A 126,536-nucleotide genomic window follows, 5' to 3' on the forward strand; every position below is an offset into this window, starting at 1 on the left:
CTTGCCTGTAACCGTGATCCTCGGCCCAAAAGACTCTAGATACTTGCCGTGCCCCATTGCCTGCCAGAACTCTAGCCTTGCCCACTCATAAGTCCAGGTGGCACCCCAGTAGGCGGAGGGCCTTCCCGAAGCCCAAAAGTGGTCACACATACTGGTGAAGAGAGCTCTGACCACGGTGCTTGGCTCTAGTTCTGGTATTGGGTGCCGGCCGTGACATTTTGGACCCCAATTTTTTTTCCATTTCTGTTTTTTTTGTACGTAATAAGTCGTGAAAGCTTGAGTTTCTTTGAAACTTTGACTCAAATTTAGATTGTATTAAAAACTGAGGGATCAATTTAAGAAGGTTTTTTTTTGGATCGCTCAGTGTCGTTGTGCTTTTTATCAGATATTTTAATAACTTTCATGGCTTTTGTGGTTTTAGAGAAATACAATTTAATTGTGGTTTCAAAAAGCTCTGTTACCTCCTAAATTAAACCTTTAATAAATGGGCCTCTGAAATTCAAATTGTGATAAACCCGCCAGAAACTGTAGAAACTGGGATTTTGCTGTGATTTAGGAATATCAGAATCGAGACTTTTATCAGGGCAAAAAAAAGCAGAAGTGAAAAATACGCAGCAGGTGAGGAAATGCACTGAAACCAACATGCACTGAAAAAATATTTCTATCGAGAGACTTGCTTATTAGTAAATTGATTCAATAGAAACCTATGGGAACCTCACACAAAAGAGAAAATTGATGTGAAAAATAGTATCACATTGAAAGGCTTAAAACATGTGGAATATTTAGGAATCTTCACTTTTGAAGTGAGAAAAAAAAACGTGGGCAGGGGCAGATTTATCCCTGGAGAGCAAAAAAATTTGACACAACTTTTCACGCTACAAAGGGGGGGAAAAATCCAACCTTCCCATATTATTTTCTTCCGTTACATTGTTTCCAAGTTTGAGCAGTCAAAAACTATTTCAAAAACAAAAGCTTTGAAGACTTGCATTTTTGTCTACTAAAGTGATAAAATAGCCCTCTAGAATATTTAATCTTAACACGAACGATGCTGTATACAAATTTATTTATAAGAGAAAAGGTACCAAAATTCCAAAAATACCAAAAAGTCCTGCAGTAAGAAAAAAAAATTGCTGGGAAGAATAATAAAAGGTGGAAAGAAAGATGTCTTGTTGGTGTTATACAGGTAATGCTCATATTTTGCCAAGACCTTACATAAAATTTTGAGTTTTTGACAGTAACGTAACTAAGGAGGGTTTGGCACGGGGGCAGCTGCCCGCCCCCCTCCAGACACAGTTTTATATGCGCCTTCACATCGGCATGAGCATCCGGAGGGCGTCAAGGGGGTGTGGGCCCAGGTGTGATCACAGCCTCTGCACTCCCTGTAGTTACACCCCTGGTTTTTAACAAGAAAAAAGGGTACAATTCCATTGCATTCTAACTTGTTCCAACTTGCTGCAAAGCCATCAATACACCAACAGACAGAGCTGTCCAACTGGAGGCCCATGGGTTCAAAGTGTCCTCGAAGAGGTCTTCATGGTCCCCACCTCTCTTTAGCTCTCGTCTTCACCACATACAGTACTTTGTTCCTAATCTAATTTTTTACCCGTTTTGCATTATAGAATTAATAAACCTTATCTAGAAATGTGCTCGCCCGCGTCCTACTGTATCAGTCCATTTCGAGTGATCATCTACAGAGATTTGCCTTGACTTGGCTGAGGCCTTAAATTAGAGATGAACTGAATCCTGGATTCAGTTTGGGATTCAGCCAAATCCAGGCCTCTTTCAGAAGGATTTGTATCCAGCCCAATCCAAGTACCTGGCCGAACTGATTTGTAAATGTAAATTAGGGCTCGAACCAGTCTGGGATTTGGTTCAATCCTTCGTGAAAGATTTGGCAAATTTGGCAATTTGTCTGAACCCCAAAAAAGGGCTGATTTGGTGCATCCATAGCACAAGTACTCTATCGTCATATGGTAAATTTAAAATTTCATCATGACTTAAGTGCAATGTTATTTTATAATCAGAGTTTTAGTTTGTGTTAATTTGGTCAAATTAGCCGCATTTCTTTAGAAGTCTATTATTTTCACTATTCTGTTTTGGAGAGCGCACTGATATTAGATAGACAATAATGAACAGAACGGCATATTCAGTTTCTCACGTGCCATTGCAAAGAACCCATTGCAAAGACTATTCCAATCTGCCCTAGTCTTCTGAAATTACAAACTCTTGAAACTCCCCCAGGACCTAGTGGTTTTGATAAATGTTTCATTCCTACAGGGACACATGGATTGCAAGACCCTTTTGTCCCTGTTGGAATCAAACGTTTCTAGAAACCAGTAGGTACTGGGAGAGAATCAGAACCTCCCATTACACTCTGGCTCTCATTATTGACTTTCTGAGTGTTTTGGATCTTGTGAAGGCTAATACACAGTATATATCTGGGGACACAACCTTAGCGACCACTGTGTTTTTATTAAGCGTTAATAACGATTATTCTTATTATTTTTTTAATATTTAAGGCTGTTCCATTAATTTAAAATGTTTTTTTTGCAAATGTTATAGCACAATTAGCCCCGGGGAGCCCAGCATGTAGTTGCAGTGGTCCGAGACATTCAGGGCTGGTGCCTGCTAGAAGGGAAAAGCAGAAAGACACTTTTATACAAACTGTTGTAGAAATGTGACTCCACATACTGATAGTAGCAATGCACCCCAACTATAACTGAGGTGCCATGCAAGGGAATGGGAACCTTCTAACTGCCTATTCCTTCCATTTCATTGACCAGCCCTAGAAGGACAAACCGCGCACTTTGTAAAACAACTATAAGGCTCACTTACTAGAGTGGTCTCTGTTTCTCATACATGGCATCAGCTGCCTCTGCTACTATTATAGACTGCAGGTGTGATGTTAAAGGTGGGCTCAGTCTGGTTATGTTGCCAAAACTGTTGAAACAGATCACATTTCCCAAATTTTGTCAGGCCCTAGAAGCATATTTTTGAAGGACCCAACAGCTTCTACTTATGCCATTGCAGCTAGCTAGTCGCCTGTTGGCAGGTACTACAAGTTGCAAGTTAACAGCAGCTGGATGGAAGTGGTTGGAGATACTGGAGATACGTATACTGAAAAATTCACCAAATTTAAATAATTAGGGGCAGATTTATCAAGGGTTGAATTTTGAGTTTATGGGAGTTTTCTCCCCCTAAGTGTGTTTTTTTAACTTCCAATATTTTGTTAACTAATAGGGGCCCTGTTGATGCTGGCATGCTCCTGACATATGCACTGAATGCGGCAATTGGGAGTAATGCCCTTACTATTAATGTAGGCTCCCTACACTAGGAGCAGAGTAAGAAGACCCACTTACAGCAGTAAAAGGAGAAAATCTTTAGCATCGGTGGGAGGTATCCAAAATATCACTCTGTACCTGTATCCAGCCTTTAAGCATTAATAACGGAAATTTTAATGTTCAGCTGGACTATCATGTCTACTGGGAGTCAGTGCAGATCCAGTGGCATACACCACCTTGCAGTGGGAAAAAAAGAAGGTGCAGGTTTACAAAACAGCTACTTTATTATTGTAGAAATGGCACTCTGATGGGCATTCTGCTGGGCAACAGAATGTTAATGTTCCTGTAACACCCTCTTGGTGACCCCCCCTGGTGCCAAGGTTGTACCGTCTTACCAACTCAGGTCCTGAGTCCCCTTTGTAAGGTGAAAGGGTACTGGGAAACTCCTCTCTTGGCAGTGCCTCCACCTAATTGGATCCGAGAATACACCTGCGGGTGGCCTCATTAGGAAAAACATTCAACACACACTTTGCCTTACAACAATATCAACTTTATAATAAAGAAAGTGCAGATTAAAGGGGAAGTAAATATTCACAGTAAAATAATGCATTTACATAGTGTAGGGATGTATTAATTTAGACACCCTCACATATTATTGACAGGCACATCCCTTGTGCTTATGTAACCCCTGTAGTTCTCACAGTGTACACTAGATTGCACTGTGCGATAGTATAAAGGTCTTGGGAACCATGAGGTATGGGTCCATTACTTTAGCCCAAAACAAGCAGGCTGGAAGGTAATGGGTAGTGTGATCCTAGGACCAGTGGCCCTAGTAAAGAGATTAACATACTCTGTCATAGATCACTCTAGGAGTGATAGATAGGTTAGGTAGCTAAGCAGCTCAAAGCTCGATGAGGAGACCTTAGAGGGATTAAGATCCTAGTACTAATAGCCCAGAAGTAGGGACAAAGTGTTCAGACTAGGGATGATAGGAATTCCCCTAGCTGCTGCTTAAAGAGATCCAGAAAACTGGTTGTAACTTCCACATTACTGCTACCTATGCTGACATGAACCCTTGCCTGTAGGGATCCAGCCCCATGCATGGCGCTGTGAGTATTTGCTTCCTTTATGCTATCTTTGTTTAAGCTCCATTGTGGATATGTGCTATGTTAAATAAATATACTGTTCTGGTTAAGTATTAAAGAACTACTGGCGCCCATTTATTGTGCGATTGCACCTGCTTACAGTTGCACTACACCCTGCCTCCACCCCGTTGCGAGGGCTGAGAGAGAGGGCCTCATTTGTGGTATTACCCCACACTGAAAGTAGCTTAAACTGACCACAGTAAAGTCAGTTTATTATAGTGCTACAATAGCATGACCCACTACCCTAGGGAACCTGTGCAAGTCCAGTCCTGTGATGTAATTTTTGTCACATGACTCTCTGTTCTGATTGAACAGATTAAATTCTTTATCCCCACAGACACTGGTTATTAAGAGTTCCCTGGGCTCCTGTCTCTCACAAACTCTGCACACCATGTATTTGCACCCCAGCAGAAATTAAACACGCACATGATTTACTGGAGGTGCATTTGGAACGAAGGACAGAAATGGATAAGGGCAGGGGAGGCCAGGAGGGAAGGCTGAGATTTACTATAGCAGATATGGGAAGCCAGTGAAGGGATTTATGTATTCACCCAGCAGATGTGTAAATATGGGACAGATTCCATATATAAATCCAGCAGAAGTGTTTGCCAGATGTCTCCCTAATTTAATATATATAATATTGGCTTATCTCCATTGCAGTATTTATTTTATAAATCCTAAGGCATATTGGTATCTATACTATTAAGAGAGGATTTAAATAAACCACAGGAGTGGTACTGAGCCAGTGACATTTAATATTTAATCTTTCATCTTCTCATTTTTGGAATCTTAAAGGGGAAATATTGCATCTCAAACAAATGCATTATTTGCACAAATTGTCAGTGACTGAGACAGGATATGGAGTAAGTTTGCTGATGCTATTTAAATATTGAAAAAGGTATTATGATCATAGCTTGGCAGTTATTGCCCGGTAAGTCTGACTTCGGTAGTGGGCAATTTTCTGAAGGATTGTTATAGGTTTACATTTATATGTCCTGGCTTTATAGATCATGTCAAGCATTCCCTACTTATAGTCAACTACAAGAGGTCCTCTGCACTCAACCCATTATCAATATATTTAAGACAGAGACATTTTGTGCATACTGCTACTAAAAAATGCCTTACCCTTTAAACAACACAGGGATTGTTTGTCCATATATTGCAATATATTTAAGCTGGCCAACTACGTCAAAGTCATCCAATATCTGGCCAGTCCTACGCTTAATTTTCATCTGATTCATTAAGAATTCAATTGCTTAATTATACATTTTACAAAGGGACTAGGTTTTACCTGCAACTTACTAGCTGCTTTCAAAGTAAAACTCCCAAACTTGGCTGCCCTTTTATTAGACACCAGTCGGATCACCTCCCTACTTACCGGGATTTAAAAAAACACAGTCGTTAAAGCTTTTTCTTTTTTTATGTCATTTAGGTTTGGGAAGGCTTTGCCTTCCCTAGCCTTATTAAAAAAAATGATGGCCAATATGGACATTGTCGCACTTGGCACGAAATTCAACAATTTAAAGGAGCCACAGTCAATTGTTCACTGCCCAACGTAGTTGACTCCCGGTGCATTTCTTCTCTGTTTCTTTGTTCCTTGACCCCTGCCTATTCTTGACGACTCCTCTGTTGCTGCCTGAACCAACCTTTACCTGTATTTGACTACTCTTTCAGATCCTGACTTGGCTTGACACCAGCCTGTGACCTCGACCATGTCTTTGGCTCATAATTCAGTACTGCACAGCCTGACCCCAGCAAAGCTCCTTGTTCCCCATTCCTCCTGTACACATTACAGTTCCTTTGCCTGCTCAGAACTCTCCCCTTGGTCCTCTCACTTTAAGACCTGGTGGCATCTGAGTAGCGGAGGGCTCCTCCTAAAGCAACAGGCAGTTGCTATAGGCGGAAGCATGAGCCATGGCCGGGACCTTGGGGCTTGTTCTTTGTTTTGGGATACCTTACATTATACCCAGGTTCTGGAGGAGCTCAAAGGAGCTTCAAACTACATTCTACCTTATACACACTCCCTGAAGCGTAACATGATTCTTGATCTAACGTGAACCTTTATTGCTCTCACAGACAGAAGGAACTTTATTAAGGAATCTATCCAAATTTCTCTCACCAATTTTCCCCTAAAGAAACGTTTATCATAAAGGTTCCTCCTACAAATAGTGGATCTGGTACAAATAGTGGATCTGGTAGGAACAAACCCTGGCCCTCATTCAAAAGTTATTGGTGGTACAAGCTTGTTTTGATGGTTGCGTTATTTACATTATTTTGGGGCAACTACTTGCTATAGGCTGCAACTGAATAGGGTCGTAGCCGGTATGTGTTGCTTTAAAAAAAGGCTTCCCATGTTAATATACATAGTAATTTAGGTTGAAAAAAGACACATGTCCATCAAATTCAACCTTCTAACTCTATTTTAACCTGCCTAACTGCCAGCTGATCCAGAGGAAGGTAAAAACCCAATTTGAAGCCTCTCCAATTTGCCTCAGATGGGGAAAAATTCCTTCCTGAATCCAAGATGCAATTGGACCAGTCACTAGATCAGAGTTTTAATTTCCCAAGTCCCATCAGCTCAAAAATTGGACAAAATCCAAGAATTATTCTCTTCTCCAGATACCCAGACATAGTGAGAATAAAATCAAAAACAGACCAACTGCTTGACGTACTTATTTAAAAGAATGTATATTTGTTTCATATGACACTTCAGTTCCACATTATATAATATTATGTAAAATGCTTTGAAACAAGTTGATTTCCGCTGTTGTTAAGAACATCACACACATATGAGACCATCTCTGTGTTAAAGGGAAAGTGGGGATACATCAAAAGATCCATTTATTTGGGGGCCCATTTACTTAGCTCGAGTGAAGGAATAGAAGAAAAAATACTTTGAATTTCGAATGGTCCAATATGGCTACTTCGACCATCGAATAGGCTACTTCGACCGTCGACTACAAATCGAACGATTCAAACTAAAAATCGTTCGACTATTCGACCATTCGATAGTCGAAGTACTGTCTCTTTAAAAAATACTTTGACCCCCTAGTTTGCCACCTAAAACCTACCAAGGCCAATGTTAGCCTATGGGGAAGGTACCCATAGGCTTCCTAACAATTTTCTGATCGAAGGAATATCCTTCGAATCGTTCGATCGAACGATTATTCCTTCAATCGTTCGATCGTAGGAATATCGCTAAATCCTTCGACTTCGATATTTGAAGTTGAAGGATCTACATTCGGCAGTCGAATATCGAGGGTTAATTAACCCTCGATATTCGACCCTATGCAAATCTGCCCCTTGGTGTAGTCGCCAAGTGAGCAAATCTTTCCTTGATATAAATGTGATATATTGAGCTGACCCCTCTCCTCCATACACTCACATAAACTACATATACACATATCTATACTAAGGGGGTTTTTATTTACTAAATTCCGAATTTATCTCATATTTTATTTAAAAAAACACGACCAAATTCCCATGCTCGATTTGACCGTATTTAAAAATAAAATAACCCAAATTAATCGGATTGTGGAAAAACCCGATAAAATCGAGCGAAAAACCAAACCGCTCAAATTTTGGGTTTTTTTTCCACCGAATCACTTCATTTTTTTTTTTTTACAAGACCTCTGAGATGGTGAATTTTCACATTTAGACTTTTTGCAATATCAGGTTATAATAAATAATAAAATAACTCAAATAAAAAAAAAATGGAAATTTCTTTTTTTTTTCGAGATTTTACTATTTGGACTTTAATAAATAACCCCTAACTGCAGATTTTAGTATCACAATAGCCTTGGATATTATGCTTGTCCAAGAAATCATCCAAGTCCCTCTTATAGTCATTAACTGAATCAGCATCACAACATCACCCGGCAGTGCATTCCACAACCTCACTGTCCTGACTGTGAAGAACCCCCTACGTTGCTTCAAATGAAAGTTCTTTTCTTCTAGTCTAAAGGGGAGACCTCTGGTACGGTGATCCACTTTATGGGTAAAAAGGTCCCCTGCTATTTGTCTATAACAGGGGTGCCCAAAAGGTAGATTGGGATCTACCAGCAGACCTTTAGCTGGTGATCAGTAGATCTCAAGAAACTGTCAGTAGTGATGGGCAAATCTGTCCCATTTCGATTTGCGGGAAAAATTGTGAAACAGCAAAAATTTTGCCAAATTCATTGAAGTCAACGTGCAACAATTTTGAAGCGAGCAACAATTTTTATACACGCGACTATTTTGTCCAAAGGTCTGAATCATTTTTGATGCTGGTTGATTTTTCGCCGCAGTTTCGTGAAAACATTCGCCAGCCGCGAAAGGTGGAAGGAATCCAATCCATGCCTGCCGAATTTATTCGCCCATCACTAACTGTCAACAAACAGCTTGTATAAATCGCCCTCCTGTTTCATTCTTTTCATTAAGATTTTTATTACAGTTTGTTTATTAAAGTTACAGAATAAATCGTTGTTAGTTAAACATAGCAATATACATTTGCTCATAAATCAATATAATATTGTAAGTAATGTTTTCAATGGAATAGAATGCTAACAATGATTTTATCTATGTAGATGTTAATGGGACAACATCACTAAAAGTAGCCACCTCACCGCACTCCTGGTCTATAATGTCCTCTAATGTACTTGTAAAGTGTAATCATGTCCCCTTGCAAGCGCCTTTTTTACAGAGAAAACAACCCCAACCTTGACAGTCTCCCCTTATAATTTAAGTCTTCCCTCCCTCTAACCAATTTAGTTGCACTTAGTCTCTGCACTCTCTCCAGCTCATTTATATCCCTCTTAAGGACTGGAGTCCAAAACTGCCCCCATACTCCAGATGAGGCCTCACCAGGGACCTATAAAGAGGCATAATTATGTTTTCATCCCTTGAGTTAATGCCCTTTTTTATGCAAGACATTGCCCTCCATAAAGTTACCTAGAATTTCTGTCATAAAGCATGAAAGTAATTACAATAACTGGCAATAGTCTGAATGTGGGGGCAGAAGCTGGACTCACGGGCAATTTCTCTGTGTCATTTTGGCCAGACTTCTCCTGAAAAAATTGTGGGCTATTTAGAGCGTGTCAAGATATTCAATCCATAAATTCTCTTTCTGTCAGAATTGTGAACACCACTGCAGAGGTCCTACAGCGACAATATCAAAACAAAAATCTTAGTGGAAGTGCTTCAGGCTGGCTTCCACCCCTGCTTATTGCTTAGGTCCTACCAACAACCAGGAGATCTGGACCAGTCAAAACTGAATTGTATTACTTGGTGGAAACCCATTGATGATATTTTCCATTAAAAACAAAGCAATATAACCAAAATTGTATCTGTCCCCATGCAATGTAAGTAAGCTCAAAGTTTTACCACCTTAAGTTGCAGTAGTCTAGGTGGGAAATAATTACGGCTTCCGTAAGTGGTTTGGCTACATCTAAGGGTGGGAGAGGGTTTGGATGTGAGGGTGTCAAAGATCAGAGCCAAAAATGAATGCACAGCAGCGCACTTGGGTGGTTGAATGAAAGACATTGTGAGTAACTTTGAAGGGACTCAGAAATAGATAGATAGAGGTATGGGACCCATTATCCAGAATGCACGAGACCAGGGGCTTTCCAGATAATGGAACTTTCTTCATTAGTGATGGACGGATTTCTCCCTTATCGATTTGCCAAAAATGTTGCGAATTTCCCGCAAAATGGTGAAAAATTCACAAAAAATCATGAAATCGGAAAGTCCATGAAAAAAATCGTGAAATTTGATTGAATAAAATGGAGACTATGGGAGACGGCCTTTCCGTATTTCGAGCTTTCTGGATAACTGGTTTCCGGATAAGGGATCCCATACCTGTAGCAGAAATGCAATGAATTCTGACTTCAAGAGGTTTAAATTTAGGTTTAGAAACATATTCTGGGACTGGAACACAAGAGAAGGAGAGAGATTTAGGGTAGACACATATATCAGAGTGTCATCTGCAGAAGAAGGTAGAGATGATAAAGCTGCTTTTCAAGTGTTTGCCAGATATGTAATAAAGTGAGGGAACGCCAGGGTAATAAAGTAAATCTGTAACTGATATCGTCAAAGCCTGGCGGATTAGAAGCAAATAACTCTTCATCCCCGTGATATGAGAGGCATTACAAAGGTTTCTTCTCTCATGTCTGTTATGAACCCTAATGAATCTCAATATGATTTCTCTTCTACCCCTCAGAATTCCTTAAACTAGAAGAACACCTGTGCGATGTTAGGCTGGCAAGGCACAGTTTATTTTAAGGCAAAGCTTTAAAGTCATAGGCACTCTCTCAGAGGTCACTTGAGGATATTCTCATTTTTATAGTGATTTTCTCTTTAGTTTATTTAAAGGAGAACTAAACCTTAAAAATGTGGCTACAAATGCCCTATTTTTATATACTAAACGTATTGCACCAGCCTAAAGTTTCAGCTTGTCAATAGCAGCAATGATCCAGGACTTCAAACTTGTCACAGGGGGTCACCATCTTGGAAAGTGTCTGTGACACTCACATGCTCAGTGGGCTCTGAGCAGCTGTTGAGAAGCTAAGCTTAGGGCTCGTCACTAATTATCCAGCAGAAAATGAGCTTCCCCTGTAATATAAGCTGATGCTACAGGGCTGATTATTAAATTCTGATGCTAATTGCACTGGTTTCTGTGCTGCCATGTAGTAATTATCTGTATTAATTACTAATCAGCCTTATATTGTGACATTTCTATTCTATGTGTACTGTATATTGTGAGTGGGTCCCTAAGCTCAGTAAGTGACAGCAGCACAGAGCGTGTGCAGTGAATCAGCAGAAAAGAAGATGGGGAGCTACTGGGGCATCTTTGGAGACACAGATCTTTACTGCTAAAGGACTGTGGTTGCATTGGGCTGGTACAGAAGCACAAAACATAATGTACAACATGTCTGCCCTACTTCTTTAGTTAGGCTTTACTTCTCCTTGTAGATGTATATAATATATATGTCCATCCATTGCTTTTGTAAGACTCAATAATTGAGGTCCAGCCTGTGCTCTGGAATTTTAGGTTACCTGAACAGCTATTGCATTGCTTGCTCAATATGTGTTTACATGTGTGTTAAAACAGGCCCCACCCACTAAGCCAATATTCCATATGAATGGTCATATGATATAGCTGATCAGTAAAGGCAAAACATGACCAGACATTAAGTAAAATAATTGTTCTACCTTATCTTAAACATCTGTCTGCATCCTACAGCTGTTGCAGAACTACCAATACCAGAATTCCCCAACAAAACCAGGGAAATGAAGTGCAAGAACAGCTGGAGAACCTCAGAGGCATCTCTGTACGGCAATTCCACACATGATAAATGGTGGTGTGCTTAGTAGCAACATGGGTGGGATAGAGAGCGATGACAACATGAGCTGGAGCCCACACTGGAGAACGTGAAATAATCGAGAACATTCGCTTTCAGTCAACTTTATGGATAAATAAGAAGTCAATATCCTATTACACACCTGGCCAAGGAAATTCAAAAAAGTATTTTCCGGAAATATCAATGAAATTTAGTTTTCCCAGTATTTCATGTTTTTGAATTTTACAACACTGTTATTTTTATTACTTAGGGTTAATTGTATTTCAGATATACCTACAGGGCAGTTTTCAGTGATGGTGGGACCTGGGACATAAGAGACCTTAGAGTCCTGCACGGGTACGGAACGCATTTTAGGACATCATCAGTCCATCGTCAGTCAAATCTTTGTCCTCCATGCGCTGCCCTAAGCCAGAGGAATGCAACATGGCATGCTTTTTTACTCACCCATCCTTCAAGGTGTATTTTCTCCCAAACTGACACAAACGTGTGCTTCTTGGTGTTGTTCAATTAACCCTATAATTGATATGGGTCAAGCCATGAGTCAGAGCCCTAAAACAAACACCATTTGCCTTTACTTAACCGAAGCAGTCCTTTTTAAAAAAAAAAAAAAATCTTCTGCGACTCAAAAAAGAACGAGGCAAAAAAACACAATTGCTTTCTGAACTTGAATTTTCAAAGATGTATTGATCAAAAAAATGTCAAGGACTTAATTGAATAAAGTGGCCAGCTAAAACCTAGTGAGTATCTACAGAAGTCAGTGGGAGGCGTATTTATAATGTGTAAAGTGTATTCAAGCTATTCTAATCTGTAGAAACAGCACTTTTAACTGATGCATTTTGGAAAAAAAAACATTTTTTCCCATGAACGTATCCCTTTAAAGGAAAACTATACCCGCAAATGAATACTTAAGCAACAGAATTATTATTATCGTTATTATTAACATGTATTTATATAGCGCCAACATATTGCATAGCACTTTTATTATACATTAATTGACATATTTAAGAATCTTACCAAACTGGTATATGAATTTAAGTAAATATTGCCCTTTTACATCTCTTGCCTTGAGCCACCATTTCATGATGGTCTGTGTGCTGCCTCAGAGATCACCTGACCAGAAATACTGCAGCTCCAACTGTAACAGGAAGAAGTGTGGAAGCAAAAGGCAGAACTCTGTCTGTTAATTGGCTCATGTGACCTAACATGTATGGTTTATTTGTGTGCAGTGTGCACAGTGACTTGTAGGATCCCAGGGGGCGGCCCTTATTTTTTAAAATGGCAATTTTCTATTTATGATTACCCAGTGTCACATACTACTAAAAAAGTATATTATTATGAAAATGGTTTATTTACATGAAGCAGGGTTTTACATATGAGCTGTTTTATGCAATATCTTTTTATAGAGACCTACATTTTCCTCCAATGTAAGTCCAACATTTGGTCAAGGCCACCCTACATTCATCTACAGAAAGAGTAACATACAGTATATATGTGACAATACTGTTATGATAGTTCTACAAATATCTTTGAAAGCAAATAAACTGCCACGTGTTTTTGTGCAACACAGATCGGAATCTGGCACAATTCCATGGGAGTCTATGGCAAAAAAATGGGTAGACCAGAATATGTACTGGCGTATACTGCAGGTGACAAGATATAAACATTATCAAGAGAGAGAACTTTTTATCAGAACATTTCCAAAAAATGCAGCTTTTTTTTTAATGAAAAATATAAGCTTTTCATAATAGATATAAACCCCCCTTTAAAGGATCAGTAACGTCAAAAAATGTAAAAAAAAAAAAATTTGTTTGAATAGAACGAAAAAAAAAGACATCTGTAACCCTAAAATCGCAAACTCTTGATAAAAAAAAAATAACTTCGCTTGCGCTCCTCTTCAGAAAAGGCAACAGGGTGAGGATCCATCGTGTAGCGCTTGATTTCTCTTCCCTGCATTCTATAGGAGATAGCCAGGGAGGAGAAATCGAGCATTCAGTTACATACGGTATGTCTTGGTGGGTGGGTTCATTCTCTACAAACAATCTTTTTAAAAATGTTGATGTTGCTGGTCTTTTAAGGGAAAGTGAAATGCTAAATACAAGGCCAACAGGAGATTATGTCCTTTGTTCAGCAAATACCTTGCATAGCACTAGGGTTACGCGGAGCTGGGTTTTTGCGTAAACACTATGCTGCTACATAATCGCCTGGCACATTGCCGTGAGGCCTGTGGCAATTTTGGCATTAAAGGCACACCATGCACGTAATACTCTGCCCTGGCAGGATGATTTCATTTACATTTAAGTCTTGGCGGTTACACCAGGGATGCTGTAGACAGAAACAAATAAGCATCAGGTAGTGAGAAACAGAAATTGCCTTCCTATCTAGAAAAAAATTCAGACCTTCCTATCTTTAGGTCATTATGTTCCCCTAGAAATAATATTTGCATTCAATACATTTAATGGCTGAGCAGATTCAGACTGGAATTCAAAATAGGCCCTGACATTTGGAGGCACATTTATCGAATTTTCGAATTAACGTGAATTTTTTAAAACTTCCATAAACACCCATGTACTCAAAATTCAACGAAATTTATTGAAATTTTTGAAACTCGGGCGAATAGGATTGACTCAAACACTGGAATGGAATTCGATTTGAATTTTTAAAACTCGAGTTTTTCCTCCGGGGAAAAAACGTGAATATCAAGAAGGCTGCAAACAAATCCAAAATTGATCCCTGGGCGTCTCCCATTGACTTAAACAGCAATTCAGTAGGTATTAGGTGGCGAATAGACAAATTTGAGTTCTTAAAGAGCTAGGGTATGATAAATCACAAACATAGATTTTTCATTTCGACCCTTGATAAATCTGCCCCTTCTTGTATACAGAGACCCAAACAGCCCCCAGCAACCTACTAAATGGTGACTGTCTGGATAGAGCATTCTGGATAACAGGTCCCATATCTGTACCATACTTGTACCAGAAAGCTCCGAATTATGGAACTGCCATCTCCAATAGACTTTATTTTTTATTTTATTTATCGAAATTTTTGGAACTGATTTATTTTTTCTTTTTAATAATAAAACAGTAGCTTGTACTTGATCCCAACTAAGATATAATTAATCCTTATTGGAACTAAAACCAGCCTATTGGGTTTATTTAATGTTTACATGATTCTCTAGTCGACTTAAAGGACAAGGAAAGACAAAAAAATAAAATCCCATTTTTACTTTCTTTAATGAAAAAGAAACCTATCTCCAATATACTTTAATTAAAAAATGTGTACCGTTTTTATAAGAAACCTGACTGTATGCAGTGAAATTCTCCATTCATTTACTGCTGTGGATAGGAATTGTCAGATGGTCCCTAACTGCTGAGCAGGGAAACAATCATACTTATGAACAGCAGGGGGAGCCCCCGCCTTACTTCCCAGCCATGCAGAACTCAAGCAGCTTTGTTTATGACGATCCCTAAGCAGCCCAGACCACACTGAGCATGTGCACAGTCTTAGTCTTGCAAAGATGTATAACAAAGTTACAAGATGGTGACCAACTGTAGCCAACTTTGAAAGCATAAATTATTTGTTTGATTAGGCTTGTGGTGTAGTAAGTTCATGTTTATATTTAGTATACAAAATACAGCATTTCTAGCCTTATTCTATTTTAGACTTTCCTTGTCCTTTAAGGTATGAAGATACAAATGACAGAAAGATCCGTAATCTGGAAAGCTCCAGGTCCCGAGCATTCTGGTTAACAGGTCCCATACCTGTATTTGGATTTTTTTAATAAATAAAAAGTGTATTCAAGTAGAAAAAACATTACACAATTTAGAATTTTGACACATAGGCTTTATGATGTCATAACTAAAACTAAACGAGTTAAAAGCTTAAGTGGGACTATGTGAAAAATATACATTTTTCTATAAATCGAGAGTCATTTTCTGTATCAGAATAATGCATTATAAGAATATCATCAGCCACACACATGTTATAGACTTTATTCTTCAGCTATAGCTGGTACAATACTAATGAGTGAGGCGCTGTTAATCATTATATATTTGGAAGGCTACAATAACATCTGCGGTATTCCTCTGGATGACCAAAAGCAGTGTTTAAATACTGAACATGACTTGTTATTTAGAAAAGAAATAGCAAGCCAAACTCATCAGATTTTTTTTACCCTCCTGCAGAGATTTCTTGGTTTGCTCGTTTGTTTTTGGATTCCACAATGTTCAACTAATAAAGAACAAACAATTGCAATAGAAGGGTCCAGATTTAGGACATGGGGTGATACAGACCTGAGCAATATCTGCTACTGCTGCAATTCTCTTAAATGAGAGGTGACAGTAGCATTTTGGGTGCTTCTAGGGTTGCCTCCTGGCACAAAAAATTATGGTTGATCCCAATGTTATTAATAGGGAAAAAAAGATAAATATATAGGAAGGCCGGTATTTTTTTCCAGAAAAGGTGGCAACCCTAGGCGCTTCACTGCTGAACAAAGCAGCTCCCCCCCCCCCTCCTTGGTTAATTTTTATGGGGATTCTATTCAGGGAAAAAAAAGTTCCAGACCCCAGAAAAATATATAGGTATAGGATCTGTTATCAGGAATACTTGGGAGCTGGGATTTTCCAGTTAAGTGGTCTTTCCATAATTTAGATCTCCACACTTTAAAGGACATGGAAAGGGTACAAACAAGCAAACTTCTGTTAAAAGGCCTACCCATAATGAAGCCATCGATCCTTGTCATTCCCCTCTGCAATAAGCTGTGTCAGTTCAGTCTCTGCAGTGCACGCTAAACCGCGATCTACTTGTTCAGAAAGTCCCATGATTCAGCTGGATTCCACTAAGTTCGCTCAACTAATAGGCGCCGCATGCGCATTTCTTCTGTTCCAGAGCGTGCCTTGTATTTGCAGAGAATGAGCAATAAATTCAGCGATTAGGTACACCAGGGAGCCCTCTATAGTTTAGCATTCAACGGCTTTCCTTGTCCTTTGAGTCTATTATTTAATCAATTAAACCAGATTGGATTGTTTTGCCTCCAATAAGGATTAATTATATCTTAGTTAGGATCAAGTACAAGCTACTGTTTTATTAAAATTTTGATTATTTGATTAAAATGGGGTCTATGGGGTGCCTTTCCCTTAAAGGAGAATTCAACCCCTTCGGCGCTAAAATCCCTCCCCCTCCCCCCCAGGCAAATGCCCCTAACTTGTTACAGACCTCTCCGCGCAGTTCCTCTCCTGTTGAGTTCACGGCAGCCATGTTAGCCCGTGCGCTCTTCTTCCTGTATTTGCCGGCGCATGTGCAGTAGAGGGACTTACAGGTAAGAATCTACTGCGCATGCGCCCGAAAGTCACGATTTCTTTTTTCGGAAACTTTGCGACTTTCGGCGCATGCGCAGTAGATCCTTACCGATAAATCCCTCTACTGGGCACGAGCAAACATGGCTGCCATAAACTCAACAGGAGAGGAATTGCACGGAGAGGTCAGTAACAAAATAGGGGCATTTGCCTGGGGGGGAGGAGGGAGGGGGGGCAACACAGGGGAGGGGGGAGGGATTTTAGCGCCAGAGGGGTTGAATTCTCCTTTGAAGAAGGAAAGTCATCCTGCACTTGGGGGTGACAAATATTAGGCACAACAAAGGGATTGTATTGCCCAGGGTTCCTCCATCGAGCAGCACGGAATGATCATCTTCTGGCTTATTCTTACTTCAAATTTCCCCTGGGCAAACGCATGCGTAGTTGAACAAAATAGCCGACCTTTTAGGTATGTGCATGCGCAGCTGCGTGTAGAAAGAAGAAGCCGGAAGAGGCTCACTCTGTGGTGCTCACTGGAATAACCCCGGCTGGTGCAGTTTTCTGCTGATAGGAGCACCGGCCCAGGGTTTCAGGTCTCAATACAATCATTTGGGGGTGCATAACATTTGGCACCCCCAAGTGCAGGGCGACTTTCCTTCTCCTTTAATTTGGAGCTTGCTGGATAGCGGATTTAAGTAGGTTTTCAGATTTAAAGGCATTGTCCACCATCTAAAACTTTTTTCAGTTCAGTTGATTCCAGAAATCATCATCATCATCTATTTATATAGCACAGAAAAGATACATAGTGCTTTACCTTAGTTATAAGTGCTTTTTTCAATTACTTTCTAATTTCTATTTGTTTTCTAATATTGAGAATTAAATTTGACAGAACCAAGTTAATATACGAAGTTGTGAACATTGGTCATGTTTTTAAGGCAACTACCTGGGCAGAGTTTTCAGGGTAGTCCAGGGATATGACCAGATACTAAAAGCCATTGGAAAATGTATTTATTTTTCTTTATTGATCTTCTGTCTTGCACCTGACCACAGTAGTTCTTGTAATTTCCACGTTGTCCTCTTCCCCTGACGATATGCACATGTTTTTAACCTACTATGTGGCATGTGCAACTTAAACAAAGAAATAGGAGCCAGCAATAGAGAAATGCAAGTGGACAATGTAACAGATATTTAACTAGGTGTGTGTCCTGTAGAGTCCAGCATCGGGTCGGGTACCCATGGGATACCGGCAAAGTGGTTGGGTTTCAGGCAAAAAGTCCCCAATCCCTTGGCCATGCGGGCAGTCTGCGGGTAACCTGGCTGGGTACCCAACAAAGGTGAGGGCTTGATCCCTCCCACCCCTGTGGTTTTTCCTGTCTATAAATTTTTTTTGGGAAGATTCGGCACCGAAGTGGTCACTTCTGGGCAAATGTGACGTCACTTCCGGTTTCGGAAGTGTTCGTCGGCCTATTGCAGGTCAAGTAGCAGATACATGCGGGTCAAATTTCGGGTTTGGGTTGCAGGCTCGGGTACAGATTTTTAAAAATGGTCCAGTGCAGGACTTTAACACACTGAACACCAGTCAGGGCTACAAGGTAGTGGCAGGGGACCTTTTTACCCATAAAGTGGATCACCGTACCAGAGGCCACCCCTTTAGACTAGAAGAAAAGAACTTTCATTTGAAGCAACGTAGAGGGTTCTTCACAGTCAGGACAGTGAGGTTGTGGAATGCACTGCCGGGTGATGTTGTGATGGCTGATTCAGTTAATGCCTTTAAGAATGGCTTGGATGATTTTTTGGACAGACATAATATTAAAGGCTATTGTGATACTAAACTCTATAGTTAATATAGGTATGGGTATATAGAATTTTAATTAAAAGTAGGGAGGGGTGTGTGTATGGATGCTGGGTTTTCATTTGGAGGGGTTGAACTTGATGGACTTTGTCTTTTTTCAACCCAATTTAACTATGTAACTATGTAACTATGTAACCTACCACTGATGCAAGTAGAGTAATAGTCACCAGTTTATTGGCAGAATAGGATTCACAGAATAGGCCAAGACCATGCCCAGTCATGGACAATGAAAGCCCAGATTTCTTCAGCTAGGAGCAAACTCAGTTTCTTGCTCATAAAATCCTAAAAGAATATTAGGGGCAAGTGAGATTATGACTTCAGTTTAGAATAGAATCACCAGCACGCCCTGGCCTTTCAAAAATAGTCAACCTGGTGCACCGTGTGGGGGAACGGACACCCCCTAAGTCTCAGAGCTTTGAAGAAAATCACCAGCACAACAGGTCATAGTGCAAGTTGAATTAACCTTGCCGGTTTATTCCAAATATGACGTTAAGGGGGGGCACTCCCCTTCATCAATAAACATGCGAGGTTAATCCTTCTTACACTATGACCTGTTGTGCCGGTGATTTTCTTCACAAGAGGTGAGATTATGGTAGAAGATCCTTATGGGCACTTTAAAACTGAATGCACTGGTTTCACCAGTTGTGAGAATCTTTGCAACAAGTGTTAGCTGCCTAGGCATGAAGTGAGCGATACAAGATTATCTAAATGTACAGAAACAAATATATTTTAGGAAAACTGAATTTTGCCATAGAAGCTATTGTATTACTCACTCTTTCTTCTTGCTTTTTCCTGCAACTGCTTCAGTGTTCCCTTTGTCAGCCATTGTTATGGTCCTCTTAAAGATTTTTATACAATGTGCCCATTTATGTTTTTGGATTTTTCCTGCCCAACCATCTTTTCCAACCCTCTTCTATTTGACTCTGTTTCTGTTCTATTCCTGGATTCTGTTCTTAAATTGAGGTTTTGAGCATGTCTGAAACAGTCTTTATTCCCTATCTCTGGAAAAAAAAGCAGAGGTGGCATTAATTATATTGCAGATAGTGGCGGATGTCTCAAAATACATAATAAAGACCATTAAGTCCTAAATTATACTGATATTCATCATAGTTCCTGTATCTTAGTTGCTCTTTGAAGCCAAATCCTTCTGGTGTGGGCTAATGTCCTTAGACTGGGGAGTAGTGTCCCTAGTAACTTTAGCACTTGTGCGGCATTGTTGGATGACAACCCAGCTATTGTTGTCATATTGTGTTTTTAACAAAAAAAATATTCAGTGGTGAGAAGCTCAACGAGGAGTAATTGCTTGCGATGAACAAATGGCAAGTGTTCAGAAATTAAAGGTTGTTTGAATTTCATTAAGTCATATTTTTTATGCATTATTTTTTGCAGAACTGCGCTGGAACTTTGACAAGGAAAGCAAGTAAGTTATAGGGAGATACAAGCCTCACAGGCGTCTTGCAGAAGTAAAGGCAAGATTTAAAGGGGACCTGTCACCCTAAGAAATAATTTCAAATTCTTTTCTATCACTTAGTTGAGCAAAATAAACTTTACTTACACTGTATTTATTATTTAAATTTTGTTTCCTTCTGTTTTGGAATTATACAATCACAGCAAGCAAGTAGCTGCCATTTTGTGGACACGGTTATTAAGGGAAATTGTGTATCACCCCAAAATCTTGTGTATGAACCAGAACGAGGGACCTAATGTCCATGTGCAGTCTCCTACACAATTATAGAGCCTGAGGAGGGAAGGGGGAATGTGAGGAAAGCAGTGACATCTAGGAAGTGCTGAATGGAAAGTGAAAGTAATTGACTGCCCCTCCTCTATGCCACGGGCATAGAGGCGGGGCAGGTAATATTTGATTGACAGTTTAGATATTTAAACACCTTTATAACAGGTATGGATGTTTTAATGAAAAAAAATTTTGGGGTTCCATATTTAATTTGGAAAGGACTTTCATTATGCAGTTTTTTATGTGTAGGTGACAGGTCTCACTTTAAGTCACAAACAGGAGTGTACATCTAGGGAGAGGACAATAAAGCAAAACAAATGTTGTATAAAACCAAAGGCTGATATATATATATATATATATATATATATATATATATATTAGCTGTATACAGTAATTGCAGTCCACTTACCGTATATACTCGAGTATAAGCTGACCTGAGTATAAGCCGAGGTACCTAATTTTACCTACGAAAACTGGGAAAACGTATTGACTCTAGTTTTAGCCTAGACACAACTACAGCCATGTCTCCCAGCAGCGCACATTCTGCCAAAGCGACCCCCCCAGCGATCAACCAGACTTCTTTGCAAAGTTGATGGTGACAGAGACTTGCCAAACGGATTACTGTGTGCATTGTCCCACTGTCCCACTACCATGTGCAGAGGGTGCTGTGTGATATTGCCATCACTGTTAGTCTTTCGTATAACCAACAGAGAGCGCTGTGTGATATTGCAGTCACTGTTATTCTTTCATATAACCAACAGAGGGTGCTGTGTGATATTGCAGTCACTGTTATTCTTTAATATAACCAACAGAGGGCGCTGTGTGTTATTGCAGTCACTGTTATTCTTTCATACAACCAACAGATGGCGCTGTCTGATATTGCAGTCACTGTTAATCTTTCATATAACCAACAGAGGGCGCACTGTTATTCTTTCATATAACCAACAGAGGGCATTGTGGGATATTGCAGTCTCTCCCCAAGTGTACTGTTGGTATAGGAATGATTAAAAGTGACTGCAATCTCAGCTACTCGGGTCGGGTACCGCTGACCCGAGTATAAGTCAAGGTAGACTTTTTCAGCACATTTTGGATGCTGAAAAACTCGGCGGTACAAGATGTACTGATTTACTCCACAGACAGAGTCCAAAGCACTGAAGTTCACCCTCTGCCACAGAAAGCATATTGCTGCTCTGAACCAAAAGTAAAAAAAAAAAAAAAAAAAATGAAGCCAGAAATATAAGAATTTGAGAAGTATATTTAAATTTATTAGGTGGCAGAGTGATATTTAAAGCCCTAAAGAATGTTGGATCAGAAATGTAACATCTTGGCTTATTGTAATGAACTGCAATGTTTTCTGTAATATTTGTAGCTCAAAGCTACAAATGCTACACCTTATGCCTTCAACTGCACCCCTCCCACACCCAAGACAACCACAGGCATTTAGCAAGGAAGATCTGTGCCTCCAAAGATGCCCCAGTAGCTCCCCATATTCTTTTCTGCTTATTCACTGCACATGCTCTGTGCTGCTGTCACTTACTGAGCTTAGGGACCCACTCACAATATTCTGGTAACTCAGATTACACGGCAGTACAAAATCAGACTGATTATAAATATGTCCCGTAGTTGCTTCTGTGACAACTGTTATCTCATTTTCTGATGTCTCGTTGATCTCGGACGACCCCTTAACTTAACGTGAGTATGTCCACAACACTGAAGTTGATAATAAGATGAATATAAGAAGTTGGCGAGATGCGGTTTGCAAATTCTGAGGTCTAGATGATCATCATTCTGTGGCTGCAAGACCTCTGGCCTGGCCATATTTGAAGTCCGGTTCTTATGTACCGTAAGACTTTGTTCTTATTTAAGCTGCAATTATGGTGCTTGAAATTCTGTTTGTTAAAGGATACCTATATCATATGACCGTTGTACAGGCCTATAAACACAGCAATGCTAATTGCCAGCTTAATGGCCTAGTCAACCAAACTGATGATCAATCACCTAATTTTACAACTATTTAATTGGTTTAAAAGAGAAGGAAAGGCTGAAAACTAAGTAAGCTTTATCAGAAAGGTCTATATAAATACACCAGTAAACCCTCAAAGTAATGCTGCTCTGAGTCCAGGGGGGGGACTGGGACTGGGGGGGCCGGGGCCCACCGGGACTGGTGTCCAGGGCCCCCCTCTGGCCCCCGCTACCTACTTGTTAGGCGAATCGCCGCTCGGCATAATTGCCCAGGCGGCGCATCGCGCATGCGCAAACGGCGCTCGGCGCACATGCGCAAACGGCGCTGCGATTATTATTATTATTTTTTTAAAAACTGTTTGGGAGAGGGGGACTGGCCCGGCGGGGGCCCACTAGGGTCGGGGCCCACCAGGTATTTTCCCGGTATCCCGCCAGGCCAGTCCGACACTGTCTGAGTCCTCTGTCAAAAGAAACAGAGCATTTCTTTCCTTCTATTGTGTACACATGGGCTTCTGTATCAGACTTCCTGTTTTCAGCTTTAACCTCCAGGGCTAGGGCTTGAGCATGCTCAGTTTGCTGCTCTCCCCCTCCCCCCTGTTGTAATCTGTGAGTGAGCAGGGAGAGACTCAGGCAGGAAGTGATGTCACAACAAGCTAATATGGCAGCTGCTATACTAAACAAACAGAGAGCTTCTAGAGCGGTTTACTCAGATATGATAAAGCATTCTGCAGAATAAATATAGTCTTATAGCTTGCACTCTAATATTTGTCTCAATCATGCATTCAGTGTAAGGCTAAATTATATTCCTGCACCAACAGTGTATGGAGGAGAAACATTTCAGTACAGCGATATTACACAGACATGGTCTTCTTAAAATATCACCCAACGGCGCAATGAAATTAGACAAAAAGAATGATCCTTTTAAGTTAGCAACTTTAATAGATCTCATCATGATGGTACATGTATAAAACATAGGTAAATTACATCTTTGTTGCGATGATACTGCAAAGTTAAATGCTTTGATCTAAAAAAAAAAAAAAACCAACTGCCTCATATCTACAGAAGAAAACTCCTAATGGTATGGTACACAAAGCCAGTGTGAATTGGCCACACATCCTAAGCCAAGTGGGAAGAAAGATGGCACACTATGATACACAAATGAGCCAATGGGGACATTAATCTTGACTTTGATTGCCTTTTTATTGGAAAATCAGTGCGGTTCGTGCTAAAGATATTGCTCCTTCAATATAGCTGCGTGTTTATATCACAAGTAAATAAGTTAAAAAGACAACTGCCCAGGAACATACTTACACCTGATCATAAAATGCTAATGAATCCACTATGGGACCTCTGTGTGTGTCTGCTCTAGTGGAAGACAACCTGAGAGATTCCGCGTCATAAACCTCCTACGATATCAAGCGGCAGAAGAATCATTGCACGTGCTCTCTGCCTTCTGAATCCATAACCAAACGAGGAACTAAAATAATAAATATTAATAGCTGTGGTCCTTCATATTAGCTGAAAACTGGGTTCTAAATACCTTTCGTCAACTGTGCTTGAGTTTAACAGCAGAGGCTCCTGAACAGAAATGAGGTAAGAGACAAACAGCATATGACCGATGTCTTCAGAGCAGCAGTGAGGCTTAAGTCACAGTACGTCCTATGATTTGCTTTCTTACAACATGAAAAACGCAAGATTAAACATTGCTACATCTACTTGCAGGTCCTAGTAATACTAGTAACTCGTTCCTCTTACATCCCTTATTTTCCTACACTGTCTGAATAGAAACACAAAGTCACATCAACACCAGGAGCTTCAGGCTGTACACATATACAGCTACCCAGAACATACTGGATATACAAGTATTACAGTACATGATACTCTTCTAAATGATGTGTCCCTCTTTAGAACGTGGGTGGAGAGCAGCTATCCCTTTCATAAGTGCTGGATAATGATGGGCCTTAAAGGGCATGTAAAGGCAAAACAATAAAATCCCATTTTTACTTTCTTTAATGAAAAAGAAACCTATCTCCAATATACTTTAATTAAAAAATGTGTACCGTTTTTATAAGAAACCTGACTGTATGCAGTGAAATTCTCCCTTCATTTACTGCTGTGGATAGGAATTGTCAGACGGTCCCTAACTGCTGAGCAGGGAAACAATCATACTTATGAACAGCAGGGGGAGCCCCCGCCTTACTTCCCAGCCATGCAGAACTCAAGCAGCTTTGTTTAGGACGATCCCTAGGCAGCCCAGACCACACTGAGCATGTGCACAGTCTTAGTCTTGCAAAGATGTATAACAAAGTTACAAGATGGTGACCTCCTGTGGCCAACTTTGAAAGCATAAATTATTTGTTTGATTAGGCTTGTGATGCAGTAAGTTCATGTTTATATTTAGTATACAAAATACAGCATTTCTAGCCTTATTCAATTTTAGACTTTACATGCCCTTTAAAGGTTTTGACGTTTGGCTATTGGGAGAAAAGTCCTTAGAGACTTGCATGGATTAACATAAAATGCAACCAAGTTCTGCATCAAAAAAAAATAAATAAAGAGGGCACCATTTAATTACCTAAAATGGCAAGAGCGTCTTTACTTTTTTCATCAATATAATAATTAGATTGTCTGTTTAGCCGTTACCCTATATCAGTGATCCCCAACCAGTAGCTTGTGAGCAACATGTTGCTCTCCAACCCCTTGGATGTTGCTCTCCATGTCCTCAAAGCAGGTGCTAATTTTTGAATGCCAGGCTTGGAGGCAAGTTTTGGTTGCATAAATACTAAGTATAGTGCCAAGTAGAGCATCTTGTAGGCTGCCAGTTTAGGGGCTACCAAGTAGCCAATCACAGTCCTTATTTGGCACCCCAAGTCATGCTTGTGTTGCTCCCCAAATCTTTTTACATTTGAATGTGGCTCAAGGGTAAAAAAGGTTGGGGACCTCTGCCCTTTATTGTAAGGAGTTGTACATATGATCTGTATAAAGAGCTGTAGTCTATGTCTTGGGTATAAAGATATAAAATAGGATATCAGCTTAGTTGAAATGCCGTTACCTTTGTTTTGCTATTGAAGAATATCATGCTACTTTGCACACAAGGCTCATTAGTGCAAGTCCAATATTCTGCTGTACTTCCCATGCGTACATGTTGTACTATAAAAATGTGTGTTATAAAAACGGTTAACACTGGCCAGTAAAGAGCTTGTATAAAAACCAAGAGGAGCATCTATTTCTGGAAGGACTCTCGGACTTTGGCCTGAAGGGAATCGCAAGTTTTCTTAGCATCTCCCAAAAGCATGGCGGTGTTAGGCTTGTAAAAGATGGGATTGTCCACAGCTGCATAACCCACACCAAGGGATCTCTTCATCACAATGACCTGGAGGCAAAGTGGGTATAAAAAAAAAAAAAAGTTATTAGGGCGTAGTGATTCTTTGTTTGTTGTTTATCAGTATTGCAATTATTTTTATGTATTGTGTTGGTCACCAAGTAAAAAATGATTAATGTAGTTACTGGAAATTTTAGTCAATCAAGGACAGATTGTCTCATGTTCTCCTTATGCACAACAGCCTACTAACAATCTTTTCTATTAATATGATAAATGTAGCATGTACAAGTATGGGACCTGTTATTCAGAATGCTTGGGAGCTCGGGTTTTCCGGATAAGGGATCTTTCAGTAATTTGGATCTTCATAACTCAAGTCTACTGGAAAATCATATAGATATGAAATCAACCCAATAGGCTGGTTTTGCTTCCAATAAGGATTAATTATATCTTAGTTGGGATCAAGAACAAGCTACTGTTTTATTATTACAAAGAAAAAGAAAATCATTTTTAAAAAATATGGATTATTTGATTTTAATGGAGTCTATAGGAGACAGCCTTTGCGTAATTCGGAGCTATCTGTATAACAGGTTTCTGATCCCATACCTGTATTTATATTATTATATTGATGTGCCAGAATCTGGTATCTTTGTTGTTTAAGCTTCACTAGATGATTAAACTGGTTTAATAATAAATAGATAAAATAATTTTTTTCTTCTTTTAGGGGGTTTATTTACTAAACTCTGAATGCAAAAATCACAAAAAGTCCACGATTTTCTTTTTTTTTTTATAAAATCTTTTTAAAAAATCACAATTTTTTTGGAATCTATCAAACACCGAGGATAGAAAATTCCAAATCTGAAAATCCAGCATCTCAGACTTGTTGAGGTTGCATATAAGTCAATGGGAGAAGTCCCACTGATTTTTTGATGTGCACTGGGTTTCGGAAGTACCCGGAAGTTTGCTGTGTTTTTGAGCAAAACGCATAAGAAATCTGAGTTTACGGGTGAAAAATCCGAAAAAAAACGTGAAAATCTGAGGAAGAATCCGAAAGAATCGTGAAAATAGTTTGCAAAGCAAATTCTCGGGAAAATGTAATAATAAATAAGCGTAAAAAATCAGAGCGGATTTGACCGGAGTTTGTAGCAGAAAATATTGAGATAAATATGGACTTTGATAAATAGCCCCCTTAGAGTTTCATCTTCAGAAAAAAATATACATTGTATAAGAATTTTGTCTCCCCCTCCCTTTAAACGTTTAACAGAATATTGTTGCCTGGCTGTAATACAATATCAAATACATTTCACAATTTAACATAAAACATTAATAGCACAAGAACCTGTAACAAAACGACAGCTACATTTCAAACAATAGCATTTCCATTGCACTTTTATGGTCCACATAATTACAGCCCACTAAAATGTCTCACCTGCTTGGACTTCCACACCTCCAGGACGGGCATTCCAGCGATGATAGAGTTGGGGTCTTCTTGTGCTGCAGAGTTCACTGTGTCATTGGCACCAATCACCAACACTAGATCAGTTTCTAAGGACACAAAGAAAGCTGAGTGAGCTCTTAAAGATGTATGCTGGTCAAGCAATGTCAAAAGCAAAGGCACCTTCATTTATTTCCACAAATACACATCCTTGTACACGTAAAGTTTGCATTGTGGAACTTGCAGTAAACTGGCCAAAGCGTTTTGCCAACTGGTTGATATGAGTTAAGGGCCAGCAACTGGAAAAAGTGCCGCACAACAAGAATGCATGGTTTTATGATGTTGTTTTTATTTCTAAATTACACTGTTTATCAAACAATTCACTCTACAATATGAAATGTCATTCCTGAATACCAAGTGTATTTTTTAGTTGTAATATTGGTGTGTAGGTGCATCTCAGGTCATTTTGCCTGGTCATGTGATTTCAGAAAGAGCCAGCACTTTAGGATGGAACTGCTTTCTGACAGGCTGTTGTTTCTCCTACTCAATGTAACTGAATGTGTCGCAGCGGGACCTGGATTTTACTATTGACTGCTGTTCTTATATTTACCAGGCAGCTGTTATCTGGGTACCTTCCCATTGTTCTGTTGTTAGGCTGCTGGGGGGGGGGTGATATCACTCCAACTTGCAGTACAGCAGTAAAGAGTGACTGAAGTTGATCAGAGCACATATCACATGACTGAGGGCAGCTGGGAAACTGACAGTATGTCTAGCACCATGTCAGATTTCAAAATTAAATATAAAAATAATCAGTTTGCTCTTTTGAGACTTCTGCTGGAGTAGTACTATTAACTGATGTGTTTTGAAAAGAAGGGTTATGGCAGCCATATTTCATCTCTTTGCAAAATATGTAATGGGCAAAAAGTAAGAACTGCTTATGGGAAACGGCATAGCCAGAGCTTTTGGCACAATGTGTTTCCAGATAATAAATCCCATACAATATACACAATAGGGGCTCATGTATCAACACTGGGCAAATTTGCCCATGGGCTGTTACCTATAGCAACCAATCAGTGATTAACTTTATAAAGCCAGCTGCAAGAAGAACAATGAATGCAGCAATCTGATTTGCTATAGGTAACAAACCGAAAAAACCCTTTGGAGCAGGCACTTGATGAAGGCAAACTTCCACCAGGCAGATAAATTCTGAGTGAAGAGTTTATGGTGTCCACAGCCTTACGCGTTTCGTGTCATAAACACTTAATCATAGGCTTATGTCGGTTTGTCCCTCCCCGTGCTGAGGGCTCAGGGCTGTGCACCTGGGCCTCTTCCCTTATGTGGTGAGTTATCACTCTCTACTTAGAGACCCTAAACTCCAGATTTATTATTTGCTATAGGTAACAGCCTATGGGTAAATTTGCCCTGTGTTAATAAATGTGCCCCAATGTATGTTTCAACTAATGCCACATGCCTGTTTGGTCTATAAATATTGCTTGTTTCTGCTTCACAAAACTTCCAGCTCTGCTGAACTACAACACCGAGTTATCTCAGGTATGCCAGCTGTGCAGTACAGGCAAATCAAACACAAAGAAATCATAGATTTTTATTTAAATTCAACAGTGTCACCAAATGGCAGCAATGCTAAAAACATCCTAGAAACGCCTATAACTTACCAGGGAAATCTTCATTGATCTCCTCCATTTCCAGCACAATGTCATATGGGACTCCTGCCTCCGCCAGAAGTACGTTCAACTGACCTGGCATACGGCCGGCTACAGGATGGATACCAAATCTGAAAGACACGAGGTGAACATCTAAGTAACACATTTTTGATAACAAACCTTCAGCGCTATGGCTGTCTCAATATCCCCTTGGAAAATAACCTGCAAAGGGGGAACTAAAGATTGTTGGTGAACGTTTGCAGTGTCAGTAACGTATGAAATGAGGACACTGTGCACATCCAGCTCAGATAAGTATTTTGCCAGTAAGTGGACTAATGCAATTAAAATATTGAGGGCAAACAATGATTGGTTACTAGGGATTATTGATCCAATAACACCTATCAATAATGCTTATTTACGGTTTTTCTTGGAGGTTCCAATGCTCATTGCAATCATTCTGACAGCAGCGTAATGGGAGTAACAAATCAGGCTCCAGAGGGGAATTGATAAGTGGGGTTACAACTCATAAGGAAAAAAATATTCTTAAAGGGAACTATTGTGAAAATTAGTAATGTAATAATAGCTTCAGCATACTGAAATGAGAAACTTTATAAATACAATCAATTAAAAATTCTCTAATGTTTCTGAAATATTTAAGTTAATCTTCACTATTCCTCTCTCAGCTCTGTTTCTCCTCATTCTGTCTTCATGCAGCAGTTGGGTGTCAGATGAATGATCCAATATATCTTATAGGGGGCTGCTTTTACATAGAAGATGTATTAGAGCTCACTCTATTAAAATCATCAGAAAACCTGTCTCTCTACATGCAGAATTTGGGTAGTTATTTTGTTAGATTTTGTTTGTACTGGAATCCGTTATTTGAGTGAGCTCTAATACATCTGCTAGGAAAGGAAGCCCCCCCTATAAGATATATTGGATCATTCATCTGACATCCAACTGCTGCATGAAGACAATCAGATGCTGAGAGAGGAATAGAGAATATAAACTTGATTATTTCAGAAACAATGCAGAATATTTAATTGATTGTATTTAGAAAGTTTATTATTTCAGTATGAGGAAGCTTATATTAAACTTTCATTTTCGCGATAGTTCCCCTTTAGAAGAAAATGCTCACTGAAGGTAGCCATACATGCACATAAACAGACTTTCATACAATATTTGGTGAGTGTATGGAGACAAACCGACTGATATCAGCGAAATAGTTGCATATCGGTCGGCCTGTCAATCGGCTAAGATGTAAAATTTTATTTGGTGCCTGAACATCGTCCAGAATCGTCAGATAGAGGTAGAACTCAATAGTTTCTACCTGTAAATTGACGATTCAGATCACCAATTGTCGCGGGAAAGATCATAATTGTTATGTTTATGGGCACTTTAATACATAAACAGATAAGAGTATGGTAGTTAAAAAGTAAAAAAAAGAGAATGAGTGTCCCTGTTTAGAAACCCATATCAACCAACCCTATGCTTTTATCATTATAAGTGATCTAGACCAGTAAAAGCTAATTGTTGATTGGTTACCATAAGTCACTGGACTTTACTACACCTTACTTTAATTACACAATATAAATTATTTAAATATGGCCACCTTAAGATACAGTAATTAGGTGTGTGGAGGCAAAAGCATCTTGTCTAGCATCATAAAATGTCTCAGTCACCACTTCATTATATACATTATATCCAGAAAGCTTGGGACTTTAGGTTTTCCGGATAAAGGATCTTTCTGTAATTTAAAACTGCATCCCTTAAGTCTTCTAAAAATCATTAAATAAACCTAATAGGATTGTTTTAAGGATTGATTAAATGTTAGTTTGGATCAAGTACAAGGTCCTGTTTTGTAATTACAGAGAAAAAGGGAATTTATATTAAAATGTATTATTTAAAGTATAAATACACCTTTAAAATAAGTGAATGTAAAACTGACGAGAGTGTACTTTTGAAAGTAACATTAATTAATTTTTTTTAATTCCAAGATATTAAGTAAGCATATGTAATAATATTTAACAGTACTGGTGAAAGCAAAACACCTGGGTGTGATTTACGAAAAACAAGTTCAAGCCTAAACCATTTGGGTGCTCTGATCTGAAACCTAACCAATTAATCAGGCAGCAGCATGGCTGCCTACTTGGGAGTCACACCTTTTGGTTATTTCAAGGGAAAATTAGTGTAGTTCATGTTTTAGGTTGCCTTAAATTTTTTGTAGGTTAGAATTCTTTAAGTGATCGAAATAAGGGCTTGAAGTGATCCAGCCACTTTACATAGACCGCCAAGTGATTTTTGTGTATACATTTGGCGTCTCTGCAGTACAATAACAACAGCATCCCTAGTGGCCATAAAAAAATTAGTTGAACAAAATGTCCCTCGGCTGAGGCAAACAATATGGCAGCTTTTGTGAGCATGAATATGCAGAACTACCCTTTCTAAACTTTCCGTGCTAAAGAGAAGATCAGGGTGATATTGTAATTTACGTATGGACTCCTCTGCTTAGTTTAACTATCCTATGTACAGGTATGGGACCTGTTATCCAGAATGCTCGGGACCTGGGGCTTTCCAGATAACGGGTCTTTCTGTAATTTGGATCTTTATACCTTAAGTCTACTAGAAAATCATGTCAACATTAAATAAACCCAATAGGCTGGTTTTGCTTCCAATAAGGATTAATTATATCTTAGTTGGGATCAAGTACAAGCTACGGTTTTATTATTACAGAGAAAAAGGAAATTTTTCTAAAACGGGATTATTTTGATAAAATTAAGTCTACAGGAGATGGCCTTTCCAAAATTCGGAGCTTTCGGGATAACGGGTCTCCGGTTAATGGATCTCTTACCTGTATAAATCAATTATACTATCTACAGCTGTTTGCCACCTGCTGTGCCAAGAAAGGAGCAAGACAAGATCTAATATATAGGAATATCCCCTTTAAAATGCACGGGCTGGATTCTGGAATAGCGTGTTATGGCTATAGCCGAACGTGAAACAAAATATTTGTGTGTCGGAATCTGTCAAAAGTCATATTGGCAGATGAAAACGCTTTCTTGGCACCGCACGGCATGACTAATTGATGACAGGCGTATGTCTGCACTGGCGTGCTTCCACGAGGGGGGGTGCGTGTGTCACTTTGTCTGGAAGCCGAACAAGATGTGGTCCTGGGGCAGAGCAGATCTCCACGAAAATCCAAAGGGCAAGCACCAGCTGCAGTCAATGAACACCAAGGGAGCTCCGCAAACATGATGAAAGGCCCAGATTAAACAAGGGGTTCCTGTGGCGGCTGCACAGCGATTGAATGAAATAAATCTGTATTTACAGCTTGTGGTAAACAGACAGGACATTTAAAAAAAGTCATTTGCAATGATTAGGAAAAGCTTAGACACATCCAGCTCCAGGAGTGACATGGTCCATCTTTGATCACATTTCCACTGAACAAAGATCAAAGTTGCCCTTCTCTTCCCATGTTTCAGACTTTCATTGCTACTTAGAAGCGTGCTGCTCAAGTGTCACAACCAAATAGGCAGCTCCAATCAGCCTGGTAAATAAGCTCCGAGAGGCTTCCATGCTTGTTTGACCTCTATTGTTGTAACTACAATATTCTCAATTGCCTTATGGGAGAAGCAATAACCACAAGTGCTTAACAAGGCTGCAAAGACCGAGGCAGATTGAGTTAGACAGGTAAAGAACTCACCAGGCAAATGATGAAACGTACTCTTGTGCTGAAAACCAATCCACTGATAAGGGTTTTTTTTTTTGCAGATTACTAAATGTCACATCAAGGCAAACAGCACCATAAACCCTGCAGCACAACTAATAGGCTGCTAGTAAAAGTTTTGTTCAAATGAGAACAAAATTCAACCTACCTTACGTTATTTCTACCTTAGTACAAGAATTCACAGTAGCACAGTGAGCATGTGCAGTGCCACAGACACTTCTATATATAGAAGCATGAGGGCTGCATTGTCTATAGAGAGGTAGAGTGAGGACTAAGTGGATCCTACTTGTTGGGACGCCATCAGGTGGGCACAGGCCCAGCTGTGCTGCACTTTTCAATTTAGTTGGGCCCCTCTTGACAGTGCCGAAATCATGTGCCGAAGTCCTGAAGAGCTGAAGGGCTAAAGTCCCGAAAAGACCAGAAGAAGTCCTTAAGCCATGAAATGACCTGAAGCCACGAAATGAGCCAAAGCTGAAGCCATGAAAAGACCAGAAGCCACAAAAGGAGCCTAAGGTATATTCCACTGAACACCAATGTGTTCTTTTTTGTTTTTTTTTATTAAACCCCTGCCCACCAATGTATTAAGTTAATAATATATAGGCCCCTGACACCAATGTTTCTTTTTAACTTGTAATGGGGAGTGGGGGGAATGCACCCAATGATTTTTTTTAAAACCATTATGGGGGAACTGGCACCAGTTTTTTTTTTTATAATGGAGTCCTGACCACCAATGGTTTTTTTATAACTTGTGTGTGTGTGTGTGTGTGGGGGGGGGGTTAACAGTTTTTACCGCTGCCTGTGTGGTCTTTTTACTGTGTTATGGGCTGGGCAGGATCTGGGGTGGAGCTTGGGCACTGTGGTGGGGTGGGTGGTGACCAGGGTGCCCAGAAAATTTTGTTGTACTGGGCCCCTTGATTTCTGATGGTGGCTCTGCCTACATGGGTCAGATACCAGATACTGATCTGGCCTTTTTAATGAATTAAACACAGCACCCTGCCTGGCTAATGGAATCCTAATTGACATTCCTGCATAAAATTGTAGGCGTGCATCTGCTCATGAATGCAATTTGCAGTCAGTAACAAACCAAAGCACCCCCATTTTAATGCAACCATTGATTGAAGAGCTTACAGGTCACTTTTAGTGATGGCCGAATCTGACCCGTTTCGCCGAAAATTCACAAAACAGCGAAAAATTCGCCAAATGCATTGAAGCCAACGGGCAACAATTTTACTCACAAATTTTATTAACCCATTGGAGTCTATGGGTGTCTCTTTCGAGGTGAGACATGGTGAAACATTACACTCATCACTAGTCTCCATACACACGTCACAGTATAGCAACCAAATGGACAGCAGACTAAACATGTGCATAACAATTAAAGGAGCCATAAATATGTGCAGCCATTGTTCTGTTCATTTTACCCAACACCTTGGGCTGGAACAGCACAAAGTGAAAAAGTAGCTCAAGATCACCCTTTTCCCCCTAACTGATTTATAGAAATTTTCTGCAATGAAAAGGTAATCACAAGATTATCTATATAAACAGCCCCTCATACCTTGCCATACATGTCCATATGGTTGGGCTGTATGGTCAAAAATGGCCCAACAAAATCTGGCCTTAAAGGTGGCCATACACAGGTGGCCATGTCACATTTAAGATGCAGATTCGGTCCTTTAGACAATGCAGAAGCTTATCTGCAAGCGTATGGGGCACTCCCCGACCAATATCTGGGGAAAAAATAGTTGGCAGGTTTGATTTTCCTGCATTGGCTAGTTAATGCAGTCCTCGTCCCATTGGCTCGCATTCCAGTCATTTTAATCCAATCATTTAGCCCTAGGGCCAAACGATCAGATTAGCTTGATATTGCTTGCCTCTGGTGGGAATATCTGGGGAAAGATATTCTCATTTGGTGACCTTGCCAAACGAGCCATTCTTATAGTGTAAGGCCACCTTTATGCTCAGAAGAGCCAGATATGGTTGACCATGTCTGTGGTCGCATCACACAAAGAGCCGGTCACATAATGAAGTGGCAAAGTGAGAAGATCTTTACAAGCCAGACTAACTTAAATGGCCGCTATGTAAAATTGTGCTTGGTACAGGGAAACACATTTTATTGTAGATCTACAGTATTTAAAGTTATTAGAAATAAAAAAAAAAAAAAAGGAGTTGTCTGTACAAAGGAAAGCGGCTACATTCCCTTAAAGGTATCCTGTCATCAGAAAACATGTTTTTTTTCCAAAACGTTTCAGTTAATAGTGCTACTCCAGCAGAATTCTGCCCCAAGTCACATGACTTGGGGCAGCTGGGAAATTGACAATATATCTAGCCCCATGTCAGATTTCAAAATTGAATATAATAAAATCTGTTTGCTCTTTTGAGAAATGGATTTCAGTGCAGAATTCTGCTGGAGCAGCACTATTAACTCATTCATTTTGAAAAAACTTTTTTTTCCCATGACAGTATCCCTTTAAATGAATGGCACAGGGGGTGTTTTGTCCACCACAGACATCCAGAGAAGAATAGCTGCAGTAAAGCAGCAGACAAAACGTCCTCCTCTGCCTGTCACTGGTTCAAATGTTCTTTAATGACCCTGGCTGAAGCACACAGACTGGCGACCGGCGGACCTCTGTGCCAAAATATTTGCTTTAGCAAAACTTTAGCCAGGAAGTACATAAGTGGCAATAAAAGTATATATCTAAATGTTTCCCAGGCAGTGCCATCCTGTTGCTTACTGCATTAATGTATTCTCCCCATATACCCATACAAACAAATAAGGAAGCAGGAGAGTTACTACATCTCTTGTAACACTGCAGGCTTTTCTTCAGAAAATGTACAGCACAGACAGGAAAAGAGCAATTTATAAAAGAAGGATAAAAGGGGCATTTATTGGAAAAGGAAATCTTGCCCAGCTTTACTGTTGGTACCCAATGCTTGAGGCAAGTATAAATGTCAACAGTGTTTGGTAGAGAAATTGCAAGAATTATTTTACTTATGAGCGCACTTTGCTTCCCAGGAAGAGACAAGCCGAAGCGAGAATACCCATCAAATGAGAGAAAAGAAGTAGCAATGCCTGAAATAAGCACGCATAGTATAAACAGGACGAGAGACGACTCGTGGAAGAAGGAAAGCTGACATGGCAGCTCCGGGCACAACGCTAAGAGAGTTACTATAGTAAATGACTTTAGTACATGAGAAGAGACAGACAGGAAAGACAAATGCACCTTTGTTAGGAAACCGTGACATGTGAAATCCAGCATTCAAAAGCACAAACTAAACGGAAAGGGTATCTACGGTAATTGTAGAAGTTGTGCAACATTAAGAGCACCGAGCAAGAATTTACTTTGTTTTTGAGACAGAATATATTTCAAGTGAGCAGTCACAGCCGTCTCATTCTCTTCTAAAACTGGGTAAAGGGAGAGTAAAATATAGAAATAGGGACTAGCCAACAGCACACACATGTATAACTGTAACCTTGGTAATTTAGGAGACCCCATGGGCATGCCCATAATTCTAACTTCTTTTTACGTTTTTTTTTACCAAAAAATGCTGTTCTGCATCTACTAGAACTAGTGTTTGTCTTAGGGCAGCAAATGGCTGGCTGAACCCCTATCAGACTGAATATTGGCCACTACTCTCAAGTGCGAAAACAGAGAAGCTCAAAAAATAAATAAATAAACAACAACAAAAAAAAGACCTCTTTCCGGTACTACATATTAATCAGTTGCAAATATTGGACACATATCTTATTGGGCAGGTTCTAAAATCCAATTGGGAAAACATCACATTGATATCTTGATGCTGTCAAAATTATGGTCGGATTGTTGGCTTAGGAGCCAAACCACTGAATCTTCTTGATGTGGCCCAGTGGCCGAATCAGGTAAAGACCTGTGCTCATGTAATGAGCCTATGCTCAGGCAATGTTAGTGCAGTGGCATGTAGGAAGCGCTGAATGGAAAGTGAAAGTAATTGAATGCGGGGTAGGTAATATTTGATTGACAGCTAAGATATTTAAACTACTTTATAACAGGTATGGATGTTTTAATGAAAAAAAATTATTTGTGTTTCATGTTTAATTTGCAAAGGATTTTCATTATGCAGCTTTTTATTTGTAGGTGGCAGGTCCACTTTAAATAAGGTACTATTCGAGTTTCGAGGTCATTCGAGTTTAAAAAACTCTACAACTCAACTTTTGATAAATCTACCCCTTAATGTACAGATCTGTGAAATATGTTGGTACTTTATAAATAGGTGTTATTAATAATAAATAATTGCTGTTGTAAGGCCTTGCAATAACCATGATGTGTTTTGTACCCACCTGACATTTTTGCCTTCTTCCTTAAGCATTTTCACCAAATCAGCAATGGGGTACTGAGCCTTGGCAGCGCACAGCCCATAACCTGGAAAGACAAATTTCATTTCAAAAGGAATCGGAGTAGGAATCTAGCAAAAGCCAGATAAAAAACAGACACAGAACAATCTAGTTACATAATTACATTGTTGGCTTCATTATAAGGCACTGTCAATAAGCTGCTGTTGAGCTACAACTCCTGCATCTTCAGATGGTAAGAGAGGGTTATAGATTAATCCTAACAGTTAGTTCACACCAGGAGATTCGGGGAGATTTTGTCGCCTGGCGACTAATCGCCTCTTCTTCTGGGCAACAATCTCCCCGAACTGCCTCCGCGTGTCTTCTCATCCGCTATAATGAAAAGTCGCTGCGCTAAAGCACACGCGGCGCTTCGTTTTCCGAAGTCGCCCAAAGTTTCCTTGTGAGGCAACTTCAGGAAAACAAACCGCCGCGTGTGCTTTAGCGCAAGCGACTTTTCATTATAGCGGATGGGAAGACACACGGAGGCAGTTTCGGGAGATTGTCGCCCAGAAGAAGAGGCGATTAGTCGCCAGGCGACAAAATCTCCCCGAATCTCCTTATGTGAACTAACCCTAAAAGGGACTTCAGGAGATAGTACAGAAAAACATTAAAAACAAACTAATACAAAATCAGTGCACTTTCCTTCATTTTCTTTTTCTTGCATTCTTGTATTAGTAGTTTTTTAACTACAGGTATGGGATCTGTTATCCGGAAACCCGTTATCCAAAAAGCTCCAAATTAGGGAAAGGCTGTCTCCCATTATAATCAAATAATCCAAATGTTTAAAAATGATTTCATTTTTCTCTGTAATAATAAAACAGTAGCTTGTACTTGATCCAAACTAAGATATAATTAATCCTTATTGGAAGCAAAACCAGTCTGTTAGGTTTACTTAATGTTTACATGATTTTCTAGTAGACTTAAGGTATGAAAACCCAAATTATGGAAACATCCGTTATCTGGAAAACCCCAGGTCCAGAGCATTCTGGATTCTGGATACTAATAAAAAGTGAAACAACAAAGCCACCTGCTGTTCATTCCAATCTACCAAAGAAACAGCAGATGACTCTTCTCTACTTGCTGACTCTACTTTTCTAAGCAGAGCAAGATCCTTTTCGGACTAAATGCATTTTTGACTGAAGGGTGGAATGCTGGGAGTTGCAGGGGCAAAAATGGTTGCCTATAACTATATAAATTAGGGATGCACCGAATCCACTATTTTTGGATTCAGCCGAACCCCCAAATCCTTTGTGAATTCTGCTGAAAAAGGCTGAATCCCGAACCGAATCCTGGATTCGGTGCATCCTTAATATAAAGGTCTCATCTGCAAGAGTAACACATTAAGATGACATGTTAAAACAGTACCTGGTGTGATAATGATGTTATTGGCCTCCCTTATATATTCAACTGCATTATCCAGATTGATTTCGGTGTGGGTGCCAGTAATTTCCATAGGTTTCCCACCAGCAGTTGATGTAGTTCCGTAGCCTCCTAGGATAACATTCGTCAGGGACCTGTTCATTGCCTGCAAGAAGCAATCCCTCAATTAAAAAGTAAAGTAAATGTAACCAAAAATATTTTGACCAAATGTAGTTTTACCTTTTAATATTAAGCATTTTAAGAAAAAAATCTTTCTTGTGGGTTGGTGTATAAAGGGCTAACTGTCTGTGCAGGAGGTGTCAAAATTCAGGAGCCTATCCATAATGGCTGAGCTCTATCATCATTTATTTAAATTAATTTGCTGGGTTGTGTAAGGTCAAAGCAACTTCTCCCAAGTTCAGCACAGCTCCTGGCTATGCACAATTCTGAGGCCATGCCTTTAAGCACAGATTTTAAATGGGAACACATATCTTATTCTAAAGCTGGCCATACACTGTGAGATCTGTTTTGGAGATATCACCATATGGCCAAATGAATCTGCTCCAATCATTCGCCCTACATACTGTGGGCCTACAGAGACCTGTTGGGCGATGGTCACATCAACACACGGATCTCAGCCCACAGTGTTTCCAAATCTGCACTATAGATATCTGCCCAATTTTTGTCCTGATACGGGTTGCACATGCCCTTGGTCTGGAGATGTTGCTTACAATTTTATAATCTCATGCTACCTTGACCCAGCCTACTTTCTCCTAAAAACTAGTACTGTTCTCCTCTTCTAAGAATATAGTAGACAGCTAGAAGCTCAGTGGCATGGGGTAAAGTCAGTAGAGGCCTTGCATAAATTTGTTAAGAAATGGCTTTACATAATCATAGCAATAGCTTAAAAAAAAAAAAACACAACACACTACTGAGGGTCATTTATCAACACAGGGCAAATTTGCCCATGGGCAGTAACCCATAGCAACTAATCAGATTGCTGCTTTCATTGTTCGACCTGCAGCTGGCTTTAAAAAGCCAATCACTGATTGGTTGCTATAGCTAACTGCCCATGGGCAAATTTGCCCAGTGTTGATAAATGAGCCCCAATCTGTATTCTATACCTCCTAACATTTTGGAAATTGTATGGCCACGCACGTTTTGTGACCACATTCCCTAATTACCATGTTCATTTTACAAAACTTGGCAGGTAGTGAAACTGTGAACATATATGTGGTTTTTATGTGTTATTATAGTTTTGCTAATGAAGGTGAACTGCCCTTTAAGCTGCAAGTCACAGTTTCCCCAAGAGACCTGTGTATCTTAAATTGTTACAATTGCTTCTTTACTTATCTTAAATTGTTACAAAAATTGGGCTCTCTGCCAATATTAAGTTAAAAACTTCGTATTTTTTTTCTGGCTGTTCAGTGCAGAAGATCAGAGAAAGTCAGGACATCTCAGAACAAAGGACTGTGGGTTAAGCTGTCAAAATCGGACTGTCCCGTGAAAAAAGGGACAGTTGGGAGGTATGTGTAGCCTTATCCTAGCTAAAGAGTCATGCCATAAAACAATTCTGGAATATTAGCTATATACACTAATCGTAAATTTGAATTATATTCAGTTTGATTGATAAGTATTCTATGGTGATTGGGGGGTGTTGTCAAAATAGCTAAGGTCCAAAATAAATAAAAAAACGCATTGTTGTTCCTTAGCATTTCAAACAACTACAGGATAAAGCTAATTTATGTCAGTGTAAGAAAATTCCTTTAAGGGACCTGCAACAAAAACTCAAATGAGTCAACAGAGATGAGGTTATACTGTGATACCGAGACTGGGGTAACTCACACGGCTGCTCCATTATAAGGTTTGGGATTACGCTGAGCCAATCGAGCAGAAATGTAAACCGCTGTCAATTTTTGACAGAAAAACCCAATTTATTGAACGCTACAAATGGTAGCAGGAAACACCGTGCATTCTTTTGGAGAATCTCGTATTAAAAAGTGATGTGCGAATGATGAATCCCATAAATAGCTAAGTGTAGCGTATAAGCTGCAACATATCATTAACAGATCGCTGTACATATGCACAATAACTATGAATTCATGGTGGCCATCTCTTGCCCCAGACTGACCTATCCGTGTACGCACATTTGGTAGTCTCTGGCCCTCGCTCAAGCACCAATCACAGCATCGGAAGTCCCCCATCAAGCAGGTCTCCCCGGGCATGCAGGGTAATAAGCGATGCAAAAAAATGTGCTGTTTTGTAAAGAAGAATGCTCTAGTGATCCAAATATTTGGACTGTCTCCTCCTCAGCTGCTATTGATTAGGTGCAACTGATCATTTTGAGCAACAGAGTCGCTTACAGAGTGGGACTGATGTTTCACTGCGACACATTTGCACCAATCTGCCTAGCATTTTTATTAAGGACGAGTATGATTTTCCTATTTTTATACCCACAGCCCCCAGTTAAGTTTATTCTTGGCACATTACATTAAACACAAAATGTAAAAAAAAAAAAAATTATTTACAAAATAATAATTTGATGTGTCTGCAAAGTCAAATAGAGTCGCAGAAAAAAAGAAAGTCTACAGGGACGAGAATTATGTGCCAAGAACTGCTTATACCCATCACAAACAAACAGCAGTCAGTTCTGACAGACAAGTCTAGTAAAAGCTAATTGGGAGGACTATTGAATTCCTTAATGTTATACAAGAACTCCCTGTATATCGCAGCGGTTCCCAAAATGTGAAGCCAAAGGTTTAGGGGCCGATTCACTAACTTCGAGTGAAGGATTCGAAGGTAAAAAACTTCGAATTTCAAAGTTTTTTTTGGGCTACTTCGACCTTCGACTACGACTTCGAATCGAAGGATTCGTAGTAAAAATCGTTCGACTATTTGACCGAAGTACTGTCTCTTTAAAAAAAACTTTGACCTCCTAATTCGCCATCTAAAAGCTACCGAAGTCAATGTTAGCCTATGGGGAAGGCTAACTTATTTTGATCGAAGGATATTCCTTCTATCGTTGGATTAAAATCCTTCGAATCGTTCGATTTGAAGGATTTTATCGTTCGATTTGAAGGATTTTATCGTTCGATTTGAAGGATTTTATCGTTCGATTTGAAGGATTTTATCGTTCGATTTGAAGGATTTTATCGTTCGATCGAAGGAATTATCCTTTGATCGAACTACCTGCGCTAAATCCTTCGACTTCGATATTCGAAGGATTTTAATTCCTAGTCGAATATCGAGGGTTAATTAACCCTCGATATTCGACCCTTAGTGAATCGGCCCCTTAGAGTGAGATTTTGGAAGAAAGACCATTTGCTTTCCTATATACACCCAAAAGCTCAAGTGAATGATTGTTAGGGGTAATATTTATGGTAAACAATTAGGAACCTATTTATGAAGCCTCAATTTTGTTTTGCTTAAGTTTTTAAGGGGGAAATATCCAGAAAAAAAATGTATTATTCCTAAAGCTGCTAAAAATCTTAAGATACTCCAGCTAAAACCTGTCGAAGTCATGTAAAAGTTCATGGCATGGTTTTTTGCCTTCACGATTTTCGAGGGTTTTGGCCTATTTGACGCTGGTTTTCGTTCAAAAACATGAAAAATTCAAGATTTCCGGGTTGAAAATTTTGTCAAGACTTTTTCCGCTCATACAATTTTCGTTCTGATTTTTTAGTATATTAAGCCAAATTAGGTTTGGCAGTTAATGTGGCCATAGACGTAGAGATCCGCTCGATCTCTCCCCGATATGCCCACGATCGGATCATAATGCATCTCGCACGGGCGATCGGATCGTGGGACTGCATAAACGCACAGATGTGGCCACGATCTGACGATAATTATTAAGCAGCCTGAACGAGATCTGGCTGATTTTTGGTCTGTCGGCATTTTTTATCAGCCAGTGTATGGTGGCCTTTAGGTTGAATTTTTATTCTTAAAATAATGAGAACATTTTAAGTTTTAATAAATATCCCCCCCCCAAGTTTTGGCTGTAGATATACAGGTATGGGACCCGTTACCCAGAATGCTGGGGACCTTGGGCTTTCCGGATCATTCAGTAATTTGCATCTTCATACCTTTAGTATACTAGAAAATCATATAAACTTTAAATAAACCCAATAGGCTGGTTTTGCTTCCAATAAGGATTAATTATATCTTAGTTGGGATAAAGAACAAGCTACTGTTTTATTATTACAGAGAAAAAATTGATTATTTGGATAAAATGGAGTCTATGGGAGACGGTCAATCCGTAATTTGGAGCTTTCTGGATATCGGGTTCCCAGATAATGGATTCACTATAATAAATAAAATCAAACACTAGTTCTTTATGACTCCGAGCAGGCTTAAAAAAACAAACAAAAAAAAACATGATATATCTTTAAACTTGGTCCAAGGATGGAAAGTTCTGTATCTCTATCTCTTTGAACGTTACTTTTATAATATATAACAATATCAAAATTAATACAAGGTTGCATTTTGGCTTTTTGTGATCACCTTAAAATATCTGGGGGATTTGAGTATATGTTGGCCTAGCATTAAACAACACGCCTATTGTTTTTTGACAGCGAAGACCTAAAGAATTTATACAGAGAGTACTTAATATCTTCAATATGGAAAGATGTTCAAACCCTTAAAAAAAAAATCCAAAAGGCAAAAGAGAATTCTTTGGTTTCTCATCAGATTAAACTTTTGCAAAATCCAAAGTATTCAAACTTTTTTTTTATTTTATTTTTTTATTGTTCATGACTGGAGAAGACAATTGACCTTTTTAAAGGGGCCATTAACATTTAGGGGCCGATTCACCAAGGGTCAAATATCGAGGGTTAATTAACCCTCGATATTCGACTGGGAATTAAAATCCTTCGACTTCGAATATCGAAGTTGAAGGATTTTAGCGCAAATAGTTTGATCGTTCGATCGAAGGAATAATCCTTCGATCAAAGGAATAAATCCGATTCGAAGGATTTTAATCCAACGATCGAAGGATTATCCTTCGACCAAAAAAAAACTTAGGCAAGCCTATGGGGACCTTCCCCATAGGCTAACATTGAGTTTGGTAGGTTTTAGATGGCGAACTAGGGGGTCGAAGGTTTTTCTTAAAGAGACAGTACTTCGACAGTCGAATAGTCGAACGGTTTTTAGTTCTAATCCTTCGATTCGAAGTCGTAGTCGAAGGTCGAAGTAGCCCATTCAATGGTTGAAGTAGCCCAAAAAACACTTCAAAATTCTAAGTTTTTTTACTTTGAATCCTTCACTCTAAGTTAGTGAATTGGCCCCTTAATTTCTGTTATGATGTAAAGTCTTTGGCTTTATCCATTTTCCCACGATTTGCCTTTTTGATTTTATACATCAATCTCATCAGCCAGGCACAGCACTGCTTTTATAAATGCAGGGTGCTTACATACATGTGGGTAATATAAATAAAATATTTCAGCAAAAAATGTAACTTGCAGCCTTTTTCTTGAAATTAATTTACAAAAACATTAAATCATGTAGACTTTAATTATGGGTGACTTTTATTATCTAGACATGACTGGGGTAATGGGGTTGCAAAGTCAGAAAAAGCTAGTAGGTTTGTAAATATGCTGAATGACAACTTTCATTTCAGCTCATTCAAGAACCAACTAGGAATGATTCTCTTTTGGATCTTGTAAAAACTAATAATGCTGAACTCATCTCTAGCATTTGCGTGGGCGAGTATTTAAGGAATAGTGAGATTGTGTTTCAGAAACAGCTCTATAAGGGAGCAACTTAAACACTAAATTTTAGATGTGCAAACTGACAGTATAAGGGCTTTTCTGCAACATAAGTGGGAAATGCTTTTCACAGGGTTAAACACAGAACAAAAATGGAAAGTCTTTAAAATGCTGCTTAATAAATATACGTCAGTATATTCCCCTTGTAAGCAAGGAACGTTGTTGCAAAACAAAACCATTGTGGTTCAATAAAAGTATTGGTGTTGAGGAGGGTCAGAAAAGACCTGCTTTTAAGGATTTCAAGTTAACTGAGACAGACGAAACATTTAAAAGGTACAATGAGGGCAATAAATAATGCAAAAAAGCTAAAATCGATATGGAAAAGGGTATTGCAGCAAGCAGTAAAAATAATCCAAAATTTTTTTTTAATTAGTAAAAAATGAAGCAGGAAGGGCTGGGACCCTTAATATCAGAGGGAGTCAGCTGGTTGATGAGAACAGAAAAAAATCAGAGATTCTGAACAGTTATTTTTCGTCTGTCTACCTACACAAATGAGGAACTAGTTAATGAAGGTTTCCTTCTTAATATTCCCAATACTAGTAATACAACTAATGATACTAATGAGAATAAGATAAACAAAGGTCCGGGACCGGATGGTATTCATCCCCTGGTACTTAGCTTAGCTCTGTGATTTCCAAACTGCTTTATTAATTTTTCAGGATTCATTTGAGGTCTGGCATGGTGCCGAAAGACTGGCATATTGCTAATCTGGTGCCACTATTCAAAAAGGGATTCCATTCTCAGCCTCAAAACTATAAGCCAGTTAGTCTGACATCAGTGGTAGGAAAGCTTTTAGAAGGGGTGTTAAGGGATAAGATACTGTACTTTATTGCAAATCATAATTCTATGAGTTTGTGCCAGTGTGGTTTTATGTGTGATAGATCTTGCAAGACTAATTTAATTTCCTTTTATAAGAAGGTGAGCAGGAACCTCAATTCTGGGATGGCGGTGGATGTGTTTTACTAAGACTTTGCTAAAGCATTTGATACAGTGCCACACAAAAGGTTACTGGTTAAATAAAGGAATGTTGGCCTGGAACATAGTATTTGTACCTGGATAGAGAACTGGCTAAAAGATAGACTACAAAGAGTGGTGGTAAATGGAACATTTTCTGATTGGACCAGTGTTGTTAGTGGAGTACCGCAGAGCTCAGTACTAGGTCCCTTGCTTTTCAACTTGTTTATTAATGACCTGGAGGTGGGCATTGAAAGTACGGATTTTTGCTGATGATACAAAATTGTGCAGAACTATAGATTCCATGCAGGATGCTGCCAATTTGCAGAGTGATTTGTCCAAATTGGGAAACTGGTTAGGAGTATGTTGGGAGTTTCCTTAACTGAGAAGGATCTAGGGGTTTTTGTTGATAAGTTGTCTAATTTTGGGCAGTGTCAGTCTTGCATAAAAAGGGCATTAACTCAAGGGATGAAAACATAATTCTGCCTCTTTATAGGTCCCTGGTGAGGCCTCATCTGGAGTATGCAGTGCAGTTTTGGACTCCAGTCCTTAAGAGGGATATAAATGAGCTGGAGAGAGTGCAGAGACTAAGTGCAACTAAACTGGTTAGAGGGAGGGAAGACTTAAATTATGAGGGGAGACTGTCAAGGTTGGGGTTGTTTTCTCTGGAAAAAATTATGCTTGCGAGGGGACATGAAAACACTTTACAAGTACATTAGAGGACATTATAGACAAATAGAAGGGCACATTTTTACCCATAAAATGGATCACCCCACCAGAGGCCACCCCTTTAGACTAGAAGAAAAGAACTTTCATTTGAAGCAACGTAGGGGGTTCTTCACAGTCAGGAAAGTGAGGTTGTGGAATGCACTGCCGGGTGATGTTGTGATGCTGATTCAGTTAATGACTATAAGAGTGGCTTGGATGATTTCTTGGCCAGGCATAAGAAAAGACTATTGTGATATTAAAATCTAGTTAGTGTATGAGTATATATAGTTTATGTGAGTGCATGGAGGGGTCAGTGTGTGTGTATGGATGCTTGGTTTCATTTGAAGGTGTTGAACTTGATGGACTTTGCTCGTTTTTCAACCCGATCTATCTATGTAACTAAGACATAGCCATTGTATGGCGCCTCTGCTTTCTATTAAGTTGTGGGAAGATTTTGCCTTGGATTTGTACTGCCATCCTATGCACATAGTTTGGCACATTGGCACCACAAAACCTACCGTTATGCAGAAGACTAGCACTCCAAACATGTATCTCCTTAAAAATAAATTTATCCCATAAAAGGTACTAGACACCCCTGCCCAATGGTAGCATGGATCAAATCGTTAACAATTACCAACAAATTTGTTCTGAAAAAAAGAATAAAGAATGCACAAGGCCCAGCAATGCTCAAAGCCAAAATACAGAGCAAAATAGGCTTGAAAACTAAATATTCCTATGTGTAATAGTTCTATGGCCATTGCAGTGGTTATAAAATCGTTATTACTAGTAAGCATTGGAGTAAAGCAATTTGCGATGACGCTGATTAAAGGCAAACATTGACGCAGCCACAAATGCGATACATAAAATGTTAACATGACAGAATATAGCTCTATTATATGTAAAGCCTCTAGCACCCCCTGTTTAGTACTAGTTAGAGGTTGAGCCTCCCCCCTTTTGTTTTTTTAAAAGCAAAATCAAACTTTTTTTATTTTAAGGCATTCCATATACAAATGAGTTTTTCCTTGATTGATTCAATCCCACCAACACCCCAAATAATGATTTATAGAGTAGGCTCTGTAAACAAAACAGACCTTTACCGTGAGTCATCACGTTGCTGGCTGATGGTTTTAGTACGAGACCAAAAACCACAATTTTCTTCCATTTACTCAAAATCCAGTAAAGCCTTTTCCACACAAAAATGATCTACTGAAAAGTCTTACCACACACATGATGTAGGAGAGGATGGCACCAGAGGAACCAATCAGAGCGCCAACTATTGTTAGCAAGTTGTTATTCAGCAAGAATCCTTCCGCGCACAGAGCCCACCCAGAGTAGCTGTTCAAGACGGTGATAACGACGGGCATGTCGGCACCTCCGATGGCTGCAGTCAGGGTGACACCCTGTGGGACAAACAGAAGGCAGGTTAAATACGAAACATAACTGTGGCTCTTTGGCTCCTGAACCAATCAAAGGTCTCAGCAGTAACGTATGATTACATCAAAAAATTCATTGTTATGGGATATGGATTAAGTTAATATAAATACCCATATAACTATAATGAGCAGTAAGAATTATCGAGGAAGAGACCTCAAATTCATGAACGTCCCCAGTGCCAATTACTTAAAGGAACAGTTCAATGTAAGAATAAAAACTAGGTAAATAGATAGGCTGTGCAAAATAAACAATGTTTCTAATATAGTTCGTTAACCAAAAATGTATAAAGGCTGGAGTGACTGGATGTGTAACATAATAGCCAGAACACTACTTCCTGCTTTTCAGCTCTCTAACTCTGAGTTAGTCATTGACTTGAAGGGGGGCCACATGGGACATAACTGTTCAGTGAGTTTGCAATTGATCCTCAGCATTCAGCTCAGATTCAAAAGCAACAGATTTAACCCATGTGCCCCCCCCCCTCAAGTCACTGATTGGTTACTGCCTGGAAACCAAGGGGCAAATTCCCTAACCGGCGAAAATTCGCCAGCGACGGCTTCGCAACCATCGAAACACTTCACCTGACGTAAATTAGCTAGAACAATGCTTATTCACTAAAGTGCGAAGTTGCGTCCAGAATTTTCACTAGCGTTACTTTGGCAATCAAAGCGAAAATTCGCTAGCAATGCCTAATTTGCATACGAAGGGAAATTATAGTGTTACATTGACGTATATGTTGCAGCAAATACATTACACAAGGGAACCTTAATAAATAAAATTGTTGTTGTTATAATGTCCTACACATGAGCCCAGTGTATAGATTATGTTCCATATGTTAGAAAATGGAGGGGGGGAACCTGGTTACCCAAAAGAAAAGAAAAAAAAATTTACGGACCTTTGCTATCACTCTGAAAAAAGAAAAGACGCCAGCGTTTTTTGGGACTTCGCCTGGTCTGAGCTGGTGAAGGCAAGTCTGGCAAATGAGGTAACGTTCAATAAAATCCAGGCGAAAATTTGCCTGGCGTTAGCGTGTGAAGCAATGATAGCATCGATCTCCTTCGCTAGCGAAGTGATACCTGCACCCGTTAGGAAATTGGCGAAGTCCCGAAATTACATCACACTGGCGAATTTTCGCCAGCGATAGTCACTGCACCCTTAGGGAATCTTCTCTCAAGAGAATTGAAAAGCAGGAAGTAGTGTTCTGGCTATTATGTTACACACCCAGTCACTCCAGTCTTTATACATTACATTTTTGGCTGACTAACTATATTAGATACATTTTTTATTTTGCACAGTCTAAGTTTTTATTTTTACACTGAACAATTCCTTTAACAGCACCATTGCTATAAGCCCATGTCTAAACCCTCCAGCAAGTATATACTCCTGTCCTTGGAAACAGAAATGAACTCTTAAACTTTATGTGAGCCAGAGAAGAGCAACCAAGGAACTAGAAGAAATAAAATGTACAGAAAGCCAGATTTTTGCTTAAAATAAAAACAACAGAAGTCTGGATGTGTAGAAGAGAAAATAAAAGTGCAGGATGTATGAACATGAAGTTTTTCATCGCAAATCCTTTGTTTATTAAAGTAAATGTGCATTTTTTTTATTGTCTTCTGCCAAACACTTCTCAGCAATTATCACCAGATAACCAGCCTGTTGGGCACTGAAAAATGCAGGGGTTAGCCAAGTGCCTCTAAATCAGACACAGATGGAATCACAAAGCCTACTGACAATGTATTAACCATTACATGCTTATATATTTGCATAAACCAATTGTGTTTTCTCTAGCAGAGTAAATTACACAAATGACCATAACCGGGTCTAAACGTTTGATTTTTAAATAAGAACTAATCCCCCCCTACCATAAGCCCCCCTAAGCTTCCAGGCATTGCTCCCTAACCTCTCCCTCCCCATGATGTGCTTTAATGTTAAAAAAAAAAAAACCTTTTAAAGGAGAACTAAATCCTAAAAATGAATATGGCTATAAATGCCATATTTTATATTCTGAACGTATTGCACCAGCCTAAAGTTTCAGCTTGTCAATAGCAGCAATGATCCAGGACTTCAAACTTGTCACAGGGGGTCACCATCTTGGAAAGTGTCTGTGACACTCACATGCTCAGTGGGCTCTGAGCAGCTGTTGAGAAGCTAAGCTTAGGGCTCGTCACTAATTATCCAGCAGAAAATGAGCTTCCCCTGTAATATAAGCTGATGCTACAGGTTTGCTGATTATTAAATTCTGATGCGAATTGCACGGGTTTCTGTGCTGCCATGTAGTAATTATCTGTATTAATTACTAATCAGCCTTATATTGTGACATTTCTATTCTATGTGTACTGTATATTGTGAGTGGGTCCCTAAGCTCAGTAAGTGACAGCAGCACAGAGCATGTGCAGTGATTCAGCAGAAAAGAAGATGGGGAGCTACTGGGGCATCTTTGGAGACACAGATCTTTACTGCTAAAGGGTTGTGGTTGCATTGGGCTGCACAAAACCTAATGTACAACATTTCTAGCTACTTCTTTAGTTAAGCTTTAGTTCTCCTTTCAAAATTCTGCATGCGCAGTTGGGCAAAGTTAGGAATCAACTTCAACTGCACATGCGCAAATTGGCGTAGAGACCCGAAGACTACACGAATATCCGCAAGATGGTGACTGTGAGCTCTGCTGAGCTTCTCTGTATTAAGGGTCAGAATTTGCACCAATATTTTCTTATTTTACATAAACGTTGTAGTTCAAGGCAGACGCAATTTGCACATTACAATTTTGATTTTGCACAAATGAGCAAAGGGTTGAACTTACCATAACAGCAGAAAGGGCCGACACAGATCCAAGGCATGTGATTCCTGTGGTGTAGCTTGGGTCCAGCATGTAGGGGATGATGCCTCCAACACTGGCGGCTAACAAGCCTGCATTTAGCATGTGTCTTCCAGGCAGCAGCAGAGGAGCCGAGTTAAGGACACCTGTCCAGATACAAGCAAAAGAACCAGTTGGATTCTATCAATAGAGCATCAGCAAAAACAATTCTATACCTAGCAACAAATGACATATTAAACTGCTTTCGAGACCCCGACATAGCCAGGAACAGGAAATGTTTTTTTTCCCACTGTTATGGTAAATGCCTTTGTGTTTAGCTCACTGCCGGTTCTAAAACAGTGTTTTAAAAAGAAACCAAGAGATTTTAAAGCGCCGTTGTTACATTTACCTATACTTGCACTATGAATATTTTTCAAGCAATTATTCAAGCAATTATTAAATTTTTCAAGCAATTATTCACTTTGACTTTGTCCACCCCCTCCAGTTCCTATAGTTTTCATATAATTGTTGTGTGCAGGGTCAGATTTAAACACACGCTGCATGTTTTAGCCAGTACTGTATTAAAGCTGCCATGTGAACCATTGCCCACTTTTAAGCTTTCCCACTTGATTGTACTTGGATTTTTAGTTTTACATAAATCCCTTTGAAGGGGAAGCCAACCCAAAAAATGATTTTCTGCCTAATAAAAGAAAACATAATTCTAAACAACTTTGCAATATACATTCTTTGTAGATTTTGTATAGTTTTTAAACTATATGTATTGTTACTGAAATCAGTTGTTTTTCTGTCCCTTTCAGATGGTTAATGCAAGACAAGGCAGTACTGGCAAGTACCAATATTATATTGGGGAATCTTGCCTGAAAATAACAACCCCCTGCAGAGGGTTGTAAACGACACTTTCATGGGCACTCCTACCTCATGCATAGGGTTAATAAGGGGGATGTCCCAGCAGGCAATAAAAAGGTGATAGACCAAGTACCCAATGACATGTAAAGAGGCTCCATATCCGTGGATTGTATGCCCAGTGTTTCCCAACTCTTGTGATGCCAGAGCAATACTGTCCTGGCATGACAGTGTTTTTCTAAATAACTTTAAAAGCACTGAAAAGTTTTAATAAATGCATATCGGAAAGTTGCTTATAATTATGTTTTCTTTTATTATGCAAATTTCTATTTTGGGGTTGACTTGCCCTTTAATATTAGCTAGGGTCACATTGGCACCCTATCACCTTGTATGCACCAAAGGTAAGATGGAGGCTATATCTCCATGAAGGTTATGGGCTGTAGGTGAGCAGGATGGCTTGTGACCTGGCAAAAGTCAACGCTGAATCACAGGTAGATTTAAACAACATGTTGCTGTATCTGGTAACAATAACATTGCATACATACACTGAGACTGCCAAAAAGAAAGTGGAACTAAACACAAGGGACAGATTTATTAAGGTTCGAATGATAAATTAGAATTTTCAAATTTTGGGGGGGGGGTCAAAACTGACAAATATGAATTTTAAACCACCAACTCGAATTTGAATGTGAGATTTATCACCACTTGACCCTGGAAACAGTTCTAATTTGAATATTCGACACCTAAAACTTGCCGAATTCATATAGAAGCTCCATTGAACTATTTGGAGAAGTTAAACGCCTTTCTGACATTTGAGGGTTTTTTATTTTCAGAGGAAAACTTGATTCAGATTTTCGGGTCTTTCATATTTGATCGAATATTAGACATTCAAGTTTTTTTCATTAATAACCTCCCATTCGAGGTGTGAGTACATTTGAATTTATTCCCTAGAACAGTGGTCCCCAACCAGTGGCTTGTGAGCAACATGTTGCTGCCCAACCTCTTGGATGTTGCTCTCAGTGGTCTCAAATCAGGTGCTTATTTTTGAATTCCAGGCTTGGAGGCAAGTTTTGGGTGCATAAAAACCAGGTGCACTGCCAAACAGACCCACCTGTAAGTTGCCATTCAGCATAGGGGCTACTAATTGCCAATCACAGCCCTTTTTTGGCACCACCCAAAAACATTTTTCATGCTTGTGTTGCTCCCCAAATCTTTTTACATCTGAATGTTGCTCACAGGTGAAAAAGTTTGGGGACCTAAGCCCTAGAAGATGCAAGTAGACCATATAGAGGTCATAATCAACCTAAAACAGTATTGATATGCCTAAATGCCAGTACTTAAACTGAAGCCAAGGAGCATTACAGGCTATTTATAGGCTAATTGTTGTGCTAGCAAATGTAGCCATGCCAAAAGACAATAATCATAAATTACAAAGAGTGTCTCAACAAAAAACAAAAAGCATTTCCAAAATAGAAATCACCCAATAAATATGTCTGGGTAATGAAAAGGGATCATATGTTCTCCATTAAGGACTATTTGGAAATCCGTACACAAGTGAAAGCTTAGCATCCAGAAGACCAGGTTATCCAGAAGTAGTATGGCAAGGCTAGAAAAGAAAAGGGTGGAGTATAATTGGCCCGGGTACAGCTGAACTGAACCATCAAATTTCAGCAACTTTTGCGAGTCCCAGAGAGTTGGAGAGATGTTGGGTTGAGTGTAAAACAAATATTTTTTCCTAGTCTGCTGTAGATGAAAGCATTCTAGGAATGGATCACATGCACAGTTCTGCTTAAATAGGAGATCAAATATTTGGAAGGTTCCTTCAATATTACAAAATATTGCTATTTAAAATGATCTATGTAAATAAGCATAAGAACCAAATTTTAGGGATGGGGCACTTTTTTATTGTGTATGTGTGGAAAGGGTTGCTCCTAGCCATATAATTGTAGGTCACCTAATTTTTGCTTGAAGAGCTATGGCTCATAAATTATATTTGTTTAGTACAAAATAACCTTGTGCCAAATGAGCATTTTCTCTGCGACTTACCCTGCAGTTTTCCGTAAGCAACAAGGGAGCCACTGAAAGTGACGCCACCAATGTAGGTACCCAGATAAGCCACAATCTTGGTGAGGTTTGCTGCGGGATCAGTTGCAAAGTGTGGATATTCGATCATGTATTCAGCTACACAGGTGAGAACGGCAGCCAGACCCACAAGACTATGGAAAGCAGCCACAAGCTGGGGTAGGTCTGAAATCTGGATACGTTTGGCAATGGTCAGACCTGAATGGTAAAGAAAATGAAGAACAAATAAAAGCCGCCGAGCCACAGCCCTTTTCCACTGAGGATTTCTGTTTTACCTTTTCCTTTCCTTTTGACCAAGGAAAGTTGTCTTAGGCAATATTACCCATTGGCATAGAGAATTTAGTGTGGTCCACTAAGCTGGCTATTGCAGGGCTGACTTTAGCTGGCAATTTGGCCCACTTGACCCCGAGAAAGGGTTGCTAGTATTGTTCAGCCTCATACAAACTGCCAGGCAGTGTAATGCATTCTTGACTAGCTGCTGTTTGAAGATGAAAGGATTGTTGAGGGATCATGCCAACAATAGGCATGAAATTCCAAACGCTCGTCCCTGCAACAAGTCAGCAACATGCCTCAGAGCAAGGCGGGGTTGCAATTGCGTGGAAAAGCTTGTTCCTTCTAAAATAACTCTCCTTCACATCAAAGCATCAATCTAGACAAGACATTGATCCCAATAAACTAAGACAAATTTTATTACGTAAGACATAATTGTAGCAGAACTATCAGAAGATGGGCAGCATTAAAACAGCCAACTCATGCTTTGTTCTTACCTATAGTGCCACCAAGTGCCATCGCTCCAGACATCTGTGCTAGTAATTCTGGACTTGGTTTAAGAGCACCTAAGGTGGCTGCGATTCCTCCAGCCACTCCCATCATACCTAGGGCATTACCTAGACGGGCAGTGCCTTGGGTAGATAGGCCAGCAAGGGCTCCGACACAGCACAGGCCTGAACCAAGGTAAACCATCTGCGGAAAAAATGAAGAAAAAAAACCACTAGTTCACTGGTATCAAATAAACATATGAAACATTGTTTTATTTGTAAAAAAGAAAAAGCATGTAAAAAGAAGGTACTTAATGTAATGGCACATAGGCAGAATTATTGGAGAGGTGCTCCTTTGGGTAAGTTAGGATCACTCTGTAATGCCCAAACATCTCTGTGTCGGGTTTCAAATTCAGATGAACTGTAACTGTCAAAGGACACAGGCAGTTTGATTGCTGTGGTCCTCACTGAGAATGCTGTGCAATGTAAAATGCCAACGTGCCATTAGCCTTAGTGATAGGGATTCAGCTATGGTGTGTCAAGCTATTCAGATATATTATTCCAGGTTAACATTGAGCCCACTTTGTATTTCTCATCTCTACTGAAGAGATATTTCAATTAACCTTTAGTATTAAGAAGACAATTTTAATCCATATGTGACCATACATGGGCCAATTGGATTCAACAGCATACTGGGCCTATGTATGAAGCCTTTTGATGATGTCTGGCAGGCGAGAAAGTTTCATGAAGGGTATCCATAGTATGAACTGGTCTTTGGCCCAGGGGCCAAAACATTGGGCAAGTCCAATTTGGCCCAGCACGTGTGGCAAGTTAAGTGGATCTTTGCTCAAATTGGCTAACCTTCCTGTCTATTGGATTTTACTACTGAGTTTTGTTCTTATATCTACCAGGGAGCTGTAATCTTGTGTTAGGGAGCTGCTATCTGGTTACCTTCCCATTGTTCTGTTTTTAGGCTGCTGGGGGGGGGTGATATCACTCCAACTTGCAGTTCGGCAGTAAAGAGTGACTGATGTTTATCAGAGCACAAGTCACATGACTTGGGGCAGCTGGAAAACTGACAATATATCTAGCCCCATGTCAGATTTCAAAATGAAATATAAAAAAAATCTTTGCTCTTTTGAGAAACAGATTTCAGTGCAGAATTCTGCTGGAGTAGCACTATAAACTGATGAGTTATGGAAAAAACATTTTTTCCCCATGACATTATCCCTTTAAGACTATATTTGGATAGCCAACATAAATCAAACCAACAGAAGATTATTAATTTGAGGTTTCATTTTGCCGGTCTTGACTTTAAGCTTCCATGGATGCTATGCTTGACCAAAGCAACAAGCGATCACTCGAAAATAAAGAGAATATGTGAATTATTCACTGAGCTGCACAATCACTTGGGAAGAATACAAACAGAATAACAAGGCATGATGGGCTGTGCCTGCGAAAGCTTACAAAACAAGGGGTTGGATATAAAGGAGATATAAAACAATAAAAACACCCTGGCAGAATGTGCTCAGAACATCTGTCTTTATCAGCAACCAAACATTGGTGGTTTAAGTATAGGCCACTGAAACCCCTCTGGCCTTGCAGCTCATCCATGGCATAAGCACTTTTGAGGCCTTTGAATGAACAGAACTATCAGAGATGTAGCAACATTTGCACAAAAGTTGCAAGGATTTAAGCTTTGCTATCTCCTCGATAAATAACCCTAGTTCTTGTGCCTATGTCTATTTTATCTGGCAGGAAGATGAACCCACCAGGATAGGATTCTGCTGCCTCAGCACATAGAATATACAGCATGCCCAATAAAGAGAATTAAGACAAACAACAGGGAACAAGAACATATCTAATGTTATGTATAAGCAACGCAGAGCTATGCTTGGCCATTTAAAATAATAACACGGGGTCATGTAATTTGGAGTGAAGGCAGTCACGGGGAGATAAAAGTTAAACATAGAATTTCATTATATGATTTTATTGCAAAAACTGCCGACGCATCCCTCGGAGGGTCTCAAACCAACTGCAAAGGAACTTTTGAGAAACCCGATATTGGCTACAATTGTGCAGAGCGATCATTGATTTAGATAGGAGACCATAACAAGCAAGCATACTGCTTATAACATGAGCGGCTCAGGCTATTAGATATCAGCATTTTAAAACAAACGCGCTAATGCTATTGGGGAAAAATCAGTGGAACATCTAACTATAAACATGCCTTTTACAAGGAGTGAACTCACTCATGGGCTATCAGCTGAAGCATATAAGTTGCTTTGGGGTCAACAAATAAAAGGAAATTTGAGAGTTTTCTAAATATGTATGGCAGCAAAGTCAAAGAATCATTGTTGGCTTCTCTCAGACAAATAGGTCCAGAGAGACAGTGAAATTCGTATTCTGTAATAAATCACTTTACCAATTATCTACTTTCAAAAGCCAAAGGGCTTGCAACGGGTCTGATGTAAATGAGTTGTCTCGGCCTGTTAAATACCAAATCCCTTAGCTTCCAAGGTTAGGATTACCCATGCCAAACAACCCCTTTGACAGTTTATAGTATTAAAGGAGAAGGAAAGCTACCATGCCATTTATTGCCAATGATTAGCCACAATAGTGTAAGCTATAACACTATATTTATTCTGCAGAATGCTTTAAAAGCTTTCTGTTTGTTTAGTATAGCGGCTGCCATATTAGCTTGGTGTGACATCACTTCCTGCCTGAATATCTCCCTGCTCACTTTTAGCTCTGGGCTCAAATTACAGCAGAGTGGGGAGGAGGCAGGGAGGAGAGGAGCAAACTGAGCATGCTCAAGCCTGTGCCCTGGAGGTTTAAGATGAGAGAAGGAAGTCTGATACAGAAGCCCATGTGTGCCCATTCTGATAAAGCTTACTTAGTTTTAGCCTCTCCTTAAACACACATTAGCGTAAAGGAAAGATTTGTTTCTACAGTGGCCACTTTTCTGTTTATTCTGTCTTAAAATGACCTTGTACATATATAAGCTATAGTTTTCTGTTAACCAGATCCCCTTTCTGTGAAATGTTTGAGATTATACATCATTCACACCAGCCCCTGCCTGAATGGAGTTTACAGTTTATATTATATTATAATGAGCCTATTAACCTGTCCATACGCTTTTGGAGTACCCGGTAGTGATGTGCCGGTAGGCCCGTTACCCGCGGGTTCGGGCTGACCCCGCACCTCCATTTGCGGGTGGCGGCAGGTCAGAGTTGAGCTCTTCTTCCTGCTCTCCTCACCCACAACCCGGAACTGCCGGCTTAATTTTTTAAAGATGCACGCCTGCTGCCCTGCCCCTTTTGTGATGTCATTGGCGCGGCAGGTCTGCGCAGGCCTTAAAATAGAAGTCTGAAGTCTGGCTCGGACTGGTTGGTGAAGGGCGGGTTTTACCCAACCCGCACATCACTAGTACCCAGAGGAAACCCAGGCAAACACAGGGGGAATATACAAACCCCTTGCTGAAAGGCCACTGATGAAATCAAAGCTGACCCCAGTGCAACACTAACAACTGTACTACCTTGCTTCCTGTGGGTGTGAACTACCATATTGGCATAAATGTATACTTTTCACCTCTGAGGGACACTACCACATCTCACAACAAGTGTGTTTTTAACAGTATAGGGTCCAAAGAGAAATTTACCTATAACGACTTAAATCATTAAAAAAAAAAAAAAAAACTTTAAAAAGTGTGCGTTTTTTTCCCCCACAAAGTAATTCTGCATTGCAGCATGCTTAATTGTGAATAGTAAAACCACAGTCAATGATAATGTTAATGTTTGAGTTCACCTGTTCAATGTCATATCCACTTTGAAGGGCAGCTGCATATCCCCCAATAAAGGCACCTCCTGGGAGCAGGTACAGATAGTTATACTCAGGAGGGTCAGTCGGACGTTTGAACATATCCAGCATTCTCTGAGTAACCAGGAAACCTCCTGCAAAGGTGGAAAAAAACACTATCAAAGAGCAAGAATATAAACTCACATCAGAGATAAAGGCCCTCAATTTCTAGGCAGAGTTAAAGGGGTTGTTCACTTTTGCGTTAACTTTTAGTATGATGTAGAGAGTGATTTTCTGAGACAATTTGCAATTAGTTTTAATATTTTAAATCTTTTATTATTTGTGGTTTTTGCTTTCTTTAGCTTTTTATTCAGCAGCTCTCCAGTTTGCAATTTCAGAAATCAGGTTGCTAGGGACCAAAAACAGCCATGCATTGATTTAAATAAGACCCTGGCATATGAATAGGAGAGGACCTGAATAGATATAAGAGTTGTCAAAAGTAGTAATAACAATACAGTTGTAGCCTTACTGGGCATTTGTTTTTAGATGGGGTCAGTGACCCCCATTTGAAAGTTGTAAGAGTCAGAAGAAGACGACGACAGCGGCAAATATTTCAAAAACAATAAAAAAAAAGAATTATGACCAATTGAAAAGTTGTTTAGACTTAGCCATTCTATACTATACTAAAGGTTAACTTAAAGCTGAACCCCCTTTAAATATTTTTTTACTTAAGTGTTGCACAGAGGCATTTGACATGTCTGTCTAAATTTTAATATTTTTTTTTAAAGTTGAGATATTGAGCTCTGTATAAACACCCCCTACCTTCACCCTTTGTTGAGCCTGTTTTGGCTCACAGATGAACAGAATTCCATTATTCAGGGGATTATCAAGGGAATAGCTTCATTTTCCTTGTTTAGCTCAAGAAATTTGAAAAAAAAAAAATGCAGGCTTTGCATGATTAAAACAAAAGGAAAAATTATGTTCAGCACAAGCCCTACTCATTGCATGTTGAAAAAGGAGCCATTTTCACTAGAAGGGCTACTCACAAGTTTCTACAAAGAAAATACAATGGGGATCATTTATAAACACTGGGCAAATTTGCACTGGGCAGTAACTCATAGCAACCAATCAAATGTAGGCTTATATTGTTCCACATGCAGCTGGCTGGAAAAAAAAAAGCTATTTAGTGATTGGTTGCTATGCGTTACTGCCCATGGGCAAATTGCCCAGTGTTTCTAAATGAGCCCCAATATCTTTAATGCCTTCCCTAAACTCAAACAGAAGCATTATCCCTCAGTGCTAGGAGGCTGGCCTGCATTAATGTCTTTACAGCATATGTTTCTGCATCTGCAGCATTTTAATCAGTTAACACATACTTTAGCCAATACGTAATTTTGCTGGTGGCGACATTAAGATGTTCGGTCAGGTTACTATTGGAGAAAAGTTTACCTTGGGTTGAAATCAATCTATGTTACACTTTTGTAAACAAGGCCAGACATAAATAGTACATGTACTTGTTTATTTTTAGAGAGAAAAATAAATAATTTTTAAAAACTTGGATTGTTTGGATAAAATAGTCTATGGGAGACGACCTTTCCTTAATTCGGGTTTCCGGATTACAGATCCCATACCTGTACGGGTTTATTATTATAGCGAAAATAATTTGTAAAAATTTAGATTATTTGGATAAAATGGAGTCTACGGGAGACAGTCTTTCCTTGATCGGATTTGGGGATTACGGATCCCTTACCTGTACAGTTTTATTATTATAGAGAAAACCCAAATGATTTGTAAAATTGTGGATTATTTGCATAAAATGGAGTCTATGGGAGATGACCTTTCCTTAATTTCCGGATTACGGGTCTCATACCTGTACGGTTTTATTATTATGGAGAAAACTAAAATAATTTGCAAAAATGTGGATTATTTGGATAAACTGGAGTCTATGCGAGATGAACTTTTTGTAATGCAGAGCTTTCCGGATATCGGTTCCTATTCCTGTACCTACAATACACAATTTCTTCTGTAGTGTCAGAAAACCAAGACAGGAGATTTAATGCACATCCCCAGGGCTGTGAGAGGGCTGCTGATACACAGCATTGTAGTTTTTCCTATACCTGGAGGGCATTTCTCTGCTTTATATAATATAAGCAAGACAAACCAGTTTGTATCTTTTTCCGAATTATCACTTTGATCACCTAATCGTTTTATATGTCCTTGGCTTACACCTAAATCCATTTCATCTACAGCCGAGCACTGCTAAAAGCAGCTTCTCGCAACACTTCTGCTTTAGATTTGCACAATAGATCAGCTTGGCTCTGTTTGTGACAACCATTTAAAGAATTACTTACACAAAGACAGTGAGTAAGGGGTAAGCAATATCTTGGCAAGGACATAATTAACCTCACATCGTTTTCATGTTGGATTGATTAGTTAGGAATTTTTATAAGGATGCCAGCAACATTTCTTTTTTTCTTTCTTTATGATTTGAGCACACCCGTACTAATTCCTAATCTGAACAACTCTGTACCCTTTGAACAATTCCTATATATATATATATATATATATATATATATATATATATATATATATATATATATATATATATATATATATATATATATATATATATATATATATATATATATATATATATATATATATATAGAATTGCAGCAGACGACGGCACTCCTAGGAATTTGACCAAAACAGCTGTATTATGAATCAAAAGTGAGGTTTAATACATCCTACGTTTCGGTTCCTAACCGGAACCTTCGTCAGGGAAGCAAACAGTGCAGTACACGTGAAAAACATTTAAATACTTAAATTTAAGTAAATTAAGTAATTTAAATTTACTTTAAATGTTTTTCACGTGTACTGCACTGTTTGCTTCCCTGACGAAGGTTCCGGTTAGGAACCGAAACGTAGGATGTATTAAACCTCACTTTTGATTCATAATACAGCTGTTTTGGTCAAATTCCTAGGAGTGCCGTCGTCTGCTGCAATTCTACTATTTAAACTTTGACTGGCACCCAGGGTGAATATGGATACATGGTTGTGCGTTCCTTATGCCTTTCTCTATATCTATATATCTATGACGGCTAGAGTTGTAGCCGAAACGTCGGATCAATAAATCACAGCCTTTGCGGCTTTTTTTTTTTAAGTCCTGTGAGTGCGGTTTTTTGTTACTATATATATATATATATATATATATATATATATATATATATATATATATATATATATATATATATATATATATATATATATATATATATATATATATATATATATATATATATATATATATATAAAGTTAGTATAAACATAAAGCGTGTGTTCTCACGGTGGATCTAACCAGCATGAGAGTTATTTTACCAGGGAGTTTCAAAGCAACTCATCACGAAAAAAGGGAACTCATTTAGAGCCTTTCCTGCAGGACTACAGCAGGTTCTGATGCATTAATTCCATCTGAATCAAAGGGGTTGTTCACCTTTAAATGAACTTTTAGGAGGTTATTTAGCAAGGTCCGAATTTATCTCAGTATTTCTAAGTTAGAAATCCAAGCAACTCCGATTGCCCGAATGGACCTTATTTATGAAGAAAAAAAGCCCGAAAAAAATAGGGTCGGGTAAACTTCTGAGCTTTCCCCGAAAACTCAGAATTGTTTGTGGCTTTTGCACAAAAAAAGACGAAAAAAATCTTACGTTTTCTGTGGTTTTTGCGCAGAAACCACAAACTCATCGGATAACGGTACGGACATCAGCAGAGACGCTGGGACCTTCCCCATTGACTTATACAGGACCTCGAGAGCTTTTAGATGCTGGGGTTACGGATTCTGAGTTTTTAGACCATCGGACTTTAATAAATCTCGAAAAATTTATAGTTTTTTTTTTTCCACCAAAGACTACAAATTATTTGATAATCAGATATTCAGAGCTTGATAAATAACCCCCTTAAAATGGTGCAGAGAGTGATATTCTGAGACAGTTTGCAATTGGTTTTCATTTTATTATTATTTATGGTTTTTGAGTTATTTAGCTTTTTAATCAGCAGCTCTCCAGTTGGCAATTGCAGCAATCTGGTTGCTAGGGTCTAAATTCCCCTAGCAACCATGCATCGATTTGAATAAGAGACTGGAATATGAATAGGAGAGGATCTGAATAGAAAGAGAAGTACTAAAAAGTAGCAACATAAATACATTTGTAGCTTTAAAAAGCATTTGGTTTTAGATGGGGTCAGTGACCCCCCCATTTGAAAGCTGGAAAGTATCTGAAGAAAAGGGAAAATAATTAAAAAACCATAAAAAAGAAAAAAACGAAGGCCAATTGAAAAGTTGCTTAGAATTAGCCATTCTATAACAAACTAAAAATTAGCTTAAAGGTGAATCACCCCTTTAAGGTAAAGTGAAAGTGCCCCATTGCATCAATTATCTGTATTTGGTTCAAATAACTGCAAAACTTTTCTGCTTCCTTTTCTCTCAAAAAAAAAAATACATTTGTCACAAATCGTGTTCTATCAGTTGGCAGAAAACAACATTACTGTGTGAAAATGCTCTTGCCTGCTGGATTTTGGCACCATCTGGTCTACCAGGGCACAAGAGATTCTTATTAAATCAAGGGTTATTTAAATTAAGTTAAAGTGTCGCAAAAATGAAAATTTAATATAAGCTTCCTCATACATATATATACTAGCAGATGTATTAGAACTCACTTAAATAACCGATTCCAGTACAAACACAATCTAACAAAATAACTGCCTTTTGCACAAATTCTGCATGTAGAGAGACATGATGTTTGGTGAGTTTAATAGAGTGAGCTCTAATACATCTTCTATGTAAAAGGAGCCCCCTTTTAAGATATATTGGATCATTCATCTGACACCCAACTGCTGCATGAAGACAGAATGAAGAGAAACAGATGCTGAGAGAGGAATAGTGAAGATGAACTTGATTATTTCAGAAACAATACATAACTTTTAATTGATTGTACAGGTATGGGACCTGTCCAAAATGCTCGGGACCTGGGGTTTTCCGGATAACGGATCTTTCCGTAATTTGGGACTTCATGCCTTAAGTCTACTAGAAATTTAACCCAATAGGCTGGTGTTGCTTCCAATAAGGATAAATTATATCTTAGTTGGGATCAAGTACAAGGTACTGTTTTATTATTACAGAGAAAAAGGAAATCATTTTCAAAAATTTGGACTATTTGGAGAAAATGGAGTCTATGGGAGACAGCCATTCTGTAATTCGGAGCTTTCTGGATATCGGGTTTCCGGATAAGGGATCCTATACCTGTATTTAGAAAGTTTCTTATTTCAGTATGATAAAGCTTATATTAGGAAATTTTTATTTTCGCCATAGTTCCCCTTTAACATACTTCCAAAACAAATCTGCATAAATTAGGTTGCCTTTTGCAAACTGTAATATTACATAAACATAATATTCTTTCATATGGCAGCTTTTTAGGGTAGGACTACATGGATGTTTGTGGCGCAATCAGACACGCGCTGCGACAGAAATGAGATGATGTTGGATGAAGTCGCCAAAAGTTGTTGCGTCTGCATCCGACACTCGTGTCGGATCAACGCATCTGAAATTTCTCTCACCTTATTTCTGTCGCATGCGACAAAGCGTCCGATTGCGCCAAAAACATCCATGTAGCCCTACCCTTAGACATTGTGTTTTCTTTTTTATCTTATACCTACTCCTAAATGTATAAATGCAACTCTTTCATCGTACCTGCAATGTTAATGGAAGACACAAACGCTGCGAGGACGGCCAGCAGCTCATGTGTGTTGGTGGGCAGATAACTTCCCCCCATGAGGGCCAGTCCTCCCACGGCTGTCAGACCTGCAGGAAATAAGAATAAAGAGGTTAAATCTCACACTCAAGTCAAGTCTATAAAGCTTATAGAAAAAAAAAAATGGCAGATTTGATTTCTTAGATTTGTGCAATGTGATCATTAGAAAACAGTGCTGCTGGAACATTCAATATCTTTAATTGCCTCCGGAAAAAAACCTACTAATCTGTAGCTTTTATGACATTAAACTGATCCAAATTTACATTTTAACTTCTGAAAACAAGTCTCCGTAAACATAGAAACCACAAACATCACACAGTTAAACTTCATAGAAATGTACATGAGGCCTTTTTTTTTTTTTTCATATGAAATAGATTTAATGATCCTCTTTGCAGAAACTAATTAGCAGAACTTCTGAATCATCTGAGCCAAATAAAGGCTGTTAAGATCACAAATTGCTTCTTGAGACTCAGATTAATTGAAAAAAAACTGTAATTAAAGTAACTGCTATAGTAAAACAGTCTATTTTTAGGTTGCTAACTCATTTAATAATTCCATTTTTTATTTTTAAGGGCTCTTACTGACGAGCGGTTGAAGCTGCGCTCCCCTGCGTTCGGTTTTTCTGCGTTCAGCCGCAAGGGAAACGCTAATTCATCACTTTGCTCCAGTGGATTTTCCTGTGTAAAAGGGCATAAAATCTGCAATTTCAGCCCCTGACCGCTAGCTGAATCCTCTGCTCTGTTTGAGTCCGGTAGCCTTGTGTTGGCTCTAGCATGAATACACATTTTGGCGGCAATACGATTGATTTCGCAGCGAAATCCGCCATGTCAGCCCTTAGGGCTCTTACACACTGGTGGTTTTTGCTGCACTACCCTGTAGGGGAGTCGCAGAAGAGCGCAGGTGTAGACGCACTGAATTATTGTGAAGGCGGCTGTACTCACACAGACGCATGTAAGCGCCAAACACAGGTGGGATGCAGAATGTTGCATATCACCTGTGTTTGGTGCATACATGCGTCTAAAGATTGATGATTATTCAATTCCTACAGTAGAAACTTTGTTATTATAATACATTTGCATGAATGTTTCCAAAGCAATTAATTGGTTGCAAAGCTGATTTATTCACCCCCCCCCCCCAAGAAACACTGCTATACTTGTAACCATGTTATGAGCTATGGGGGACTCTGAACAAAGGTTGTGCCACCAATTGAAGAGGTCTGGTAACTACTGATTAAGGGCTCTTACTCACGAGCGTTTTTACCTGCGCTCCCCTGCGTTCCGTTTTTCGGCGTTCAGCCGCAGGGGAGCGCAGGAATAGACGCATTTCATTTTTTTCAAATGGGGCTGTACTCACACAGTCGCATGTAGGCGCCGAACGCAGGTTGAGACGCAACATGCTGCATTTTTCCTGCGTTCGGCGCCTACATGCGCCTGTGTGAGTACAGCCCCATTTGAAAAAATGAAATACGTCTATTCCTGCGCTCCCCTACGGCTGAACGCCGAAAAACGGAACGCAGGGGAGCGCAGGTAAAAACGCTCGTGAGAAAGAGCCCTTAAGGCAATGGTATCTGCAGTGTTTTATTACTGCTTTGTATTATTCTTTATTAATACAGATCTAAAAAATTCCAAAGCACTTTAGACAGATCATGTATTGTCCAACACTGGTCCTTGCCTCAGTGTTACAATCTAACACCCCTATTGTATTTGCACACTACAGACAATTTTATCAAGAGCCAATTAAACACCCTTGCGTGTGGGAGGAAACTGGATTACACAGAAACCCACACAACAACAGGGAGAACATGCCAATTCCTTTCAGGTTGGAATGGAACCTAGGAGCCCAAGTTCCGCAAGATAGAAGTGGCCCTGGACCACATTTGGCTAAAGAACTCCTGACTGTTACCTTTATTTGCACATATTTTGGCAAGCTGCTCTGCCATCTGAAAAGATGTAACGCAACAAGCTGCCTGATTGTGGTTCTAAAGGCCCATGTCCATAACTGGTGTATAAGTAATCTCTGTTGTATATGCAATGTTACACTGCACAGTGATCAAAGCGAGACAGACGTCATTGACCTGTACTTAGTAATAAAGCATCCAAAAATCATGCTTGGCATGAAGAGCTTTGCCATTTGGGACTGGAAATGGGCTATCATGTATTGGGAGAATATGAAAAAAATTGGGGAAATATGAAGAAGTCCATAAAACAGAAACCAGCAGGGACATGTGCAGCCATTGCAGCACAACCCAAAAAATGAGAACATTTACCCACACCACAGCTACATATGATGTCAGTGAGTAAGGAGCGAGGCCTAGGGTAGTTCAAACAAACAAAGCCAAATTCCCAAGTGTTGCACAATTCAGTTCTGAACATTACATAACCCAAAATGGGAGACATTCTCACACTCACATTCTCACACTCTTACGATCATTAGAAACTAGGGATGCACCAAATCCAGGTTTTGGTTTGGGATTTGGCCTTTTTCAGCAGGATTCGGAATCCTTCTGCCCGGCCGAAGCGAATCCGAATCCTAATTTGTATATGCAAATTAGGGGCGGGGAGGGAAATCGTGTGACTTTTTGCCACAAAACAAGGAAGTAAAAAATGTGTCCCCCTTCCCACCCCTAATTTTCATATGCAAATTAGAATTAGGTTCGGTATTCAGCAAAATCTCTCTCAAAGGATTCAGGGGTTCGGCCGAATCCAAAATAGTGGATTCGGTGCATCCGTATTAGGAAAACACAACAACAAAAAACACTGCTATTGTATTTAAATGTCTGTAACACGATTTTGGGCTAACGGGGTAAACAACCAGCTAGTATGCAAGAGCATGGGTTACATTTGACTCTTAACACCTAAGGCTGGGCCTTCGTAAAGTGGAAGAAATGGAAACTCACTAGCCCCTTTCACTGGGTCCCTGCTCCCTGACTTAAACACTAGAGGTTCAGGTCCCTCTAGGGCAGAATGGCTTTACTGGGCCTTGGTGTACCCAGGCTCCCTGGAAACATCTAGCTGAATCAGCAACCAGAAGCCAAAGAGGAAGATCCACCCCTTCTTACTCACTATACCAAAGTGTGACAGGAAGTGGTCACAACACCTTTTGGCCAATAACTCGGATATGTAAATTACAACTAGCTACATGGGCATCTGCCCAGCAACTATGGAGATCAGGATGTGTAGGGATTTAATGCCATAGGTACACATTAACCCTATGGGTCCCTACATGTCAAATTGCTGATAGAGTGACCATTACAGATGGGGATGTACCTCATTGTGGAATGCAGATACACGCTAGCACCCCCTGGCTCTCCGACAAATGAATCCCCGGTGTACAGTAAATGAGGGATCGGCTACCTCCCAATACTAAGGGAAAGAAATTCACTGGCCAAAAAGATAGGTGCAAGCAGGGACAAGCCAATGCAAGGTTTACTGCGGAAGTGCAACGTTTTTGGGCTAAGACCCCTTTGTCAAGCATAATCAATGAGTGCAACGCCCTGGAACACCACACAAGTAATTAGCATAATTAACAATTAGTAGCAATGGTAAAAAATAATAAAAAAAAAAAAGCAAAAAAAAAAAAAAACCTTTCTAGAAATCTAAACTTTGGCAGGCAAGGGACCTAGGAAAGTAAGTGGGGATTCATAAATATGCACACAACCCAGTGGAAACCAAGTAAATATGGCATATGTATCAAAAAGTTGTCCGATATATGTCCTTTATGCACTACGCTACAATGTCCCTGTTTGAACATACAAAAAGATCATTCAAGCTACATCTCTGGATCTGTTGTTAAAAGACACACGGCACCAATTAGAAGATGCTAGAGGTAAACAGATAAAATCGTATTAAATAAAAAGAACCCATTATTAAGAGGACAAAGAGGAAAAGGCTTATTACCTGAGATGGCATTAGTCACAGACATAAGAGGTGAATGTAGAGCAGGAGTGACTCCCCATACTGTGTGGTAACCAACAATTCCAGCCAATCCAAAGGTTGTCACCATCTGAGTGAAGGCAGAATGGGGTGATGCGATGCCCAGACTGAGGAGGGTGCCCAGGCCTAGCAAACAAATATATATAGACAATAAATATTTTAAGACAGCAGAAGAGCAATATACACTTTTATTAGTCCTTCTAGTCCTGCCTAATGTAAATTTTACATTGTAAAAAATTATTGTATGTATTGTAGTCATTTGTTGCTTTTTATAAATAAATGATACAAAGAACAATATGAGCTCTAGATCTAAATGAAGTGAACATGTTTTTGAATCCAAAGCCCAAAACAAAAGATAACATTGGAGGAATAAAAGCAAATACTTATTCTAGCAGTAGATAGACAGGGATTAGTAATGAACGGGTCCGACCCAAAGTAAGTGGAACAGGTGGGTTCGGGTCGACTTCCACACTAAGTTTGCGGGCTGAACTTTGGCCTCTGTCCACCCCATGAACTTCTAGTGCGCCACTTCTGCGTAGATGCACTCTTTTTTTATATGCTTGCTCCAGCATGCCCCACCCTCTTCCGTGACATCATAGGGGGTCGGACGTGGGTATATAAGTAGGAACGAGCAGCGGGTGAGGGTTGGATGCCGGTTCTCCAGGGTCGGAAAAGGGTCGAGTTTCTATCGACCCACACATCACTAATAGGGTCATGTGACAAGAGGCTGGATCCAATGGATCCAGGTGTTGGCGTTGGACAAATGATGGGCTTGCCGGATATCTCATATGGTTCACGTGCCTGTACATATATTCTCCATATAGTCTATGTAGGTATTGCAGCGATCATCTGCCACCTAAATGTTTCACCTTGTCACACAGAACAGCATCATATTCCAAGGGTCGGGTAATACAATGAAAGTAGCAGGTTCTGCAGTATGTCTAGTAACCCAGAGAAACCAACCAGCTAGTTGTATTTAACAGTCACTTGTCTGTGATGAAAACTGTTATCTTATTACGGTTATGGGTTGCCAGCACAGGTGCAAACCGTGTTACTTTTATTCCACATCCTTTATAAAGGGTGATCCTTCATTAAAAAAGCAAGAGAAATGTGTGTAAAGAAAGAATCACTCTTACCTGCTGTATAGGCAGCAGCACCATTCATTGTCTTTCTAAAAGGTGAAACGGCCGCCACCTTTTCAGCTTCCAGTTCAGAGACAGATTTCTGCTTCACAGGGGTTCCCTGAGGGATCTTATTTGGAGGTGGTGCAGGGAAAATGACTTTACCATCCTAGAAAAAAAAAATTCATAATCTTAAATAACCTGCCAATAAAAGGGTATTATGTCTCTATTTTTAGCTTATATCTGCAGTGAATATGATGGTATTGGCCATGGGTACATGTATAATTAACATATGCTTTTATTACTTTCATTTCTAGTTCTGGCTACAACTTAGAAACTCCTACATCTCTTCTTATTAAGAGCAAGGTGTGGCCTAGCAACATTACACAATTCACTCATTTCCCCCCCCCCCCCAATAAAAGCTCTTCAATAGACTATTCTGCATAAAAATAGAAAGACATATGCACCTTTTTAAGGAGTCCCAAACTAAATTTCTGCTGATAATAAACCCTTGTTCGCATTTTCACTGCTAACTTGCTCATCTAAAGGGAATGCTCTGGAATCCACAGTAATAAGCCAAATAAGCAAATACTTTTCATAAAGAATGAATTTGTAATAACACAAGGAAGAGCTAAGCTACCCAAGTGCATTTGTTCTTACCAACCAATCAAAAATTAGCTAATCCGTGCCCAACCAGTTAGGTATTAGCTTCCACAGGTGCAGTTGACCATGGCAACCAATCGTTGCATTCATTTCTAACTGGTAGCCTACCAATCAAAACTGATATATATATATATATAGACAAATACAAGATTCCTCTGCACTCAACCCATTATCAATATATTTAAGACAGCGACATTTTGTGCATACTGCTACTGAAAAATGCCTTACCCTTTAAACAACACAGGGATTGTTTGTCCATATATTGCAATATATTTAAGCTGGCCAACTACGTCAAAGTCATCCCATATCTGGCCAGTCCTATGCTCAATTTTCATCTGATTCATTAAGAATTCTATGGTTTAATTATACATTTTATAAAAGGGACGAATACGTATATATATATATATATATATATATATATATATATATATATATATATATATATATATATATATATATATATATATATATATATATATATATATATATATATATATATATACACAAACAAGCCACACTCCAAGGACTTCATTTTGAAAAATAGCTCCTTAACTGGGGCCGTCTTCAGGATGTTCCTGAAAGGCGAAGTTAAGCAATAGAAGATATGGCATTTTTGGGGTAATGTGATAAAATGTCCTAAAAGGGGGGGTTCACCTTTAAGTTAGCTTTTAGTATGTTATGGAATGGCTAGTTGTAAGCAATCTTCATTATTTATTTTCTATAGATTTTGCATTATTTGCCTTCTTCTTCTGACTCTTTCCAGCTTTCAAATAGGTGTCTGTGACCCCATCTATAAAACAAATTCTCTGTAAAGCTACAAATGTATTTGTTATTGCTACTTTTTATTTCTCATCTTTCTGTCCGGGTCCTCTTCTTAATCAAATCAATGCATGGTTGCCTGGGTAATTTGGACCCTAGCAACCAGATCACTGAAACTGCAGTGCTGCTAAATAACTCAATCAACTTAAATAAAAAATGTAAACCAATGGCAAATTGTCTCGGAATATCACTCTCTACATCATACTTAAAGTTATCGCAACGGTGAACGACCCCTTTAAGTTTGAAAGCATCTAGTAACACATAGCAACCACTCACATGTTTGTTTTCAAAAAGCTGACCAAGAAACGCTACCTGTTTGGATGCTATGGTTTACCTGACAAAGTAGAACAGTTCATTTACTGCATTACTCAGAATCACAGCAGGCAAATTAACCAACTTCACACACCTACCTAAAAGTCGTGGCCAATACAATACAGATAGAAAGCCAACCAACAAAGTGAATGGGTATTACCTGTAACTAAGAGTCTAGCAGGAATTTAGACATTCAAGATGCCCAACTACTAAAAATCTAGGAACCATTAAGACCAATAGATAAAATTTAAATCTACCTTCATAACTACAGTTCCTCTGATGACGTGATCCATAGTACCATAGTCAAAATCATCCTTTATATCATAGTAGAAATGATCCTTATCTGGGCTGATGGCCTTCAGAAGTTTGGTGATATTGTTGGAGTAGAGTGTGCTCGCCTGAGTGGCCATTCTGCTGGGGATGTCAGTATACCCAACGTGAGTCACACCCTGAAAATAAAGGAAGATGCATTAAAGGCAGGCACACACAAGATTACTTTAGATTGAACAGAACAAAAAAATATATTATGGATATATATCTTGATAACGGTCCCAATGAGGAACAAAACTTTGGGACACAAATGGTATATGAATAAATATTTTTTTACTTATCTAGATTATGCTGATCCGACCTGCAAAATTGCTCAGAGATGTCATTAAAGGAGAACTAAACCATAAAAATCAAGATGGCTAAAAATGCTACATTTTATATACTGAACTTATTGCACCAGCCTAAAGTTTCAGCTTGTCAATAGCAGCAATGATCCAGGACTTCAAACTTGTCACAGGGGGTCACCATCTTGGAAAGTGTCTGTGACACTCACATGCTCAGTGGGCTCTGAGCAGCTGTTGAGAAGCTAAGCTTAGGGCTCGTCACTAATTATCCAGCAGAAAATGAGCTTCCCCTGTAATATAAGCTGATGCTACAGGGCTGATTATTAAATTCTGATGCTAATTGCACTGGTTTCTGTGCTGCCATGTAGTAATTGTGTGTATTAATTACTAATCGGCCTTATATTGTGACAATCTATTCTATGTGTACTGTATATTGTAAGTGGGTCCCTAAGCTCAGTAAGTGGCAGCAGCACAGAGCATGTGCAGTGAATCTGCAGAAAAGAAGATGGGGAGCTACTGGGGCATCTTTGGAGACACAGATCTTTACTGCTAAAGGGCTGTGGTTGCCTTGGGTTGGTACAGAAACCCAAAACATAATGTACAACATTTCTATCTACTTCTTTAGTTAAGCTTTGTTTCTCCTTTAACACAATCAAAAGACAAAAATGTAGTGACTAGTGTATTCTCCTGATAATGTAAAAAAAATAAAAGTGTTGTGTATCTCATTAAACAATATCCACCTCCCCCTATAGAACGGAATATGTTAGTAGCTACCTTTTAGTTTTGTGACCTGCATAAAAGCCTTCACCCTGTGGCCTCATGCCTTTCCTTCCTGACTTATAATACCCTTTTATTTTGCAATAGGGGTACATTTGTTCCTACGCAGGGTCCTGCCCAGTTTTTGAGATAATCAACAAAACCGAACAAATACCTTGTGTACATAAAGTTCTCCTGGTTTAGTGGTTTCAATGTTTCCTCCAGCCTCGGCAGCCAAGTCAACCACAACGGAACCTTCCTTCATCAATTCAATCATGTCCTTACGGAACAGAATTGGGGATCTTTTGCCTGTATGTGGAAAAGCAGTTACCCAGGGTAAATAAATAAAGAGCCTTTTTTACAATAAGACTATTTTCCCAGCTATAATTAAGAACATATTAGAAGGGAGATTGATCGATGAACATTTACCATTTATTGTCAGGAAAGAGAAGGAAAACAAATTTTCCTTTCCTTCCTCTGCTTTAACAATGCTTTATGTGTACTTGGGTCTTGGCACCTTTAATCTCCAAGCGGATTTGTTATATTAACTACTTACATATTGTAGTGCTGCCAGCAAATGATCACTAGTCCTATAAATTATGTTTTTGCTCTTTTATATAAATATATATATTGCTGTGTTTACCCCTCAGCCTTTTGAAACAGCTTCCTTTGAAGTACACATAATTAGCAAGGGTTAATTAGTTTCGAACTGCTACCACAGTCTAAGATGGGCACGCTACAGAGCATATTGGATATAAAGCTATTCAGCATTTTATATTTTGAGATATATAATATAATAAACATTGCATATTGCTGTGTGAACAATGCAGAAAAGCATCTTTGGTCAGTTACCATGAATGTAGATTACAAGCCCTACCAGGAATGAGAGCAGTTGTGACAATGATGTCCACGTCTTGACACTGTTTAGCAAAGAGCTTCATTTCGGCTTCAATGAATTCCTTGGACATTTCCTTTGCGTAACCACCTTGGCCTTCTCCAGATTCCTTCAGATCCACTTCCAGCGGCTCCGCCCCAAGGGATTTGAATTGTTCTAAAGCTGCAGCCCTGTGGCAAGACCATAACACAAGCTTTAATAAGACTTGACTCACACACACCACATTAGAGAATGGGGGGGCAGGCACCCAAATTGAACAGGAATAGAATGTACAGCCGTTGGCTTTAGAACTCTGCTTGCTCAGGGAGGGGTTATTTGCCTGCCGGATGGTACAGTAAAGCCTTACAACAAAAATCTGTTTTGTTTTTTTTTTCCCCAGAAATTCTTGTAATACATTCTCCACAGCAAAGAAATGTTGGGGGAAAACCACATGGCGAGGAATGACCACATAACAGACTCTTCCCTCATCAAAGCCTGTGTCATTTACTCAAGCCGAGCCCAAACACTTCTATTGGAGCAAATGTCACGTCTGCAGCAGAAACCGCTGTTAGCATCTATTCAAGGAAATTTCAGCACGGTTTTATTTTTATTACTTTCAGCTCAAAAGATTTTATCTCAGCGCTGCCTCTGTCTGCCAGAAAACTCCTTTTATTGCCCATTTCCAAGTGCCATCTTAGGAGGCACTTTTGCAACATTCCATTATTCAAACTTTACATTTTTTTTTTGGTAGCGCCCCATCACTAACTCACCTGTTATAACAAATACCCCTCCCATCATCTTCTGCCATGGTGAAGTGATTCTGTCATTTGCAATCCCTCTGCTTCCAGAGAGTCGCTGCTACACTCATTATGTAAATCAGAAGCACTTCCAAGTCCCAGAATCCATTATTTCAACAAGGGAAGGGTTGTTTGCCAGCCTAGACTGGTGGGTGGGGAAACGGTCTTTGATAGTCCGAGGCAGACTATCATGGTTTCCTAAAACAACCGCAAAAAGTTGTGAGTTTTCCTTGCGCTTCGTGCCTGTTGGGGCACTTACTCAATAAGTAAGTGCCCCAACAGGCACGAAACGCATTAGGCCTTCACATGCAATGTACTTCTAATTTCTACTACTTTTTGCTTTATTTTTTGGAGGAAAACTCATAACTTGCGGTTATTTTATACACATGCACCTATAGTCTGCGTGAACTATGAGTATATCCTCCCCTTTATGATTTGGTTTTTTTTTTCTATTGGACTTACTATTCTGTCTTAGTGTTAAAAATTGGCTTTCATCGCGATTTTTCATGAATTATCATGGTTTCCTCTCAATCTGAGGAATCGTGTGTCTCTGTATGGAAAAAAATATGAATAATATGGGGGGGGTGTTTTGAGAAATGTGGGGTAAATTCTTACTGTTTTGGATGCCATAGAACTAAAGAAAGCCAACTTTTACAACCACATCTGTGTCCCAATCTAAGGGGGGCAGTCACAAAATGTTGCCCTACAGTGGGGTGGGAGGCTGAAAATATAAAGAGAGGAAAAATGACTGCTTAAGTGCATTTATGCATGGGGCTATAATTTTTGTTATTCTTCCCGGAATTGGAGAATACAGAAATGACGTTACTTGGCTTTGTTTCCAAAGGAATGCTAACACACTTGTATCATGTTTGTGCTGCAGCTCATTTCTAGTGTTAAACAACCCTGTGCTTGCTTTCTAGAAAGTTCAAACACAGAACTAAAAAGAACACTGGGGATGTATATTTTTTGCGTCAGCAAATAAAGCAATATGTTCTTGCCCAGGAGAGTCTAACAGAAGATGGCGTGTGGCTCTTCCACATTTAATAAACAATCAATACTCTTAATATTTGGCTTTGGAGAGTCTACTGATAATATAAGGCTGCTGTATGAGCCCACAGATTATCCCCTTAACATCAGAGCTGCCAGGGAAACAATGCCCTGACCAGAATTCCTACTGCCACAGGATCAAGCAAGAACACAAAGGTATCAAAAACTCTACTGCCATAGAGCTGTTTTTAACTGAAAGTTTATACAGCAGACCTGTAGAAGAGGTAAGTTAACCACACCAAAACGTTAAGGGTAAGGACACACGGGCAGATTCGGGGAGATTAGTCGCCCCGGCGAAAAATTGCCTCTTCTTCAGGGCGACAATCTACCCGAACTGCCTTCCCCTACCTTCCAGCCGGCTATAATGAAAAATCGCAGCGGGATGGCACTTGCGGCACTTCGTTTTCCGAAGTTGCCTCACGAGGAAACTTTGGGCGATTTCAGAAAACAAATCGCTGTGAGTGCCATCCTGCTGGCAATTTTTCATTTTAGCTGGCAGGAAGGCAGGGGAAGATAGTTCGGGGAGATTGTCACCCCAAAGAAGAGGCGATTTGTCGCCGGGGCAACTAATCTCCCCAAATTTGCCCGTGTGTCCTTACCCTTACACAGAATATCTTATTTTAAGCCAAGGAAAATAGTTGAATCAAAACAGCTCCAGACAGTAATTTTAAACTGCAATTTGTTTATTTAGCAGTGTAGGCACACTACAATGCTACTAGTACTAGTAGCAGCTACAAAAAGACAAAAAAAAAAAAAAAAAGAAATACCCTGCCATAGACGGAGAATTGTCTCTGCTAGAATACACAATCTCTTAGCAAAGCCAATTATCACTATTGTCTATTTTGTTGCTGTACTAGTAGCTATGCGTGTGTTCACCCTTCGATATCTCAGCAATGGCTGCATGTGACTACTCCAAAGGCAGAATCTCTTCCGCACACTACTTACTTGATTCACCAGGGTGCATTCACTTCCGTAGCTGCTCCCAAGCCAAATCTTATCCAGCGACTTTGTGTGGAAGAAGCACACCTATACACCGGCAGTTGCCTTTTTAGTCTATTTATTGCAGCAAAAAATAGCACAAGCTTTCTGGGAGTGGCCCCTTCCTCAGGCGCAATGTTGCCTGTGACTACTTTCATAGTTACCCATTACCAGATGATTTTCTATGTATGTAAAATACTAACTTGGGTGGATGTCCATTGAAGGGCAAAGTATGCATAGGCCTCCATGTGTGATACAAGCCATATGCATCACACATGCTATTTATGCTAAGTACTGCTTCCTGCTAAAGAAAACAAATGCAATGATGTGTTAATATGTATAATTTGCCTGTTTTCTCTACTATGTTTATGTGATCTAATGAAGTTCCTCCATGACATATTCAACAACAACTGCTAAAAGCTGCCACCTTACTACGCAGCATGGTGAAGAATTACCAGTATCAAGGGGAGGCACGAGTATACTAAAGAGCAGAAAATTCTCTTCTCTTGCCCCAAAGTGAGGGTCTCTAAATATCACAAGAGTGTAACAAAAGATTTGCTTGGTTTCATACCTGGTGTCAAATCCTCGCACAATTGCTCCCATAGATTTAGCTGCTCCTGCAGCGGCCAGTCCAGCCACACCGCCCCCAATAATAAGGACCTACAGGAAAATATTAACTTCATTTTATACAGGAATGTTGATAAGATGCAAAGGGCCATTAACCTAAAAACAAAACATTATAAAACAGGGGTCCTCAAACTTTTTAAACAGGACCAGTTCACGGTTCCTCAGATTGTTGGGGGGCCGGACTATAGTTTAAAAAAAATGAACAAATTCCTATACTACACACACGTTATGCACGTTATTGCACTCCATTTAATCAACTTGTAATTCATTGATCATTAAATGACAAAAATTCATGTCGCACTTAATCAAGTGAGCATTTCATTTATTTACAGTGGACCTGTCAACCAGACACAAAAATCTGTATAATAAAAGTCCTTTTCAAATTAAACATGAAATCCAATTTCTATTTTTTATTAAAGCATTCATAGCTGTTGTAAGCTCATTCAAAAATCTCAGCTGTCAATCAAATATTGTCTGCTACTCCTCTATGCCTTAGGCATAGAGGCGGGGCAGGCAATTACTTTCACTTTCCATTCAGCATTCCTAGATGTCACTGCTCTCCCCACATTCCCCCGTTCTCTTTACCATTTAATTGTGTATCCAGGGCATGGGGATGGACATCAGGTCCCCCATTCTGGTGCACAAACAAGATTCTGAGATGATGCAAGGCTTGTCTTAAGAACAGTGTCCACAAAATGGCTCCTGCCTGCTTGCTATAATTATAAATTCCCAGACAGATGGAAACAAGATTCAAATCATTTATATTGTGTAATTAAAGTTCATTTTGCTTGACTAATGTGATAAAATCGGATTTTGAACATTTTTTTTGGATGACGGGTCCCCTTTAATCAATTTTAAAGCATTCATCGCAAGCACTCCCACCCCAGTAAAATAATTCAGAGCTTAACCAAGGATAGAGAGTTTGGCCATGGTGCAATAAACTTAATAGGGCAGAAATTACGAGACCTCAGTGTTTTAAATATAAAATAAAAGCAGTTGATGGTGGGCACTCAGGGTTCTACATAATGTGTGGGTTATGGTGGTAAATAAGGCCCACTTTGAATGACAGCTTAATTCCTCCACCAAAGGCAATTTACAATCAAGGCAAACTTAGCACTCAGCACAAAAATAGTAGAGGGATCAGGCCAGGTAGGTAGTTGTAATAGCCAGCAAAAAGCTCACCAAAATGCCCAGCACAGAACGATCGACGGATGGGAAACGCAAATCTAAAGCCACTCCCTCCCTGATGTGTCTCTCTTGGATTCCCCCATGACATCATCAGGGGGGAGAGAGCGCACAAACATGCGCACAACCGAAGCGCCACAGGGAGAGCAGTCATGGACATTTAGATAGCAGGTGCCAGGGGAAGAAGCGGCAGCAGGACCAACTAGGTCCAGTGTCGGACTGGCCCACTGGGATACCAGGAAAATTCCCGGTGGGCCCAGGTGTCAGTGGGCCCTTTTGCTTCCAACTATGTGGCCAATTTCATGGTCATTCCTTATTTCTTTATGGGAAAAAATGCTTAATAGTGGAATAATAGACTAAGTCAATATAAAGGACTAGGAGAATAAAGAGATTGAGTGAGGAGAGGAGTAATAATAGTTTGGAAAGTGGAATGTTTACTGGTGGGCATCTGGCATCCGAGTCCGACACTGACTAGGTCTGGTGGGCTGGAGGTGTGGGAACAATTTATTTTGCGCAAAACTGGAGCGACACACACCTCTTGCCAGCAGGGGCCGGCGTCAGGTAAACTACATTGGAGGGAAGTATCCGGTCCGAGGCCATAGTCTGAGGATCCCTGTTATAAAACGTTCCTTTAGGGAACGTATAAAAGGTTCCTTCTTGGGATCACTAAACATGTAATGCCTTACATTTAATGGGCTTGGGAACTTCTAGGACACTAGATAAAAAAGCATGTTCCAGCTTGTTTCAAAAGGAGTAGGTTTATTTGGGGGGAAAGAGGAACCACATTTATGAATGTGCCATGTCCTTTTCTCAGGCAATGCTTTTGCTTTTGGCTGCCCATTAGCGCTTACTACGGTGCTATAATTTTAGGTAACGACATAAGAAAAACCTGGACATTTTGAACTCATTCTGCCAGTTCCTTTACAGCAGAGTCATGCTGCCATCTGCTGGACATGCTCAATTAATAAGAAAATATAGTAAAAGAGAACTGGTACAACTAACCTTGACACTCAGGGGAATGTTGGGTGTTGGTAGTTTTAAAACAGCCAGAGCATCAATGTTTGCAAGAAAATAAAAACATATAGTAATTACCTTGGCTGGTGGAACTTTGCCAGCAGCAGTGATTTGTCCGGTGAAAAATCGTCCAAAGTTATTGGCAGCCATTACTACAGCTTTGTACCTGACAAGGCAAGACACACATGAAACCAATGTAAGACATTACTAAATAAAAATAAAAGTGTTTAAACGGAAACATAGCCTATATCTAAGACGTCTGCATAAATTCTTTGAACAACAAACTTTTATGGGTTATTAGGACTAGGAAGCTTTATTATATCTGAATATTTAAATTGATTCTGTCATGATTTCTGTGATGTACCTTTTATTTCTAAATTACACTGTTTACACTGCAAATAATTCATGCAATATAAAATGTGTGTGTTCACCCTTCGATAATAAGGCCCACCCTGAACCAGCAAGTGTATTTTTTTAGTTGTAATATTGGTGTGTAGGTGCATCTCAGGTCATTTTGCCTGGTCATGTGCTTTCAGAAAGAGCCAGCACTTTAGGATGGAACTGCTTTCTGGCAGGCTGTTGTTTCTCCTACTCAATGTAACGGAATGTGACTCTGTGGGACTGTTCTTAAATCTACCAGGCAACTTGTATTAGTGAGCTGCTATCTGGCTACATTCCCATTGTTCTGTTAGGCTGCTGGGAGGGAAGGGAGAGGGGTGATATCACTCAAACTTGCAGTACAACAGTCAAGATGACTATGAAGATTTTCATTCATCCAGGTCATGGTATATCTAGTATAGGTAAATCTAAGTCAAGAGTGACTGAAGTTAATCAGAGCACAAGTCACATGATTGGGGGCAGCTGGGAAATCGACAATATGTCTAGCCCCATGTCAGATTTCAAAATTAAATTTTCAAAAATCTATTTGCTCTTTTGAGAAAAGGATTTCAGTGCAGAATTCTGCTGGAGCAGCATTAAAGGGGATGTTCACCTTCCAAACACTTTTTCCAGTTCAGTTGTTATCATATTGTTCCCCAGAAATAAAGACTTTTTTCAATTACTTTCCATTATTTATTTTTTTACTGTTTTTCCAAAATCTAAGTTTAAAGTTTAATGTTCCTGTCTCTGGTTTTTTTTTCAGGTGCGGATACTAAACTGTTACAATTTTGCAACATTCAGTTGATACATTTCTCAGCAGCATCTCTGGAGTATTAGCAACTATTGTATCAATTTTAACAGCTGCCTGTAATGAAACCCAGAGATTCTGTATCAATTTAGTACAGGTTACAGGGTCGGCGACCCCCCTCCCAGAGCTGCTTTAGAAGGTCAAAAAGACCCTTTACACTTAAATATTAGAAAAACAGTGACACGTAGAAAATAATAGGAAAAAGTCGTTATTTCTGGTGATCTATCGGAAAAGAACTGAAGGTGGAAAAAAAAAACATTTTTCCTATGACAGTATCCCTTTAAATGTAATCAATACACTCATTGATGTATGCAAATATAGCGTTACATGGTTGTGGACATGTCCATCAGGTTCGTACTTTTTCCCAACTTTCCCAGAATATTACTGGAATGCTAAGGTAGGCCGCTCACCCTGCAATGTTTGCCATTGAACTCAAGGCGTCGTATCCCTGGGCAATTGTCACACGAGGCACCTGGTCCATTGCCAGGACAGTCATATTCTTCTCAGAGAGTTTGCTCAGCAGGTCGGGGTTCTGAGCAGGGTAAACGAAGCTGACAAGTGTTGAGGAAGGCTTGAATAGGTCTGCTTCATGCACTCCCAGAGCAGGGTTTAACATGGGTGCCCGCACCTGTGGAAGCAAAGAAATACTCTTTAAATCCTCTTGCAAAAGCCAAGGGTTCACTCAGCTGCCTGCTATACCCTGTATTGACACAATACTGAACCGAATCCGATTAGAAGGAACAGTAACGCTAAAAAAAATTTTATTAAAAAATCCATTCTACCTACACTAATAATAATCTACCCTGCATAAAGTCTATTCATAGCAATGCTTTATTAAAAAAAATACTGTTCCTGTCTACTGGAGAACGGCGATATGGCGACTCACTCTGCAGCTCTGCACTCCGCATCTTCTCCCTAACCCAACTTTTGCCAAAACCGGAAGTTATGAATCCGGAGTCCACAGGCTTGAGGCCAGTTACATAGGTGAGATCCTGGCAGCCTAAAGCCCCTGTCCGACCCATTATCTCCCTGGGCAGCAGCTCATCTGCCCTCCCTGGGGGCATCCCTTCATCCCCCCGACCCCCTTCCAGGAGAGAAGTGAGCAAGAGGAGCAGATCTGTGCGACTCTCTTGGATTTACCTGTACAGCTCTGACTCACAACAGCACAGATTTGACTTTAGGTTTTCTAAATATAAATCAATGAAAAATTCTGTACGGTTTATGAAATAATCAAGTTTATCTTTAGATCCAATATATCTCATAGGGAGGCTCCTTTTGCCTAGAAGATGTATTAGAGCTCATTCTATTAAAATCACCAGACATCATGTCTCTCTACATGCAGAATTTGTGCAAAAGGCAGTTATTTTGTTAGATTGTGTTTGTACTGGAATCAGTTATTTGAGTGACGGCTAATACAGCTGCTAGGAAAGGGAGCCATCTATAAGATATATTGGATCTAACTGTGAATTAAGATCTGACACCCAACTGCTGCATGAAGACAGAAAGAAGAGAAACAGATGCTGAGAGAGGGATAGTGAACATAAACTTGATTATTTGAGAAACGGTAGAAAATTTATTGTGTTTAGAAAGTTTCTTATTTCAATATGCAATAACCGAAGACTTGGGCGCCAGGAGGTTCTTAATAAAACAGGAACAAGGTTTATTGAACTATGCCTGAGGCAATCGTCTTCCTGCTTCTTCTTTCTTCTAGCAGGTGCGCATGCGCAGTAGTGCAAAAAGCGGAACTTTAACGAAGAAGTCGGCTATTTCGTTCTACTGCCCATGCTTCTGCCCCGGGAAATTTGAAAGAAGAGGTGAAGAAGACAATCGCTCATGGTGTTCGCTGGAATAACCCTGGGCTGGTGCAGATTTCTACTGATAGGAGCACCAACCCCGGGGTGTCAGGTAAGTAAATACAATCATTTGAGGGTGCCTAACTTTTGGCACCCCCAAGTGTAAATGACATTCCTTCACCTTTAAAACAAAACCAACTGCTATTTTAACTGTTCACAGTTATTTTCTTATGCTGCTTGTTACAATTGGACAAATATGCTAAAATGTTAATTATTTCATTATATAACAAAATAAACAATTACTTTGAGAACCAAATCTGAAGCCAACACATCCTTGGTCCCCTGAATGTGGGCCCCAGCCTCCTTGTATTGATCGTCTGAGAATTTAGAAGCTTCTCCTGCTCCTGCTTCCACCACCACATTAAAGCCCTGTTTGACCAGAGCCTGCACTCCAGCGGGGGACAGCGCCACTCTCTTCTCATTCTGGAAAATCTCCTTGGGGACCCCCACAGTGATCTGTTTGTATGGAACGCCTGTAATAACACAAAGAATCAATGCATTAGAGATCTCTTCCATAACTGAACTTCAGCGTCACTGAACTGGAGTAAGCACTTGCCCCAAGTGAAGAAGCGTCTACAATAACGGTGTAATACTTGCAATAAAAATACGTGCAATTAAATAGCTTTTATAAAATGCACATAGAATGCAAGCTGCCATATTGGTCTCTATTGTTCGCAAACGACTAGCAGTCATAGAGGCTTTACTGAAGTGTAAAAAATAAGGATAATCTCATGTACAGGAACAGGAACTATCCTTAGGCCTGCTGATCAGTTTATGCCTATTTCATGTTTGATTAGCCATTTATCTCAGCAGGGTACAGTCACACAAACTATACTGCATGTAAAACTTAAAGGGGAACTATCACGAAAATGAACATGTAGGGGCACATTTACTTAGTTCGAGTGAAGGAATAGAATAAAAAAAACTTTGTATTTCAAATTTTTTTTGGCTACTTCGACCTTCGACTACGAATCGAACGATTCGAACTAAAAATCGTTCGTCTATTCGACCATTCGATAGTCGAAGTACTGTCACTTTAAAAAAAAAACCTCGACCCCCTACTTCGCCACCTAAAACCTACCGAGGTGCAATGTTAGCCTATGAGGAAGGTCCCCATAGGCTTTCAAACAATTTTTTGGTTGAAGAAAAATTGTTCGATCGATGGATTAAAATCCTTCGAATCGATATTCGAAGTCGAAGGATTTACCTTCGGCAGTCGAATATCGCGGGTTAATTAACCCTCGATATTCGACCCTATGTAAATCTGACCCTAAATATTAGCTTCAGGATACTGAAATAGAAAACTTTCTAAATACAATCAGTTAAAAATTCTGTATTGTTAATTTCAATAATCAAATTTATCTTTGCTATTCCTCTCTCAGCATGTTTCTCCTCATTCTGTCTTCATTCAGGAGTTGGGTGTCAGATGAATGATTCAATATATCTTATAGGGGGGGCTCATTTTGCCTAGAAGGTGTATTAGAGCTCACTATTAAAATCAACAGAAATCCTGTCTCTCTACATGCAGAATTTGTGCAAAAGGCAGTTATTTTGTTAGATTTTGTTTGTACTGGAATCAGTTATTTGAGTGAGCTTTAATACATCGGCTAGGAAAGGGAGCCCCCTATAAGATATATTGGATCATTCATCCAACACCCAACTGCTGCATGAAGAGAGAATGAAGAGTAACAGATGCTTAGAGAGGAAACGTGAACATAAACTTGATTATTTCAGAAACAATGCAGAATATTTCATTGATTGTATTTAGAAAGTTTCTTACTTCAGTATGAGCTTATATTAAATTTTCATTTTCGCGATAGTTCCCCATTAACAAAACCACAGGCCTTTGGAATTTCTTTTGGAATTTGGCCCAAGAAACCTCTAATAATCCATAGCTTGTGTCACACAGAAGCCACTTGTTGGTGTGTAGATGGAGTGAAATTAATTCCACGGTTATACATGATTTTATTGTTTCCTATGCAGACATAATAAGTGACAGTAGCTCAGTGCTGACTTGCAGTCCAAGGTTCGATTCTTGGCACTGTCTGAAAGAAGTATGTTCTTCCTCTGTCTGTGTGAAACCTTAGATTGTAAGCACACTGGGGCAATAAATCTGTGCCCTGCAATATATCAGTACTGAATCAATAAAGGAAATATATTATATCTGTAACCAGATACAAGTAGCAGATACTTTGCTGCCTATGAGAAATAAGCCTAAAATATAGAGAACTTATGAAATAAAAGGAGAAGAGAGAAGGAGGGGTTGTTGGCCCTAAACAGTACAACAGGTGCTACATGTTAGCGCTGCAATAGAATCATTCTCCTCACCAGTGAAAGCTGGTTATAGTATATACATTGTAAATCAGTATTCAGGTTATTTACTAGGCACGGGAATGCAAACATTCTAGCAAATGACTTATGCGGGCAGTGATTAATACAGATGCCATCACAATACAAAGTAACGTAAATATCACAATAAATAGCAGGGGGTGAAATAAATCTCACTTCAAAGGCCTGCAGGTTAAAATATGCCAGCACTTTGCACGTATTTACATGAAGAGCTTTTCTTCCCACGTGCTAAATATTTCACAGAAACGAGGTGTGGGTGTTTCGGGTTTTTTTACAGAACCGAGCTGAACGCCATAGAGATACAGAGGTTTTAGTTCTTGTGGGGGGTTGTATAAACGGAGGGCAAATGCAGTTTCTGGCTCATTTAGTAAAGCAGGAACATCTAGCGCCCAATCAACACCCAAGTTGCCCATCAATTGCTTTGGATGTTGCTCTCAGTGGCCCCAAAGCAGGTGCTTATTTTTTAATGCCAGGCTTGGAAGCAATTTTTAATTGCATAAAAACTACTACGGTGTACTGTCAAGTAGAGCTTCCTATAGTCTGACAGTCCACATAGGGGTTACCAAATAGCCAATCACAGCCCAGGAATTTTTTTTTTAGGTTTGTGTTGCTCCCCAACTCTTTTTACATTTGAATCTGGCTCACGGGTTAAAGGAATTTTTCAGTATAAAAACAAAACTGGGTAAATAGATAGGCTGTGCAAAATGTTTTTAATATAGTTAGCCAAAAATATAATCTATAAAGACTGGAGTGAGCGGATGTCGAATATAAAAGCTAGAACACTACTTCCTGCTTTTCAGCTCTCTAACTCTGAGTTAGTCAGCGACTATAAGGGGGGCCACATGGGACATAACTGTTCAGTGAGTTTGTAATTGATCCTCAGCATTCAGCTCAGATTCAAAAGCAACAGTTATGATCCATGTGGCTCTCCCTCAAGTAACTGATTGGTTACTATGTGGTAATCAAAATTAATTTGCCTGACGTGGTACTAGTTGTGGCTTGTTTAGCATTAAAAAATAACATTCCCTGCCTAGTTAACAAGAGCAGTAAGAGCGACTATGATCACAGTACACAAAGCAAAACCTGGAATTCCCACTTACTTAAAGGGGTGGTTCATCTTGGAGTTAACTTTTAGTATGTTATAGAATGGCTAACTTTTCAATTGGCCTTCATTATTTCATTTTCTGAATTATTTGGCTTCTTCTTTGGACTTTTTCCAGCTTTCTAATGGGGGTCACTGTCCCCAACTAAAAACAAATGCTCTGTAAGGCTACAAATGTATTGTTACTGCTATTTTTTATCAAAAATTCACAAAAAAATCACAAAAGCATGCACATTATGATGAAAATAGTGTTTATTAATCCATATTAAAAAGTATCAAAAAAGTCCCCCCAATGCCCCAGTCATGTGACTTGCGCCTACACTTTAGGATGGAACTACTTTATGGCAGGCTGTTATTTATTCTACTTTATGTAACTGAACCAAGTCTCAGTGGGACTTGGCTTTTACTAATAAATACTGTTCTTAGATCTACCAGGCAGCTGTTATCTTGTGTTAGGGAGCTGCTATCTGGTTACCTTCCCATCGTTCTGTTGTTAGGCTGCTGGTGCAGGGGAAGGGAGGGGGTGATATCACTCAGCAGTAAAGAGTGATTGATATCAGAGCACAAGTCACATGACTGGGGACAGCTGGGAAATTGACAATATGTCTAGCCCCATGTCAGATTTCAAAATTGAATATAGCAAAATCTGTTTGCTCTTTTGAAAAATGAATTTCAGTGCAGAATTCTGCAGGAACAGCACTATTAACTGATGTGTTTTGAAAAAAACATGTTTTCCCCATTAACAGCTTAGCACAAAGAAAATAACATCTGTGGCTGTACAGAATAGAAGCAAGAGTTTCTGCCTTTACATAGGCCAGTGATCTAACACCTATGGCTGTCAATGCCATTCTAGGAATTGTAATTCAGCAACAACTGAATGGACTGATGTAAAGAAAAGCAAGCTTTAAAGGAGAAGGAAAGCTATCAATAGTACAAGCTATAACACTATATTTATTCTGCAGAATACTTTACCATATCTGAGTTAACAGCTTCTAGAAACTCTCTCTGTTTGATTAGCTTAGCAGCTGCCATATTAGCTTGGTGTGACATCACTTCCTATCCGAGTCTCTTCCTGCTAACTCATAGCTCTGGGCTCAGATTACAGCAGGGAGGGGAGGAGAGAGGGGGGAAAGGGAGGGAGAGAGGAGCAAACTGAGCATGCTCAAGCCCTAGCCCTGGAGGTTTAAGCTGAAAACAGGAAGTCTGATACAGAAGCCCATGAGTACACAATAGAAGGAAAGAAATGCTGTGTTTCTTTTGACAGTGGACTCGGAGCAGCATTACTTTGAGGGTTTACTGGTGTATTTTTATAGACCTTTCTGATTAAGCTTACTTCGTTTTAGCCTTTCCTTTTCCTTTAAATGAAGCCTGCAACGTGACCATAATGTTTAGATATAATATCCAACCCTTCATCTGAGGTCCAGTGTCATCACTAAATACCACTTGCAGAAGAAATATTATTTTATGTTATTCAGGCAGTTGTGCATTTGAGAAGGCATTTGCCATTCAAGTTGTTAATTGCCTGCAGCTCAAGTGAAAGTCAGATGTTCAGCAGAAGTCAAGGTTAATCATTAACTTACTGACTTATCGGGATTCCTTCTCATTAGTCTCTACCTTCTACAAGATCTGGCTTGGACTGGACCTATCACTGCTCCAGGCAGATTCCATCTCAAGGTAAACCAACAAGGTGGTGAAAGCAAAAGCCCACAAGCCATTTTCCAGATAAAACAAGTATACATTTTACCACCACTCACGAGGAAACTTCAGATGATTTCGGAAAATGAAGCGTTGCGAGTGCCATGCCGCAGGCGATTTTTCATTCTAGCAGGCGGAAGACAGGGGGAAGCAGGTCGGGGTTAGTAGCCCCAAAGAAGAGGTGATTCTCTCCGAATCTCCCAGTGTGACCTTACCCTTATTCCCCCTCCACAATCAGGTAGGCTATAAAACTTTCTGATAAGTTATTTGGCCCATATAAAGAGATGTAACCTGTACTAACAATGTACCCACTGCAATGGTTTTACTTCAACAGTCCAAGGAGCAGATTTACTAAAGGGCGAAGTGGCCATCGCTAGCGAAAATTCACCAGAAATCCAATACACATACAGGGACATCGCCAATTTACTAACAGGCGTAGAGGACAATGCGCTAGCGACAAAGGAAGTTTTGCCTATCACCAGGGAATTGCTGATCAGACGAAGGATTGTTACTCCGCAAATTCACTAAAGTGTGAATTTTACAGAATGTTACCTCTTTCGCCAGAGTTTCCTTCACCAGCTTAGACCTGGTGAACTGAGAAGCTGAAGCTAAATCCTCCTCAATCTTATGTCAGTGACATCATATCCTGTATGCCGGAGATTCATAAAAGTTCTAAAAAAAAAAAAAAAACGCTGATTTTTGTGTTAACATTTGAGGGGCATGCCACATTTGTTTTAGGGTGGGTTCATGTCTAGGACATTACAGGATCTCTTTTGTCTTTATTATAGCCACAGATGTTATTTTTCTTTGTGCTAAACTGTTAATCACACATAAGCTCTCAAGAAGTTGTCATGGGAAAACATGTTTTTTACAAAACGCATCAGTTAATAGTGCTGATCCAGCAGAATTCTGCACTGAAACCCATTTCTCAAAAGAGCAAACAGATTTTATTATAATCTATTTTGAAATATGACATGGGACTAGACATATTGTCAGTTTCCTAGCTGCCCCAGTCATGTGACTTGTGCCTGCACATTAGTATGGAACTACTTTCTGGCAGGCTGTTATTTCACCTACTTAATGTAACTGAATCAGTCTCAGTGAGACTTGGCTTTTACTGTTTAGTGCTGTTCTTAGATCTTGCAGGGAGCTGCTATCTCGTTACCTTCCCATTGCTCTGTTGTAAGTCTGCTGGAAGTGGGGGGAAAGGGAGGGGAGATATCACTCCAACTTGCAGTACAGCAGTAAAGAGTGACTGAAGTTTATCAGAGCACAAGTCACATGACTGGGGGCAGCTGGGAAACTGACAATATGTCTAGCCCCATGTCAGATTTCAAAATTGAATTTAACAAAATCTGTTTGCTCTTTTGAAAAATGGATTCAGTGCAGATTTCTGCTGGAGCAGCACTATTAACTGATGTGTATTGAAAAAAATATGTTTTCCCATGACAGTATCCCTTTAAGTGGCCACTTACAAGTATTTGCACCAACGTCTCTAATAAAGATATATATATAAGACCTATATGTACCCGCCCTGTTCTAAATGACCTAAGCGTAAGAGTACTAAAGAAGTTTCGCTAGGCAGAAACGAATGTTAGCAAAAGTTCGCTATAAAACGCTTGCGCTAATGAATTGATGCTAGTGAAACTTCGCCAGTGTTCGGTTTTAGTGAATTAGCGTAGTGGTAGAGAATTTGCCCCTGGCGAAGTGGCGCAAAGTGTGTCGATCATTCGCTGGTGAAAATTTGTCCTTTAGTGTATATGCCACCAAGAGACCAGCTACGCAGAGGCTCAATATCTCATTCTCTGGTTGGAAGTAAAAAACAAGCACCGGTAGGCTCAGGGAATACATTCAGACAGGCTAGTAAAAAATCAAATCTGACATCCTGGATAGGTAAATGGCTAAAATTGACTAATTGAAGTGAATAACGATTTCCAATCAACCAATCACTGGTTGCAAAGTATATGAAGGAGAGTTCGTTAGCTTTGGGAAATGATACAATGATGTGAAATCCACTTTCAAGTGCTTGGACTGACATTTGCCCAATAACTCTTTCCAAAACTATGTGCAACATTTTGGATTATTAAAAGAGAACTAAAGCCTAACTAAAAAAGGAGCTATAAATGTTGCTTCTGAACCAGCCCAAGGCAACCACAGCCCTTTAGCAGTAAAGATCTGGGTCTCCAAAGATGCCCCAGTAGCTCCCCATCTTCTTTTCTGCTGATTCACTGCACATGCTCTGTGCTGCTGTCCCTTACTGAGCTTAGGGACCCACTCACAATATACAGTACACATAGAATAGAAATGTCACAAAACAAGGCTGATTAGTAATTAATACAGATAATTACTACATGGCAGCACAGAACCCAATGCAATTAGCATCAGAATTTAATAATCAGCCCTGTAGCATCAGCTTATATTACAGGGGAAGCTCATTTTCTGCTGGATAATTAGTGACGAGCCCTAAGCTTAGCTTCTCAACAGCTGCTCAGAGCCCACTGAGCATGTGAGTGTCACAGACACTTTCCAAGATGGTGATCCCCTGTGACAAGTTTGAAGTCCTGGATCATTGATGTTATTGACAAGCTGAAACTTTAGCCTCGTGCAACAAGTTCAGTGTTTAAAATATGGCATTTTTAACCACATTCATGTTTAGAGTTTAGTTCTCCTTTAAGGGAAATCACTTGTTATACAGCCCTTTATAGCGTTCATCATTCACATCGGTACCTGCCCAAATTGAGCATACAATATTTGCACACTAGAGTCAATTTTAGAAGGGGTTAGTTAACCTGTATGTAGGTTTTTGGATTATGGAATAACAAACTCTTGCAGATGGAATTCAGGTGGAGGTAGCTCTATACATACATACATACATGTTATCCAAAATGCTAAAGCAGATGGAATCAATACCTGGTCTTACTGGTTGCTGGCACCAGAGCACTTGGTGAGTGCGGAACATTCGCAGACATGGTGTCTTCACAGTCTGAGCCTTCAGAGAAACGAGGCTGCTGAAAAGTGGACTTGAGCAGCTGGTAGTAACTGATCTCAGGAGGCCTGCCATAATGTCAGGATCTTTGTTAAAAACACGCTAGTCCTCCTGCAAAGCAGAACAGAGTCAAAGTTTAATTTTATGTGTTTGACTTTCTGCTAGAGCCAGTAGGGTGAACATAAAATGACTGGAACAAGCGCACACACATATTCCACGACATGTGAAGACGATGAATCACAAATTAAAAGCAAAATCAAGGTACATTTTTGTGATTTTCCTGTAGGGTGCAGTAGACCCCAACAAAATGTACTGGATTCACTTTCATTTGCCAATTCAGCATCATCATTTATTTATAACCTCAGCAAGTTATGCAGCACTTTACAAGAATTTATAAAGAACAGGAGTTTGACAATTTAACAAACAAGGGTTACAGAACAAAAAAAAAAAATAGGATCAGAGGGCCCTACGTGCAAGAGCTTACAATCTAAAGGAATAGTAGTAAAATGCCACGATCATTTAATTATCAAAAGAAAGAAGGATTATCCCGTTATAGGTGGGACTACCAGTGATCCCACAGCCCCACCACTGTCACTTGCCTTAAGTCACTAGAGATTTGTGTTGGCCAGGCCAGTCTTAAAGGAGAATCGACCGTAAATGTAAAATAACCCTACCCCCCTACCCTACATTGAACCCCGTCCCTCCACCCCCCAGCCTGGGTGCTGCCCTGGGCGAATGCCCCTAAGTCTTTACTTACCCCTCGGTGTAGATTCTGTCCAGGGGAGTTCAAGGCAGCCATCTTCCAGCTCTTTTGTAATCTTCGGAATGAGAGCAGCGTTTCGCCAATTTCCGTGACTTTCGTCACATGAGCAGTTGTCGTGGAGCGGAAGATTGCTCCAACTGTGCATGCGCCGATACGCACTTACCTTACGAAGATTACAGAAGAGAAGAAGATGGCTGCCGTGAGTATCTCTTTAAGGATGGCGGCAGATGGGGAGATTAGTCGCCCAGTGACAAATCTTCTCTACAGCGGGCGACAAATCTCCCCAAAATACCTTCCTGCTGGCTGGATGGCATACGAATCAATTTGTTTTCCAAAGTCGCCCGAAGTTGCCTCATGAGGAAACTTCGGGCGACTTTAAAACTCCAAATCGATACGTATGCCATCCCGGTGATTCGTATTCTTGCCGGTGTAAAGGTATTTTGGGGAGATTTGTCCCCGCCTGCCACCACCCTTAGGGTAAAAGCACCTCTTTAGCCAGCAACAAAATGCCTATAAATACCTCATGTCCAAAACCAGCTGAATCGGAATAGGAAATGACAAAGAAAGCATCTCCCTGTGTACCATTGCCATAAAGAGGCAGTTCATCTTCAAAGAATGTATTTATTTGCTTTAATTTAAGTTGCTTTTTTTTTTTTTACTTTAAACATCAAATGTAAAAAAGTTAATAGTTTTATTAAATTGTTCCCACTCATGTCAGAGGCTCAAAAGTCACTCTCTAAACCACAGGAGTCGATTTGTTCATCAGCAGTGACACAGGAACAACGAATGCATCAAATTGTACCCGCTGCAGACAACAAAGTCCCCTCATTAACCTGAATGGCATCTGGATTGTGCCGCTGCACTGGCGAGACAAGAACTAGCAAAGTAGTTAAATAAAAAAAAGTCCGACCAAACTAGAATCCACGATTGGACCTTATTTATTATTAAAAAAGCATGATTTAATTGGAGAGGACTAACGCAATAAAATCGAGTGAAAACCTAACTGAACAATTTTTTCACAAAGTCGAAGTTACGCAGGGGTTGGATATTCCAACAAGACAATGACCCTAAACACACTTAGAAATCTACAAAGACATTTATGCAGAGGGAGAAGTACAATATTCTGGAATGGCCGTCACAGTCCCCCGACTTGAATATCATGAAAATCTATGGGATGATTTGAAGCAGGCTGTCCATGCTCGGCAGCCATTAAATTTAACTGAACTGGAGAGATTTTGTATGGACGAATGGTCAAAAATACCACCATCCAGATGCTCATCAAAGGCTATAGTAGGCGACTAGAGGCTGTTACATTTGCAAAAGGAGCTCAACTAAGTATTGATTTGGGGGTGCCCAAATGTATGCACCCGTCTAATTTTGTTATGATGCATATTTTCTGTTAATCCAATAAACTTTATGTCACTGCTGAAATACTACTGTTTTCATAAAGCATGTTACAGTGGTGTGAAAAACTATTTGCCCCCTTCCTGATTTCTTATTCTTTTGCATGTTTGTCACACTTAAATGTTTCTGCTCATCAAAAACCGTTAACTATTAGTCAAAGATAACATAATTGAACACAAAATGCAGTTTTTAAATGAAGGTTTACGTTATTAAGGGAGAAAAAAACCTCCAAATCTACATGGGCCTGTGTGAAAAAGTGATTGCCCCCCTTGTTAAAAAATAACTTAACTGTGGTTTATCACACCTGAGTTCAATTTCAAAGGTTATAAAGCCATTTCTAAAGCTTTGGGACTCCAGCGAACCACACTGAGAGCCATTATCCACAAATGGCAAAAACATGGAACAGTGGTGACCCTTCCCAGGAGTGGCCGGCCGACCAAAATTACCCCAAGAGCGCAGAGACAACTCATCCGAGAGGCCACAAAAGACCCCAGGACAACATCTAAAGAACTGCAGGCCTCACTTGCCTCAATTAAGGTCAGTGTTCACGACTCCACCATAAGAAAGAGACTGGACAAAAACGGCCTGCATGGCAGATTTCCAAGGCGCAAACCACTTTTAAGCAAAAAGAACATTAAGGCTCGTCTCAATTTTGCTAAAAAACATCTCAATGATTGCCAAGACTTTTGGGAAAATACCTTGTGGACCGACAAGACAAAAGTTGAACTTTTTGGAAGGTGCGCGTCCCGTTACATCTGGCGTAAAAGTAACACAGCATTTCAGAAAAAGAACATCATACCAACAGTAAAATATGGTGGTGGTAGTGTGATGGTCTGGGGTTGTTTTGCTGCTTCAGGACCTGGAAGACTTGCTGTGATAGATGGAACCATGAATTCTACTGTCTACCAAAAAATCCTGAAGGAGAATGTCCGGCCATCTGTTCGTCAACTCAAGCTGAAGCGATCTTGGGTGCTGCAGCAGGACAATGACCCAAAACACACCAGCAAATCCACCTCTGAATGGCTGAAGAAAAACAAAATGAAGACTTTGGAGTGGCCTAGTCAAAGTCCTGACCTGAATCCTATTGAGATGTTGTGGCATGACCTTAAAAAGGCGGTTCATGCTAGAAAACCCTCAAATAAAGCTGAATTACAACAATTCTGCAAAGATGAGTGGGCCAAAATTCCTCCAGAGCGCTGTAAAAGACTCGTTGCAAGTTATCGCAAACGCTTGATTGCAGTTATTGCTGCTAAGGGTGGCCCAACCAGTTATTAGGTTCAGGGGGCAATTACTTTTTCACACAGGTTTGGATTTCTTTTCTCCCTAAATAATAAAAACCCTCATTTAAAAACTGCATTTTGTGTTTACTTGTGTTATCTTTGACTAATAGTTAAATAGTTAATAGTTAAATGTGTTTGATGATCAGAAACATTTTGTGTGACAAACATGCAAAAGAATAAGAAATCAGGAAGGGGGCAAATAGTTTTTCACACCACTGTATATATTAAAAGGAAGTTGCTACTTTGAAAGCTCAGCCAATGATAAACAAAACTCAGAATTCAGAGGGGTCCCAAACTTTTTCATATGACTGTAGATACAACCTTGGCAGGTCTGAGATGCTGGATTTTCGGATCTTTTGCAGCATCAGGCTTTGTTTGATAATTCCCTGAATTCTTTTCAATGTGGCTGTACTCACACAGACGCATGTAAGCGTGGAACAAAGGTTGGGATGCAGCATGTTGCATTTTACCTGCGTTCCGCACTTACATGCGTCTATGTGAATACAGCCAAATTGAAAAGAATTCAGTGCGTCTACTCCTGCGTTCCCCTGCGGCTGAACGCATGAAACTGGAACACGGGAGCGCAGGTAAAAACACTCGTCTGCAAGAGCCCTAAGTCTATTAAAAAATCATGAAACCATTAAATGAACCCAACAGGCTGGTTTTGCTTCCAATAAGGATTAATTATATATCTTTGTTTGGATCAAGTACAAGGGACTGTTTTACTATTACAGAGAAAAAGGAAATCGTTTTTTAAAATTTGGAATTTTGGAACGGAGTCTATGGGAGACGGCCTTCCTGTAATTCGGAGCTTTCCGGATTACAGGTTTCCAGATAACAGATCCCATACCTGTACTTTGCAACAGGTTTTCAGTTATTGTGGAAACACAGACTGCTACGGACATGTCACTTTACCTGTGACATTTTATGACTAAAGGTGGCCATATACTATTAGATCTTAAGCCGATATGCCCACTAACAGCTGGGCGATATTGGGTGAATCCGAACGTTCACGCCTGGGGCTGAACAATCGGATTACAATGCTGCAAATGGGCACCAATGGGTCGCATGTCCGCATCAACTAGCTGATGCGGTCCTAGATCGTACAAAAAAAAAATCAAAAGGTGACCGATCGTTATCTAGGCAATTTTTTTTTATATCAATCGTGAGGACCCGTTGGGAGCCCCCACACACGGTCAGATAAACTGCCAAATTGGTCTAAAGGAATGATATCAGCAGCTTTAATCTGCCCATGTATGGCCACTTTAAGAAGTCGGGGAAGTAGCAAGGCAGGCTACTAAAGAGAGTTTATAACTAGCCGGACAGATTTGCTTTCAGTTTTATTTATACACAGGAGGGAAATAATTAACAGCCAAGTCTGGCTTCCACAAACACATTCTGAATAGAGCCCGTATGCACAGCATCTGCAGCTTTGTTCTGTATCGTCAGTGGAAAAACACAGACTACCCAGGGTAAAGGTCAAGGAGATATCTGTGAGTAAGATTTCCAATCTTTCTGATAACTTCTTTGAGTAAAGAGCAAGGGATCTAACAGAGAAATACAGAAGCAGTGGAGCCAAGGTTAAACAGCACAGAAAGGCCACAGTCACTTGGTGAATGATTTCCCTTATAAATTTCATTGCAAAAAATGGAAACAAAATCAGGTAGTAACCAGCCATAACTTTAACCTCACACTAAACTGGCCAGCGCTACAGTGGCCACTTCTATAAATACATTACAAAAAATATTAAAGTGATTGTTCAACTTCAAACGCTTTTTTTCTGGTTATTTCTGTTTTTCTACTTCTGAAGTGTAAAAGTTTAATTTTTCACCTTTTTATTAGTGATGTGCGTGTCGAGAATTACTTTACCAGCACCCGACCCTAACACGTGCCCTACTACATCACTACTTATATCTTTCTAAAGAGTTCACAAATACTAGAAACATTTAGTTGATATATTTCTTATCTTTGTCCCTGCTGAGCAAAATCCCTGAGTTTCATTACAGGCAGCTGTTAGACTTGATACAATAGTTGCTAATATTCCACAGATGCTTCTAAGAAATGTATCAACTAATTGTATCAGCTAATTGCATCAGCTATCAGCTAAATGTAGCAAATTGTAAGAGATACTCCGGGATCACTGAGTTTTCAGACTCAAACACCAGAGACATTCAATGTTATACTTCAATGTTAGATAAGTAAAAAAAATAAACGATAGAAAGTATTTGAAAAGAGTCCTTATTTCTGGTGAACAATCTGAAAAAAAAAATAACTGAACTAAAAAGTGTTGAGAAGGTGAACAATCCCTTTCACCAACAAATGCAAGTGTTGAAAATACTGTCTGTTGCCTGAGCTTATATTTATATACTTTCATCCTGGCTTCACTTTGGGCTAAAAAATATTATTCTCTTTAAAAATGGTCCCTTTATTGGAGCTCCCCAGAGCTCTGCTATTGGTCCCTATACAAGTTGAATGAGGGGTGGGTGTGTCCCTGACAGAAACATAGGAGGGAACAGCCAATCAGAGCCCTGCAGTCACACAAGGAGACAGATTCAGTTCCCTATCAGGTCAGCCTAACAGCTGATTGGTTCCTATCCTACAGTGTAGTGTGCTGAGTGTGGCTGGCTCCCCTGCACAGCCTGATAAAGAAGGAAGCGAGAAGTGGAACAGATGGGTAGGACTAGTAGGGTTTTGGTGACTTTTTTAAAAAAAATCAGCCGAAACACTAATTTTTTGGAGCACTTTTTTTCTATATTTAAAAGAGTATAATGCACTAGCACATGCTTGTTTTTCAGAAAATATGTCTCCTTTAAAGGGCACCTGTTGCCAAGAAGTATTATCCCCAACCAAAGATGTGGGCAACCATAGATTTTGTTTTTTGCTTTTTATTGTCCACCACCACACTAGGGCACTGGCATCAGGAGGGAGCTCCCAGTACACATGCGCATAACATGCTTCTGACATCATGAACATAATAAGCAAGTTGCAGCATTCGTTTATTATGTGCATGCATGTGCCCCAACGTGACCGCTCCAACCGGAGCACTTTCCCAGTGCGGGTGGCCAAGCTCAGGCAGGGAGCAATTAAAAAAAAAAAACTACTGTTACCCCAACCAGATTGCCTGCACCTTTGGTTGGGGATAATATTTTTTGCAAAACAGGTGCCCTTTAAAGGAGAATTAAAACTTAACTAAAGAACTGGCTAGAAATGTTGTACATTTTGTTTGGGGTTCTGTACCAGCCCAAGGCAACCACAGTCCTTTAGCAGTAAAGATCTGTGTCTCCAAAGATGCCCCAGTAGCTCCCCATCTTCTTTTCTGCTGATTCACTGCACATGCTCTGTGCTGCTGTCACTTACTGAGCTTAGGGACCCACTCACAATATACAGTACACATAGAATAGAAATGTCACAATACAAGGCTAATTAGTAATTAATACAGATAATTACTACATGGCAGCACAGAAACCAGTGCAATTAGCATCAGAATTTAATAATCAGCAAACCTGTAGCATCATCTTATATTACAGGGGAAGCTAATTTTCTGCTGGATAATTAGTGACGAGCCCTAAGCTTAGCTTCTCAACAGCTGCTCAGAGCCCACTGAGCATGTGAGTGTCACAGACACTTTCCAAGATGGTGACCCCCCTGTGACAAGTTTGAAGTCCTGGATCATTGCTGCTATTGACAAGCTGAAACTTTAGGCTGGTGCAATAAGTTCAGTATATAAAATATGAATGCACCGAATAAACTTTTTTGGATTAGGCCGAACTGCCAAATCATTGCATATGCAAATTGGGGGTGGGAAGGGGAAAAATGTTTTACTTCCGTGTTTTGTGACAAAAAGTCATGCGATTTACCTCCCCGCCCACAATTTGCATATGCAAATTATGATTCGGATTGGCCTGGCAGAAGGATTCGGCCAAATCCGAAAAATCCCGGATTCCCGTGCATCCCTACTTTATTATTAGGGTTTAGTTCTCCTTTTTAAGGATGGAGCCAGATCAGCGCATATAAAACATTTCCACGCACCAATCCAAATGTTAGTGAAGGGGGGGTATCTTCAGGAGATGTGTCGGGCATCGGCGGCACAGATTTCCAGAGTCAGACAAATCTCCTCATGTGCCATAAGGGCAGAGACTCACGCTCAGATTCGGGGAGATTAGTCGCCCAGCGACAAATCTCCTCTTCTTCGGGGCGACTAATCTCCACCAACTGCCTCCCACCGGCTAGAATCTATATCGCAGGCGGGATGGCACTCGGAACGATTTGTTTTCTGAAGTCACCTCACGAGGAAATTTTGTGCGACTTTAGAAAAACAAAGCCCTCCGAGTGGCATCCCTGCAATTTAGATTCTAGCCGACGGGAGGCAATTGGTGGAGATTAGTCGCCTCAGAGAAGAGGCAATTTATTGCCAGGCGATTAAATCTCCCGGAATCTGAGCGTATGTCTCTGCCATTACAGGAAGATAATTTGCTTTCATAATAAGGGACCATTAATGTCCTATACGTATTGACAAATGATATCTCAGTGTGAAATGCATGATAATATTTGCTGGTAGAATACCCATCAGGTGGCGCATTGCATTAAAATCCCTTTAAAGGGGTGGTTCACCGTTGAGGTAACTTTTAGTATGATGTAGAGTGTGATATTCTGAGACAATTTGCAATTCGTTTTCATTTTTTTTATTTGCGGTTTTTGAGTTATTTAGCTTTTTATTCAGCGGCTTTCTAGTTTGCAATTTCAGCCATCTGGTTTCCAGGGTCCAAATGACCCTAGCAACCATGCACTGATTTGTATAAGAGACTGGAATATGAATAGGAGAGGGTCTGAAGAGAAATATATGTGATAAAAAGAACAATAACAATACATTTGTAGCCTTACAGAGCATCCATTGTTTAGAAATGCATTTGAAAGCTGCAAAGGCAAAAAAGGCAAATATAAAACTATAAAAAATAATGAAGACCAATTGAAAAGTTGCTTAGAATTGGCCATTCTATAACATACTAAAAGTTACCTTAAATGTAACCACCCCTTTAAGACTACTTGTAGGAGTAATAGGGCACTGCTATACGTCAGAACACCACTGATACTACAACTCCCAGCATTCCCCAGGCAGCGAAACGGATAGGACCGCCGCTGACCAACAACACCGCCTTGTTCCTAGGCAACCCGTATCTGACGTCATAGCCTCAAGGGCAAACAGAGCGCGTCCTAATTCAGCTTGCCACTCACGTGCCTCGTCACGCGCAGAGACCCCGCCCATATAGAAAAATTGACGTTTCTTATTGGTCAAGCTGTGAAACACAAATCCATTCTATTTTTAAAACCGTGTCAACGCGGCAAGCGCATCATTGGCTGCGGCTGGCTGTCAGTCATTATGCGAGTCCATTCATTCGGACGCAGGCAGACTTCCAAATACAGACATGAGCGAGCCTAGCGCCAGCATGGAATCTATACATACACCCAGCTCCCGTATCCCCTATACAGGCTTTTTAGTTCATGCGTGCATTTACCTTGCTCTGTGCAACATATTAAAGGGGAACTGAAACCAAACAAAACGCTCTTTGCTTAAAAAAAAAGTCTTTCTAAGAAGAATCTCTCCAGTATGCGTTGATTTTAATGATCGTAAAGGTTATTTCTACATGAAATAAAGACATGCAGGTCCCTCATCCAGCTGGCTTCTGCTACACGGTTTCAGGAGTGAGGACCAGCCGTGCAGAAACTATAAAACAGTAGAAATGGCATTTACAATTAATATAGAATGAAAGTTGTTTTCATTAAAGGAACAGTAAAATAAAAAAAAAAAAAAAAACGAAAGTGTATTAAAGTAAAACAAATAAAATGCAGTGTTGGTAAAACTGCTGCAGAAACACTACTATAGTTTATATAAATAAGCTGCTGTGTAGCAATGGGGGCAGCCATTCAAACGGGTCTCTGCTCTGTAGAACATAATGGTGTTATCTGTTATCCACTAACCTGTGCCATATAGACTTTTTTTCAATTTCCGCCATTCTACACAGCAGCTTTGTATATATGAACTATAGTAGTGTTTCTGAAGAACATCAGTTTTACACTACATGATATTTTCAGTACTTTAAAACACTTTCATTTTTGGTGTTATTGTTCCTTTAAGCAAATAGGGGCCCTTTTACAAACACAGTGCCACTGGCACTCACAGGCAGCCTTAAAAACAAATTGCACATTTCCTGGAATTATAATCCATATAATGTCTCATTGAGTGGCTTTATTAGAGTTCAGCACCTACTTTCTCATTGTGAAACCGTGTTAAGAGTACAGTGCCCACTTTCTCCTTACGGAGCTTTGCAAGAGTGCAATGCTTGCAATTTTCTTGTGTGGCTGTGTTGGATGCTGTGTCTGCTTTTTCCTTGTGTGGATGTGGTAGGTGCAGTGCCTACTTTCTCTGTGTGGCTGTGTTAAGAGTGCAGTGCCTACTTTCTCCTTGGATGCTTCTGTTGAGTGCAGTACCTACTTTCTCCTTGGGGGCTTGCAGGAGTGCTTCGCCAATGAGGCGAGTTGAGGCTGTCGCCTCAGGCGCCAGCACCCCACTAGGTACCAGAGGCAGCAAAAATGCTGCTCCTGGTACTTTAAGAGCGAATTTCCGGGAGGGACTGCCTCAGGCGGCAGAGGGGCCAGGATCGCCCCTGGGTGCTTGTGTTAAGAGTGCAGTGCCTACTTTCTCCTTGGGTGCTTGTGTTAAGAATGCAGTTCCTACTTTCTCCTTGGGTGCTTGTGGAAAAGTGCAGTGCCTATTTTCTCCTTGGGTGCTTCTGTTAAGAGTGGCGTGCCTACTTTCTCCTTGGGTGCTTGTGTTAGAGTGCAGTGCCTACTTTCTCCTTGGGTGCTTCTGTTGAGAGTGGCGTGCCTACTTTCTCCTTGGGTGCTTGTGTTAGAGTGCAGTTCCTACTTTCTCCTTGGGTGCTTGTGTAAGAGTGCAGTGCCTACTTTCACCTTGGGTGCTTGTGTTAGAGTGCAGTGCCTACTTTCTCCTTGGGTGCTTGTGTTAGAGTGCAGTGCCTACTCTCCCCTTGGGTGCTTGTGTTAGAACACAGTACTTAAAACAATGTGCGTTGCTAAGTTATTGTTGCATTACAGAGGAGATTTGGCTGAGGAGTTTGCTGGTGTTAGTGTTGCTTTGCTCCCGTGTGCAGTTTAAGTGTCACCTCTGGGGAGTCCTTGGCTCAGTGCGCTATTACAGTGTCAGGGTGCCCTTTCATCACGTGACAGTGCGTGTTAGCGCCCCGGCTCAGTGGGGAATGTAAGCCTATAAGGCGCAGAGACAGCGGGGGAGCGTGCAAATACTGTGTTCCCCAAGTAGCGGCCCCTAACTGGAAGCAGTAAAGTTATAACACTATCCCACCCCTAGGAGTTTAGTATAATCCGAGTCTCCCTCGCTCTTGCAGAACTACAATTCCCATCATCCTCCAAAGCTCAGTCAGCAGCTGCAGAGCTTTGGGATCTCGGTTTGTTCATTTCCAATTGGTCACTCACTGTCCCCTCCTACCCGTGTGCACTAAGCAAAGCACCGCGTGCAGCTCATTCCCACTGCACTTACCTGCCGAAGCCCCTAGGCGATAGAACGCTCAGTGTTCAGCACCTCCCTCTCCGGCCGCTGCAGGCAGAGGGGACTGTGAGCTCCAGCAACCGGCGAGCTCACTCAGTGCCCCGGAAGAGACTGCAGAGCTGTGCGGGGCTCTCTGTGTCACGTGCCCTCTGGCACCGCCCACTGACTTTGTGCGGCTGAGTAGAGCTGCCCTTGGGAAGTGTTATCTGGGACACTACTTGTACTTGACTCCCCTCCTGAATAGATAATAATGGTATGTGCGGGAGGCCCCTCCATGTTGGCTTATGGAGTTCCAAAGTAGCTGCTGCCCTTCTGGCTAAGCACAGTTTCAGGGCCTCAGTCTAGAGCAACTGCACTGATATATTTATATAGTGAATAAAGTACCCCCCTCTTGTATAATATAAGGATATTATAAGTTACTGAAGAGTTTCATGACCATATAAAAACACGAGGCTGAAGGCTGAGTGTTTTTATACTGGACTTGGAACTCTGAGGTAACCTCTAATACCCTCATATGCAACTGGGGGTACTTTATTTATTATAATACACCAGTTTCAGTGAGTCATGTGACAGAAATGACATCAGAACTCACCGTTTATAACTGATGACATCAGGACTCACCATTTATAAGGATATAATTTACAAGATATTCATGGCTTTTGTGTATTTTATAGATTTATACACACAAGCAAGTTCTTTCCACACAGTGTGGGAGGAATTCATTTTCTTTGTGGTGCTTGAAGGGTCCTGCTGCTCTTTATATGTCAAACAGGATGAGTCACAATTCCCATATACAGTATTAGTATTTGCACATGAGCACTCGTTCAGTTTTACTATGTAAGTGTTTTAAATCTCCTGTGCCACCAATTACTTTATCTTATATAATGTAGACGTGGATGGATGGCAGTCCTTCATTTGTGCCGCCCTAGGCCAGGCCTTTCCACAAATCCAGGCCAACACCCCCCCCTTACTTCAGCCCTTGAGCTGACGCTCCTCTTATTCCAAAAAATGCTCCAGCCCAGCCAACACCTCCAAATTCTCATGTTGTCCCTGCATCCTCTAAACCTCCCTGGACAAGTTCATGTCTGGTACAGAAATTTGTCACTAACTTCCATACTGTGCAAACGCAGGGGATTCGAGGAAGCATTAAAGGAAAATTATACCCCCCGAACAATGTAGGTCTCTATAAAAAAAATATTGCATAAAACAGCTCATGTGTTAAACCCTGTTTCATTTAAATACACCATTTGAGCCATTGAGTAATCCTAAATAGAAATTTGGCATTTTAAAATATAAGGGCCGTCCCCTGAGATCGTAGGATTCACGGTGCACACAAACATACCAAACAAACCCTACATGTTAGGTCACATGAGCCAATTAACAGACAGAGTTCTGTCGTTTGCTTCCACACTACTTCCTGTTACAGTTAGAGCTGCAGTATTTCTGCTCAGGTGATCTCTGAGGTAGCACACAGACCATCACGAAATGTTGGTTCAAGGCAAGAGATGTAAAAGGGCAATATTTACTTAAATATACAGGTATATAGCATTTTGGTAAGATTCTTTAATATGACACTTAATTTGATATAAACTATCTTGCTAAATATTCATTTTTGAGATGTAGTTTATCTTTAATAGTATAAATAAAAAGAGAGAGAAAAACGAATGTATTAAACCACGCCCATTTTGTGGCCACACCCCCTAATTACCATGTTCATTTTACAAAATTTGGCAGGTTATGAAAGTTTGAACCTATTTCTGTTTTTTTTTCAGTTATTACAGTTTTGTTAATGAAGATGAATTGCCCTTTAAGCTGTGAGTCTAACTTCTCCCAAGGGACCTGTTAAATTATATTGTTACAATTACTTATTTGCTTATCTCAAAATTGTAACAAAAGTATCTTTGCTGCTGTGGCTGTTCTGGGTTCTTTGCCAAAAGCCAATTAAGTTTGAAACGTTGTTTCTTTTTCTGGCTGCAGAGAAAAATGGGATTTTCCAGTACAAACAAGGGATTGCGGGTTCAGCCGTCAAAAGAGGGACTGTCCCTCTAAACAGTGGCGGAACTACCGGGGGAGCAGGGGGTGCGAGCGGGGCCCGCCCCCCTCAAGTTACGTTTCTGCCTCTAAAAACAGGACAGTTGGGAGGTATGCACACACAAAGGATTTTAGCCTACAAATGTACTTATTGACTGCTCTAGCCCAGAGTAGGATATATTGAGATCAGCTCTCTTGCAGCTCTTGGTCTTCAAAATGGATTAAATTAGGCAAATCAAACATAATCCTTGGCATACATCACTCTTTGCTGGCTCTCCCATCCTAATGTACTGGTCAATGTGGACAACGTACTAAATCACCAGGTGCTCAGTTTGGGTTGGGTGCATTTTTTACTATGTGGATGGTTTTGAAAACATATGTTGGTGAAGATCAGGCTGGCCACAGAGGCTACTGTAAGATGCCATAGACAGTAACTTTTCTTGGGTCTATAGAGGGGTTGCTAGGGCTTCAGCATCAATTGGGAGGGGGAGTGGTGGCCCAGTGTAAGGTGAGAATCAGGCCCGGACTGGCAATCTGTGGGTTCTGGCAAATGCCAGAGGGGCTGCTATAAGGTCCCATAGAAAGTCAGTATTTAGTGGGCTGGTGGGGGCTGATTGGGATTCTGTGTACCTGAAATGCCAGAGCCTATTTTAATTCTCAGTCCCAACCTGGTGAGAATATTCCAGTGCACTATACTCCTCTAAATATGAAAGGAATGTGCTGAGACTTGTGTTTCAGTCTGATTTATCGAAAGTGTGTCCAAAAACACTACTAGTCCCACCCATCTGTTCTGTGCAGGGAAGCCAGCAGCACTCAGCACACTGCACTGTAACCTAGGACATGCCCACTCCGCAGTTGAAGCATGGACAGGGACCATAGCAGATCTATAGGGAGCTCCAGTAAAGGGGCATTTTAAAAGATATTAATTTTTAGCTCAGAGTGAAACCACCTACTGTGGTTACTCAATTACTCTGATTGCCTATTCTCTTTGGGCAAAAGGGTTGTGATATGTATGGAACCTTGGTCTGACCTTTGTATCATTGATACCCTTTGTTATTGTTGGGTCACTAAAAATATATATATTATATATATATCTCATGGTTGTAATTATAGGAAATCAAGTTTTGGAAACAGGGGTCAGTGTCCCTGAGAAACAAACATTTTCAGCTGCAGGCTGGAAAGAGCCTAGAATAGGAAGACTAATAATTAAAAAAAACACATATAATAAATTATGAAGACCAACTGAAATAGATCTATAACATGCTAAAAGTCAATTTAAAGCTAAATTTGCCCTGTAACGGGGGAAGCAGCCTCATTATTCCTATGCTATCACAGTGAAAGAATGTAGAAAAATGATACAAGGCTGCTTGATCCTGCCAGGGATAAATGACACCTGTGAATTCTGAGGTTCAATTTATTCTTGCGTACACTATCTGGTGGAAGCAGGTTAGAACTAGAAACTGCAATGTTTAAAGTTCCACACTGTGGCTGAATATTCCAGCTCCTGCTACTTTAGGTGTGACGTTAAATCCTGCCTCCGCAGTCTGCACACAGCTGTATGACCCGGCCTTTTGCTTCTGCTAATTCTCCCTACTGGTATCATTAGAAAAATGTCATGTGTTTGCCCATATCAGTATATTAAGAACATTAAAGGAGAAGGAAAGATCCAATCCATGGGGAGTGCCAAATGTTAGGACACCCCCAGAGATTATAATGATTTACCTGATAACCTGGACTAGTGCTCCTGTTAGCAGAAAATGGCACAGGCCAAGGTTATTGGTACATGCAAGTAGGGATGTCGCGGACTGTTCGCCGGCGAACTTGTTCGCGCGAACATCGACTGTTCGCGCTCGCCGAATGTTCGCGAACGTCGCACAACGTTAGCCATTTTGGGTTCGCCTTACCTGGCGCTTTTCTTTGACCTCTCACCCCAGACCAGCAGATACATGGCAGCCAATCAGGAAGCTCTCCCTCCTGGACCACCCCCAAACCCCCTGGACCACTCCCCTTCCATATATAAACTGAAGCCCTGCAGCGTTTTTTCATTCTGCCTGTGTGTGCTTGGAAGAGCTAGTGTAGGGAGAGAGCTGTTAGTGATTTCACTGATTTGAGGGACAGTTGATAGTAAGTTTGCTGGCTAGTAATCTACTTGATACTGCTCTGTATTGGAGGGACAGAAGTCTGCAGGGATTTGAGGGACATTTTAGGTTAGGTAGCTTTGCTGGCTAGTAATCTACCTTCTACTGCAGTGCTCTGTATGTAGCTGCCTGCTGTGGGCACTGATCTCTTCTGATCTCATCTGCTGACTGCTGTAATAACCCAATAGTCCTTGTAAGGACTGCTTTTATTTTCTTTTTTGTTTTTTTACTTTGCTAGTTGCTACTATAAGAGCCCAGTGCTATTAGTCTAGCAGTGTTGGGGAGTGGGACTGGTGTGCTACTGTGCTGCTCCTAGTAGTTCAGCAGCACCAACCCGAGAATTTTTTTTTTTAATATACATATAATTTTTATTTTATTTTACTTATCTTACTGTTCTTTAACGTGTACAGTGCTGTTTGCTGTTCTTCATAGTAGTGCACCAATAGTAGTGCACTTGCAGGCATTATTTGCCCAGTGTGTTCTTCAAACAACTGCCATCTAGCTGTGTGAGCTTGTTCACATTCTGTCTAAATATCAATAATAATACCGTCTCCAGAACCACCACCCGAGTGACGTTTTTCAAGCAGCAATAATATATTCCGTATCCACTGCTGTAGTAGTGTATACGTTGACCTTGTAGGCATTGTTTGCCCAGTGTGTTCTTCATTTTCAAACAACTGCCATCTAGCTGTGTGAGCTTGTTCACATTCTGTCTAAATATCAATAATAATACCGTCTCCAGAACCACCACCTGAGTGACGTTTTTCAAGCAGCAATAATATATTCCGTATCCACTGCTGTAGTAGTGTATACGTTGACCTTGCAGGCATTGTTTCAATTTGTTTGCCCAGTGTGTTCTTCATTTTCAAACAACGGCCATCTAGCTGTGTGAGCTTTTTCACATTCTGTCTAAATATCAATAATAATACCGTCTCCAGAAACACCACCTGAGTGACGTTTTTCAAGCAGCAATAATATATTCCGTATCCACTGCTGTAGTAGTGTATACGTTGACCTTGCAGGCATTGTTTCAATTTGTTTGCCCAGTGTGTTCTTCATTTTCAAACAACGGCCATCTAGCTGTGTGAGCTTTTTCACATTCTGTCTAAATATCAATAATAATACCGTCTCCAGAACCACCACCTGAGTGACGTTTTTCAAGCAGCAATAATATATTCCGTATCCACTTCTGTAGTAGTGTATACGTTGACCTTGTAGGCATTGTTTGCCCAGTGTGTTCTTCATTTTCAAACAACTGCCACCTAGCTGTGTGAGCTTGTTCACATACTGTCTAAATATCAATAATAATACCGTCTCCAGAACCACCACCTGAGTGACGTTTTTCAAGCAGCAATAATATATTCCGTATCCACTGCTGTAGTAGTGTATACGTTGACCTTGTAGGCATTGTTTGCCCAGTGTGTTCTTCATTTTCAAACAACTGCCATCTAGCTGTGTGAGCTTGTTCACATTCTGTCTAAATATCAATAATAATACCGTCTCCAGAAACACCACCTGAGTGACGTTTTTCAAGCAGCAATAATATATTCCGTATCCACTGCTGTAGTAGTGTATACGTTGACCTTGTAGGCATTGTTTGCCCAGTGTGTTCTTCATTTTCAAACAACGGCCATCTAGCTGTGTGAGCTTGTTCACATTCTGTCTAAATATCAATAATAATACTGTCTCCAGAAACACCACCTGAGTGACGTTTTTCAAGCAGCAATAATATATTCCGTATCCACTGCTGTAGTAGTGTATACGTTGACCTTGCAGGCATTGTTTCAATTTGTTTGCCCAGTGTGTTCTTCATTTTCAAACAACGGCCATCTAGCTGTGTGAGCTTTTTCACATTCTGTCTAAATATCAATAATAATACCGTCTCCAGAAACACCACCTGAGTGACGTTTTTCAAGCAGCAATAATATATTCCGTATCCACTGCTGTAGTAGTGTATACGTTGACCTTGCAGGCATTGTTTCAATTTGTTTGCCCAGTGTGTTCTTCATTTTCAAACAACGGCCATCTAGCTGTGTGAGCTTTTTCACATTCTGTCTAAATATCAATAATAATACCGTCTCCAGAAACACCACCTGAGTGACGTTTTTCAAGCAGCAATAATATATTCCGTATCCACTGCTGTAGTAGTGTATACGTTGACCTTGCAGGCATTGTTTCAATTTGTTTGCCCAGTGTGTTCTTCATTTTCAAACAACGGCCATCTAGCTGTGTGAGCTTTTTCACATTCTGTCTAAATATCAATAATAATACCGTCTCCAGAAACACCACCCGAGTGACGTTTTTAGAGCAGCAATAATATATTCCGTATCCACTGCTGTAGTAGTGTATACGTTGACCTTGTAGGCATTGTTTGCCCAGTGTGTTCTTCATTTTCAAACATCTGCCATCTAGCTGTGTGAGCTTGTTCACATTCTGTCTAAATATCAATAATAATACCGTCTCCAGAACCACCACCTGAGTGACGTTTTTCAAGCAGCAATAATATATTCCGTATCCACTGCTGTAGTAGTGTATACGTTGACCTTGTAGGCATTGTTTGCCCAGTGTGTTCTTCATTTTCAAACAACTGCCATCTAGCTGTGTGAGCTTGTTCACATTCTGTCTAAATATCAATAATAATACCGTCTCCAGAACCACCACCTGAGTGACGTTTTTCAAGCAGCAATAATATATTCCGTATCCACTGCTGTAGTAGTGTATACGTTGACCTTGTAGGCATTGTTTCACCTAGCTGTGTGAGCTTGTTCACATACTGTCTAAATATCAATAATAATACCGTCTCCAGAAACACCACCTGAGTTGTTGTTGTTGTTTTAAAAATAATGCCAGGCAAAGGCAGGCCGCCACGCAGAGGCACTAGGGGCCGTGCTGCTATGCTATCCTGTGGCCCTAGGAAATTGCCCAGTTTTAAAAAGGCAATGACCCTGAACTCCCAAAATGCTGAAAAGGTAGTTGACTGGCTTACACAGCACACCCCATCCTCTACCGTTTCTAACTTTACCACAACATCCTCATCCTCCACTGCTATGGCCACCCCACGTAACACTTCCTCCACCACCGGCGCCCCTTCTTCACTGGAGTCAGAGGAGTTATTTTCACATGAGTTTCTTGAACTGAGTGATGCGCAACCATTATTGGCAGAAGAAGATGAAGGAGATGAGGACGTTACACCAGATTTTATTCTGGCAGAGAACACAACAGAGATGGACATAATGAGTGATGAGGAGGTCCCCGCTGCTGCTTCCTTCTGTGAGCTGTCAGAAGAAATTGATGCATCTGAGGAGAATGATGATGAGGAGATTGATGTTTTGTGGGTGGCCAGTAGAAGAGAGCAAGAGGAGGATAGTTCAGATGGAGAGACGGAGAGTCAGAGAGGCAGGAGGAGAATAAGACTTAGAAGAAGCAGGGAGGACAGCTCGCAGGGAACAGTAGGGCAACAACATGTATCGGCACCTGTGGTCAGCCGGCCAACGCACCCGCCATTGCCGCCAACGCCGCCAACTTCTACAGTTACCGCCAGATTGCCAGCTTCAAAAAGGTCAGCAGTGTGGGATTTTTTTAATGTGTGTGCCTCTGACAAAAGTGTTGTAATTTGCAATGAGTGCAGTCAGAAACTGAGTCTTGGGAAGCCCAACAGCCACATAGGTACAACTTCTATGTGAAGGCACATGAACGGCAAGCACAAAGCACTTTGGGAGCAACACCTCAAAGGCAACAGGCAAACTAAAAGCCACCCTCCTTCTGGTCCAGCATCTTACTGCTCTACCTCTGCTGTCCTTGACCCGTCTGAACCACCCTCCACTCTGCCTTCCACCTTGACCACCAGTTCCCATTCCCAGTCATCTGCCCCCAGCCAAGTTTCTGTGAGGGCCATGTTTGAGCGTAAGAAGCCAATGTCTGCGAGTCACCCCCTTGCCCGGCGTCTGACAGCTGGCTTGTCTGCACTCTTAGCCCGCCAGCTTTTACCATACCAGCTGGTGGACTCTGAGGCCTTCCGCAAATTTGTAGCAATTGGGACACCGCAGTGGAAGGTACCCAGCTGCAATTTTTTTTCAAAAAAGGGAATACCACACCTGTACCACCATGTGCAGAGCCAAGTCACCGCATCTCTGTCACTTAGTGTTGGGCCAAAGGTCCATATGACTACTGACGCATGGTCCTCCAAGCATGGTCAGGGCAGGTATGTCACCTACACTGCCCACTGGGTGAACTTGGTAATGGCTGGGAAGCAGGGAATGTGTGGCTCAACAACGACAGTGGAGTTGGTGTCACCGCCACGGATTGCAAGCGGTTCTGCCACCACCTCTACTCCTCCTTCGCTCTCTACCTCATCTTCTTCCTCTTCTTCCTCCTCTGCTGCTGGGTCCTCCTCCTCCACACCTGTGCACCCCCAGCTCCCCCTAGGCTATTCGACGTGCCAGGTACGCCGTTGTCATGCTGTCTTGGGGATGACGTGCCTGGAAAGCAGAAACCATACCGGATCTGTACTCCTGTCATCTCTGCAGTCACAGGCCGATCGGTGGCTGACCCCACACCAACTGAAGATCGGAAAAGTGGTGTGTGACAATGGAAGCAATCTGTTGGCAGCACTGAGACTGGGCAATTTAACACATGTGCCCTGCATGGCACATGTTCTGAATTTAATAGTCCAACGTTTTGTCTCGAAGTACCCAGGATTCCAGGACGTTCTCAGGCAGTCCAGGAAGGTGTCGGCCCATTTCAGACGTTCCTACACAGCCATGGCACGCCTTGCTGACATTCAGCAGCGGTACAACATGCCAGTCAGGCGTTTGATTTCTGACAGCCAGACTCGCTGGAATTCAACGCTCCTCATGTTGGAACGTCTGCTGCAACAACAAAGAGCCGTCAACGAATACCTGTTTGAACTGGGTGGTAGGACTGGATCTGCAGAGCTGGGGATTTTTTTCCCCCGTTACTGGGTGCTTATGCGCGATGCCTGCAGGCTCATGCGCCCTTTTGAAGAGGTTACAAATATGGTCAGTCGCACCGAAGGCACCATCAGCGACCTAATACCCTTTGCTTTCTTGCTGGAGCGTGCCGTGCGACGAGTGACAGATGAGGCTGTAGACCAGCGTGACGAGGAGCAGGAAGCGCACGATTTCTGGTCAGAATCACCAGAACGAACCCAGGCACCTGCTGCAACGCAGGGAGAGGTGTCAGAAGTGGAGTCAGAGGAGGAAGGTGGCTTTGTGGAGGAGGAGGACCAACAGGAGCAGGCTTCCCAGGGGGCTGGTGGTGACCTTTTGGGGACCCCTGGTCTTGTACGTGGCTGGGGGGAGGAGAACGTGGATGATGCAGTCCTTGATAACGAGGAAGCGGAGATGGATACCTCTGCATCCAACCTTGTGAGAATGGGGTCTTTCATGCTGTCATGCCTGTTGAAGGACCCCCGTATCAAGAGGCTTAAGGAGAAGGACCTGTACTGGGTCGCAACGCTACTAGACCCTCGGTACAAGCATAAAGTGGCAGAAATGTTACCAACGTACCACAAGTCCGAAAGGATGCTGCATTTACAAACCAGCCTGCAAAACATGTTGTACAATGCTTTTAAGGGTGATGTCACTTCAGGAACTCATCAACATTCCAGGGGCAGAGGTGCCAGTAATCCTGCCACGAGCGCACCTGCAAGGACAAAGCACTTTGGCCACTCTGTAACGTCAGACATGCAAATGTTTTTCAGTCCAAGGCAGCGCCAGAACCCTTCTGGATCCACCCTCAAAGAACGCCTCGACCGGCAGGTAGCGGACTACCTGGCATTAACTGCAGATATCGACACTCTGAGGAGCGATGAACCCCTGGACTACTGGGTGCGCAGGCTTGATCTGTGGCCAGAGCTGTCACAATTTGCCATGAACCTCTTGTCTTGCCCCGCCTCAAGTGTCCTCTCAGAAAGGACCTTCAGTGCAGCAGGAGGGATTGTAACTGAGAAGAGAACTCGCCTAGGTCACAAAAGTGTGGATTACCTGACCTTTATTAAAATGAATGAGGGGTGGATCTCGGAGGGTTACTGCACGCCGGAAGACTTGTTCTGAGTTTCTGACTCCCCATGCAGCTGTCCTTCTCTGCACGCCTCATGACTCCACACACAGCTGTCCTTTAGCGTCCTCCTCCCTCCGCCACTGTTACAAACTAGGGTGCAAACCCTACTGGTTTCATTTGAATCCAGGTAAATCCTGAGTTTTTCTGGCCTCTGTGCTTCAGTGGCTGCAACCAAAAAAATGAATATTTTTAGCATTTATATGGCATATTTTTTCTGGCCTCTGTGCTTCAGTGGCTGTGACAAAAAAAAAAGAATATTTTCAGCATTTATATGGCATATTGTTTCTGGCCTCTGTGCTTCAGTGGCTGCGACAAAAAAAAATGAATATTTTCAGCATTTATATGGCATATTTTTTCTGGCCTCTGTGCTGCAGTGGCTGCGACAAAAAAAAATGAATATTTTCAGCATTTATATGGCATATTTTTTCTGGCCTCTGTGCTTCAGTGGCTGTGACAAAAAAAAATGAATATTTTCAGCATTTATATGGCATATTTTTTCTGGCCTCTGTGCTTCAGTGGCTGCGACAAATTTTTTTTATATTTTTAGCATTTATATGGCATATTTTTTCTGGCCTCTGTGCTTCAGTGGCTGTGACAAAAAAAAATGAATATTTTCAGCATTTATATGGCATATTGTTTCTGGCCTCTGTGCTTCAGTGGCTGCGACCAAAAAAATGAATATTTTCAGCATTTATATGGCATATTTTTTCTGGCCTCTGTGCTTCAGTGGCTGTGACAAAAAAAAAGAATATTTTCAGCATTTATATGGCATATTGTTTCTGGCCTCTGTGCTTCAGTGGCTGCGACAAAAAAATGAATATTTTCAGCATTTATATGGCATATTTTTTCTGGCCTCTGTGCTGCAGTGGCTGCGACAAAAAAAATGAATATTTTCAGCATTTCTATGGCATATTTTTTCTGGCCTCTGTGCTTCAGTGGCTGTGACAAAAAAAATGAATATTTTCAGCATTTATATGGCATATTTTTTCTGGCCTCTGTGCTTCAGTGGCTGTGACAAAAAAAAAAGAATATTTTCAGCATTTATATGGCATATTTTTTCTGGCCTCTGTGCTTCAGTGGCTGCGACAAAAAAAAATGAATATTTTCAGCATTTATATGGCATATTTTTCTGGCCTCTGTGCTTCAGTGGCTGTGACAAAAAAAATGAATATTTTCAGCATTTATATGGCATATTTTTTCTGGCCTCTGTGCTTCAGTGGCTTCGACAAATTTTTTTTATATTTTCAGCATTTATATGGCATATTTTTTCTGGCCTCTGTGCTTCAGTGGCTGCGACAAAAAAAACATAATTTTTCAGGAAAGTACACATGCCTAATTTTTCAGGGTTCTGCAACAGTGGCAAAATCGCATCTTTTATGGTCACCACAGGTGATCAATAAAGTAGACCAAAACTGGGCCCACACTGCAGAATCTGTGTTTTTTGGTTCACTTCACTGTACATTGAATTACCTCTGCCTGACCGTGCACGTGCGCACAAGCACGGTGACTGCTAAACACACCACTACAGAAATATTGCCACCAACAGGACGAACATCCTGGAGGTGACAAGCAACTAGTAATTAAAAACTATTATTTGCTCACTTGACGGTATCATTCATTAAAGCTCTTTGCGTTTTTTTGCGTTGCAGTAAGCGCCGCGTTTCGTCTTTGCGTGTGAACAGGCTGTAACCTTTACATGTAGACGCTGGACGTTTTAAAGCAGTTTATTACACAGGTTTAGAAATGTAGTGTGATTTCTGCCCTTTACAGCACAAAACGCAGCGCTGTGTCAACAATGTATTTTTCAGATACATTTTTGCCCTTGATCCCCCTCTGGCATGCCACTGTCCAGGTCGTTGCACCCTTTAAACAACTTTAAAATCATTTTTCTGGCCAGAAATGTCTTTTTTAGCTTTTAAAATTCGCCTTCCCATTGAAGTCTATGGGGTTCGCTACATTCGCGAACCGTTCGCATTTTTGACGCAAGTTCGCGAATATGTTCGCGAACTTTTTTTCCGACGTTCGCTACATCCCTACATGCAAGCGAGCAATCCGCTTACTCCCTTCTTATTTCTTAAAATCCAGCAGCCAAAACATGCACAGGAGAGTGAAAAGGCTGGCTTTTTGTTAAAAGTCCAGTTTTTAACTCTACCCCACATTCATGTCCATGCAAAAAAAAGAAGGAAGGAAGATGATAGCTTATTCACATTTGGCACCAAGTGGTTCCTTAAAGGGAACATGTTTTTTTCCAAAAGCATCAGCTATTAGTGCTGTTCCAGCAGAATTCTGCACTGAAATCCGTTTTTACAAAGGGCAAACTGATTTTTTAATATTGCTTCGGCTTCCCGAAGTCACCCGAAGTTTCCTTGTTTGGCAACTTCAAGCTACTTCTGAAAATGAAGCATTCCAAATGTCATCCTGCCTGTGATTTACATTCTAGCCGGGAAGGCAGTTCGGGGAGATTAGTTGCCGGAAGAAGAAGCAATTTGTCACTGGGCGACTAATCTCTCAAAAATGCAGCGTGTGTCTCTGCCCTTACATTGAGTAGGAGAAACAACAGCCTGCCTGAAAGCAATTCTATCCTGAAGTGCTGGCTCTTTCTGAAAGCAAAGGATCAGGCAAAATGACCTGAGATGACTGCATTCACACCAATATTACAAGTATAACATTTATAAGAATAATGTTTTATATGGTAGAGTGAATTATGTGCAATGTAAACAATGTAAATTAGAAATTAGAAAAAACGACACCATAAAAATCATGACTGTATCCCTTTAACATATGGCAACACCCATGAAATGGATATTTCCTTCTCTGCCAAGATTAAATAAATGCCAAGATTAAAATAATGTTATATGAAAATCCTTGCTGTATATACATATTTACCACTTGCCTTTTGGGAGTCAATTAATGGACAAAATGTATTTGCAGAATCAGATTTATACATCCAATATACCCTGGTATTGACATCAAGAACTTTTTATAGGGGATTCTATGAGTCACCAATTTTATCTGAGTGTGATTATTATATACAAGGGGGCCCTTGATCTAATCTGAATCGTCTTTATTTTTATGGGTTTGGGTATTTTTAATTATGCTGGCTAAATATATAATTGATTAATAATTATGACTTTTTCTTCAATAACCAATATGTATGTTTAGTTAAGTCTAAGCATGCGTTTTGGTGTTGTTTAATAAAGTATATATAATCGGACACCCCAGATTCTTATAGTATTTATTCACAATATGTTAAAGGAGAAGGAAAGTCTTCTTGCACTTGGGGGTGCCAAATGTTAGGCACCCCCAAGTGATTGTATTTACTTACCTGAAACCCCTGGCTGGGGCTCCTATCAGCAGAAAACTGCACCGTCCCGGGGTTATTCCAGTGAGCACCATGGAGCGTTTCACTTCCGTGTTCTTCTTTCTTCGTGCGGCTGCGCATGCGCATTAGAGTGAAAAGCCGAACTTTAAAGGGATACTGTCATGGGAAAAAATTTTTTTCTCAAAATGAATCAGTTAATAGTGCTGCTCCAGCAGAATTCTGCGCTGAAATCCATTTCTCAAAAGAGTAAACAGATTTTTTTATATTCAATTTTGAAATCTGACATGGGGCTAGACATATTGTCAATTTCCCAGCTGCCCCAAATCATGTGACTTGTGCTCTGATAAACCTCAATCACTCTTTACCACTGTACTGCAAGTTGGAGTGATATCACCCCCCTCCCTTTCCACCCCCCCAGCAGCCAAACAAAGAACAATGGGAAGGTAACCAGATAACAGCTCCCTAACACAAGATAACAGCTGCCTAGTAGATCTAAGAACAACACTCAATAGTATAAACCAGTGATCCCCAACCAGCAGCTCGTGAGCAACATGTTACTCCCCAATCCCTTGGATGTTGCTCCCAGTTTCCTCAAAGCAGGTGCTTCTTTTTGAATTTCAGTCTTGGAGACAAGTTTTGGTTGTATAAAAACCTGGTGTACTGCCAAATAGAGACTCCTGTAGGCTACTAGTTCACATAGGGGCTACTAATAGCCAATCAGAGCCCTTATTTGGCACTACCCAGGAATAGGGATGGGCGAATTTTTTCGCCTCGTTTCGCCAAAAAAATGTCGCCCATAGACTTTAATGGGCATCTGCGACATTTCGCCAGAAATTTTTTTAAAACGAAACGGGTCAAATTCGCCCATCCCTACCCAGGAACTTTTTTCGTGGTTGTGTTGCTCCCCAATTCTTTTTAAAATTGAATGTTGCTCACGGGTGAAAAAGGTTGGGGACCCCTGGTATAAACCCATGTCCCACTGAGACACATTCAGTTACATTGAGAAGGAAAAACAGCAGCCTGCCAGAAAGCATTTCTCTCCTAAAGTGCAGAGACAAGTCACATGACCAGGGGCAGCTGGGAAATTGACAAAATGTCTAGCCCCATGTCAGATTTCAAAATTGAATATAAAAAAATCTGTTGCTCTTTTGAGAAATGGATTTCAGTGCAGAATTCTGATGGAGTAGCACTATTAACTGATTCATTTTGAAAAAAACATGTTTTCCGATGACAGGATCCATTTAACTAAAAAGTCGGCTTTTTCATTCTACTGCGCATGCGTCTGCCCCGGGAAATTTGAAGAAAGAAGAAGCCAGAAGAAGATCGCTCTGTGGTGCTCACTGGAATAATCCCAGGCCGGTGCTCCTATCAGCAGAAAACTGCACCGGCCCAGGGTTATTCCAGTGAGCACCACAGAGCGATCTTCTTCCGGCTTCTTCAGGTAAGTAAATAAATCACTTGGGAGTGCTTACATTTGGCATCCCCAAGTGTAACACGACTTTCTTTCTCCTTTAATTGAAGTCATTGACAAAACATTAATAGGAAATATAGCCTGGGGCGAGAAATCACAGTTTGATGTCATAGAAGAGCTGAAAACAGCCACCAATGCTATTCCACAGGCATAGCTGTAGCAGGTACTCCAACATTATATTCTGTACAAGGAGATAATATATAAATGAACAGGGGCATCCATATTATAACCACCCGGCTGTTGGGGTTGTTGGAGAGCTCTTTGAATCATTCACTAGCTCTTTCTTTCATGGGTTTTCAGAGCATTACAGTTCAACAACATCTTTCATGGGATAGTGGAAGCCAATATTATCTGCAAAAGATACTAACAGAAAAAGTGGTCAGTAAGTAGTTAACCGGCTAACACATATATATATTGACTATGTGTTTACAACAAAGATTACTTTTCACATACAGCACAGGACAAGGAGTGAATTATTTGTGACCATTTATTCGTAATTTACCAAGCTTTCATTATGAGGCTCCTCTAATAGATTTTTCTTCTTCTTTTATGGAAACGATCTGCAGTCCCTTTGTGTCCTGTCTGAATGAAAATCCTTGGTCCCCAGCCAGACAAACTGGGAACACAATTGAGAGAGAACTGGCATGGTTTTATTTGCCCATGCCAAAGTAAAGGGTCACAGTCCACGTGAGTTCCGAAAAATAGCATTTTGTACCTTGTACAGAACATCATAATCGAAACTTACTGGTTTTTTTATAAGGACCACTTAGAGCAGGGTTTCTGGATTTTTTTTTCTGTGGAACCCAGATAAGAGAGAAATAAAAGCAAAATTCACTACGGGATACTAATGTAACAGTAACTGACTGCTAATGTGGAGCCCAGGACTCGCAATTCTCTTCTCCCCAGATCCTGAGGTCTCATACCTTTACTATACACATGTGCCAATGCAGGGAGGAGCAAGGGAAGGGGAAAAAAATGCTCTGTAAGGCTACACATTTATTGCTACTTTTTTATTACTCATCCTTCTATTCAGGCCTCTCCTATTCATTTCCAGTCTCTTATTCGAATCAATGCATGGTTGCTGGGGGAACTTGGACTCTAGCAGCCAGATTGCTAAAATCACAAACTGGAGAGCTGTTGAATAAAAAGCAAAATAACTCAAAAACCACAAATAATAAAAAATGAAAACCAATTGCAAATTGTCTCAGAATATGACTCTCTACCTGATACAAAAACATAACTCAAAGTTGAACAACCCCTTTAAGTCTGGGCATTACCTTTGCAACACAAAAGTTGGTTATGCAACTAATTTTAATAGATATTTCCTTTTGTATAAAGCCATAGAATTGTAATAAAGAGGCTCAAGGGTACTCACCCTTAGAAGCATGGGGACCCCTTAAATACCTCCCAACATTTTGGAAATCGAAAGAGGGACAAAGCAATTAGCCACACGAAGTTCGTAATTTTTTTGACCATGCCCATTTTTTTGGCCACACCCCTTAATTACCATGTTCGGTTTACAAAATTTGCCTTCCTATGAAAGTTTGAACACTTTTCTGTGGTATTTATGTGTTATTACAGTTTTGCTAATGAAGGTGAATTGCCCTTTAAGGTGCAAGTCACAGTTTCCCCAAGAGACCTGCTTGTCTTAAATTGCTAAAATTGCTTCTTTGCTTATCTACAATTGTTACAAAAGTATCTAAGGGCACCTGCCACATATTAATTAAGTTTCAGAAACTTTTTATCTTTTTCTGGCTGTTCAAGTGCAGGAGATCAAAGAAAAAGTTGGGACATTTCAGTAACAATGCGGGACTGCTGGTTGAGCTGTCAAAATCGGGACTGACCCATGAAAAACGGTTGGAAAGTATGCCATATTAGGGTCCTGACCCATAGTTTCAGCGCTAAACTACAATAAAACGGTGATGATTACATACATATATATTTAAGCCTATAGTTTGTATTACACAGTCACAAATATGGAGCGCTCACCTTCCAGAGTAAACCACTGTTGTTGTGTCAGTTGCTGAACCAGAAGACCCTATCCTGTCCTAGGGTCACATCAGTACATCAAAGAATCACCAGCAGCACACTGTTAGATTTGCAAAAAGTGCTCAAGTGTAAAATGTATTATTTAGCCCATAGCATACAAAAAGGCTTTTTGTATGCTATGGGCTAAATAATAAATTTTACACTTGAGCACTTTTTGAAAATCTAACAGTGTGCTGCGGTTGATTCTTCGATATAGTTTGTATTACAGTGATTATCCCTTCAAGGCTCATTAATAAATGGGACATACATTTTGCATGCAAACATAAGTGAGAGCTGTGCTAAACTGTTCTCCCAGCAGCAGGACCACCCAGACGAGAGGGCAGCAGCTATCTGCTGTGCTCTCAGATTCTATATAGTCATAATAAATTGTTGGTTAAGCCTAGCTTTGTGCCAATTAGTAATTATAGGACAACCTATTGCTTTCCTCATACCAGTACAGAAATTCAAGGTTCTCAGCAGAAGCAGGTTAGCGCCACCATGTGCTGAGTGTGAAAATAATGAGTTGAGTGTGAAAATAAAAATGTTATTCCCACAGCATGACCTTGAAAGCACCAGTAATATTATTACAGCTGGATATATAACTGGAGGCATGTGGGTCACATCTTCAAGGTACCGAAGATTCCTGTTAATGACATCCTCATTTTGATATAATCCAGACTCGAAAATATGTAGTTTGTAAAAAGAGTTGAACCGTGCTCACACAGGTCACAAAAATATTTGAAGACACTTCTGTACAGAACAGTCTGATTAGTGGTGATATCACAAGTACTTGACTATTATAGGGCACAGAACATCTGAAATATACTTTAATTTAAAAAATGTGTACGGTTTTTATAAGAAACCTGACTGTATGCAGTGAAATTCTCCCTTCATTTACTGCTGTTGATAGGAATTGTCAGACGGTCCCTAACTGCTCTGTAGGGAAACAATTATACTTATGAACAGCATGGGGAGCCCCCACCTTACTTCCCAGCCATGCAGAACATCAGCTTTGTTTGTTTCCCTGTAGAGCAGTCGGCGACTGTGTAGAGATTTGTATTGGATTTTATTTTTGCCTTTACATCCCCTTTACTGTTTCTAGCTCCAGCTGCAGGGACAAAGATCATGGAGCCAGATTTAAACAGATAAACTGGGATTCTATTTGGAGGATTATTTTGCTGCAGCCACTGGTTCTGCAGAGTTGGAGAAAGTTTGTATTAAGCAATACAAAAACTATAAAATCCACATTAGATTGCATGACAACACAGGTTGTCTGTATATTCTGATTATTAATCAGTCTTGCTGTATCAGCTTTGCACAGGTATTATTTGCCTTTGATAATTTATGACGATCCCTAAGCAGCCCAGACCACACTGAGCATGTGCACAGTCTTAGTCTTGCAAAGATGTATAACAAAGTTACAAGATGGTGACCCCCTGTAGCCAACTTTGAAAGCATAAATCATTTGTTTGATTAGGCTTGTGGTGCAGTAAGTTCATGTATAGTATACAAAATACAGCATTACAGAGGTTAATTCCCCTTTAAAACCACTGCCTGGTTGCTAGGGTAAACTGGACCCTAGCAACCAGATAACTCCATAATGGAGAGCAGCTAAACAAAAAGCAAAATAATTCAAAATCCACAAAAAATTTGAAGAGCAATCACAAACTGGCTACCCCAAAATTCCCTTCAAGCCTTTCTATCAATCAATGTATCCTGCAGCAACTTCACTCACACACCTTCACTATAAATAAGTGAGCTGGAGAGGGGTACAGCAGATCAAGACATGCTTTCACATTTTTCAGGCCCACCTCCCCTGTGTGCAGCTAGGGTTGCCATCTTTTCTTGCTGTTAATAGTGGCTTTAAGGGGGGCTGATTAAGTCATGGGGTCAGGGTCAGTCCAAGCCGACCGGGCACCCTAAACATAGATAGAAATCCAGCCCAGGGGGGGCGGAGAGTAGTAGAGTAGTAGGGAGTGAACATGGACTATGGGTAGGCAGAAGTCCCTTTAAAGGAAAACTATACCCCTCAAACAACGTAAGTCTCTTTTAAAAGATATCATATAAAACAGCTTATGTGTAAAACCCTGCTTCATGTAAATAAACCATTTTCATAATAATATACTTTTTTAGTAGTATGTGCCATTGGGTAATCATAAATAGAAAACTGCCATTTTAAAAAATAAGGGCCGCCCCCTGGGATCGTATGATTCGAGTAGCACACAAACAAACCATACATGTTAGGTCACATGAGCCAATTAACAGACAGAGTTCTGTCTTTTGCTTCCGCACTTCTTCCTGTTACAGTTAAAGCTGCAGTATTTCTGGTCAGGTGATCTCTGAGGCAGCACAGAGACCATCACTAAATGGTGGTTCAAGGCAAGAGATGTAAAAGGGCAGTGTTTACTTAAATATATAGACCGGGTTGATAAGATTCTTTAATATGCCACTTAATATGATATAAATCTGTTGCTCAAGTATTAAGTTTGGGGGTATATTTTTCCTATAAAAGGTACCTGCCAGGACCCACCCATCCATATCATTGTGCCCTAGGCAGGTGCCTCTTCTACCTTCCCCTTAGTTCCAGCCCTGCATGGGGTGATGAAATTGGCGAGGCTGGGCACGGAAATGAGGGAAGGGTGGCTAGGAAATGGGCGTAGTGGGGAGTTGGGTGTGCTGGATGTAGGGTTGCCACCTTTTCTGAAAGGTTTTACCAGCCGGTGGGGGGGGGGCAGGACAAAAGGGGCAGTCCACGATGCAAAAAGGGACAGAGCCACATCACGAGATGGCCAGAAGGCCGAAAAAAGGTAAGTTCTAAGTGAATAGGGATGGACAAGGGCTTTTTTAAGGGTAAATTTGTAATACCGGTCCTGGCCTTGGCAGGTGTTTTACTGGCTAGGCTGGTAAAATACCGGCTGGGTGGCAACCCTAGCTGGATGGGGAAATGGTTGGGTAGAGGCAGGCCTCTTCTGTATAAGGTGTGATCAGCAGTGTAGATGGTCCAGTTAGGGAGGGATTTATAGTTCATTGCTGGTAAAGCTGTAATAGAGGCTCCAGCCCTGGTTAGTGATTTTCATGCTAGGCCAGTAAAATTCCACCCGGGTGCTAACCCTGTGTGTACTCAGGCTGACGCTGTGCCTGTTACTGCAGTTAAACAGGGAAACTTGTTGGAGCACATCCATGGCAGGTGGAGATAAGGTGGAGATAAGTGGGGCCATTGATGCAATAAAGCTTGAGGAGGCTAAGCCTTCCCAAACCAGAGTGCATGTAGATACAGCCCGTTCTGAACTGCCCCTTAGTAAGTAGCAGCTATTGCAGTTGCAGCAAGCACGGCACAGAGCAGAGTGGACAGTACAGTCTTTCTGGTCCCGAGCTTTGCCCAGGCTGTGGGCTGACTGGTATGTTCCTCAGAATAAACAAAGTGGCATAAACACAGGGGCACCCCAGAAGGTTACATACCTCCCTATGGTACCATTTTTTAACCCAAAGGGGTATGAGGCTTGGCCAGGGTCCATCCTGGCCCCTCCGCCACCTGAGGCAGCTTGGTGTTACTGCGCCCCCCCTCCCCAGTGCACTTACCTTTTTTGCGCCAACCTTTTTGCACCTGAGGGGATGGGGGGTCCACGAAGGCGGCGGAGAGGGCCAGGACGCAAGCGCAGGGCGCATAATTGCGCTCTCTGCGCTTCAAAAGCCAAATTTGCAGTTTGAGAACAGGCAATTTGGCTCTTAAAGTACCAGGAGCATTTTTGCAGCCACTGTTACCCAGTGGGGCGCTGCCGCCCGAGGTGTGTTGCTCAACTTGCCTCATTGGTGGAGCACCCCTGGGCTTGGCACAAAATGTTTGGGGACATGGCCTTGTTTGTCTGAGTTTGACACTTAAAAATGGTGTGAGGTACATGGTGAGAATATACAGTAATGAAGCTCACTCCGGACAGGGGGTCAGAATAAATTGTAAATGTTTATTTGTTTGAAAGTGAAATGTTGTTTTATAATTTTGCAAAGAGGAAAACAGCTTTAAAGGGGTTGTTCACCTTCAAATAACTAGTTGGTTTCAGACAGTTCACCAGAAATAATGACTTTTTCCAATGAGTTTTCATTTTCTATGTGTGACCGTTTTTCTATTATTCAAGTGTAAAGTGTAAATTTTCACCTTCTGAAACAGCTCTGGGAGGGGGGGGGGTCACTGACCCTTTAACTGTTCTAAATTGATATATTTAATTGATACATTTCTTATCTTTTTCCCTGATGAGCAGAATCTCTGAATTTCATTTACAGGCAGCTGTTAGAATTGATACAATAGTTGATAATACTCCAGAGATGCTGCTGAGAAATGTATCAACTAAATGTTGCAAAATTGCACCTGAATTACTGAGCTGCCAGACTTAAATTCCAGAGACAGGGACATTCAACTTTAAACTTAGATTTTGGAAAAACAGTAAAAAATAAATAATGGAAAGTAATTGAAAAAAGTCTTTATTTCTGGAGAACAAAAAAAAAAAAAATCAACCGAAAAAGTTTTTGGAAGGTGAACATCCCATTTAAGTGATTGGAGATTATCCTGCACAGCACAACAAGGCTCGGCTCCACAATAGAAAAACTGAGTGTAAATTAGAAAAACAAATCGAGTAGGAATATATATATATATACATCCTTGATAAAGACCCCAACGAGGGTCGAAACGTTGGAGACACTGTGAGTTTTGAATAAACCATTTTGACTTTCTTGGAACACGGAGTGCTGGTCCTTTTTTGCCATTTTTCTATATAACCATAATTGGCCATGCACCCGGCATAAAAACGCATGTGAAGGAGTGCGGGTATTTTTCGATAATCCTGCTATATATATATATATATATATATATATATATATATATAATGAAAATAGTTTAAATAATGGCAACAGGATGATAGAGTACCTAGCGTGAGTGCAGAGTATACAGGCTGCACCATTGTATATATGTATGTTGTGTATGATAATGTATTGTTGATATAGAGTATAGGATTTACAAGCACTGTTTATCTCTTCACATTTGTAATGCACTGGACTGTATACATAAGTGGAAATGGCAAATTATTAAGTAGGCAACATAGTGGTCTATATACAGGGGGCATTCGACCCTAAACGTAAAAAAAAAACCCTACCCTACATAGACCCCCCTCCCTCCAGCCTAAGTGTTACCCCGGGCAAATGCCGCTAACGTTTTACTTACCCCTCGGTGCAGATTCAGGCATCAGAGTTCACGGGCGCCATCTTCAGCCGCTTCTTTAATCTCCGGAATGAGACCAGCATGTCAGCGCATGAGCATTTGGAGCAATTTTCAGTTTCACGACAACTCCACATGCACCAAAACTCATGATAATTACTGAAGCGCCAGTCTCATTCCGCAGATTACCGAATCCGCTGAAGATGACGCCCGTGAACTCCGAAGCCTGAATCTGCACCGAGGGGTAAGTAAATCGTTAGCGGCATTTGCCCAGGGTAACACTTAGGCTGGAGGGAGAGGGGTCTATGTAGGGTAGGGGGTAGGGGTTTTTTTATGTTTAGGGTTGAATTCTCATTTAAGATGGCCACAGATGAGATTTTAGCCTCTTATCGTATGAATGATTGTACAGCCCTATCTCCTGACATGCAACTAATCATTCAGATTAAATACAGTAGTAAAAGAACAATGTTCTGGCCGCAAGTGAAAGTTATGTCTGACAGATAGTAGTGACAGTAACCCACACTGATATCGTCAGAGATATTATCATTAGAAATCTCCTAACCTGTCCAATCGACTAAACGACCGATTGCTTTGGTACAAAAGATGTCAGGACGATCCACACACGGCCTGAAAATCATATGAAGCGATTTTTCGTGTGACTTTATCTTTCGTCTATGGCCAGCTTTACTGTCGCTGGGTGTACCACAGAGCAACATGCATAAGGGAGTGGATTGTGGCAAGGTTAGGGCTCTGTCTCGGCCAATGCGGAGGGTTGGGGGCCAGAGGATTTTTTTTTCTGCCAGGAGCCCGTCACATTGTAGTTACGCTACTGAGTCCATTTGTGGCTACCTTTGTTTTCCCAGATGAAAAATCAGCCTCTGCCTATGCAGCAATGCTGTGCCAATGAGGTGAATTGAGAAATCTAGCTCAGGCTGTAGACGAAGTACACGGGTACAACTGCTCCGGGGCCTGCCAGCGGTTCACATGTGATCGAATCCTCTGTGAAAATAGCTTTTGGAAGGGGGGGGTTCAGGTTGCACAGCCTGCACCTGGGCCCCGCAGACAGTAGTTCATACCTCCCAACTGTCCCATTTTTCGTGGGACAGTCCCGATTTTGACAGCTCAACCCGTAGTCCCGGATTGTTACTGAAATGTCCTGACTTTCTCTTTGATCTCCTGCACTGAACAGCCAGAAAAAGATACAAAGTTTTTAAAACATAATTAACTTTTGGCAGACAGCCCATAATACATGGCAGGTGTACTTAGAAACATTTGCAACAATTTAAGATAAGCAAAGAAACAACTGTAACAATTTAAGAGAAGCAGGTCTTTTGGGGAAACTGTGGCTTTTAAAGGGCAATTCAGTTTCATTAGCAAAACTGTAATAATAACGCATAAAAAAACTCGGAAATATGTTCAAACTTTCATAACCTGCCAAATTATGTAAAATGAACATGGTAATGAGGGGGTGTGGGGTTGTGGTCAAACAATTTCGCCAAGCTCCAGGGTTGCCAGGTTGGCGGGTTTACAGCCAAATTGGGCTACTAATTTAAAGGAGACATATTGTGTTAAAAATAACAACGTACCAGTGCATTATACTCATTTAGATATAGAAGAATTGTGCTTAAGAGTAGTGCTTCAGACTGATTTATTGAATATTTCTGCAAACCCCTAATAATCCTTCCTTCTCTTCCACTTCCTGCTCCCTGATTTCCGAGGCTGTGCACTCAGCTCACTGCACAGTAGGACAGGAACCAATCAGCAGCTAGTAGGACCTGATAGGGAACTGAAGCCTGACTGCAGTGCTGTGATTGGCTGTCCCCCTCCTACCATGCTTCTGGCAGGGACCGTTAGGACACGCCCACCCCTCATTTGAAACACAGACAGGGACCAGAGAACATCTATATATATTACTTATAATTGCCTACAAAATTAAGGTTTATTTCAATTATCCTATATGTCTCCTTTAAAGCCCTGGTGGGTTTTGAAAGTGCAAACTAGCCAAGGTACGGATTTGGTCTACTTTTTGGGCTACAATGTTTTGTTGCCCTAATGTACCAAGCCTACATCTCCCAATGCATGTTGGGTAATGTAGTTTTTGCCAACTGCCAAGTTTAATGTAAGACTGCAATACCCAGCATGCAATGGGACTGACATGTAGAATTTGGGCGTTACCAGATTTTGGGCTATGTACCTGTCTCCCATCCCTCTTAAGCATTCTCACATTTTCTGCGGACTTTCCTTTCAGACAATTTTGGGACAAAAATCTGCTGTCCACCAAAATATCTAGGGGCACATTTACAAAGCTCGAAGGATTCGAATTAAAAAAACTTCGAATTTCGAAGTGTTTTTTGGGCTACTTCGACCATCGAATGGGCTACTTCGACCTTCGACTACTACTTCGACTTCGAATCGAACGATTCGAACTAAAAATCGTTCGACTATTCGACCATTCGATAGTCGAAGTACTGTCTCTTTAAGAAAAACTTCGACCCCCTACTTCGGCAGCTAAAAGCTACCGAAGTCAATGTTAGCCTATGGGGAAGGTCCCCATAGGCTTGCCTGTGATTTTTTGATCGAAGGATATTCCTTCAATCGTTGTATTAAAATCCTTCGAATCGTTCGATTCGAAGGATTTAATCGAACTAATAATCCTTCGATCGCAGGATTTGCGCTAAATCGTTCGACTTCGATATTCGAAGTCGAACGATTTTAGTTCCTAGCCGAATATCGAGGGTTAATTAACCCTCGATATTCGACCCTTAATACATCTGCCCCCTAGTGTTTTACCAATATTTATTAAAATTGTATATGTATTAGGGCCTTATGGGGCCCCCCTCTGTAGTTACGCCGCCGGTGATGGGCTAAAATTTTAAAAAGGTGTATTTTAACATAAATTATTTCTTAGAATTTTTTCACTGCACAAATTGTCCTCTTTTTTGGGCTACTGTTGAAGTGCCTCTTGACTAGTTTTGGGCTGGTTTTGTAGCTGACTTTTGAAAATTAGACCTGGCAACCCTGGCTCAAATAATTCCAGCACACACGGAGGGGCATATTTAGCAAGGGTCGAATTTCTAATTGAAAAAAACTTTGATCGAATAGGTCAGTTTTGTTCAAATAGGTCTGAATTCGGCTGAATTCGAATTGTACGAATCGACGGAATAGCACATTCGATTCAAAGTTTTCCCCCCAAAAAACTTTGATTTTTCAAAGTCCACCAGTTGACTCCAAATAGGTTGTAGGAGGCCCCCCATAGGCTAAAACAGCAATTTGGCAAGTTTTAGATGACTAATGGTCGAAGTTGAAATTTTAAAGAGACAGTACGATATTCTAATTCTCGGTTTTTTTTCCAAATTCGAATCGATTTGGACTATTCCCTAGTAGACGTACACAAAAAAGACCTTTGATAAATCTGCCCCCGGAATTTAACAAAATAAACGCTTCAGCACAAGTCCTGCAGAGACAGGATTTCTGTTGATTGTAAAAGAGTGAGCTGTAATACATTCTGGGCAAAGGAGCCCCCTGTCAGTGCAAATCAGACTCCTGCATGAAGTGTAATTGTTTGCCCAACAGTAACCTAATGGAGAAGAAGCCCTGGAACGTGTGTTTGTGGCAGAACGTTCACTACTTCCGTTGCCTCAGAAACAGAAAGCGAAACTGAACTGAGACGCGAGTCCTGCAGAGACAGGAAGTGGGCGGTGGCGCTCGGGTTAAACGGGGCGTGTCTGTGCGGCGCTGTGTGTCAGTCACATCTCTGAAGTTCAACTTAGTGGCCGATTTTGGATTCTGCGCTCACAGCCTATTGCCTCTGCTTCCTCCTCCCGGGAAAGGTGAGGGTTTGGGGGCTCCAGCCTCCCTCCAGCATTGGGGAGTCGATTAACAAAGATATTGTTCTCTAGCAGGA

The 126,536-nt window shown here is 40.5% G+C and overlaps 1 protein-coding gene across 1 annotated transcript; it reads right to left on the reverse strand.

The window, feature by feature from the left end:
* Positions 1-25,529: 25,529 nt before the first annotated feature.
* On the reverse strand, positions 25,530-100,550 carry nnt.S (nicotinamide nucleotide transhydrogenase S homeolog). Its single transcript, XM_018244497.2, has 22 exons — positions 100,350-100,550; positions 89,254-89,440; positions 81,441-81,670; positions 79,755-79,972; positions 78,237-78,324; positions 75,904-75,992; positions 72,514-72,701; positions 71,812-71,945; positions 70,524-70,715; positions 68,488-68,641; positions 67,316-67,477; positions 63,359-63,469; positions 57,625-57,770; positions 53,827-54,022; positions 53,024-53,257; positions 50,120-50,280; positions 47,109-47,288; positions 38,471-38,630; positions 37,052-37,133; positions 29,025-29,143; positions 27,346-27,461; positions 25,530-25,970 (listed from the first exon to the last, which is right to left on the reverse strand). Exons 2-22 carry the CDS (start codon positions 89,402-89,404, stop codon positions 25,821-25,823), a joined length of 3,261 nt encoding a protein of 1,086 aa, XP_018099986.1. The 5' UTR covers positions 89,405-89,440; positions 100,350-100,550; the 3' UTR covers positions 25,530-25,820.
* Positions 100,551-126,536: the final 25,986 nt, after the last annotated feature.

The sequence above is a fragment of the Xenopus laevis genome, chromosome 1S (assembly GCF_017654675.1).
Source record: "Xenopus laevis strain J_2021 chromosome 1S, Xenopus_laevis_v10.1, whole genome shotgun sequence".
Lineage (NCBI taxonomy): Eukaryota > Metazoa > Chordata > Amphibia > Anura > Pipidae > Xenopus > Xenopus laevis.

Excerpts from the sequence above, each read along its gene's own strand:
- nnt.S (XM_018244497.2), bottom strand. The coding sequence starts at position 89,404 with ATGGCAGGCCTCCTGAGATCAGTTACTACCAGCTGCTCAAGTCCACTT. Across the intron at positions 67,478-68,487 it reads TGCTGCTGCCTATACAGCAG|GCCTGGGCACCCTCCTCAGT; the intron begins GTAAGAGTGATT and ends TTTGTTTGCTAG. Across the intron at positions 63,470-67,315 it reads TGTGACTAATGCCATCTCAG|GTCTGACAGCCGTGGGAGGA; the intron begins GTAATAAGCCTT and ends TATTTCCTGCAG.